Here is a 144179-nt window from a genome sequence, read left to right on the forward strand (position 1 = left end):
GAGGGTGTGTGTGTTGAGAAGAAGGAGTTTTTTTTGTTGCTCTGTATTTCTTTGTTAATGAGGTTTTGAAAGGTACCGTGTTTTCTCTGTGATAAGGTGTTAGTATTAAGGTTGTAGATCCATAATGTTAGTTCTGTGTAAAGTACAATAAGTAGGAAGTAGATCTGTTAGAGCTAATGAAGTGTGTTAGTGTGTAACAGTAGGTGTATTAGTTGGAAGTAGGTAGGTAGAGTGTATGTGTGCTCGTGATTAAAAATTAAAAATTAAAATTTTAAAGGCAGGACCGGGATCGGGAATATCCTATACACCCAACCCCAGACTCAACCCCAAGCTCATGCTCAAGCTCAGGCTCAGTCTCCCTTTAAAATTACGTATTTTAGCTTCACACGTAGCTAAAAATCGACCTTTTTGAGGACCAACGGAGCTTCAGGTGACCGAACGTTGTGTTGTAAAGCACACCGCGACCCTCTGAGTGATATGCTCGTTTCGAGCTATCGCACACTTTAATTAAAAAAAACGATCATTAAAAAACATTAAAAAAACGAGTGAAAACGAACGCCTAAAAAAGTAAGCGGTTAACCTTTGAGGTTATTCGCCGACGCTTGTAGGGTGCCAAAGGCACATGCATCTGCGCTCCGGTTGTGTGCTAGAGATAGTGCAACTAGAGAGAATTTTGACTTACGAAGTTCTCATTATCCACCTACCTTAGGTTTCGGGCCCTCGACGGGGACTCAAGGTAGTACAAACCAAGACCCAAACATAGTGGCTAGTGACTCTTCCTTTGACTACGACATCATGGAGGGTTTCCCAATGCCTAATCTCGATAGCTCAAGCCAAGACATGCATGCCATGGACCCACGGTCCGAGCCGACCGTGCTTAGCCGCTTGAAGGAAACCTTTAGTAGAGCCACTCGCTCCGAACATAGACTTAATGATGTAAATGAGGGGGGTGGGGAAGTAAATTCGCCATTCATGACCAACGTAGACCCTATGCCCTTAGAGAGTGTGCACATGAATACTTCATTCATTGCACCCCCTGACTCTTCAGAGCTATTCCCCTCCGAGGTCATATCACCTGATGGTAGAAGCCTTGCCGAAGTGCGAGAGGTTGAGTGATATATCATTGCGGCTAGGGAAAGAAAATCGAGAGCTTACGCAAGGTGGAGCAACGAAGAGAGTTAAAAGCGAAAGCCCCTATGTCAATATCCTTGCTAGGAGAGCAATCGAGTGCTCCTGACTTAGCAACCACTAAGGTCCAACCCCTAGAAAGCAACATTGCATCTAGCTCAAAGGACACCCCTAGCATCTCAAGCTTAGATGGAGCGTTTCTAAATGAGAACTGGGAGTACGAACTACAAACTAAAACTCTAACTAACCTATACACAGGTCACACCTATCACGTGGGTTGGTTAGATGTCCTACAATCCACAACGGGTGCTACTAGTGTGGAGGATCAACAACAAAGAGTTTGTGAGGTCATCCATAGGGTTATTGAGCTAGAGAGACAGAACAAGGGGATTCACATGCCTTCAACGGGTCTCATGAGATTCTTGGATACAGGGAAGGCTAAACAACCAACCTTATCGCAAATGGAGACTCCCTCAGTAAGTCCGATGGATTCTCCATATGTTGTTTCGCCAAGGGTCTCAATGCAATCTGAGCCTACAAGTGGTATCTTTACTTTTCCAAGTTTAGCTCATCTTTCTCTTGATGACACCACAGCTACCATGCCTACTCCAATGATGGGCATGCCAAGAAACACGCCATGGACCTCATTTGCTAGTAAAGCACCGCTATATGGTAGCTCAATGCCGACAACAGTACCTATAAGTGTGTACCAATTGTATACACCCATGGATCCTCGTACTCATGTATTCCTACCCCTCCCATTGTTTCAACTACCTATGCTCCACAACCACAACAACCAAGCTCCTATTTCCATGGGACCATACCGGCTAGCATTAGCATGTCACATCCGACGTTTGCTATACCCATATGAACTTTGGGCCGCCACATGGCACAACACCGTACCAAACGTGGAACCCAAGGGCTTTCTATGCGCCAAGCCCAATGCCAATACCTACTCCACATGTAGTCTCTAGAGCGCCTTCACCCACAGTGCCTGATCACTTAGGTGACTTGGCAACATTTGCTCAAGCTATTGGTAGATCTATTGCTGAGAATATGTGTAACACGTCTGATAGAGAACCTAGAAGTAAGGCAATACAAATAGCAAGCTCACACAAAAATTCAGTGGAGACGGGGATGTGAGAAAGCATATCGAAGTGTTTGAACAAATATGCGATTCTCTAGGAGAACACAATGACCTACATAAGAGTAATAATTTAAGCCTAACCTTAAGTGGGAAGGCAGGGGAGTGGTATAGAACCCTAAGGGTGGAAGAAAAAACGATTTACCCTACTCTTAGGAGATTGTTCTTGAAAGAATACATACGAGAGGGAGTGCTTTGGGGTGTAGCCTCTCAGCTCCAGAAAGCCCAACGAGAGGAAGGAGAGTTGGTGATCAAGTCGCTTAAAGCATTTGAATTCTCATTGTAATCCAAATGAGCGCTTCAATAATAATCAATTGCTTGATAGATTCATTAGGGGATTACGGCATGAGAATATCTATAATGGCCTAGTCATTAGAGGTATCACCACTTGGGAATCAGTCACCACCAATGCGATCCAATTGGAGGATAATTTAATGATTCAAGGAGAAAGAGTGTATGTTGAGCCTAAATCTATTAGCTCACAAGCATCGGGGCATCAGCCAATGACCCTAAAGCCTATTGCTAAGGAGCCAAAGATATCTGAGATGACTTTAGCAGATCTCACCAAGGCTATTCAGGAGAGTCTTAGAGACAATCGTGCTCCGCAAAACAATCATACGTATCCAAGAAGGGAGCAACAATGGTGCTCAATATGCTATGGACCGCATAGTACCAGTGAATGCGCTACTTTTAGAGTAAAATTTAATGGGAACTGCAATGCCTGTGGGAGGTATGGTCATCAAGCTAAGGATTGCATAGTATTTAAGCACACTATGGCCAATAGACCAACCTTAGCATGGACAGACACACCTCGAGTGCCTGCATTGATGCCGGCCCCACCTCTTGAACGAACAACACAACACATGGTCCCTAGGGCCCAAAATGTTGTTCAAACAACACCCTTACCACCTCCACTGCTAGGACCGCAACCACCACATCCGAGAATCACTTCTGTTAATCAAGTGGGCTGTGAGTCATCTATTTCTTGTTTGGAAGACTGTGAAGAACATATCAACCCTAATATTGCCTATGGCATTGATGCGCTTGAAGAAAGTCCACAATACTATATGGAGGACTATTGGGGACAAGTCAAACCTTTCTATCAAGTAGTTGCTCTTGCTGCAAGAGGCCAAAATATCAATTACACTACTAAGAGACCACCTCTTCAATGCTATGAGTGTGGAGGTCCGCATCGTGTGGCCGAGTGTCCTATTAGGCTACAAAAGAACGCCACACTAATGCAAACCAATCAAGCGAGCACATCTACAATGCCGATACTCATGTGTAATCGATGTGGCATAGATCATTTGATTGCCCAATGTCCAAATAATCCATATGCACCAAAGATTATGCCAGTAAACTTGATTGAGGTTACCGAGGAGCCATCACAAAGTACACATGTGGTACCAGTAAACATACTCACACGATCGATGCTCCAAAAACCAAATTATATTCTTGAGGAAAGAGACACGGCATCAATTGCCCAATCTCAAAAAAAGAAGAAAACACGAAGAAAGAGATCACAAAAAGCAGTGAAGTCAGACCCCAATTCAAAGACCAACATAAGGATTGGTGACGACCCCGTATATATGAACGACGTTGAAGAGGATTCTAATTCAAGTGAAACCATGGAGACCAAAACAAGCACTAAGATAGAAACCCACAAGAAAGATATTCATGAGCCACAATAGCTAGGATTCGAGAAGAAGATACGAACTTATCCAAACCCTACAGAGGAGATCGAGCGAGTCAAGCAATTAAGGAGTTTGGTAGAAGATACCCAAAGGGATCTAGAACCAATACCTAGGCAGATCCAGATTACAGACACCGTGTTCCCTACGTAACAACAACCTCACCAAGTCCATTTACCCTTAGACATACCTAGTGTCATCCAAGAAGAAAGTGACTTAAAGTCATGGGAAAGTGGGCGTACTCACTTCTTGATGGAAAGAATGTTTACAAAGGGACTACTTGATCCTATCGAAGAAATGGAGATCCCATCTTCCCCACGTCAAGGGACTGAAGCCATCATGTCCAAACTATATAAAGACCCTGAGCTAATCTCAGCTCTTCGAGCCTTTCTCAATGGAGAACTGAAGTTTGGGCTACCACAATTTGCACAGATGGATGGAGCTGGGGAGATGCCAATAGAGGAGGAATACTTAGATCCACAACCCAACCTAGATGAGAACCTTGTTATAGAAATACCTATTAACAAGTTGGGACAATACTTTGAGGGTGATGAATCCAATGCGACCATACCAATCACTACTAAGGGCTTGACTATGAAGGGAATCCTTGATGGTGGCGTTGGGGTTAGCATTGTGACTAAAAATTGCTGGGAAACTATGGGAAGTCCTCACCTCGCGACCACAACCATAGTAGTGAAGATGGCCAATGGGTCTATTGTTAAACCTATTGGGATGCTAGAAGATCTCAAGATCAAGGTCTTTGGACATAAAATAAGGATTACCTTCATTGTTATGGATTTCTCCAAACACACTATGGCATCGGAGATGATCTTAGGACTTCCTTTCATGAGGGAAGCAAAAATGGTGCATGACTGGTCTAAAAACCATGTCTACCTGCAGTTTTAAGATTCTGTCATTCGAGTGGATCTTGTAATTGGTCGAGCACATCCCCTAAGAAATAGGTTTATAATTGATAATATATCTGACACCACAGTTCACTCGGCCCCATTGAAGTATTGTTACACGTGTAAAGCGGACACTAATGTTGGGGAAGATTCTCCTTATATGGATGTACTACCTGGGATGACTAAGTCGGACAATGTAGATTGGGTCCACTTAGCAGCAACCATAGACACTTGGGGAAACAGAGGGACAACTTGGGTAACACCTGAGGGGGATGAAATGCCCGTACCCTTAAATATGCTACAAGCAATGCATATAGCTTCTGACAAGACTCATCCTAATATAACGAAAAAAACATACAAGTGGGTCCCTAAAGCTTCTTTAGCAACCATAGCTAGTGCTAAAAAACAGAAGCCGTGTAAGAAACGTCCTACTTGTCCCAAAAAATGTAAGGAAACGTGGTGTTGATTCCTAAACGACTATTGGAAGCCCAAGGCTACTATCAAGGAAATGATCAAATCTGGGTGCCAAAACGTAGATTGTGTTCTTACCTCTCACCTGACCCATGTGCGTCCAATCCTGTAGCTTCAAAAAAAATTGATGATCGTGGAAAGAAAAAAATCATAGAATGCTACACACCCGCTCCAGAGCTAGTTTGGGTACCGAAGAAAGAACAATTTGTTCCACCTAGCTCAGGAAGGGGGGAGTCCCATGAAGCTTCTAGCTCCTCATGTAATGCATCCATAGAGGTAAAAGCTTTTCCACAGCCTCCACCTACAATAGTGGAGCTCCATAAAGCTACAAAGGAATCCACACCTCCCAGTGTTCGAGAATCACCTGATGAACCACTTCAAGTTCGATATTGGGAGAGTACCTTACCACCCTTGCAACTCAACGAGACACCTAAGGTAATAGAAAACTGACTGGCAAAAATCCTCACCTGGTACCAACAGGGACAATTGGTTTCAAAGGGTGACGAGCACATTTCAAACGATATGATCTACCCAAGGAAGGGGGGAGTGTTTACTGACAGTCATCATTCATTCACTCCCCTCTCAACCTTCCTCCCTGACCTTGCAATCTCCCAATCTTAGGGAATGTATATATAAAGCCTTATACTCACAAAAAACAAAAATAATAAAGAGCAAGAGCAATTAGCAAACGAGTATACATAATAAAAGTCAATGCACATTCACATCCGGTACACTGAAATAGAAACCTATGTCATAAAACACCTTTGATCCTCATCACTTGAGTGATGGAGGGTAGGTAAGATTAGTACGATAGGAGTGTTTCTATTTTAGAGTTTACACATTAGAAAAGTTCTTTCTTCCCACTGATGTGCCTCCTAGAGGTATTCTTTGTGTTTCCTCATGTGTACAGGAACGTGTTGCTGTGGTTTGGATTTGGACCTTCATGTACTCTTTCTCTCATCCACTTTTCAAATCAAGCACGACCATCAACACAAACAGGTGTTTCTTGTCCATTAGCATTGCCCTTTATCTTTTTTGCATCCATGTTTGTCTGCTTTAATTATGATTGGTAGCATAATATTCAACGCATTTGCTTAGTATCAAACATTAAATCAGTGTAATTTTTTTTCATAAGCACTTGTCTAGGTTTAAAAATCAATCAGTCCGACTAAGCTAGTTTGACCAAGCTAGGGATTAGAGATCTTCTCTTAATACCATGGGAATGCCTTCTTAATAATCAATGGTTAGTTAGGTTCTTAATCCGATTTAGGCAGCATTGTGTGAAATGTACTAGGGCTTTCTAGTGGGTTTAGTCCCTATTGACCTTTAGCTTAAGTATTATAAAGGGAGTTTACTAATGTGATGAGCCTGGGAAGGGTAACATTGTTATATGACCCCCCAAAGTTACAAAATTAAAATGCTGAAAACGGACAAACAAAAAAAATCAAAGTGCCACAATGTAAAACCTTAAGCTGGAAGAGAAATCCAGCTTGATTCGGTACTTCACTCACATGTATCGCCTATGGTACTAGAGCCCTAGAGGTTCCAGTGTGGGCGCTTTTCCTTGAAAAGCAAAAACCCAAGGCATACAAAATAAGCACACACATCAAAATTGAATCACTGTGAAAAGACTTTGGAAGGTCAAAGAAAAGAAAATAAGTCAGGCGATGATTCCATGAGCAATTCCTTTTATCGTAGCTTAACTACAAGGTCTTCTAGGTATAGCCTCTAGTCAGCTCTCAGACATGAAATACTTGGCTCTCGTGATTAAACAACTTAATTGACCAGAGAAAGTTGAGAAGTTTGCCCATGGTATTAATAGTCGATCGTTAGTGCCTTTCGACGGTTAAATTAGCGACCCCAGACTAGTTTAATTTTTTATCTTTACAATTGTTTATGCATTTGATTATATTGTAATTTAACGTTTATTGCTGACAAACGGTTTATAATTTTGTTACCAATCAAATTGTCTGCCTACAACTGCATATGCTTTATAATTGTATGTGAGAATGCAATTATTGTGCCAATGTTGTTTGATTTTGCAGTGAGACTGAAGAAGGCTAAGGACATTCATCTCAAATGCTCTTCCACCTCGACGAACGAGCTTCAACTCAATAGCTTCCGAGGACGGAATCTACATCAGGAAGGGGGGCATGTTAACCCTCACGCACATTCCTATCACCTAAGACGGACGCCGTATTATTTATTGAGTAGAGTCAGGTACCGGGCTTGTCGGTCCAATAGGAAAAGGGTAACAGTGATCACCGATGAGAGGTGCACTCTAACTGGAACATTCAAGGGATTAGTTGGCTAAGCATGGGTGCCCAAGTGTGAATGGGGTGAGCTCATATAAAAGTCAACTAAACCTAAAATTCACTCATTCTCTCATTTGTGCAATTGAAGAGTGCTCTTGCTCCATCTCCATCTTCTTCTTCTTCATCTCCTTGTGTGTATGTGTATGCGTGAGAGAGAGAGAGAGAGAGAGTGTGTGTGTGTGTGTGTGTGCGTATGCGATCGAGCATTGCGATGACAGCACGGTGGCGGCGAAGCGCTTAAGCGCGGCGCAGCGGTGGCTCCTTCTTCTTCGCGGCGAGGAATCCTCCACGACTACAAGCGTAGAGTGGTGAGTTACACACCATCGTCATCTTTGAGCTTACTAGTTTAGGCTAGTTGCATGCTTGGAGCCATTTGTGGCTCGCACACAGTGTATCGACAAGTTCCTTGCATTGACACGTGCAACAGATGCGCATAGGTATTATTGCAGGCATACTCTACAAGAGGTAAGTACTTTTTCCATTGTGAGCGTTGATCTACTTCTGTAAATAAGTCTTTAGTAGATCGAGTATCATAAGATTGGCTATCTCAATTTGGCCATCCGTTTGTGGGTGATAGGCCGAAGAGAAATTCAACCTTGTCCTTAATTTTTCAAAGAGACCTTTCCAAAATTTACTGGTCATTCTAGGATTTTTGTTCATAATCCATGGTGTTTGAAAATCTGTGATATGAAGAGAGTTGACATTTGGTGTGCCTTAATAGTCTTTTTGACAGGAATAAAGTGCACTGGCTTTCTAAACCTGTCGACTACTGTCCATATTCCCGTATTCCCATGGATAGACTTGGGTAATCCAAAGGTGAAATCTATGGATATACTCTCCCATGGTGAATTTGGGATAGGGAATGACTGGAGTAATCCAGGTTGCTTCCCTCTATCATACTTGGTCTTTTGGCATACTACAAATTTTGAAACATACTCTTGTATGTCCACTTTCATGGTAGGCCAATACAAATACGTCTCTACTCCTAGGAGAGTAGGTTGAATGCCTCTATGCCCCACATAGGGAGGAGCATGGGATTCATATATAACTTTCTCACAAAGGGAATGGGTAACACATAGCCTATTGCCATGGAGAAGATAACCATCATGCAAGGTGAATGGTTCCTCTTTCTTCCCCAAAGCTAGGGCTAACATTATGTCTCTAAAGTTAGGGTCAGTAGCATACTCATCTATCATAGAAGATAGATTTTACATTCAATGAAACATTAGGATCTTTTAGAGACTCTTTCACAAAAATCATGTACGCAAAAATAGAGCTCTTCATTGACTTATCAAAAGCAGGAGGATTTACAAGTGGTATAGTACGACCACACTCACTAGCATCTATATACATGTTCTTTCCCTTATAGGTGAAGTAGATTCTCCTTTCAGGGAACTTCATGTTGGCAGCCATGCGATCAAACCATGGCGCCCCTAGCATAGCATCCTCATGTTGGAGAGGAAAGATGGAAAAGTCTTCTTTGTCGACATACCTTTGGACATGAAGCCTCACCTTCCCAATCAAGGGAGTAACGGAGGCTTGCTGTCCCTTGAAAGCTGTGTCAGCCATTACAATATCTCCCATCTCAAAGTCTTGAATGCCCAATTTGGTGGCCAACTCCATTGATATAAAGTTGTGAATAGAGCTAGGGTCAAACAAGATGAAGGTATCATGCTCAATTACCTTTCCCCAAGCATAAAAGAGAGATGATCCTTTGCAATGAGCATCCTCTTTTGGAGCTTCTATAGTGGAAGCCCTAGGAGTCTCATTGAAAATATTTTTCTTGGGGTAAGAACGATATCCATGTCCTTGCTCCCCACACTTAAAACACTTATGGTCATTGTGAAAGGCTTAAAGATCTTCAAGAGAGAGTTTGTTTTTGCCTGTGTAAACTCCCTTCTCCTTGGACCGATTGTTGTTGTTGTTGTTGGAGGTGCCTTGGGAAAAATTTTGGGCATTGGTTTTCCCCTTTGCATCATTTTTATCTTTGTTTTTCGTGGGCTTGACATTCCGTCTAGCCCCTTGTTGGAAATTGATGCGTGAAGCAACCATGGTGTGATGGATTACTTTGGTAATAGAACCAAACCGTTGAGAGTTGACGTATTCGGCCATCTCTTCATGTAATCCAACACAAGATTGTTGCTTTTTCTCGGCAAAGTCTATCTTTTGGAAGACAGTATCCTTGAGATGTAAATCCCAAAACTTGTCTACATATTTGTGGATAGACTCATGCGAGAGAAGATTCAAACTGCACCATTCGGTGAGCACTTTTTCCTTTGCATCGCTTCCAAGGAATTGCTTCATGATGGAAACTCGTAGAGTTTTCCATGTCTTTGGAGCTTCGTCATTTCCACAAAGGCTAGCCCACCATTGACAAGCCAATTTTTGGAAATGCATAGCTACATGGTGTAGCTTGGAGGACTCCGTAAAGCCCTTGTTTCCAAAGGCCTCATCAAATTGCTGGATGAAGGCCAACACTTTGTCAGTAGCACCAAAGGTTCCATCATAGGTGAGAAAAGAGATACTCTTTCCTCCCTCCTTGAACTTCTTGAGCTTTTGTGACCTTTGCCATGTAGGGTATGATTTACGATGTCCTCCCCTCTTGTATTCTTTAGGAGAATAGCCATAGCTTTCGTCGGAAGAGGAGGAAGGTGAAGAATAAGGAGAAGAGGGTGACCTCTTTCTTGCCCTTTTCTTCCTTTGTTTCTGCTCTTCCCTTTTGGAACGACCAGGAGAAGGACTATGTGTTGATATTTTCCTCTTGGGAGGAGTTGACGATTGTCTAGTCCGCCGTCTTCATTGAGCCACATCTTCAGAGAAACTTAAAGTTTCATTGCTTTCTTGCTCTTTGGATTCCTTCTCTTGTATGGGAGAGAGTCTTCTTTTGGGGGTCTCTTCAAGAGGCCTCCTAAGCTCTCTCTCCTATTGAAGAGGAAGGGAAATCCCATAAGCGCGAAGTTGTTGAGTAACTTCGGCTTGCAAAGCAGAGTTGCCCATAGCTTGTTGCAGCCTAGTAACAAGATAATTGACAAACAAGGGAGCATTATCATTAGCACCTTCAAGTGAAAAATCAAATCTATCAATGTTCATTCTACTCTCTTGGTTATTCTCAACCATGTTAACAAATTTTTGTACGTACTTAGTGTATGCTTTGGCAATTCAAAACCTTAGTTGCCACTCCTCTTAGCCTTTCAAAATTGGCTCTTAAGTATCTACACCCACGGCTGGAAGTGGTTAATTATAGAGAGTAGTGGAGTGGGTCTAATGTTGCAGAATTGCCGAGGGCTAGCTCCTTTTGGACTTCTTATGGCTCAATAATGGTAAAGCCATAGGCAAGTCTAAAAAGACTCCATTATTAAGTCCAAAGCTCCCAAGGTGTGCACCATATCCCACATAGTAGGCTCAACAAAATCGATAATAGATCCCAATCCCACTTACCCTAATATAATTAACAAAATTAACCATTTATACGCCACTTAAGGAGCTCTCTTCTTAAGCAAGAAAAGAGAAACCAAATGCTTTGATACCAATGTAATGGAATTGGCTTATTTACTTGAGAGTAGCAGAAAGTAAAGAGAGTACTGTTGTGAAATTACTTTGTGAGCATAGTGGGTGATCATAATTGAAGGAAGCAACATAAACGTAGCATTTAGTTAACTTGGCATGAACAATACTTTTGCAAGAGAGAGAGTTTAGAGAACATGACAACAATTGAGGACCGGATTTATGTGGATCCAATCCCCCCTCCAATATGCATTTGTATTATAGTTTCTCCCATCAAGAGAGACTTGTCACAATACAATCTTTGTGTTCCTTGTGACCTAGGTGATGCAATGAAGATGGAAAGCTTCATGCATCATGAGCATAACATAAACTTTGTGAAAATCATTAACTATCCCAAGCCTCAATCCCAAGACCTCAAACACCTTCGAAGGTGGAGAGAGCTAGTAGGGAATGAGGGTAGGGAAGAGGCAAAAGAAACATTTCATAGGAGAAAGAAATAGTTCCTCACTTATCATCACTCTTCCTGCTAGCATATATAATAGCATAGTAAAAGATGGAGAAGATGGCAAGCTTAAGCATTGAAGCATGGCTCTTGGTTGAATTTGCATTCCATAGCCAAGAGTGTTGGTGTAGGCTCTCAACCTCTCTACTTTCTTGGAGAAGGAGAGGAAGCTCTTTCACTTTGCACTTCACATAATGAGAATGTGTGTGAGTGTGTGTCTGAGAGTATACCCCCTAAGCAGGCCCCCTACTTGCTTTGGTCTACCCCCCCTTGTAGCTCATGCTTGAATCTCATTGGACCCCTAGACAATCACAAGCAAGAGTCATACCAAGCAACAAGGGTAGCCTTGGGACAAGTGTCCCCCTTTCCCCTTTGAGAGAGAGGGAATGATAATGCTAATTAATTAATTAAATCTAATGAATTATCATTGGACCCCTTGGAAGGCCAACAAATAGGCTTTAGGCACACCATGAGGGTAACCTAGCTAGGGGCTTGACATGTGTCCTACTTGCCTCTTGGGCAAGGGGTACCCTTTGGAAGAGAGGGTGGTCAAGCAACCACCCCCCTTCTTGCATGGCTTGCCCCCTCCTTGTACGGATCTAGTTTGACTTTTGTGCCACCATAAGCCCCTCAAACTTGGTCCTAGTTCTCACCATAAGCTTGGCCCTTAAGCCCCTCACGCTTGGGCTAGGTTCTCACCTCAAGTACAGACCTAGTATCTCAAGCATGACAAGCACCTCAAGAATCTCAAGCATCTCAGTCAATCAAGCATGACAAGCACCTCGAGCTTGGGCTGGGTTCCCACCTCAAGCATAGCCCTAGCTTACCTAAGGTCAAAGGACTTTTAACACTAACTATTGGAGGTATTCAATGAAGCTAACCCTAAGGTATTTATGCTCCATTGGTTAGCCTTGCTCTTTGATAGACCATCTCTCGTTTGGACCCCTTTACCATTGGCCCCATGTTGAGATAGATCTATAAGCACATGTCTATATCCTAACCCTTGTTCTCGTTTATTATCCCACATTAAATTATCACTTTAATATGAAAGAAGCATTTTGGTTGGTTAGATATTGGATTTTATGACATAACAATAGTTGAGGACAAGATTTACTTGGAGCCGGTCCCCCCTCCAGAAGGTGTTTGTATTATAGATTCTTCCATCAAGAGAGACTTGGTACAATACAATCTTTGTGTTCCTTGTGGCCTAAGTGATGCAATGAAGAAAGCTTCATGCATCACGAGCATAACATAAACTTTGCAAAAAGCATTAACTATCCCAAGCCTCAGTCTCAAGGCCTCAAACACCTTTGAAGGTGGAGAGAGCTAGCAGGGAATAAGGGTAGGGAAGAGGAAGAAGAATCATTCATAGGAAAAAGAAATAGCTCCTCACTTATCATCACTCTTCTTGCTTAGCATAGCATAATAGCATATTAATGAAGATGAAGAAGACAACAAGCTTAAGCATTGAAGCATGATTCTTGGTTGGATTTGCATTCCATAGCCAAGAGTGTTGGTATAGGCTCTCAACTTCTCAACAAGCTTGGAGATGGAGATGGAGCTCTTGCTGTCGAATAGATAGCCCAATGCATAAATGTCGCTCGCTTTTGTGTATACATCTGTGCACCATGGATCGTATAGTTCTGGAGCAATTTAGGGTCGCTTAGCCATCTCTACATCCCCTGCTCTCTGTGCCTCCAAAATTGTAGAGTCCGATTGTGTGCTTGGATACAGATAATTAATTGTTGCGCGCTTAGCTGGCATTATGAGCATCATCTCCCAATCAATGATGCCGACACGGGGCTTATTGGCGTGAATAAAATCCAACACTATGTTGAACGGGTGCAAGTCACTGTGCACTATCCCGATCGAGTGGGCAGCCGCAAAGCCATCAATTAAGGCGTGACAATGGCTGGCATCTGATCGATCACTGCATTGATCCACGCTGTGTTTATCTCTTGTACAAGAAGATTTGTTGCAGCAATGACCTCCAACCATGTTGTAGCTTGTGCATGTGTCGTCTGAACAATCCATGAGCGAACGATAAGCGGCACATCATGTCGCTCACGGTACCCCCATTGTAGTATGGGAATATTGTGATCCAAGAAGCTTCGGTGGTAAATCCAATGCATCTTACAATGGAGGGGTGAAGCGTTTGCATTCCTTGCTCTGTCTGAAAGCTGTCAAATTTTGCCTCACTCCCTCCCTTGTAACATTTTTCCACATATGTAATGTGGTCTGAAAAAAAAGAGATGCATTTAATGGTGTACAATGTGCACACACCAAAGGAGCCTGCTCCAACCCTCATACCTTCTACCAAGGCTTCGTGAGGGATGTCGACAAGATGAGCACACTTGGCATTCAAAACCGTGCGCATGATTGTGTCGATGCCGCTGCCATCGGATCGACCTCCCAAAGCTGCTTGCACATCTTGGGCCATCTTGAGGCCATCTTTAATCTCTTGGGTAAGGCTGCTTGGTCTTGCGCTTTCACACGCTTCATCTTTACCTTCTGTTCCTCCCACAATTTATCCCAAAGCTCTAATTTTGATACGTCGCAGGCAGGTGGGATATCTGGCTTTAAGTTTTTGCAACATACTTTTATATTTCCCAACACTGTCCTAACCTTGTGGTGGGGGTCAAATTCTCAAATCCCTACTGGAATCAACAACTCGTATTGGCCTTCACCTTGCAACCTACACTCTGTGTTCTCCCATATAATGCTAGTGAGGTCTTTGATGAAGACATCACTTTCACTAATCTGTTGTATGCGACCATCTGCACATGATGAGAATTCCAAAATACATTCTTTACAAATGGCACGCATAATACTTTTTTTTTAATCTAGCGTCATATTTGCATTGGACAATAAAAAAGAGTATATCAAATACAAATTCATGGTTGCAAATGACACTAACACTCTCACACTATTTCAGACAAACCCTCAACCACGACTTGAAGACTTTAAGAAATGTGCAAGGAAATATTGATAAATATTGAAAACAATCTTCACTTGAAATTGCAATCTGTTACACGTCTAAAATCCAGATCAAACAAGTGGTTATAAGAACTTAATCCAGATCAAACAATACATGTTAATAATCTGGCATATTTCAGTATATATTGAATAGTTACTTATATTTTTCTCCATGCGCACATACTAGTTCAAACAAAGCACACACCGACTTAAAGACTTCAAAAACATTTAAAACATTGGAAGTATATAAATTGGACTTAAAAAATTACAAAGAATGTCTTGCTCTTTAAAAAGATAGAAATAACTATTTAACATGCAAATTGTGTTCACACACTTTTTTACATAGAATTTATCTAAATGTAGCATTCAAAATAGCGATGATAATTGATGCTCTTTAAAAAGATACAAAAGAATATTTAACATAAAATTGTATGCAAATTCTTTTTTACAAAGAATTTATGTAAATGAAGCACTAAAAATAGCGATAATGCTTGAGGTCCTTTAAAAAGTTAAAAATGAATATCTAACATGCAAATTGTGTGCAAATACTTTTTTGCATATGATTTATGTAAATGTAGCATTTAAAATAGCGATAATTGATGAATAAAGCATTCTTTTGAATATGATTAGGTAGTATATAATTTCATATGGACACTTGAAAACAACAAAATCAAACAATTCAAACATTTGTATATGAAATACTCTTCACAACCACGTTACCGACCAAGTATTTCATATACTAATACTTAAAAAATTAATTGCACATGCACATACAAATTATATACGTTCATACGGTCAGGTTAACGAGTTGAACGCCACATTTATGCAAAAACAAATGCTTCTAACAAACGACACTCTATTAGCCGCGTTACCAATCGAGTGTCGCCTGAATCTAAGGAGAAATAATGGCTTGCATACGAACATCATATAGCCGCGTTCCCGACCAATGCCCATATGTTTTTTGGGAAAGGGGAAGGGAAGTTGACTTACCATAAGGATACTAGATTCACCGCATTACCGACGTAGTACCCAGACAGTAAGCCAATACTTACCACAAGGACACCATCTTTCCCGCGTCACGGAGGTGATGCCCCGTGGTAAGCACAGTTCCATAGAACATCTTATGCACACACTACCATTGTGTGCTAAGGTACCTTATGACTGCCGCGCAATACACCAAAAGACATGCTACCACACATCGCCACAACACATACTCGGATCGTGTGGTCAGGTACTCTGCTACTGCCGCGCACTGCGATGCAGAGCACGCTCCCACACGACCCCCTCTCTCCCTCTCTCCATCTCTCCTCTCTCCTCTCGACGTACCTGCAAAGGTGGTCGATGAGCTCTCTCTCTCTCTTTCTCTCTCTCTCTCTCTCTCTCTCTCTCTCTCTCTCTCTCTCTCTCTCTCTCTCTCTCTCTCAAGATGAAACAAGAAATAACACCCAACGGGTCTGATCGTACCCGTAAATATATAATTCTACTAGCCCGTCGGGCTTTTTAGTATTCCCAGCGGGCCCGCAGGGAAAATGGAAAAGCCCGACGGGATTTTAGTGGTTTTCAAGTCACCCTTAACCGGATTCTTTGTGATCAACAAATGTTACGCAAAAACGATCCAAATATCACCTTCACATTGATTCGGACAATGAGTACCAACCATTGATTAAGCGTAGTAAAGCAAACACACATATACCTCCCGCATCCATAGACACGCTCAGAGCTCAGGGAGCTAAACACATAGATATATGGACAAGAGGCTCTCTCTATCCTAAGAATCCAATGACTAATGCGTATCCACCGTTTGTCAATCCTACAAGCTTATTGACCTTTGTTGGTGATGGAGAAAAGGGCCTTCTGGGTTATTGTAAATCTCTTACAAGGGAATTTGAAACTTATAAGGGCATTCTCCAAGCTCAACAATGTGATATTGTTCGTCTTTCACATTTACATTCTACAGATCAGGTTACCATTTTGCAACACAAAACAGAGGTATAAGAACTCAAAGGAAAGGTACGAAGTTGTCAAATGAAGGACACCATCTTGGGTGGTTGTATCCGAAAGAAGAAATTGTGCAATCTTGAAACATTGCAAGTTGCATACGGAGGTCTCAAGAAAAGAATCCGAGCATTAAGGTGATGCTTCTTGGTTGGCTAAATTGTCTTAGTTGTAAGTTTTTTTTTTTCTTGTTATGCATTGTTTTCATGTTTCTAAATAGTGTTAGTTAAGTAAATTTTGTGTTATTTACTTATGCATTGTCTTCATGTAGAGATTCAATCTATCCTGACAAGGAAAACATTGACCCCAAAGCCAATATAGGAAAGAGATTGAAGCCACTTATAAGTAGAAGCTTGGCAGCAGATATAGTACATGACAAGAAGTTTAAGGTCCTACAACGAAATGTAGTGGACCGCTTTATTTTAGAGAACTCAGTGCCTGCAAAAGAGATACAAGGCACACTTGATTCACTTGGTGTAAGCAAAAGATGATATTCGGCTATACAAAAATCTGTCTCATCCATCTTTGTTAAGAAGGGTATAAAATCCAAACTTTTACCATCAGCCTCAAGTGTTTGGAAAGAGAGGCTTCAGGTTAATGACGCACAGGGAGAATATCTTGGACAGCCCTTTCATATTAAAGCAACTTACAGTGGCCATGGAGCAAACATGGCACATGATGAGTTCAATAATATTTTTATGGACCTGCAGATGTTATAGAAGAGAATGGTGGAGTTTTACAACATCACATTTGAAGAGTCACGAGGGGTGTTACATTTTGTGTTAAAACTGGATGAGGGTGAGCTTGTTAAAGAGAAAAATCTAGAGCGTGTTACTATTACTTTAATGAAAAAAGCCCTCTCAAAGTGTCCCAATGATGATCCTTTGTATTTTAGTGTTCAATCAGAATCTAACATATGGTGGCTTGGTGCGTTTGAGGTAAGCGAGATTCTCAGCTAAGCTCAAATGTTCACATCTACTTAAGTCTTATTTATTTTTTGTTGCAGGTAAAGAAAGAAGATCATGAGATTCTATATTGGATGTTCCATCAAACTAATATTCCGGAGGTGATTGATCGACAGACTAACCAGGGAGAGGTACTATGTCTAGATGGAAGGGGAGACTTTCAAGTTCAGTGGCATCTTGCAGGTGACCTCAAAACATTGAAGTGCATGTATAATTGTGGAATGGGTGCAATGGCAAAGTCGCCGTGTTTGTTCTCCATCCATCGGTGGGGTGAAGGCACGGAGGTTTTTATCTAAACCCCAAGGAATACGAGATCCGAAGCTAACAAAACATGGAAAAATATATAACACGTCTTATGTTAGCAAGGTAGAGTATCAGAGCTGGAAAAATCTACATATTGCAGTCAAAGATCAAGAACCAACTACTCGTAACACGAATGTTGAGGTTTGGCGATCAATAGACATTCCTATTTTTGATGTGCGACAAAGATGACTGGTCACAAGGTGATATGAACAAGTTCAAGGAGAGTCTCAACCTTCTCAAAAAATCATTCAAGACAGCATGGACAGACACCCAGATTACTCACTACATGGTATTTTTGTGTATTTGATTACCTTGTATGTGTAACTATGTGAGTGTAAAACATTCTAAGTAATCTGTTTTCATATCCAGCACATCATTTTCAGTCATTTACCATAATTTATACAAAAGTATGGGAACCCGGCAATATGGAATACCCAAGGGATGGAAAAGTCTCATTACATGGCAAGAAATGCTTATTTCAGGCACACACGACATGGTGGCGATCGAATCAAGGCTAACAGTTTGAGAGAACTATTTGAATGGTTCTATCGTAGAATCATTCATCGAATGCAGTAAAAAGAAGTCTTGGCCTTTCAGCAACAGCACAAGCCATCAGACATTTACAACAACAAAAAGCTAAAAGATCAATGGCATACAACAACTCCGGTGCTCGTGAAAGTCAACGAAGGTGGAGAGAGACAATGGTGTATGTGAACCACAAGTGGAGAAAGATACTCTGAGTGGATGACATTGTACAAAATTTCTGTAATACATGATCTTATACAATTGCTACTTGAAGTGTATCAAGATTTTGAAGGTTCAATTTTGTTTTTTGGCACATCACCCTTGTAACGAATCATGAGATGTTTGCCATACTCTAAAAGTTCATATGGGTTTTGTCTGCCAAGAACTAGTGCCATTGTTGTGTAAGTGTAGTAATACACTGCGCCTGTATAGCCCGGGCAGTAACCAAAACAATCCCTGGCAAACACTTTATCCACAAGAATGACTTTATCTGCACTTTTGGGCAGCATGGGTCTACGCAAGAAGCGTGATAGTGTCTTTAATGTGTAAGTTGCTATTGAACCCACTTGTGACATGGAATTGTGAAAAACTACTATCGACGACTCACAAAGCTTTGAAAGGTACTGTGCTAGGGCCGCATCCCTTCCACGATACTCTCGAGTCCGCCGTCGAAGGAAGTCATCCTTGTCAGCAATCCAAGACTGCACATATCATGTCTGAGTAAGTGACACACACACACACACAGAGTTACCATGAAGCTCTCATCCTGCCAAAAGAGGTTTTCTTGCCACAGGTCTACAGATGTAGTTGACCCCTCACCTGAATGGTTAAACCAATCCTCCACTTCTTTGTGACTTGTTGATGGTCTTAGGCTTTGTCTTATTGCTTGGAAGGTGGCTTCATCAGGTAGTGTCTCCTTGTATTTTTCAGCTTTCTCAAAGCATCTTCGGAGTCATTCCATTGGATTGCTAGATGTTTCCATTGCCTCATCATCACTACTATCCTCTGAAACAAATCCACTCCTCTCCTCTTGGACTCTGGAAATGATAGCCAGGGAGAAGTCCTCCCTTAAATAAAAGATGTGTTGCACATCATGTAAAAAGATATAGGTCCTGTCTCCAATCATGAAGTCAGGCACTGCAGGCAGCATCATCTGAGCATGCATCTCAGTGAAGTTACTAACATCCAAGGGTAGTTAGATTTCTGTGGTTTTCACAGAGAGCATCTTACTTCTTTGTACTTCAATTGCCTCAACCTCAAGGTCGACTGTATCTTCAACCTCCTCGACTTCTTGTATATGTGTTGTCTCCTCGCATTCTTCATCTGGTGCTACATCCTGCTCCTCTAACACCTCATCAGGATTCTGCATGAGGAATCCAAACAGGCTGTTCAGGTAAATCATAAAGCCAAAGGATTCCTGAATAAGTTTGCACTCTTTTTGGTGCAAAGGGCAGATTGAATGTCGGCAAGAAGGTGGTAATTCCCTATACTTCTTCAGTCCTTCTCCTTTTCCACCGCAGTCATTTAAATGAACAACAGTCATACTGAGCAGAACAACCCTCCCTACCTGCACCATCAGTTCAAATTTATCTCTGTAGGACTGCAAGAATTCATTGTGCTGAGCTAAAAGGTCTTCAATATCAAATTTTGGGTTAAACATAGAATGAACTAGATCATATTTGTGTCCAGCACCACAAGATGTTGCAAAATCGAACAGCCTCTCATCAGTTACAGCTGGGTCTTCCAGAGAAGGTATATCCTCTTTGGCTTTACCTTTACTTGCATAGGGACTGCTTGCTAAGAGATCTGCATCATCTGAGAAGTCTATATTCCTCTTTCTTGTATTTTTCTTGACAATTAATGTAGAGGGTGAGGGACCCTTGTAGGGTGAGGAATCCTCTTGGCCTGCTGACCTCTCTGACTCATCTTCACAAATTGACTCTTCTTGATCAATGTCCTGAAAAAAATCAATAGTTCTTTTGGCAGAAACACTAAGCAACTGAGCCTGCAAAGGCTGGAATCCTGGCACAAGCTCTGGGTCTGGCTTTAGCCTCTTCTGCCTACTGGACCTTAATCCTATTCATCAGGAAACATGTCAATCTTTGTTCTGTGTGTATGTGTCTCCAAAACATACACACACAGACTCTCTCTCTCTCTCTCTCTCTCTCTCTCTCTCTCTCTCTCTCTCTCTCTCTCTCTCTCTCTCTCTCTCTCTCTCTATATCTATCTATCTATCTGTCTCTGTGTACTAAAGGCGCGCAGAGACAACCACAGACTCTTTGCACCTCTCTATGCACGCCTTTAGTACTGTTGAGAGAGAGAGAGAGAGAGAGAGAGAGAGAGAGAGAGAGAGAGAGTCATGTCTCATCAATGTACTAAAGACACGCGAAGAGAGTTGTAGACGGAATTTGGTTGTCTCTGCGCGGCGTTAGTACACCGAGAGAGAGAGAGAGAGAGAGAGAGAGAGAGAGAGAGAGAGAGAGAGAGAGAGAGAGTGTCTGTGTTTATCTATTTCTGTCTGTGTGTGTATGTGTGTGTGTGTCTGTGTTGAACAGTATGGGTTTTTCTTTGTTTCCACACACACACACCCACACACACACACACACACACACAATTTGCTACCTATTGTTAGAAATACAGAGAGACAGAGTAAGAGATCACCTTTTGTTGGTGAAGTTTGCAGAAACTTCATGGGAGTTGTCTTCTCCATTGCTCTCTCGTTGCTTTCTCTCTCTCTCTCTCTCTCTCTCTCTCTCTCTCTCTCTCTCTCTCTCTCTCTCTCTCTCTATGGTTCTCTTTCTCTCTCACTCACTTTCTGACAGTAATGAGTCTCCCTCCCTCTCTCTCTCTCTCTCTCTCTCTCTCTCTCTCTCTCTCTCTCTCTCTCTCTCTCTCTCTCTCTCTCTCAAAATGACACTTATAACGGTTACCCCCGGCGGCGCCCCACGTGTTATTAAAAAATAGAATATAGTTGCATGATGCCGCACGTGCGGTCATTTATTGGGCCCGAATACTTTCGTGTGTCACATATAAAAGGGATGAGAGAGAAAGTGACACAGCGCGAGAGTCAAAGAGAGTGAGAGAAAGAGAGGTCGAGCCTTCTTCTGCGTCTCCGACTGAAAGCACGTGCAAAATAGAGTTGACCTGTTTCCGACAGAAAGCAGGTTTTCGTCCTAAGAAGGTTTGGCCCTCTCTCTCTCTCTCTCTCTCTCTCTCTCTCTCTCTCTCTCTCTCTCTCTCTCTCTTTCCAAAAGTTCAGGCTGTGCTTCTCTCTCTTTTTCTCTATCACCATGTCTGTTTCTCAAACGTATCTCTCTCTCTCTCTCTCTCTCTCTCTTTCTTTTTCTCTCTCTTTCTCTCACAGTAATTTCATATCTATCCCTCTCTTACACACACACACACCCTCTCTCTCTCTCTCTCTCTCTCTCTCTCTCTCTCTCTCTCTCTCTCTCTCTCTCTCTGTGTGTGTGTGTGTGTGTGTGTGTGTGTGTGTACTAAAGGCGCGCGGAGACAGCCACCTCCGATTTGGATGTCTCTTTGTGCACCTTTAGTACTGTGGAAACGCAAGTAGAATGAGTGAGAGAGAGGGAGTGTATCCTCGAGTGTGTGTTGTGCGTGTGTGTGTGTGAGACTCAGGAAGGGGAGAGAGAGAGAGAGAGAGAGAGAGAGAGAGAGAGAGAGAGAGAGAGAGAGAGAGAGAGACTAATGGCGCGCGGAGGTGTATTTTGGGGTCAAAATATCTTTCACGCGCGCCGTTAGTAATGGGATAAGTTTTGGTGTGTGTGTGTGTGTGTGTGAGAGAGTGAGTGAGTGTGTGTGTGTGTGTGTGTGTGTGTGTGTGTGTGTGTGTGTGTGTGTGTGTGTGTGTGTGTGTGTGTGTGTGAGTGAGAGAGAGAGAGAGAGAGAGAGAGAGAGAGAGAGAGAGAGACTCCTCTATTTTTATACAATGAAATGGCTAGAACAAAGGCCACTGCAAGGAAGGCAGGCAAGGGACCAGGGTTAGCAGCTAAGGCAAGTAACATGTCTGCAACCCCAAAGAAGAGACCTGGAAAACCAAATAAAGTTTTGAAAGGTCCAAGGGTGAAGAAGTTACAGAGCTGCATGGGACTTTTCAGAGAAATCAGGAAGGCACAGAAATGTGTTGATTTGTGCATACCAAAGCTGCCCTTTCAGAGGATGGTGAGGTCCATATGTGAAGAAGCTACCTGGAGCACTAAAAGGTGGAAAGTGGTTGCATTGATGGCTCTATAGGAAGCAGCAGAGGACTTCCTGCTTGAGTACTTCAGTGACATGACCATTGTAGCAGCCCATGCCCATAGGGTGACTGTAATGGACAAAGATAGTGAGACACTAAAAAGGATAAGGTGGAGGTATGACAAACTTCTGGTCCCCAATGTCTGCAGGGATAAGAAAATGAGGGAAATTTTGATATACCCCCCTGATCTATTGCCACAACTCACAGTTGTAGATGTCACACATGATGGGAATACAAGGGCAAGGGCAGAGACGGTTGCTCGCCAAACAGAGGACATGAGGGAAGCAGAGCTTAAGGAGAAAGCAAAAGTAGCAGTGGAGTCCTAGAGGCAAACAGAATGCAATGTGACCCTATCCATAGACGCAAGCAACAAAGAAACTCTACTTTCAATGAAGGATGGTTTGCTTGCAGAGATACCATTTATAGATGGAGCCAAAAAGCTGGCTCTAGAAAAATTGGACATTAATTTATTGTTGAATCCAGATGCTCAGATCTCAGATACAATTATCTATGCTTGTCTTAAGTAAGTGTTACTATCTTGCTAACTTTGAAAACTCAGATCATAGGTGTACTAACTCAGGTACACTCCCTGCAGTTTGATCAAAAGTCAACTTCCACCGCACACCCACACGGAGGTGTTTCTTCTTGATCCACAAATGTCAGTGATTATTAAACAGAAGAACAGTTCATCATTTGAGAGTTGGTTTCTCCACTGTGCTATGCTGGAAGTAATTGTCATCATCTTTCCATATGAGAACAACCATCACTGGAGTAACTGTCATCATCTTTCCATATGAGAACAACCATCACTGGAGTCTCATATGCCTTGATGTTGAGCAGCCAACAGTGTGGGTGTTCAATTCAATAAAAGGAACCCACCCTGAAATTAGGCTGTAAGTGTTATGTATCAGAAAGTGTTTCTTATAGATAGCCTCAAGCTAACATCTTGATACTACTTTGTGCAGTTGTATAAAGAGGTTGTTGCTTACTTATGGCAAGCTATGTGGAAGGTATGAACTATACAAGGCCCCAATCAAAGATGTACCTGTACCAAATCAAACCAATTGAAATTCTTGCGGCTGGAGATGTCTTCTCCAGGCAGAATATGTCCTGCAAAGCTACTTTGCATTAAAACCTTTCATGACTAAGATAACCATTTGGCAATGCATTCAGTCAGTTTTGGTTTTCTTTATACAAGACTTCTCACCATGTGGTCTTTCAATTTTGCAGAGTGCTGTGCAAAACTACACATATGATTATTTGCAAAGATATCGGGTAAGTCTAATACAACACTTGCTCACTATGTCGAACCCTAGAGAACCTGAAGATAGCGGCTTGGACGACCGCACAATTGATATGACAATACATGACGTGCCACCATGACAACCCCTGCATCAGATACAGTGGAATCACAACGGGCCAAGGGGGTCATATCAGCCGAAGATGAAACAGTCGAGGATGAAGAAAGGTCATATGAGCATCCGGGAAGGTGCTAGTGTACAAGCAGAGGGGCTTATGGAGGAGAAAATGAAAGAGCCAAGTAAGCCAGTGGAGGAGCCAAAAGAGCCCATGGATGAAACCCTGGATGAGGAAAGCAGGCCTACGGATGAGGAAAAGGATATGGATGAGGCAAGGATGGATGAGAAAAGCAGGCCTACGGATGAGCAAAGTGATATGGATGAGGCAAGGATGGATGAGGAAAGCAGGCCTACGAATGAGCAAAAGGATATGGACGATGCAAGCGGGCCAACAGAGGCAGGGAAAAGACCTTGGAGGAAACCCTGAATGAGGCAGAAAGAGCCATGGGGGAGACCCTTGATGAAGATGTGAATGATGACTATGACGATGAAGCTAAAGCAAAGGATAGCAACAACGACAACAACACTATAGAGACCCAGTATGGACCCTTGCTACCTGTAGATACGGTTGTTTCGGTAGTGTCTATTCAAGTATGGCAAAATATGTTCAGCTTCTAACTACTTATATGTACTTGTCAACTTTTACAGAGGTTGATTATCTTGGACATCAATGGATTGTTGCTGATGCGCGTGCCTTTGGGTATAGCAGACCCCTTCAACGATTTGCGAACATTTTGGATGGGAACTTGTGAAGTCGTGGTTCGTCCAGGAACCAAAGAATTTATTCAGTTTCTTCTTTCGCGCTTCAAAGTTGCCGTATGGTCTTCAATGCAAAGGCAAAACTTGTCGCCACTAGTTACAATAGTTTGCGGTGTATACGGCGTTCACACGTCAGATTTTGCCTTTTTGTATGATCAAAGAAAATGTGTTACCGTCGAGGGTCACTACCACCCTAAAAAACCACATTTACCTCTTTTGTACAAACCGTTTAGCCAAATCGATGTACCCTTTGATGAAAATAATACACTACTGATTGATGATACTCCTGAAAAGGGAGAACTAAATTCACCAGGAACAACTATCTCACCACCCTCTTTCGAGGGGCATTCCTTTTATTTTTACCTTGAAGACATTTTGATTCCATACTTACAGAAATTGTATCTCAGTCCATTGTTCACGGACAAGTTTGTACTTTCTAATGAATTAAGATGACTCTTCTATCATGTCTTTGTCTTGCCTAATAGAGAGAGAGAGAGAGAGAGAGAGAGAGAGAGAGAGAGGTGGCAATGGCTAAAGAAATGTATTTCAAGAACACTTATATTCACAGAGCACAATTGACAAATGAGCTCAAAAAACTTAATGTATTGAAAGTCATTCGTATACACTTGGGTTCACAAGAATCTTTGTTACATTGACACTATTTCAACCCGACCATCCAACTCTTTGCACAAAATATCTTTTTCCCTACGCCGCATCAGCTTACAGCCAGCTAGGAAAAAGGAAAAATCTGAAAGGTCCCTGTCCCCATTGACTCTTCAATTATGTCGTGCCGGAACTTCAGAAGACTGCATAGCTCCCTTATTGTAACCACAAACATTAGGCCTTGCTCTTTATCAATCACTTCCACATCCACGGCAGGATTATCCTCCAAACCTGCAGAAACCTGGTCCATAGGAATTTACTTACCTCTGAGAATTTGTGATGGCATATACCAAAAGGAGACTAACAGTGATTGGCTTGCAATCATGTACTTGACAACTAGAGTGTCAAGCGCGACCTCGCACCGTATGCCAATCTCTTCCTTTACATACCATCCCGTCAAGAAGTTTGTCACCGGATGACTGCTAAAATGACTTGCACATGAACATAGTTTTCGTAACACGTATATTGTAGTTATGAAACAACTCTATGAACAGTGCAGCAGGACAAAAGTTTGCAATTCTAACCAGTTTGGTGGGAATAGAGCTACGTAGAGACCTCTGTATATCCTTGTAGAGCTTACTTCGCATTGCCTCCACCATTGTTTCCTCAAGAACTGGCCAGTCCACAGTGTTCCAATCGTTTGGTAGAGGTACTTTCACCAACAAGCCATTCTTATTCCCTGGGCTGAGTTGGTAGAAGTGGTCATAGAAAAATATTCCTTCATACAGCCAGGCTTTTGCTGCTTCTCCCTGAATACTGTAGAGAACCAATGTGGGCATGAACAACAAGGAAGAGGCCTATTATGCACTCCACAGGCTCCCATTGCTCATAAGAAGAGAGATAAACATCATCAAAATATATAACAAGAGTTAAACTAAGAGTATCAATAAGTCAAAATGACAAATCTAATGTAGTTGAGATGTGAAGAATGGAGCCATTGCTCATAAGAAGAGGGATAAACGTTGCAAAATATATAAGAAAAGTTATAATGAGAGTATCAATAAGTGAAATGACAAATCAAATGCAATTCAGATGTCAAGAATACTTACAATTGCAACGTGGTTGATGTATATCTGACACATTTCCACCGTTTGCTATCACGTCTAGATGGGTAAACACATGCTGAATAAGAACTTCCTTTACCGATGTTTTGCCAATTTCAACTTCGAAATCCAACACTCTGGCCTTCCATGCTGAGCGGTAAACATTGATAGCACTAGACCTCTTGGGTCTTCTTGGTTGCATGAGGATCCACGAACCTTTGTTTATCCTTTGTCCAACCCATTGGTTCTCTGCACTTATTGAAGTTGATATTGTAATTAAAGATATGCTACTACTTGGCCTTCTAGGCAAAGTGCAGGTGTTGGTAGTTGGTGTGAGAGACCATAAACACCTAGAACTTCTTGGGCGAGAAGACGTGGAAGCCATAGCTCTGAGAGAAAAGCTTTAGTGGAGGGAGATTCACTTTGAAAGCATTCTAATGGAGGGAAAGTGTTTTAGAATTCCAATATCTTGTGCGGGATTAATGGTCACCCTCCAGTACGTTAATGACCATAAGAGAATATCAGCAGTGGGACCACACACGCACCTAACAGCTCAGTAAAAGCAAAGAAGTTACGATGCCACAATCTTAGATTCGTGAAAGTTTTTAGGGTATTTTCCTATTTTTTGAGTCTTTCCACGTATATTCCTACGTAACGTAGCCCTCATGCTCATTGGACGCGCTCTATTTTTCTCTCTCCTTCATATGGCCCTCCAAATGACCTCTGAAATTTTCTAATGGCTAGACGAGAGCCCCCAAGACCACCACATAGAGCCGATAGAGAAGAAACCGCCAAAACACAGCCGCATCCGAAAAAGGCTGAGAGCCAGATGGCGAGGCCACCGTGTGCAGGGAGTCTGCCACCCTCTCTCCACACCTCAAACATCCGCGCCCCCAACGAGAAGACCTGATCCACTTAACAAGAACTGAACCACCTCCAAACCTGCCAGTAAACATCCTGACCAACCAGGCCTTAAGAGGGCCATGCCCTTTCTGAAGATGCCACCACAGTGCCAATAGCATGAAAGTCCCAGAGGACCACAAACCTGCCAGTGCCATCGAACAGAAGCCAGGTGAACAGCACCAAGCCACGAACCCACACAACATTACTGCAAAGTTTCCCCAACTAGACCTTGCGAGCGATTACCCCCTGCAAGAGGGGCGGGCAGCCGCACAGCCCGGATAGAAAAATATGAGCTTCCTTTGAGCGACCCCATCCTGCAAGGCCGGGCCAAAACAGCCGAAGCCTCCATCTCCAGAGCCTTCCTGCTCCCGAACCCACATCACCCCAACCCGACAGACCCTGAACCTGCAGATCATTCAGCGCTTTGCCTGTATGCATCGCCAAGCCCCCAGACAACCCACCTACGAGCCCCCCCAACCCACGCGGCATTGCTGGAGCTGCTTGTCGCGACGCATAGGCATAACAGGGGAGGCACCCCAACCCTACCTCGTTGGGAGGCAGTCCTGTAATATGATACACCTTCTTATTCTCACTTGAAGTCTTGTAAGGCAGTCATTTTGAGTAATATTAAAATCTTTATTTCTTGTATATTTTTGATATTGCTCATGATTTGGGCTACTCTATTTCAAATAATTAAGTTAATGTAAGGTGCTTCAAGAAAAAAGTATTCATTACCTACATATTGCAAGTACATTTTAAAGATAAGAAAATGGTGAAATGAAAGAGAAGAGAAACGTAAATTGCCAATGTGAAATCTATTGCCTTTAGATTTTTCATTTTTTTAACTCACCCTTCATTTACACATTTAAGATGTTTTGCAAGGCTTTTTATTTTTTTGAGATTGAAGAGACCTAATCCAGGTTACCTTTTATTTTAAATAATTAAATTAGAAAAAAAAACTCATAAAGTGTATTTTTCCAAAGATTTATCACACGTTAGGTTATAAATTAGAAAGGAAATAATAAGTACAATTTCCATTACTCTAAAGAGCCAAGCATAGTGAACAAATTATCAAACGATTTGTTACAATTTTGGCATCTCTGGTAAACTGCCCAATGTGATCTTATTATTTAGTTTGTCTTTTAGGTATTTATTTTACTTATTTGTCAAAGTCTGGGTAGGGCAATTTATTGAGGTTGCTATGTAAGCAACTCCTTGAGTCCATTGTGTACACATTCAGTTATTCATTGCCAAGGTTGATTGCTTCAGGAGACTCTCTCTCTCTCTCTCTCTCTCTCTCTCTCTCTCTCTCTTCCCCCCCTTGGTCTCTACGCTTCCGCATCGTCGGCTTTGACATGGTATCAAAGTCGTGTCACCTTTGAAGTCCTTGGAGGAGGAGGAGCTTCCCTTTCAAGAAGAAGAACCAAAGAGAAGAGTTCGCTTGAGGGAGTTTTGCTCACAGTGGACATCGTGGCACGTGTGTGGACCCACTCCCTATTGTTGGTCGTTACACAGTGTTTAGAACGCCAGTAGTAAAACTAGGCCACCGACAAGCGAGCACACCATCTCCCTCTGTGTTTTGATATGCAACTCTAGCGACAAGAGCCCTTCTCCCTTGCATTCTAAAAGGTTGATGCTTAGTGACGCCTAGATTCACCATCATGATAGTGTTTTGAAACGCCGCTAGCGCCCTTGGCGATGTCTTGCTTGTGCTCCTATGTTTTGAGACGCCCAAGCAGCATGCGACCCACCCGCCTTCCCCCCCCCCCCCCCCCCCCCCCCCCTGTTCCAACATTTTAAAATGCCGATTGGCGGCCCAATCTCCCCTCCCTCCCTTCATTGACCCCTCTCTAGCTGCCTTTTTTTTTGTCAGAGCCTACAAGTGCCCTTGGAAATCAAAAAGGGGCTTTGTCACACGGAGAAAACCGTCTCGAGCCAGAAATTGAGTAGAAGAGGGGTGTGACGCGGCTTGGGAGACGGACAAGCAAGAGCAGAAGGTGTTGAGCAGCTTGGGAGTAGTAGACAAGCGGAGAGGCTTGGAGATCTTGCAGTTTGGTTCATGTGGCCACACTTGGAGTGCGAGAAGGTTTCCCCGAGTTCCAGATCTTGTAACTTCATCATGGCCCCCCCTTGTTCGAGTGCTAGCAACAAATTGAACGAAAATAATTACGCTCATTGGAATTTGATTATGCAACTCTGGTTCTAACAAGAAGGCTCATGGGATGTTGTGGACGGCCGGAGCCCCATCCATGAGGGATCCCCACAATAGGTGCACCCGCTTCAAGATGATGAATATCTCAAATCCTATGTCGATTGGGATGCGGCCAATGTAGAGGGAATGTCATCCATTGAGGAATCTATTACAAAGGACCTTGCTCTAGCTATTCAGACACTAACGACTGCCAAAGATATGTGGTTCAAGCTCATAGGAATGTTTGATCATGATTCTATGATGCGAGTAGTCACCCTTCTTGGATAGTTATGTCATCCACTTTCCAAGAGGAAGTTCGATGCAATTAGTTCTTATGAAGACCAAAGTTATTCATGATCAACTATTGGCTATGAAGAGTGCACTCACGAGTTACCCAATTAGCTGCTTTGGTTCTCACAAAGTTGCCTAAAGAGTATGAAACAGTGGCTAGAACACTTTGGCTACAAGTCATGAAGGAAAAGCTAGAATTTGATGATCTTAGCTCGTTTCTCATTGAGAAGGAATCTGTGTTGGTGACTCAAGGCAAAATTTAGATTTCTAAGACAATGAAAGTACATGGTGAATCACTTGTTGCTTCGGATTCCAGAAAGAGGACAACGTACCATTGTTACAAATGTGGAAAGCATGGTCATTTGGAAAATGATTGCAAATCCAAAGGCAAAGACAGAGATTCTACAAAGGACAAGGTAAAAGCAAGTAGCAGGAGGAAAGCAATGATAGTGACTCAAGGAAGGACAGCAAAGAGGTTGTTGGTGTGGCGGTGACTACACTAGCACGAACTCCAGCCTTCTAGTCACATGGAGATCCGTGTTGCCACTAGATTCGGTCAAAAAGAGGCATAGAGAGGGGCAAACAATGCTTTGTCTTGGAGATTTATATTTTGAACGTGATGTGTTCATAGTTCATGAATGGGGAGTATTGGACGTAGTGTTCTATAGTTCAAAGTTTCTACAAAGGCAATCGATGCTCAAGATGGCATTATTAGCAGGTACAAGTTGAGGGTAGAAAAGCCAAGGTGTAGTATCTCGTTGGTGTTGGGGTGTCCATGGTAGCTTCTACATCAACTTGGTCTCGCTATTGATGTCCACTATGAGCTACAAAGAGGGTGTAGGAGTTTTGGCATCTCAAGTGAATTGCCCAATGTGATCCCATTATTTAGTTTGGCTTTTAGGTATTTATTTTACTTATTTGTCAAAGTCTAGGTAGGGCATTGATTGGTTGAGGAGAATTCTCTCTCTCTCTCTCTCTCTCTCTCTCTCTCTCTCTCTCTCTCTCTCTCTCTCTCTCTCTCTTCCCTTGGTCTCTACGCTTCCTAGATCATTGACTTTGGCACAATTAACACCTCAAAAACAACGCCACAATTATGACATTAAAAATGGCTTTTCTTGATCGTAGTGTGAACCTAAAGGCCAAAAGCATTGTATGCAAATGCACATGTTTCACACGCACGTGCATGATCGCATGCGTGTGCAAAGGCACACACACACACCCTTGTGTTGTAGGAGTACGAGATGTGAGGTAGACTTGACTCTCTGATTTTAAAGGGGTGTGTCCAAGTTTACCTTATTTTATCCTAGTTTACTTTCCCCTATAGGGAGTTACTTTATAGGGTTTTGTTTGAGCTTTGTGGACAACAAAATGCATACGCCCGCATGGTTAGCTTGTTGTCCTCGAGATTCATACGTGCGCCTACTCATCGTTATCCCATGACAAAGGACCCATGGTCTTTAGTCTTGTGGAAGGCATAATGTTAGTAGGGATGATTTTATGCTTTTTTTTAAAAGATACTCATAATGGTGAGTGGATACGTTATATTAACTTAGCAAAGAATGTACAATGAACCTCAAGCTCTACAAGTGCCTTGAGGGGACAAAATTTTTGAAAAGGGTTGTACAATTCATAAGTAGTAGACCCTATTTTTTCCTTATCCAATAGATCTTGCCATAGATCAATGGTATATTTTTTCCTAGAGGGTTACACCTCAGCAATCGATGCTACTTACTGCATGTTTCTGTTCTCTACTTGTGCCATTGATCCTACTCTCAACCCTATTAAATATAGAATTTTTGTGCTTTCATGCAAGATATCATTGAATTGAGATACCACAAAGTTTCTCTCAAAGACTTGAAGGTTTTGGGCTTTCCAAATTAGCTTTAACTACTAGTATTTTGGCTATTTGTGTGCACACCAAAAAAAAATGGTTCTAAAATCTTCTCTCTCCCAAAACCAAGTTGTTCCTAAAGGAGAGTATCTTTCCTGTATTCTACATTCATTTCTAAAGCTGCAAGTGTCTCTGCCAACCCCTCTAGCAAGAATCTTATTTCCACTTAGGATAGCACCCACAGCACCTTCCAGCTGAGTAACTTCATCGAGCTTGGCCATTTTACCTCCCAAATCTTGTTTATAATCATCAACCATTTCTCATTTGACCAATTCACTCTCCACAATTTGATGATTGGAGTGAATAAATTCTATTTATAGCTTAGCTTTTTTTATGTTCCCAATGTCTTTAGAAGTGCAAAAATTGTGTCCTTGGGTCAATGCCAAGCTTTCAATTGAGCTTCGTCTTGGCGACACATAGGCATTGGATAATTGCACAAATTTTTAAGACTCTATTGATCAATAGCCTTTCATTTAGATTCAAACTATGTTGCATCACCAACTAGTCCATTTCCTTCTAGAAAAACTAAGACTTAACACCATATTAGAGAATTTGAGACTTTAGAGCCAATTTGGGAATCACCATCGTCTAAAAGATTTGTCCATATGGACAAATCTTGAAAAAAAAGGCCAATTTTTTGCACAAGGTAGTACATGAAAAGCTCTGCCAGGCCATACTCTCACAACTTTGGCTAAGATTTGTCCATGTGGTCAAATCTTAAGCTTGTTCTAATAGGAGAATGGGGATATTCCCAAATTCACTAATATGGTCACTACTTGTTGCTATCCCAAAATGTGCAAGGTTGGAGGTCCCTTTGTTATTCACCTTCATGAAAACCTTGCAATGTGCAAGGTTGGAGGTCCCTTTGTTATTCACCTTCATGAAAACCTTTCTCCAAAGGGTATTTAAGGATCCTTCTCCTAGCTTGGAGAGCCATGGGGACCAATGTAGGACAGAGCACCTAGAGTATCTAAGGGTCTCCCTCCATTCCAACAATGATGCCACTTTGTTGCACTTTCATAGTAGATCCTCCGTGCAACCCCCTTGCATAAAAAAAAGTCCAACTTGGAGCTAGAACTATGTTATGGACTTAAGCCTCCTTCCATGGGCCTCGTTGCAAGATAAGCACTACTTTGTCAATAATCATACACCAAGCCACAATGCCCAATCCTGCCTTTGACTTGCTAAAAAGACTACAAGATTTGCACATATGGCTTCTATGTGTAGCGTTGGGTCTAGAATCCCAATGCCACCTTGGTCCTTGGGTCTCATTCCCCCAGCTCCATGAAGTTGTGTTTACGTTTCCACAAAAACAGTTTGATGGGTTCTAGAAATTTTGTCCAATTGTACTTGGACACTTTCGAGATAGGTGAGACAAAGGAAGTGTACAAAATCATGAAGGAATCAAAGTCATTCTTTCATGGAAGGGGAGAGTGTTCTGTACTCCCACATTCTCATCTTACTGTTAATTTTTTTAGGACTCACTAAAATCTTTGCTTGATTGAGATTTCCACCATCCCTAGTGGCACACCAAGGTTTCTAAGAACTATGCCTTTTGAAATAATCTCTCTTGACCATTCAAGCTTATCAAATGAGACATTTTTAGTGTGACTGAAAGCAATCTTGATTTTTCAGTGTTGCCTTAGAGCCTAAAGTAGCTACGAACATTTGGATGATCTTGAGTGTTCTTCTTAGCATAGGGAGTTGGATAATATAGAGACTGGAGATTTGGCTACAAAAAAAAATTCCACCAATTGTTTGCCTTGTACTACAAAGAGTCCTTGAATATCTCCTTTTGTAGCATTTTCCTCGATATGAACCAGTTGCAAAAGCAAGTAACGTTGCTTGATTGATCTCTTCAATTTAAAAATTCATACTACCTATTGTTGAAGAGCACCTCAGAGAAGCTACCCACCCCTAGGGTGTGCACTATCATGCACATTCTATATCCAAATCCCAAAGACTTCATGATAGCTTCAATGTACGACCATGAGATTCTATCATACACCTTGTCTAGGTAGAGTTAAAGGAGGGGGAATTCTTGCTTGGTGAGATTTTCATACTTGATGCCGATCATTGCTACCAAAATGTTATCATAAACTAATCTTTCTCTGATGAATCCATGTTGATGGGGAGTGATACCTTTTTCTAGGATTTTAGCAAGCCATAGTGTTATAAATTTGGAAATAATATTGTAAAATCCATTGTCATCATTGAGATAGGCCACTAGTGTTTCAAAGGAGAACGGCAGACTCATTTGGGAACTGGCTTGATCTACCCCTTTTTCACAATTGTATCCATTTGTATCTCTAAAAAAATGTTACTCGCCATCTTAGTTATCAATATTTTAAAGATCCTCCCAAAACCCTTTGAAAATTCTTAATATCACTCCATCCCACTTAGGGAAATTTTCCTTCCCCATTGTCTCTAATGCTTCCCAACATTCATCATCTGATATGGGCCTTTGCAAGGTTTTTGCTTCTCTTGGTAGTACACTGATTTTTAAATTGTCAAGCAGAATGAGCTCGCATCCTCGACCACTTGCGAATAGACTTCTAGCCGACCTATAATTTGGCCAAAGGGTTCGAGCGTTAGTTTGGCCATATCATTCTATCCTTGGATTGTATTCCTCATCTTGTTCATGATTGTTGTTATTGAGTCCCTTCTTCTTTTGACCGTTAGAGATTTAAATGAATGAGCTTGTTTAGTAGTCTCAAGCTTGAGGGTAAGCATTCTATGGAATAGGTTGGTCCTTTTTATCTCTTCGACATGCAAATCAGCAAGTACGCGCTTGTTTTTTAAGCAACCACCTCCTTTGCTCCTTTAAATTGTTGCCTTCTTGCATATTTTTTGAGAGTTCAGGTCCACTTCTTCTTTCATTTTTTTGTTTTTGCCTTGTTCTTTTTGTATCCATATGGATGCTATTCACACTAGTGGGGATCAGGCTTGAGGCTCTATTGTTTTCAGATCGTTCTTTAGCTTATTCAATGCTAACTTGGCAAGGGGCTTGAAGAGTGGATTGTTGAAGAGATACTCCCCTGAAACAAGTTTTGCACTTGTTCAAACTTGGCTTAAGCCTTAATCATTTTCTTAAACTACCAAATAAAGAGGCCCTCCTATACCCCATTCACTTCCTTATGGGAGCAGGAGGCAAGACAAATTTCTAAAGAGGTTGAGCATTCTCTTATGGAAAATGGAGGAGAACCAGAAGCTTGGAGTGCCACTTCTTGAGAGTTCTAATTATGAGTGACCATCTTGCTAGTATGACTCATTCCCTCTTCTTCAGTAAGCCCACCTCCACCTTTCTTTGCAATCTTGATGTCCATGTTGGATAACTTTTGTTTTGTGGGAAGGGCTGATGGCACCTTCTGCACTATGACATTTGCCACCAAACCCTTTTGATTCATATGGAAATCCCTAGCAAAGTGTCCAAGCCCATTGCATTTGAATCATGATCCAAATAATGTGCCAAACTTGAGTGGAATCACTTTAAGCCTGCCCCAACATTCATAGATATACTCTCTGGAGGAGGCTTATACACATCCCGCCATATGCAAAATTTATTTGACATGCTCTCAAGATTTCTACTTAATGGCACAAACAATGGGATGCCCAAAGTGCCAACAAGATTTTTTAAATTGTCCTAGAGCCATAATAGTAGGTTTACAATGCCATTTCATGTCGGGCACAAGGGTCCTCCTTTAGCTCGATCTGTATCGCTAAGCATTAAACTTCTAGCTAGGGTTTGCACTGTCGTAAGCTTCAAGCTCCTCTTTGCTTGTGGGTCACCTTCCTTGTTTTTGATTGTACTAGGGACCTCAAAATCCTTGACTTCTCCCTTGCTAGCCCCATGGTTGTCACCTTGCTCCAACAGGTCAATGGGACCATGCCTCTGGTGGGTCATTGCAGCATTGATGCCCTTATTTCTCATGACAACATTTACAAAGGACAATTTTCTTGGTGTCTCCATCATTCTTGCCGTTGTGACTAAAGGTTTCCTTGTAGTACCTTAGCAATGGATTAGGAAATACAACCTCAAGCTAAAAATGCAAGAAGGGATGGATAGTGATTCTAGGTTCAAGATGCTATAGGTGATGGATCGCACCAAGGGAACGTAATCTTCTCCAACCAAATACAACCTCAATCCCAAAAAGAAAATGGTGATGGATATTGTGATTAAAGCTCAAGGTGCAAGCCATGAACGGGTCCCACGCTCAAGCAAGTGCAGTTGCAGGGGCAAGGCCAACGCAACCTCCACAGGAAAGCCCAAAATGAAACTAGTGATGGGTCATGATGTATGGAGGGGTCACATTGCCATCACTCCAAGCAAGCAATCCATGTCGCACTTAAGACCTCTTAGGTTGATGTCAATCAAGAGGTGCCCAATCTTTGACACAACACACATACCTACACACACTCAAGAAGAAGGAGAAGAGAGGAAACAGAATCAAGATAAGCCCAATAGCCTTCAATTATGTGTGCACCACTTGATGTAACCTACAGATCTATTAACACATCATCATCACCATTTTTTGTGCATCTTCGTCACTATCACCTCTCAACATCTTGAAACACGTTGAATTCTTGCACATGACATTTACTCTATTTTTTTTCTTTGGGGGGAGGGGGGGCGGGGGGGGGGGGGGGGGTTGGTCAGCCTAATGCGAGCAGTAGAACCTGTCAAGCTAGTATAAGTCCTGGCATACTGAAGGCATACTAAAGGCTAGTATATGTGAGTCCTGGCATACTGAAGGCATACTAAAGGCTAGTATATGTGAAGCGTGGCATGCTGTTCCACGGACCAATATCCCATATGTCCTACAAATGCCCACTTCTCACAAAGATTTTTCCATTTGGATATCTTGGAGCCAGCCAGCATACTTGAGGACCTAGTTATGTCCTTACTCTTCTCCACCATATTGAAGTCTCCAATGAGGATCCATTCCCCTGTACAAGGGAGGTCTTTCAAGTGCTCCCATAACTTAGCTCTATCCTTTGTTGTACAAGAACCATATATGCTGACAATGGTGAACAATTGGTCAACCCACTTGACTTCTACTCTTAGAGACTTCCCTGAAGAATGATTGAAAACCACCTCATGCTCTAGGTCCTTGTCCACGATTCTAAGGATGCTATTGAAACCGTTCAAACCTTCTCCAAAGAAGACAAGGTTTTTTCCCCATAGCTTGCCTTCTTGTGCTAGAGGCATCTAGGTGGTGCTCATGGATGGCCCAGCAATGTATATCCTTATCTTTCTTAACCTCCTCCCAAAACACGGAGCTCTTTTTTTGGGTCTTGATACCTTTCACATTCCATGATTGGACGATGAACTCTTCCATTACTGAGAAAGGGATATAGTCTCCTCAACCTCTAGAAACTCCTCCTCAATGCCCACGTTCCTACTATCCTCCTCCATATTGCCATTCACAAACACAGTCTGTGCGCTCAACAGCTCGATTATCATGAATCCCTTGGGGTTGGTGTCCCTCAACACCTCAAAGCGATTGTCGTACATGATAGGGGATTTGGGAGGCTCTACAAGGGCTTCTTGTAGAAGCCGAGCCTCCCTTGCTTGGGATTTGAAACGCTTACAAGAGATGTGGGACACCTACTTCCATCCTTCATCTTTCTTCCTGTATTTGGGTGAGAGTACAATCTTTTGAACCACTGGGGTTGTTGTTTTCAATTGGGCCAAGGACATGAACCAAAGTCGAGTGGTGGCCTTTCCATTGCAATTATGTACATTGGATGGCTTCACAAAATTCTCTTAAGTGGTTGTATTTTCCTTAGATTTCATGTTAACTTCTCTTCGTTCAACGACCTCTTGCGGTGTGGTCCTTGCTTCAATAGATCCTAGAGGCAAAGATGGCTCTCCTTTTTCACCCTCATTGGGACTTGTTGTCACATTCGAGACCACGAGGCACGCCCTTGCAAAGTGCCCAAATTTGCTACCTTTAAAGCAAGCCCCAAAAAATGTACCAAAGTTCAACTCAAGGACTTTTAGGCTTGCCCCCATGTTCACCACCAACTTTCTGGGTTGGGGCTTTCTCAAATCCCACCAGATGTAGATCATATTTGATGTAGAACCCATGGCTTTTCCACATGGTACAAACAAAGGGGCGCCAAGGGAGGTTGCTACATCCTTCACATTGCTTCTTAGCCACATCAAGGTTTACAAACTCTACCCACAACAGACACATGTCCTTGAATGCATCGGTGGATTCAAAAGATGGATCCCATAGGAGCACACACACCGATGACCAATTAAAGAAAAGTGGGCTTTTCGCCACTATTTTGTTCACAATTGATTCTTCTTTGAACTGCACCAAAAGAAAGCTTCTACTTGTAGAAGCCATTTCCATGTAGACTATCTCTAGGAGTAGTTTCCCACTATCTACAGTTGACAAAGGAGCATGTTCAACACTTGAAGCAAGAAAACAAACCAAGAAATATATTCAAACCTGTTTTTTGTAAACAAAGTTGGGATTACTATGAAGGAGAATAAGACAATACTAAGCTACCTATCAAATATGTTGGAGTCAGATCTCTTGCCATACTAGATAGTGGAGCAGGGATTTCCATTGCTACAAAATAGGTTTGAGAAGCATGGGAAATATGACAATTAGGAAGACTTCAATTAAACTACAACTTGCAGACGGACATATAGAAATATCCTTGGGATTTTTAGGAGTAATAGTCACATCTTGTGGGATTGACTATGAGTACACTTTTACTATTGTGGAATTTAGAATCAAAATCAAACTCATATTGGGAAGACCATCCATGAAACAAATCCAGATGATTCAAGATTGGGGATGCAATGCCATATACCTTAGATAATTTAGAGCTATAACGAGAGTAATCCTAGTAGACCATTCTTCAAGGGACATACACAAAACCCATTGGGGATGCAATGCCACATACCTTAGATAATTTAGAGCTATAACGAGAGTAATCCTAGTAGACCATTCTTCTTGGGACATACACAAAACCCTAATAGAGGATTTGGATATTGAGTCTTTGGCTTTTAGCAATACCAAGCTGATCACATTAAAGTGTGAAAATATATCGTGTACAAAAGTACATTTGAACATTAAGGGTGTTTTTGCACAGACACATAGAACTGGCTCAAACATATCACACACATACACCTTGGAGGTTTTGGTATGAGACCCCCGTTGATAAAGAGATGGTGCATCAAGTTGGTCATCCAAAACTAAAGAGCATGAATACCATAATTTCAATTTAGATGCTATGACTAAAATTGATTCGCCAAAGCTATATTTGTAATCCCACATGACCTCAATGTGGTAGGTATACCCTCTACTAGTGTCCATCATATATCCAATAAATTGTCAAGGAAATTGTCATAGATATTTTCAACAAGATGAAAAACCAATGGAAAAACCCCTACTATTAGTAGAACATGGATAGAAGAGTATCCTAACCAAGAGCAAGGAGAGATATAAATCTAGATTGAAATAGTATGCTTCTCAACAAGAACCACTTTGGTCTTACGCATAGCTCAATATGCAATTGAAAGGGGGAAATGCCAAAACATCCCATAACCGGAGGATGGAAACCTAGCTAAGATAGCTCTATACACGATTGGAGCAGGCAAAGTAAATCCATATAGCAAAGACATTAGTCCTTTATGGTAGTACATGATTGCAAATGTAAGCATTGAAAGTAGTTGGAAAAAGGAAGACTAGATGAAAGAGTAAGGAACAATAGGCAACAAGAACATGTTATAAAAGAGTGGCTCTCCTTACTTAGTTTGGAAATCATCTTGATCACTACCAAGTCACAAGAAGCCACTAGCTATGGCATATGTCTGGCAATTAGCCCCCCCGCCCCCCCCCCCAAAGGGACACCAAAATAACACAACATGATCAATTCCCACTAGGTTTGGCTCAACTCAAAGAGTTAATGCAATAAATCTAAAGAGCCAATAGTGCTAACCCATAAATTTGCAACTCAAGCAGGAGCAAGAGACTCCCCCATGATGACCACACCCTTTCCATATGTCCAACAGCATGAAAAGGGTGGAATCGTGTGCACGTGCTAGCTACACACAACCAAATGTACAACTTGTGGAGAACTACAATAGGTAGCTTGAGTAGATAACAACATGGACAGAAACAAGGCTTAATGGATAACAAAGTTTCCAAAACTCACTAGTTTACTAAATATTATACCTAAAGCCCCTACTTTGTGACAATAAAGCCTCAGTTTGAGATTTGTCCATATGATCAAATCTTAAAGACATTGATGATTTTTAGATTGACTTTAAAGTCTCAAACTCTCTAATATGGTGTTCAATAGTGCTAACCAAGAAATTTGCAACTCAAGAAGGAGCAAGAGACTCCCCCATGATGACCACACCCTTTCCATACGTCCAACAAGCATGGATTATTGCATGAATAGGGTGGAATCGTGTGCACGTGCTAGCTACACACAACCAAATGTACAACTTGTGGAGAGCTACAATAGGTAGCTTGAGTAGATAACAACATGGACAGAAAAAGGCTTAATGGATAGCAAGGTTTCCAAAACTCACTAGTTTACTAAATATTATATCTAAAGCCCCTACTTTGTGACAATAAAGCCTCAATTTTCCCTAAGAGGATGAGAGCAAGATAAGAACAATGGTTTTTTTTTTTCATAAGCTCACAATGCCACAAGTTTAACTAGTTTTGGCCCATCAAGTGTAAACACTAGCTTTATATTCTCACAAAAATAAATAGAGCTCATTTGAGGTATTAAAAGTTCTTGAGCTTAGTGCACTATCATTTTATGTGAGCTTGGAGCTTTTTGACCACCAAGATGTTATGCTAGGTTGTGCATTAAGGGTAAATTAGGGTTAGATGAGATGGGATCCGTTGAGCAATGCAAAAAAGTGTTCTTCATTGTTTAGCAAATTTGGTGACTTTCATCTTAGTCCTCCTTAGAGCAAGCAAAATTTTTCGTGCCAAAAAAGATAAAATCTTTGTTTTCCTTCCCACTCCAATGCTTTTCTTTTCTCCTCTAGCCCTTAACAAATTTTACTCTTAGGTTGCCTCTTTGTGAGTGCTCCACTATTACCAACCTTAATATACCTCTTCCTTACTTTCCTTATCTTCTTATTTGAAGGAGACTTGATCACAATTCATGTGTTCATGTGCTCGTGAAGGTGTTTTGTCTTTTGCCTTAGACCTCTGGCTATCACCCTTCTTCTTAGGTATCATTCTAACCATGGATCCTTCTAGTATATTGCTTATGAAAAAATGAAAATGTAGCTAATGCCATCTTCCATAGGTTTATTGTCTCTAAGTCTAGCCAATATAGTGGATCATGCTTAGGATTGACTAAATGCACTCCTTTGGAAACTTAGATGCATTAATGGTTGTTTGGAGCAACCCATTAGTCATCTTTTATAATGTCACCATGTCATTCCATAGCATTAGCATATCTTTGAAGGATTAATTTCTAGGTTACCTAGAGATTTGAGATTTGATCCCTCCATTTCTTGAACTGGTTAAGAATATCACTATACATTCCATATTTAGTAGATTTTGGGTACTTGGGATACAATGTTCGTTGAAAACATATAGTTAATCTTCAGCGGGGGTTAAATGAAATATGGTCAAGAGAAAATCAACCTGATTTCATAATTTCAATCATTACTATATTGAACAAAGCCCATTTTGAAGTGTTTGTTTAAGATGAATATGCTTCTATTGGGATAAAGGTTGTAGTGGCCACCCCGGGTAGCAAACTAACTCCCTACTCTGTAATTAACTCATTCATATACATAATAAAGGAATACACACAATACACTTCTTCTAAAGTGTATTGTTCCCCCATCTTGGCCTCTCTTCTTCCCCCTTCATGCAGACACGCATTGAGCACCACTCAACAAGTGGTATTAGAATTGTCAAAGTCCACAATACAAAGCAAAAAGCAATGGGGAGAATACGAGAGAGAGAGAGAGAGAGAGAGAGAGAGAGAGAGAGAGAGAGAGAGTTGAACCAACCAACCTTGTCAATGAATTGATTATACAATCGCGACTAGGTGTACTTATATAGTCACCATAGAAATTGCCCTACCCAGAGTTTGACAAATAAGTAAAATAAATACCTAAAGCCAAAATAAATATTGGGATCGCATTGGCCAATTCGCTTGAGATGCCATAACTTTTACACCCTCTTTGCAACTCATAGTGGACATAAATCTTGATACCAAGTCAATAAAGAAGCTACCATAGACACCCCACAAGCAACCGACTACTAGGTACAGCTCAGTTTTGCTACCCTCAATTTTTTACCTTAGAAGAATGCCATCTTGAGCATTGGTTGTCTTATAGAAATTGAACTGTAGAACACACTACATCCAAGAATCCACATTCATGAACTGTGAACACATCACGTCCAAACTTTCCAGACAATGAACTTTGCAACACATCATGTCCATAATCCGGCCAGCAAAAATGAATTGGTACACTCATCCATAGTGTTTTAGATATGTATGATTGGTTACTTGCCAAATGCATGTGCATTGAACTCTAACCCATGGGTTCAAACACCGATGACTTGAACTCCAACACAAGGGTCCAAATTATTTATAGGGAGCTTCTTTCTTTTTTGCCTCTCTCTACCTCTCACAGGCCTCTCTCTAGCTGAAGCTAGTTGCAACAACTACCACTTGACTAGAAATCTGGTGTCATGGCCACTGTGGCCACCACCATGTGTGCCATGCCAATCTCCTCTATCAAATCTTTATCACTGTTATCTTTGTCAAGCTTGCCTGCACCTTTGTCCTCTTGTGAGTTCTTCTTTGGCTTTGCATTCCCGGGCCAAACAAAGTGTCTTCTCGCATTGATAACAACGGTTGTCAAACCTGTGGGTAGTGAAGCAGCTAACTATTGGTATTTTCGTCCTTGTCAAGCTCAACTTTGCCTCTATCCTCTAGTGAAATCGTGTATTTTCTTTTGACTTCACAATCCCGAGCCAAACAAATTGACGGCTTCCTTGAGAACTTCGCCCATACATAGGCCACTAACTGGGTGCTACTTGATCTTTTTTCCATAGCCTTGAGTTTGTTTTGGTCATTTGAGGCCACCTTGGTGTCGAGACTTCATGGGAAAGCTCCACTACCAACAAGCTACTCAAGTCTTTTTTTACCTAGGTTGAGATCCCCCCTCTAGATGGCATTTCAAGAAGCACAGAATACCCAAGCATGCTGCCTATCAAGGTTTCACTGCCTAGGAAGCTCCAACCAGCATGTGTTTCAAAATGCCACTCCAAAATGTTGCCCAAGAAGGCCTCCGTGTAGCGTTTCAAAATGCTTGGAGAGTACAGCTTTCCATCGACTATTGGCTCATGTGCCCAGCATTTCAAAATGCATAAGCAATGGCACCCCAACCACGCGCAGTCTCTGCTTTGGCGTCTCAACTAGCTAGCATATCAAAACACCCTCAAGAAATGCATGCGTTTGACTACTTGTATGTCGCCACCAAGTGGCTCTGCTAGGAGCCTATCAAAACGATGTGTTGCAAGACGACTTGTCCATTGTCAAAGCCCAATGTTGCCAATAGAGCCTAAAATTGTTGAGGGACAAAAACGCCACCAAAAATGTTGCGTATTGAAATGCTACCAAAAATGCAAACGATTTTGAAGTCTACTCATAGACAGAGGGCTTCTCCATGAGTTTTTCTTTTTTGTGCGGGTAGACTCCACCAATTCTCATTAACCACACGGCTCTGATACCATGTCAAAGTCAACGACATGAAAGTGTAGAGCAATGGGGAGAATACAGGGGAGCAAGAGAGAGAGAGAGAGAGAGAGAGAGAGAGAGAGAGAGAGAGAGAGAGAGAGAGAACCAACCAACTTTAGCAATGAATTGATGATTATACAATGGGGGCTAGGTGTACTTATATAGTCACCTTAGCTAATTGCCCTACTCAAAGTTTGACAAATAAGTAAAACAAGTCATCTGGAGATAAACGTTGGCATTGTCTTTCACTCCGACTAGAGAGAGAGAGAGAGAGAGAGAGAGAGAGAGAGAGAGAAGAAGAAGAAGAAGAAGAGGAGGAGAGACTATAGATTAAAGAGAAGAAAAATAAAACGTACCTTCCAAAACTTGGAAGGGTGCTCCATTGTACACGGAGTGAAATTCCCTTGTATATATATTCCCTTTTTACCGAAAGGCAGTGCCAATAAATACCTAAGGCCAAAATAACTATTGGGATCACATTGGGTAGTTCACTTGAGATGTTGTAACTTTAACAAGAGCCCGAGTGAGACAACGGCTTCCTAACTCCCTTCCCTCGTGCATGAGATGGCCGATGCAGTAAGTGTTGAAGGTTGGGAGAATTTAATAACACAGATTTGTAAAATGAGCAATTTTTTGCAAGCTTGAAAAGCTTTGGAAATCGAATTGCAAGGCACTGTTGGATTTCAATTTGACACTATGAGACCTTCAAGGTAATGTTGGAATTCAAAAAATGGGCTTACAAGAAATAGCACAAAAATAGAGAGGATTGAAGCTTTTTGTAGCACATATGCAAGGGGAAGCATACTACTGCATTGAATTTTTGAGGCCATTTTTAAATCAACACAAGAGATAGGGTAAAGAAGCTCAAGCAACTCTATGGTAGCGTGCGAAAGAAGCTAAAAAATCTTTTGTAGTGTAATCGCAAGGGTGTGTCTGTGTTCATCACCCACACACGCACACATAGAGCATCAAAGAGAAGTAAAGAGAAGTGGAGATTGTGCTTTCAATGCACACACATAGACACAAGTTCTTCTTTGGCAGTGAGATTTGGCACTTTCGCTGGGTGGTTAAAGATGGCATCAGCTCACATCAACATTGGCTTTCATTGGCATATATTTGAGATCGATGATTCTTCAGCATCACATCAACCTTGGGAACATCCCCCGCATCGATGGCCCCACCTAGCCTATGTTCGACCACCCTCATCAACCACACCTCCAAAGTACCCCACATGATTATCGATGGGAGTGATTGAGTAGAGCACATATGTTGTTGTTTTTACACTTGTATTTATACACAAAAGAACATAACACAGCTTGCTTTTGAGAATCGACAATGATTAGAACAAAAACAACTCAATCTTTGATTCATTTTTATACATCATTCTAATGTTTTGTACATAAGATAGTCAAGATGAAAGAGATCAGGTTCGACATTGATGGACAATAGCTTAGCCAAAAAGATCTCAAGTAAAGATAGCGTCATCACTTGCATCTACATAAACAAGACAACATATTTGTTAGCTTTGAATACGTATTATAAGTATCAAGGAACCTATTAGTTGTTATCCATGTCCTACTTAAAACCTTTTTAATTTATACCTATCATCCATGTAGTTTTAAATATCAACAAATATCCACTCTCATAACAATAAGCCACATATGAAAGTGACATGGATATGTGTGATAGGCATGCAGATATATTTGCCCATTGTGTGTAAATATATATTCTACTTGTGTGTATATTTCTTACATGGTTAACTACAATAGTAATTCTGATTGTTTCTTAACCTTTGATTTAATTTTCATAGTACTAACATGGGGAGCACAAAGGGGACTATTAAGGATATTACATACATGCTAACATTTATAAAATCGATTAAAGGATGACTTGAGTAAAGAATTCACAAAAGATATGTAAAGCAGCCTTGAGTTCATCGATTCTTTGTTGTACAATGCATCTCTTTTATCTCTTGGTGCCGACTTATCTTTCCTCTGTTTTTGGCTATGGATTGGTCTCGGTCTATCTTTTCAGAGCTCTTTTCTCTCGGATTTTTGAGGGCCGTAAAAAACTTCAATGCCCACTTTCCTAAAAGTGAGGTTATCAAAGCCTCCCCTTATCCTGAGGTCTGTATCGTAAAATTCATTTAAAAAATCCGTTTGTTTTGGCTAGAACCCCCATTCCTTACATTGAACATTAACACTTAATCATGCTTCAAAATATAAAATATATAGTCTCATTGAATGTACAAATTATTCGAAACAAAAAAAACCTCAGGCACATTACATGCTCCCCAACTTACGTATTTGAGATGTCCTCATCTTTAGAAACAAACGTTGAAATCACTTACCTTCCAGAATAGCAATGTCTCTCCCTCCACTATTCACCAAAGGCTGGATATCAGAGGGGATGAGAGCTTCTCACTCCGTGGTATCACATGAGTCTTCAGCTTAAACAAATTCTTCAACACAGAAGAGCTCTGCTATGCTCAATTTAAATGCCTTTTGTGCCAAATTGCAAAAAAGCAGAGAGTGTACATGCATCCTCAAGGGGTTGCACCTCAAAAATTTGGAGGGGTATTTTAATTAATAAACGCTATTTTACTTTGAAATATTCTACTTGCACAAAGGGGTTTTTTAATTGAAAATTAGAAAAAACCCCTAAGTTTAACAAGAAAGACAAATCAATTTATTGCCTCGCAATATGTAAATAAAGGGGTTTCCTTTAATACCATTTGAACGCACGTGATATAGATGGTTTCTTATAACTGCGCCCCCAGAGCATGCATCAAAGCAACCAATAAAGCATACATGCTCTTAGATGCCCATTCCTTCTAAAACTTGATTTTTTCCCAAAGTACTTTATGAATCCTGAATAAAAACACACCAATGGTAGGGTTAGACCCACCTAGTTTCCCTGACGGTCCACTGAAAAATACAAGAAATTCACCACAAAAATCCACAAGAAATACACATCAATGGTAGGGTTAGACCCAGCTAGTTTCCCCGACGGTCCATTGAAAAAACACAAAAATTTCACAACAAAAAGGCAAAAGAACTTCAGTTTTAAGGAGAGTACTTACCTTCAGAATAATAATGATGCCCAGGCTCCTATGAATGCAAAGCCACCCATTGGTGCCAAAAAGGAATATTTTCTGTCTTCCATGTACGCCACCGTGTAGCAGCTTAAAAAATAAAAAAATCAAAATGCACCAAGAAAATGCCATTTGATTTTTCAAGATTAAAAACTAGACAGATGTATTAAAATCTGCAGATGTAGATGAATAATACAAAAAGCAGGACATGGCTTACGTTCCAGAAAACGCGATGATCCCAGCCGTTAGGAGCCCTCCAAACTGTAAGTAAATCATTGAATAGTTGAGGTTTAACTATGCCAACCACTTAAGAACTTCTCTCTGTTTGTACTTACTATATGAGGACGTTTCGTTAGAGGTGCAGCAAGAAGAGCTGATGTGTGTACAAGGTGATACAAACTTGCCGTTTGCCAGACCTAAGAGTAAACATTATCAGGTTAACACGATGGATCCAAATAAGAACACCTATCCATATATTTTCAGCAGAACTAAGCTTCCCACAAGAACACTCTTCTTTTCTGCTAACTATGGCATGCTAAGACCCCCAAATCTCAAATCCAGACTCAAGTTCCTAAGCCAAGGGCTCCTATAACAGTCTTAACCGATCATTTGGACAAGGCCCAGATACCCAAACCACCATAAATGCAAGAGTAAGGCACTCAAAACCTCGACCTTAAGTGCATCATGGAGCTTTCGTCCAATCTAGGACTCATTGGAGATGAAAGAGAGAGAAATTGGCAATCCGGACAAATGCCCGACTCTTGGAAAACGGATGTGATCAAGCTTTTGCCCAAGGTGCCTTCACCCTCCAGCTTCAAACATTGGAGACCGATTTCTTTGATGGGTTGCATGTATAAGATATTTACCAAAGTCTTGGCTAATCACCTGCATAAAGTGTTACCAGATCTGATCCATCCAGCTCAGTATGGGTTTATAAAAGGAAGTAACATTTTGCATAACATCCTGAATGTTCAGATAGGTATTGATTAAGCTCATGTAACCAAACAAGAGGTGATCATGATACAATTGGATCTTGAAAAAGCATTCGATCATGTCAGCTGGTCTTTTTTGTCAGACCTGATGCGATGTATGGGGTTTGGGAATAGAATGTCACAATTGATTCACACCATTCGTGATGGCTCTCAGTCATGTATCTTCATTAATGGTGGAGTCACAGAATCTTTTTTACATTCCCGCTCCTTACGACAAGGTTGCCCACTATGTCCTCTGTGTTTTGCTTTGGTCAGTCATCCCATGCTTGCATTTCTTACACGGTTGGCTCAGAATGGGGAGATAGTTGGGCTTTCTTTGCCCGAAGGACATCAACTGGTCCCCCAAGCTTTGGCTGATGACTCCTTCATGTTCTTGAAAGCTGACAAACATAATGTTGATCGCGCTATTTCTGTTTGGTCCTTGTTCGCCACAGCGTCGGGTTTGCACATAAACGCTCAGTTCTTCTCTCATCAGTTGTACAGAAAGAGATTTGGTACAGCTTGGCTGGCAAAGTCGTGTGGTGCATAGGGGTTCCATTGTTCGTCACTTGGGATATCCTATTGGAGTTTATGTATCTAATAAACAATTACTTGACTGGATTTCGGGTTGCATCAGGGACAAGTTTGTTTATTGGAAATCTCAAGCATGGCCATTTCACGTTAAATTGAAAGTTGCCCAAGTCATAATGCTCTCAATGCTTTCGTTCTTTTTGCCTCTATTACCTTGGTCTCATAAAGCCTTGACAATTCTTACACAGCAGATCCGCTTCATGTTGTGGAAAAAGCAAGGCAATAATCCAGGCATACCTTGGCTTTCTTGGCTGCATGTTACATCTCCCAAATGTCTTGGTGGGGCAGCCTTATTCAATCTCTCGTTACATCTTATTGCCCGCAGATGGATCCTCTTTCAAGACATGTGCAATGACTCTCAGCCTTGGATAGATATGGCAATTGATCTTATTAAAGCTGTTGGTATTGTACATAGTAAGACGCGCATCGATGCTTCCTGGTGGCATGTTGTGAATGCTTCTCAACCCGTGCGGATTTCAGCCTCGCCTATTTTGCATCGTTTGGTTCACTCATGGAAGCAGGTGCTTGATTTCTCCACATGGGGACCTGCGAATTCTCGTAAAGATGCTAATTCCCGTTTGGGCGAGGTTCTTGCAACATCCCGTGCGATTTCTTGGCCACGAAAATCCTTCTATAGACGTGAATTCAATCGCATGGCTAGATTGGGAGTGGTGCGGCTAAATGATACGTTGGTTCCGGGGAAGCTTCGTATGCTATCATTTCGTCATGCACGTCGCTGATTTCGGCTGCCTAGAGCTTATCAGCCTATTGGTCACAAATGCAAGATCAGGTCCAATCTTTAGGTCGTCTTCCTTTTTTCGATCCAGCTCAGGCATGGGATGATTGGGTTTTATGCAAGCGCATTCAATTCAGAAAAGCTATTTTTATCACTGTCTAGTTCAAGACAAGAAATGGCTTGCTGATGTGGCCAACAAAATTGGAGAAAGAAGCATAGTGCTTCTTGGTGGAAGAGACTTCTCCTCAGTGCCTGGCACTCTAAAATTCCTTTTCAAGGCAAATTTTTCCTGTGGCGAGTCATGTTGGGAGGTTTACCTTTGGCTTCTAATCTAAAGAGGAGAAATCTCTCCATAGGAAATTGTTATTTCTGTCGAACCTCCCAGAAACCAGCCAGCATAGATTTCTTCGTTGTCTTTTTTGGTAACGGTGATGGTGGAAGGAACGATCAGGCGAACCATGTCATTTTCCCTTTTTTCAGATGGCTGGGCCTTTCGCACATATGGTCCATGCGTAATGCCTTCCTTTTTTATTCTCAATCAGGGGTCAGAGGGCATATTAGACGTATTTAGGGCTTGCTGCTTTGGTGGGTCTCCTTGTTGTCAGATGCTCAAGTCATTCTTACGAAACAAGCACTACCATGGTTACATGCTATACGCATTGTTAGTACTCTTGATAAGGTCTTGCTAGCTCAATTGGTTTGGGCACATGTAGCGGAGTAGGACATGTTTCCTACTTCTTGTATCCTTTTTTTCCTTGATTTGATTTAATCAATCAATCATTACGAAGAGAGAGAGAGAGAGAGAGAGATCTGGGAAAGGCTCTCCATGCTGATAACAATCTGCTCATACAAGTGACCCAGGGTGGTTTGGCATAGAAATGACACGCCGATGGATAGACCCGAGGGGGGAGAGAGAGAGAGAGAGAGAGAGAGAGAGAGAGAGAGAGAGAGAAATGAAATGAAATGAAATGTTATATTAATGTCTTCAAAAGGCCATAGTGACCTATGAGACCAGAAAGTTACAAGGTGGTGGATGTGATACAAAGTCAGTAACAAAATAACATAACAACAGTACAAAACAAAGATATATACTATGGGATCCTAGATTGGTCGATGTGAACTAAGCAAAAATGGGCGGCTTGTTGGGATAGCTGAATCACAAGAGATCTAGCATTGGTCGTTGGCGAATCTCATCAATTTCCTCCATGGTTAGTAGTCTGACCGGGCGTCGTGCATGCCTAGCCAGCGTGCTCCGAATCTTCTGACGTAGCCTCCGTCGATGTTGTGTAGTCCTCCGCAATTGTGGGCGCCTGGATTTCCCCAGTTCAATCGCTCGGTCGATCAATGTGCCTCTGGTGTGAGACCAGGGGGAGCTCTGCTGTGGGAGTGGCTCTTGCGGCTGTCCCGTGTCTACTCTGAAGAAGTCTGTGATCTATCTTTGAGACTGGCTAGCCTAGCCATTCACCAGGCTATCTCTGTGTCTGCGCAACTCGAGCAAGAACAAACCCAGGCATCTCTGGTCTTCGTATCCCATGACTCTTGAGAGTGGTTCAAAACAAGCAATGGAAGCGGCCTCGTATCTCGTAGTAGACGGGGCAGCGGCATGTATAATGCAGCTCTGTCTCAGGTTCCATGTCACACAAGGGGCATGTCCTGGCCTCTGTTGGTACTCCGCTCTATCTCCCAGTCTCAATCCGCAGCTGGTGAGAAGATGTGCGTAACTGGCCATCTTCGTGCCCAATTCCTGTGCTGGTTGTATCCATGTCCTCCTGCTGTCTAGCTGGGTCAGGTCTTGGTGGATGAGCTTGAGAGAGAGAGAGAGAGAGAGAGAGAGAGAGAGAGATCTGGGAAAGGCTCTCCATGCTGATAACAATTTGCTCATACAAGTGACCAAGGGTGGTTCGGCATAGAAGTGACACGCCGATGGATAGACCCGAGGACTCACACAATTGCAATTGCTACTGACACTGCCAACTGCTCCTACACACGAGACCACAGACACGGCCTCGCCATGTGCATCACCTCCAACATGCTCTGAGAGTATAGATCTGGTGCATCTCCTCCAAGCTGGATCTAGATGTGAGATCTCGGTCGAGGAAACTGGCTACTACATGGGCACAAAGCCTGTGAAGGGCTGCACCTGGGAGATGAACTCCGAGCACTGCTCCTGTTGGCTAAGGAAAACGTTGGGCTGCTGCTCCTCTGCTGACTGCCGGCTGCACCAGAAACGCAGCTGTAGGGGGCTGCCCAAAAACACAGATGTCGGGGGCTGCCCAAAACCGCTGGCTGCCTCCCCTCCGCCCACTGGCTGCCTGGCCTCAAAGGACTGCCCCCTGGGATGCCCAAGGTAGGGCGCCCCTAACAGGGGCTGATCTGCAATGGAATGAAGTGATCCCCTGGTGCCTATATAGAGGCACCAGCCAAATCTGCCCACCCAGTCATGACACTACATGACCTGGCATAAATCCCATAAATAGGAGATAAAGGGAGAAAGTGGGCTACTGCCAATAGGGATCTGGAAATCACTAGAATGCAAGGGAAATGTACCTTGTGGCACAAGGAGCCTGCATGGAACTGAACCAAAACCCAAGCTAAACATGGCTAGACACGACCCGACATGAGAGACCTACCAAACACTGGCCACACGTAGCCACAAAACAGCCCTCACTCCCTGATCTGCTCCTGGGAGATACCGGAGCTACCACAGGACAGGAATATGAACTCTAAACACAAATATGCGACAAATCATGTCACATGCAAGAGTAGGATATCACATTATGAAGATAATATGGGCACAAGCCCAGATGAGCTTTGAACCTCATGAACATTCTTCAAATCAAGCCAATAACGAATAGTTTCAATTTTGGATGGGCCCATCTTTACCCCTTCTGCTGAAACGATGTGTCCCAAGAAGTGTATCTCAGGGAAGAAAAATTCGCATTTTTTCGCATTTATAACAATTTATGCTTCTGCAGTGCCTGGAAAAACTCTATGAAAATCCTAAAAGTCATCTCCTTTATAAGTGACCCAAGGGGCTCACTCGGCAGAGCATCTGGACAGAGAGTCTGAGAGCGAGCACCCGCGGGAAATTGTACTTTGCTCAAAGATTAATATAAAATAAATACCGAAAGGGACGCCAGTCGTTGGGGCCAGTATCTCTTGGCACAAAACTACGTCAGACCGTGTCGACTCTCTCGCTCTTAAATTTGTGAAGTATTTTGAAATGAATCTCTGTTGTGTTGCGATAGAGTCTTGACTTGGGGTGTCCAAGTTCAGTGGTATCAGAGTATCACGTGACACATCCAACCCTATGTGTCCGTGGACAAGCTACAGCATGACAAGGGTTCAATTCAATCAAGTCGGTCTAGAATAGGAAGTGATCTGGCACTTCTGTGAGTCTGTTCGCAGACCGTGCATATCCAGACACTTGATTAGATGCATATCCTCCGGTTGCACATAGCATGATCATCAGCATTCCCATCAGAATCCATCAGGGGAATTTTTAATTTTTTACAGTGCATAGACCTATTTTCCCTATTTTTGACATTTTTCATTTATTATTTTTAAGTGACTTTTGTTGAAAAGTAGATAAGGCAATTTTGCTAAGTTAATATAAAAGCAAACCTAGCGCTAGCACTTTCTGGCAAAAGAGGCAGCAGGAGCACTCGCTCAACAGGCAACTTCTCAGCAGAACCCCCAAGAGGCTCTAGCATTTTTGCATCCCAGCAGAAGGCTAGCCTTTTTGCAGCGTTTTTGCTTTGACAACAGCCTGGCGACAGCAAGAAGCAGCAGACTCCCAAGTGTAGCAGATTCTCCACAACAAGACTATTTTCAGCCCTAGCGTTTTTGCATCTACAGACACTTCAGCACTTTTGCAAATCTTCGCAACGGAATCCCCACAAGCATCAGCGTTTTCAGTTTTTAGCAGTTAGCACTTGCAAAAGAACCCCCGAACCTCACAGATCTCACCTTCCCGCAGCAGATCCTCGCCGCACGGTCAAATCCCGCGAAGTTTGCAGATTCAGCCCGGAAAACGCAGATTTCAGCATCTGCGTTTTCAACGCGTCGTCGTTGCATCGTCGTCATCGACATCCTCACCGACATAGAGTCAAAATTCAACAGATAAAGATTTGCAGATTTCAGCCCTTAGCATTCTCAGATTTCAGCCTGTCTCGTCGTCGTCCTCATCATCGTCGACATTGTCGGCAAGTCCAAGCATTGTAGAGATTTGTGCAATCATAAGTAGACCGCTCTCGCCATAGAGAGTGGGGCCTTCGGAGGAAGGTTTGACAACATTCTGGTGTCGTATTCTTCTCTCTCTATCTCTCCGTCTCAGCACCTTCATTCACAGTGTCTATTCACTTTGTTTGTGTCCATTGCACTCTCTCACTAAAGGAACGGAAGGCTCTCCCTTCCATAAGTAAAAGGAACCCTTGAGCACAGTTCGGAGCACTCATCTGTGTGTTAAAGGCCCAAATGACCACTTTTATGTACATCTTTAAAGGTTACTAACCTTTGGCCAAGTTCACATTGAACTTGGCCACTAACTTAAAAAATGGTCCTATACTTTTAATAAAGGAAATGTGAGCCCATTTTTGCTCACTCACTTATTCCCCTCCAAAATCGTGTAGCGCTCTCTCTCCCTCTTCTTCTTCGATTTCTAGTGCTCCACCTCTGCAGACCTGTGCCTCCTCCCCAAGCCTCAAGCCCTGCACTTCTCCTCGTGCTCTATCATTTGCACCCACTGCTGCGCGCTCATCAACTGGTATCAGAGCCAAATTAGGGTTTTCTTCCATACCTGCAAATGCTGATTTTCAGCCAAGGAGGTCAACTTTCACACGAGATTTTGCAGTTTTATCGCCAAAGGACTCGTCCCCGGACACTAGAGCGCTCTTGTCTAGTCAAATTGACCTAAAACAACCTAAAATTAGGTCAAAATCAGCAAATTACAGGTTATGACAGCAAAATACAGGTTTTGCAAATCATGTATTAAGATGTGGGAACATCTTTACTAGGTCCCCGCTACCTGAAAACAAAAAAATTGCCAAAAAACAGGTCCCACAACAAGTGTTTTCAGCAAATTTCAGATTTACGCAGGTTTTTGCAAGTGTATTTTTGATGCATCTACATTGAGGAAAGTGCAAATTGATGCAATCTATGCACATTTGACAAGTTTTGGCTATGTATGACCATTTGTGGCTCAATTTTTACAATTTGACACTACAAATTGGGACTTTTGCTCATACATGCTTCTAAAAGTTGTGCATTAGCCTTATGTATGTTCTGTGAGGCTAAAAACATCTAAAATTGTTGTTTTTAAGCACAAATTCACTCGCTGAAATTTCCTGCGTATAAATTTCAGAAATTGTTTTTTTGTGCCTAAATCGATCCATTTTGCCCCAAATTGCTCATGTGACCATTTGGAGCTGTAGTGCACACTTCTGTGAGGTTATACTCCGGTTTTTGTGCATTTTGCCCAAAACTCAGCTTATTAGCCCTCTTATTCGTGCAACTATGGCCTCATCTTCTTTGGATGTGAAGAATCTCTTCGAGATTAGGAGGTTCGATAGAACAGGTTTCGACCTTTGGAAAGACAAGATCCAGGGAATCCTATTTCTTAAGGATTGTGAAGGGGCACTTGAACAGGTAAAGCCACAGAATATGTCTGACGAAGCATGGGTTAGCCTGAACAGGAAGACAGTTACATACATTAAAATGGCAATGACCGATGAGACAATCATTGATTTGAAAGGTCTCACAAATGCTTTTGATGTGTGTGTAACAGACTTGGACACTCCAAGTCAAGAATCAACCGCGACAGCACCAAATAACCACTTCAAAACAATTCACAGATCACAATAGATTTGCACTGGCCCGGCGGAGTTCCGTGCCTAGAGATATTGGCCCCAAAGACTGGCGCCCCTTTCGATATTTCTTTTTGTATTAATCAATCATCAAAGTACAAGAGAGCGGTTAGGGTTTCACTCTCAGACTCTGCGTCCAGATGCCCTGAGAAGTGAGGCCCTCACCACTAATTTAAAGGTTACAAGGGATGCCCAAAAGCAGAGCCCCAAAAGCTTTTAAAATCAAAAACATTAGTTCTCTCTCTCTCTTAGAGAGTCTTTTCTCTTTTTTTTATATAAAAAAAAGCAAAAGCAAAATTCGCGTCGCTCATCATTTTCCAAAAAAAAAAATAAATTAAAATAATTCGCCTCCGCGATTTCCGGAATTTAGGGTTTCTGGCAAAAATTAGGGTTTGCAGGAATTTTAGGGTTTCTGCTGTCCGCCACGTCATCACTTTGTGACATACCCCCCTCTTGAAAGCATTGTAATCGACCGCGATTACGCCTGCCAAACCGACAAAAGCCATAAACCGTCTTAGCAGACACTGACTGTTAGTACCTACGTACTAGGAACGCACATCTAGCACATGTACAAAATCGACAGTCACATCACAGGACATCACATGACATTCAACATTCATTCGGATCTTAGACCATGATTTATCGGCAATGTAGCTAGCAATCACATCTAGGTCCAATCGGGACCTCATCGATGTCCGATTGACTAACCCCTATTGCAACCATGTCTATTCGAGATCAATCAGACCAAAATGCTGCAGTCATTTCGGCTATCAGTTCCTGCACTCACAAGAAGTCAAGAACAAATCAGTATCATAATCAGGAATTCCATTTCATAAAGTCATCCAGCAGAATACTGTCAGCTCTCAGTATCCCTGAAGCTCAAAGAGACATCAGTGACTTCAGTATCAAAATCGAGGCATCTGTTGACAAAGGAGCGGAGTAACTCCCCTCTTGTGCATCCCACTGCACCAGATCTTCGGCCAAGCTGAGTTTCTGGGTTCCGTTTGGAGTAGACTATACTAAACCAAAACATCGAGGTAAAGTTTCACAATCCGAGGAGTATCTGCTAGGTCCTCCTCCTCCATCCACTTCGCATCAAATGCAGGAAAGTTCTTGAACTTAACCAAGAACCGCCTTCGGACTTTACCTTTCTTCGTATCATTATGTGCCAAAATCTGTTCAGGAACAAGGATCTCCTCGTTTTCTTCCACTTTGGGTTGCTCATCAGGCTCCCCATCATAAGGCACATCACCCTTAACAGGGTTCAAGAGACTCACATGCAATGCATTGTGAATCCTCCAAGTATCTGGCAGTTTCAATCGGAAGGAGACATCATTTATCTTGTCAGTAATCTGGAAAGGTCCGTAGTATCACATACTAAGCTTTGGAAAAAGCCACTCCTTTCCCTGTTTCTTTCTTAGGCGTGCCTTCTCAAAAGTAAGAGCACCCAATCATCCTCCTTCAGTTTCCAGTCGCGACGATGGCGATCCGCTGCCTTTTTCTGTCGTTCTTGAGACTCCTGCAAAGTCTCGCGAACCTTGGCAAAAGCCGTATCCAAATCTCGCGAATATTCATCCGCTTCAAATTTCTAATCTTTCGTGCTCAGGAAGGATGGAACCTTCGCAGCAGTTTCAACAATCTCACATGGCGTCTTCCCCGTCGAAGAGTGTATCGTGTTATTGTAGGCAAATTCCACCATAGGTAAGTTCTTTTCCCATTGAGTCTTCTGATCCGAGATACAAGACTTCAATAAATCTAAAATCACTGAATTGGCAATCTCAAATTGCCCGTCAGTCTGCAAGTGGAACGATGACGAGAACTGCAACTGCGTGCCAATGTTCTCCCAAATTGCTTTCCAAAACAAACTCATAAATCTGGGGTCTCTGTCGAAGACAATCGTCTCAGACGTGCCATGTAATCGGAAAATCATCGTGATCATTCTGTGTTCTCGGGAGATCAAAAATGAAATCCATTGCAATACTTTCCCACGGGTGGGTGGGTATGGGTAAAGGCTGTAACAATCCCTGTGCCTTATGCCTGTCAAACTTGACCTTCTGGCATACTGAGCAACTGCGCACAAACTCTTCGATATCCTTCTTCAGTCTCTGCCAAAAGAAATCTCTCTCTACCCCTTTCATGGTGGTAGCAATGCCGTGGTGACCCGTAAAAGGTGGACAGTGGCAATCAGTCATAACCTTTTCCCTCAACGGCTGTGTAACGCACAACATAGTCTTTTACATCAAGTAGCCTTCCCGAAGGGAGTATCCCGCTACTGTCTCCCCATCCCGTATCCGTGTGAAAATATCTGCAAAATCTGTATCTATGGCATACTGATCGACCATATCCTCGAAGCTCCTATGATGTATCGCGGAAATAGCCAGAACCAACGGTTTCCGAGACAAAGCATCTGCCACCACATTCTTCTGTCCCTGCACATGGACAATCTGGAAGTGGAACTATGACAAGATGTTCACCCACCGCATCTGTTTTTCCGAAAGCTGCTTCTGTGACAAGAAGTAGCGCAAACTCTGATGGTCTGTAAAGACAGTAAAATCCGCTCCGAGTAGGTAATGCCGCCACTGAGTAAGAGCATGGATAACCGCCAAAAGCTCTTTCTCATAGATCTGTGCTGTCATCTCCGGCCTAGAGAACAAACGGCTCTCGTAAGCTATGACATGGCCTTCTTGCATCAAGACCGCACCCAGACTACGACCACAAGCATCACAAAATACTTCAAATGACTTCTGCAAGTCCGGCAAAGTCAAAATAGGTCCCGTAGTCAATTTCTCTTTCAACGTCTGAAAGGCAGTCACCTTTGTGGGTCCCCACGAAAAAGGTACTCCTTTCTGTGTCAAGGTATGCAAAGGGGAAGCAACCTCTGCAAACTTTCGTATGAACTGCCTGTAGTACGAACACAGTCCCAAGAAGCTTCTAGCTTCATGGACATTCCTCAAATCGGGCCAATCACGGATAGTCTCTATCTTGGGCGGGTTCATTTGCACTCCTGCTGTTGACACAATGTGTCCCAAAAAATGTATCTTTGGTAGGAAAAATTCACTTTTCGTAGCATTAATCACTAATGTGTGATCTCGTAATGCCTGAAAGACTTGAAGCAGATGATCTCTGTGTTCTGCCTCATTCTTGGAGAAAACAATGATGTCGTCAAAGAAAGTGCCAACAAATAGCCTGTACTCTCGAAAAATCCTATCCATCATCCGGTTAAATGTCGTAGGAGCATTGGTTAAGCCAAAAGGCATCACCAAAAACTCAAATAACCCAAAAGTCGTCCGAAAAGCTGTCTTGTAGACATCTCCTGGCGCTATCCTGATCTGATGATATCCACTCTTCAAGTCAATCCTACTAAAGCACGAGGATCCCTGTAACCTGTCGAGTATATCATCGATCCTAGGAATCGGAAATCTGTTCTTGATGGTGATTTCGTTGAGAGTGCTATAATCGATGCACATTCTCCAAGATCCGTCTTTCTTCAAAACCAACAACACTGGAGAGCAATACGGTGAAGTACTAAGCTGGACAAGACGCTTTTCCAAGAGGTCTTTCACTGAGTTCATAATCTTTTCATTCTGTACTCGGCTCACACGATAAGGTGGCCGATTCGGTGGCGTGCTTCCAGATATCAGATCAATGGTATGATCTTCAGGCCCTCTCAAAAGCAATCGGCATGAGCGTGGAGAAAAAAAATCTTGGCGTTCTTTTCTTCAGGTCAAAACATATTCAACCTTTATCCATCGTTCAGTTCTCCCAAAAGAATGAGTAAGAAAACTGAAGTTCATCAAGTACAATCTCTAAGCCCTTCATTTATCAAAGTCGCTTTCTCGGCCCGGTAGTCAACCACGGCGTAGTTCTTGTGGTACCAAGGGATCCCGAGTAGAACGTCACTCACGTGCCCTGAACACCCCTGTCATTGCAAACGAAGTTTGCCAATGCTCGGTGTAATGGCAACATCCCATCCGGGTGCCAGTCGAACTACCTCCGCCTGTGGCGTCAGTCTGTCGGGCGCAGTTCCAAATCGAGCCGCCAATTCCAAGTGAAAAGAAGTTGGCCTTGGCTCCTTCAAAAGAGCTTCCTGATCCTTCACTTTGCCCCAAAAAAAAACGGCAAAGTTTGTACTTTCATTCATTTGATTCGGTGCAAGTCCCACAACATGTGGTACCAGTTTTGCTTTTCTATCTGCCTTTTCTGCCACATTCCTCAGCTGCTCTCGAACTCTCAGACCTGTCGTCGTCTTTATCATTCTGTTCTTTCTGTGCCTTATTAGGGCACTTCGCGGAAATATGTCCATGTTCCCCGCATCCAAAGCACTTCCCCTCTCTGATGAAGCGAGCTCTCTCCTCAGGAGTAAGCTTGGGTCGTGCATCCTTTATTTTCTCTGGGTTGCTCTTTTTCATTCTACTTTCATTCCCAGAAGTCTGTTCGGCTCGTTGTGTCATGGCCTCATCTGTGGGGTAGGTCAGACTACCAGAGTGAATGGCAAAGCCCCGCTTCGCATGACTCATGAACTCCTGAATAGAAGCCGACTTCTGTTCCAAGCAGTGATCTCGGATCTCTGTAGGTAGACCCAAGGTAAACCGCTCAATCTGTTCTCTGAACGAGATCTTCTTGAATGAAGAGGCGGGTAGAAAAGAGCTCCAGAATCTTTCACAATAAGAATTCACTGTATCGCTCTTGGTCATCCGGAGATGGTTCCAAGCAGCTCGTATATCTCGCTCAAACTCTTGAGTCAACCAAGAAGAAATAAAAAGCCTCTTGAATTTCAGCCATGTAATTGGCACACTCTTGCTTAATAGAAGCGTGGACCACCAAGTACGAGCATTCCCCTTAAAGTAAGAGGCAGCTCTCCGAATCTTGGAGTGCTCTAAATAGCGTCCTCCCGCGAAAGCGATGTCAAACTGCTGTATAAAAGACAAAGCCTTCGAAGCATCTGAGTATCCTGAAAAGTATCAAACTTGATCGAGTGGCCACCTTCCTTAAACTCTCGGACTTTCTTGCTTTTATCTTCGAGAAAGTCGTACTGGTTGGCTTTGTAAAAATTCTTCTTGTTCGCATAAAACTTTCCGTCATCGGAACCTGAGCTGTCGGTAGACGAGTCCTCAGTAGAACTGTCAGTCTCTGGGCGAGATTTAGCCTTCTTTGCCTTTCTCTTGCCCTTTCCAAAGCGTTGCTTCTTGCTTCGCTTTTTACCTTTTCTGTCTTCTTCGCTCGAATCCGAGGAGCTAGAAGAACTGTCAGAAGAAGAAGAAGAAGAACTGGATAGGTCTTCAAACTTGACGCGCTTCTTCAATTTCTTTGCCTTGTCAAATGTCGATCGACGACCCAAATATCCCGGGAAGTCAGTGCCTTTCTTCTGCTTTTTGCCGTGCTTTTTGGCTTTCTTTTGCGTGTCAAAAAGCTGAGCAATCCGTGCATCAACCACGTTCTCCAGTTCCTTCTCCGTATATTTCTTGGAGGCAGAAGGTTTCTTGAGAGCGGGTTTCGGGAGTGGTGTTGTGGTTCTCTGCCACTCCATCTGTACCTCTTCCAAAGAGGTCTGGTTCATATATTTTGCCATCTTCGGGTCCTTGGCAAAATTGAGCATCATCATTGTTGCATCGCTGATCAACTGGCGACGCTCTATCTCTCGCCGCTCAGCCTAAGTAGGCCAAGGCGGGCCATACTCTCTGCCTGAATCTTCGTTGTGATCCCAGCCCGCATCTCCAGATGCAGAGGGAGTCGACTGATCATTGCCTGAAGCCATAGGTGCCGCGGAAAAAAAAATTCGGAGATCGGATTTCCCGTAGAAGAGAAATCGGCCGTGCTCTGATACCACTGTAACAGACTTGGACACTCCAAGTCAAGAATCAACCGCGACAGCACCAAATAACCACTTCAAAACAATTCACAGATCACAATAGATTTGCACTGGCCCGGCGGAGTTCCGTGCCTAGAGATATTGGCCCCAAAGACTGGCGCCCCTTTCGGTATTTCTTTTTGTATTAATCAATCATCAAAGTACAAGAGAGCGGTTAGGGTTTCACTCTCAGACTCTGCGTCCAGATGCCCTGAGAAGTGAGGCCCTCACCACTAATTTAAAGGTTACAAGGGATGCCCAAAAGCAGAGCCCCAAAAGCTTTTAAAATCAAAAGCATTAGTTCTCTCTCTCTTAGAGAGTCTTTTCTCTTTTTTTTTATATAAAAAAAAGCAAAAGCAAAATTCGCGTCGCTCATCATTTTCCAAAATATATATATATATATATATATTTATTTTTTTTAATAATTCGCCTTCGCGATTTCCGAAATTTAGGGTTTCTGGCAAAAATTAGGGTTTGCAGGAATTTTAGGGTTTCTGACAGAAATTAGGGTTTCTGCTGTCCGCCACGTCATCACTTTGTGACATGTGGGAGAAGTTAAAGGCGATGTATGAGAATACAACGCCTATCAACCAAGTGTATTTGATGCGAAAACTTATTGGCATGCAGCTAGATGAGTCCAAGAGCGCTGCAGAGCACTTGTCGTTGTTTACAGGTACTTTGTCGCAGTTACAGGATTCAGGTTTGCCTCCTTTTGATGATAAGCTGAAAGCTTTCTTCTTACTTATGACCTTACCTGATTCATGGGAAACATTGGTGGTTTCATTGTCGAATAACCCCAATTTGACCTTTGATGGTGTTAGGGGTTCTATCGTGAATGAGGAAATCAGGAGGAAAGCAGGTGGAGAGGGAGGCAGCTCTGCCAACATGGTTAGAGGCAGGACAGAGAAGAAGAATGTCTATCCACAAAGGAGTAAGACTAAGAGTAAGGAAAGGGGAAATGCCAGCAAAGGTAAGGGTGATGTGACTTGCTATCAGTGTGGCAGGAAAGGTCACAAGAAACCCGATTGCAGGTACTACAAAGCCGACTTAGAACGGAAAAAGAATGGTGGAGACAAAAAGAAAGAGAAGAAGAAAGTCAAGACAGATGCACAGGACAGCTCAAAGGACAAAGAGAAGGCCAATGTGGCTTCTAGTGTTGTGATTGAGGAGCTGTCAGACGTAGAGGACATCTTGTGTGCCACTTTGTCAAATGATGATGCTTATGACCTTGATGCCTCTCTTAATGTTCATTCACAGGACAATGTGGCTTCTAGTGTTGTGATTGAGGAGCTGTCAGACGTAGAGGACATCTTGTGTACCATTTTGTCAAATGATGATGCGTATGCCCTTGATGCCTCTCTTAATGTTCATTCACAGGACATGCAAATCACCAAGAGTGATCTTATTGATGCTTTGTTGACTGTCAATGATGCATTATCCCAAACTTGGATAGTTGATTCCGGTGCTTCATTTCATGTGACTCCTATCAAGGAGTGTTTCTCTACTTTTGATGCAGGCAAACATGGCCATGTATACCTTCGAAACAATCATACATGTTCCATTGAGGGTATTGGCACTGTGCATCTGGCACAAATGAGCTTGTCTTGCATAATGTTAGATATGTGCCAGGAATCAAGAAGAGTCTGCTTTCTGTTGGTCAGATTGATATGCATAGTTACAGCATCTTGTTTGAGAGAGGATCATGGAAAATGACTAAAGGCTCAAGGCTGATTGTAAAGGGCACAAAGAAAGGGACACTTTACTACATGCATGGAAAGGCCGTGTTGGGCAAGTTTATTGCATTGGCTGAAATTAACTCTCACATGGAGTTATATGAACGAAAGTACAAAACTTTGCCGCACTTAGGGCAAAGCGAAAGATCAGGAAGCCCTCATTTTTCTTTGATGGAGGAGCCAAGGCCAACTTCTTTTCACTTGAATTGGCAACTCGATTTGGAATTACACCCGACACGCTGAGGCCACAGGCAGAGGTAGTTCTAGCGGCACCCGAACGGGATGTTGCCATTACACCGATCATTGGCAAACTTCGTTTGCAATGTCAGGGGTGTTTAAGGCACGAGGACTTCTACGTAATTCCCTTAGGAGGTTGTGACGTCCTCCTCGAAATCCCTTGGTACCACAAGAACAACGCCGTGGTTGACTATTGGGTTGAGAAAGCACTTTGACAAATGAAGGGCACAGAGATTGTACTTGATGAAATTCAGTTTCTTTACTCGATTTTTCTGGAGAGAATTGAATGATGATTGAAGGTCGAATATGTTTTGACCCCGAAAAGAACGCCAAGATTTTCTCCTCACATGCTGATTGTTTCTCTGAGACCTGCCATGCGAGTTGCCACCGGCTCGTCCTGAGGATCATACTATTGATTTGATACGTGGAAGCACACCACCGAACCGGCCACCTTACCGTGTGAGCTGAGCCCAGAATGAAGTGATTATGAACCAAGTGAAAGACCTCTTGGAAAAAGGGTCTTATCCAACCGAGTACTTCACAGTATTGCTCTCCAGTGTTGTTGGTTTTGAAGAAAGACAGATCTTGGAGAATGTGCATCGATTATAGAGCTATCAACAAAATCACCATCAAGAACAGATTTCCAATTCCTAGGATCGATGATATTCTTGACCGACTACAGGGATCCTCGCGTTTTAGCAGGATCAATTTGAAGAGCGGATATCATCAGATCCCAATCGCACTGGGAGATGTCTACAAGACAACTTTTCGGACGACTTTTGGGTTACTTGAGATTTTGATGATGCCTTTTGGCCTAACGAAAGCTCCAGTGACATTTAACTGGCTGATGGACAGGATTTTTCGAGAGCACATACTATTTGTTGGCACTTTCTTTGACGACAACATTGTTTTCTCCAAGGATGAGGCAGAACATAGAGAACATCTGCTACAGGTCTTTCAGGGATTACAAGATCACAAATTAGTGATTAATGCGAAGAAAAGCGAATTTTTCCTACCCGAGAAACACTTTTTGGGACACATTGTCTCAGCAACGGAGTGCAAATGGACCCGGCCAAGATAGAGACTATCCGTGATTGGCCCGTTTTGGAAAATAGAAGCTTCTTGGGCTTGTGTTCGTACTATAGGCAGTTCATTAGAAAGTTTGCAGAGATTGCTTCTACTTTGCATATGTTGACGCAGAAAGGAGTCCCTTTCTCGTGGGGATCCAAAGAGGTGATTACCTTTCAGACATTGAAAGAGAAACTGACTACAGGGCCAGTTTTGACTTTGCCGAACTTGCAAAAGTCATTTGAAGTATATTGTGATGCTTGTGGTCGTAGTCTGGGTGCGGTCTTAATGCAAGATAGCGGAATATTCCGGGATGGCTACTTGATGAAGAAAACGATGTTGTGCGTTACACAGCCGGTGAAGGAAAAGGTTCTAACCAAATGCCATTGTCCACCTTTTACGGGTCACCGCGGCATTGTTACCACCTTAAAAGGGGTGGAGAGATACTTTTGTTTGGCCAAGACTCAAGAAGGACGTGGACTATTTTGTACGCAGTTGCTTGGTATGCCAGAAGGTCAAGTTTTGACAAGCATAAAGCACAAAGATCGTTACAGCCTTTACCCATACCCACCTACCCACCCCTGGCAAAGTATTGCAATGGATTTCATTTTTTATCTCCCAAAAACACAGCATGGGCACGATTGTTTATAGCGCAGATATTCAGATTACATGGCATGCCTGAGATGATTGTCTCCGACAGAGACCCCAAATTCACGAGTTTGTTTTAGACGGCTATTTGGGAGAACATTGGCACGCGGTTGTAGTTTTCGTCATCGTTCCACCCGCAGACTGACGGACAAACAGAGATTGCTAATTCAATGGTACTGGATTTGTTGAAGTCTTCTTCTTTGAATCTGAAGACTTCATGGGAAAAGGGTTTTTACCTTCGGTGGAATATACCTACAGAAACACGGTTAACTCTTTGATGGGGACGGTGCCATTTGAGATTATTGAATTTGTTGCGAAGGTTTCACCCTTCCTTAGCACGAAAGATAAGATGTTTCTTTAAAGCCGACCAGTTCACGAGGTACTTGGACTTGGTCAGGAAGGCTTTGCAGGAATCTCAGAAAAAGGCAGCAGATCGACATCGTCGCGATTTGAAATTGAAAGAGAACAATTGGGTGCTCTTAGATCTTGAGAAGGCACGCTTGAAAAAGAACAAGGGAAAAGAGCGGCGTTTTCGAAAGCTTAGCATGAGTTACTATGGACCTTTCTAGATTTTCCGAAAAGATAAATGATGTCTCCTTTGGACTGAAGCTGCCCGATACTTGGAGAATTCACACTGTTTTTTATGCGAGTCTCTTGAAGCTTTTAAAGGGGATGTGCCCGATGATGGGGAGCCAGATGAGCAACCCGAAGTGGAGGAAAATGAGCAGATACTCGTTCCAGAACAGATATTGGCACAGAAAGATTAAAGGTAAAGTGATTAGACGGTTCTTGGTTAAATTCAAGACCTACTCCGCATTGGATGCGAAGTGAATGGAGGAGGAGGACCTAGCAGATACTCCTCAGATTGTGAATCTTTACCTTGAAGCATTGGATTAGCATAATCTATTCTAAATGGAACCGCGAACTCAGTATGGGCGGAATCTGGTGCAGCGGGTATGCAAGACGGGAGTCGCTCCGCTCCTTTGTCAGCAAATTGCCTCAATTTTTGATACTAAAGTCACTGATGTCTCTTTTGAGTTTCACGGATACTTTGGGTTGACAGTATTCTGCTGTATGACTTTATGAACTCGAACTCCCGAACATGAAACTGACTTGTTCTTGACTTGTTTAAGTGCAAGAACTGATAGACAAAATAACTGTAGCATTTCGGTCTGAATGATCTCGATAGACGTGATTGCAATATGGATTAGTTAATCGGGCATCTATGAGGTCCTGAGTGGATCTAGATGCGATTGCTAAATACGTTGCCGATTAATCATGCTCTGAGATCCGAATGGATTTTAAATGTGATTTGTCATGTGATGTAACTGTCGATTGGTACATGTGCTAGATGTGTGTTCCTAGTGCGTCAGTACTAACAGTCAGTGTCTGCTAAGACAGTTTATGGCCTCTGTCTGTTTTGCAGGCGTAATCGAGGGCGATTACAATGCTTTCAAGAGGGGGGTATGTCACAAACTGGTGACGTGGCTGCCCAGTACACACACACACCCACCTTGCGAAGTGATGACGTGGCAGGCCGGCTGATTCCCGCGCAAATCCCGGGAGGCTGTACGGACAACCACATGGCAGGCAGCGTACCGAAAAGCACGCTGTACGGCAATGGTTTTTTTTTTCCACGCTACAGACAGTACGACAGTCTGCTTTTTGCGCTGGGAAAAATCCTACACAAGCTGAAAATCACAAGCTTTTGGGCTTTGCTTTATTTTAAGCCTTTGTTTTAAAAGCTGACAGCTTTTGGGGCTCTGCTTTTAGCATCCCTTGTAAACTTATAAATTGATGGTTGGGCTCCCACTCTGCAAAGCATCTGGACGCAGAGTCTAAGAGTGAGACCCAATCACTCCCTTGTACTTTGAGCACAGATTTTAATACAAAAAGAAATACCGAAAGGGGCGCCTGTCTTTGGGGCCAATATCTCTTGGCATGGAACTCTGCCGCACCGGTGTCGAATTAAATTGTGAACTATTTTGAAGTGAATTCCTGTTGTGTCGCGGTAGATTCTTGACTTGGAGTGTCCAAGTCAATTACATGCACAGCTTGAGCCGAAAGCAGAGCGATATGAGGAGATCCATGCGCTTTGCAGCTCGAGGTGGAATTCATATGCCTCTCCTTTACACAGGGCAACCTACATGGTGGATCTAGAGTTCCGAGGTGTAGGCAAGAGACAAACAAAGAAGTCATGAATGTCAAAAATGGGTGACGTGGCATGCTCTTGGACACACTCACTGAGTGGCAGCAGACCCGGACAAGCGTCGACAGGCTGACGTGGCAGGTTGTACGGACTACCGTACGGATCTCCGGATTTTGCGGCGCTTTTCACGTTGACAGTGCTGATGTGGCCTGACATACGGATTTCCTACTTTTACGTTGGCTAAAGTTCGCTGGCTGATTTTAGAAAGGCTTTTGGAACAAATTGCTTTATTTTAAAAAGCTTTTAAGCTTTTGATTTTGGGGCTCTTCTTTTGGGCATCCCTTGTACCAATAAATAAGTGGGTAGGGCCTCACTTCTCAGGGCATCTGGACGCAAAGTCTGAGAGTGAGCACCTACCCACTCTCTTGTACTTTGAACACAGATTAATACAAAAAGAAATACCGAAAGGAGCGCCAGTCTTTGGGGCCAATATCTCTAGGCACGGAACTACGTCGGGCCGCGTCGGCTCGAGTGTGAATTGTGAACTGTTTTGAAGGGAATACCTGTTATGTCGCGGTAGAATCTTGACTTGGGGTGTCCAAGTTTGTTACAATGAACCAATTTAAAGAGATCTTAAACAAGATGGTTCTAGATAGAGATGGGCGACGCATTGTCAGAGATCAATTGAGATAGAGTTTTGAGGCTCAAGAGTTGCAACTTTAGGACTTCCATTATCCTTACCTTTTTGTATGGCTGCTTGAGCCTTGCCCTCTTTGTAGCATCTTTATGGTATTTGTCACCTTTAGTCTTTTGGTATTGTAGTCACTCATTTGGCCCCCTTGTAGTCTCATTATGGTATATGTCACCTTTGGTTTTGTTGTAGCGCCCTGGCAGGCCTTATTAGCCAAAATTAAGCGAAAAGTGTTATCTCTGACTTCTACTCTTGCAATTATTTGAGAGCTCTAATTTGTAGTTACATGTGTTATTGTGTATGGGCATTGTGTTTGTTCAATGTTGTGTATGTACCATCATCCATGGCCGCGTCGCCGCACATCCCAATCAAGTCATAATAAGCTTGAATGGTCTTCGAATCGTGGATTTTGTGGGTATTAGAGTCAAAGGACTCTAGTATTACTTGTATTCAAACACATAACGCTAAAAATAGTATTATTTGGGTGTTTTTTAAGACTTCCGTTCCGCGCCGTTCCCGTTTCCCCCATTCCGCAGGGAGGCCCGTCGCCGTTCCCGTTCCGCATTCCAGGTAACTATGGCGCCGCAGAATCCAAAAATCCATATTGCTGCAACGTCATCGCATCCATAAAGTTCTGCGCGTCATCTTCCCCGCTCGGGTGGTCATGCCATGTCATCAGTTTGCAACAGGAAGAGGACCTAGCAAACACTCCTCAGATTTTGGAACTTTACCTTGAGGCTTTTGGTTTAGCTGCCTCTACTCCGAAAGATCTTGCGGATCAGACGAGACTGCACAAGAGGGGAGTTACTCCGCTCCTTTGTCACAGATTACCTGGATGGAATAGAGTCACTGATTTCCCTTTGGATTTCAGGGATACTGCTATGCTGACAGTATTTTGTTGTATGAATTTATAACATTGAAAATGGGAATTCCCGAAATTGAACTTGAATGATGTGTACTCTCTTGTGTGGTTTATTTGAGTGCAGGAACTGAAAGACGAAATGATTGCAACATTTCGGTCTTGAGAATCTCTATAGACATGATCGCAATAAGAATCAATTAATGTGACATCAATGAGGTCGGGATAGATCTAGATGCAATTACTAAATACATTAATCGAGGACAATTACAATTCTTTCAAGAGGGGGGTATGTAACAAACTGATGACGTGGCATGACCTGCGAACATTAAAATAAAGATTTCCCAATTATAAGTTGTGTTAACTTATGGACAACTGCCGATGAGGCCAAAAAGGACATAAAAGATATTAAAAAAATGCGATGGAGCTACTGACGTGGCATGTTGTACGGATGCTCGTGAACTGCACTGCTGATGTGGCTTGCTGTACGGAATTCTGCGAATTGCGCTCGTTGTTTTGGGTGGCAGCTTTTGGCACCATAAGCTTTTTAAACTGAAGCTTTTCATGTAAACTGCTTTGGGCCTTTACATAAGACCATAGGCTCCCTCTGGCTCACACAGAGCTGACGAGTCAGTGAGCAGAGGAGAGCCCAGAGCAATTGTACTTGCTCAGTTGTTAATACAAAAAGAAATACCGAAAGGGGCGTCAGTCTTTGGGGCCAATGTCTCTGGGCACAAAACTGTGATGTAAATTTGAAGGATTTTTAAAGTAAATCTCTCTCTCGTGTCGCGACAGATTCCAGACTTGGGATATCCAAGTTTGTTAAAAGAAGCAACTGAAGAAAGCAACAAGGGAACTAACTACCCTGGTGGTTATCTGGGCCGAAAATCCTCTTTTGCGAATGCAAGAAAAGAGAAGAAGCATGTACGCTTCAAAGGATTGTCCAGTTCGTCCCAATCTTCTTCTGACAGCTCGGACAGCTCATCCTCTTCTCAATCAAGTGATGAGGACGGAAAGGGCAAGAAATGATGAAAGAACCAGAGATTGGGAAAGAGCAAGAAGAAGGCCAAGAAAAGCGGATCCCGACACTTTCTTGACAGTTCTGAAGAGGATTCATCCTCTTCTAAGAGTTCAGACTCCGATAACCATACGTTTTACTCAAAAAGGAAGCACTTTTACAGAGCCAACCAATATGATTTTCTCGAAGACAAGGGCAAAAAGACCAAGGAATTCAAAGAGGGTGTGGACAAGCAATAAAGTTTGAAACCTTTTCAGGGTTTCGAGATGCTCCTAAGGCTTTAGCCTTTATTCAACAGTTTGACAAAGCCTTTTCTGGAGCATCATTTTTGAAAGGCAATGCACAGACATGGTGGTCCACTCTTTTGTTAAGAAAAGAAGCACCGACAAAGTGGCGAAGTTCAAGAGACTCTTCATTTCTTCGTGGCTCACTCAAGAATACGAATGAGACATGATTACTAACTGGACTCGTCTTCGAATGGTCAAGGAAGAAACTTTGGATACTTATCGTGAGAGATTTTGGGATGTTTTTCTTGCTGCTTCATCCTTTAAGAGAATCAGTTTCAAGCAGCAAATCAAGCGATTCTATTGTGGACTGCCCAAAGAGATACGAGACTATTGCTTGTTACAGAAATTTGAGTCCATACAGTAGTTGATGCTAAGCAAGGCTTTTCTATGCATTCTGGTTACTTGACTTATCCACCATATGAACCTTCAACAACTCATAACAGAAGCAGATGACAGAAAAATACACGACCTCGATTGACAGAAGAACAAAAAGACGAATATTTCAAAACGGGAAAGTGTTTTGAATGTGAGGAACAAGGACATATATTTGCACGGTGCCCCAAAAAGGCCCAAGAATGAGAATGACTGACAGATTGAAAACAGAATTGGGCAAAGAGATACTCGTTCCAAAACACATACTAGATAGAAAATTACGAATGACTTGGCATTATTTTGCTTTGTGAATTTATGAATGAATAATTAGAAAGGACTTTTTCAAGATGACTTTGATTTACGTATGAAACTAATGTTTTATGGAAGATCCTGCTATTTGTGAACAGATAATAGGATTGAGAATGAGATGATGATGAATTTGGAGCAAAAGCAGCTCCAAAACATGACTTTTGAATCATGATAAATGATGGAATGGAACTGTCGTGAGCATCAAGAGTTCATGAGGGATTAGATGACCACACAGCTAGAACAGAATGATTGAAACACTCTATTCAGTATAAACTTGATGTCTGATTGATGGATTGGAATTCCTAATGACTGCAGCATTTCGGTCTTGAGAAATCTATGGACATGATCGCAATAAGGATTAGTTAATCCAACATCCGTGAGGTTCCGTGCGGATCTAGATGAGATTGTTAAATACATTGCCAGAAATCATGGTCCTAGATCTGAATGGATTCTATGTGATATGACTTGAATGTGATGTGATATGATTGTTGTCCTCGTACAAGTGCTGGACTCTAGTGCAGTGTCTATTATGGCTTAAGTCTGATTCTGCAGGCGTAATCGAGGGAGATTACAATTCTTTCAAGAGGGGGTTTGTCATAAAATGATGATGTGGCAGTAATGTCCGGACAGAGAACCGATGACGTGGCACCAGGTTGTACCGACAGCCCCGAAATTTACGTTGACATGCTGACGTGGCAAATAGTACGGATTTCCATGCTCTGCACTGACAGTAACTGACGTAGCAAACTATACAGATTTTCACTAAATGCGCTCACTGCTTTTTGGCAGTTTTGGGACCAGATGCTTTCGGGACAAATTGCTTTTGAGTTTAATGCTTTTGGGGCATCCCTTGTAAGAATAAATAGACCCTAGGGGCCTCACTCTGCAGAGCATCTGGACGCAGAGTCTGAGAGCAGAGATCCCGCGGGAGTTGTACTTTTCTCAAGCATTAATATAAAAATAAATACCAAAAGGGGCGCCAAATTTTTGGGGCCAATACCTCTGGGCATGGAACTAGGTCGGGCCGTGTCAACTCAATTTTGAAGTGCTCCAAAGTATTTTCTGTAATTCTTTCGTGTGTCATTGTCACAAACTGATGATGTGGCATGCCATAATGTGAACAGGGCCTAAATAAGTTGTTACAACTTATGGACCACTGTCGATGGGGCTTAAGTCACACTAGGCCTAAAACAAATTTGCACAAGGAGCTGCTAACGTGGCTGCTGTACAGACACCTGCGATTCACGATGCTGACGTGGCGGAATTCTGCGAATTGCGCTGGCTATTTTGGACGCCAGCTTTTGGCACCAGATGCTTTTGAAACTGAAGCTTTTCATGTAAATTGCTTTTCCAAGGCCAAGGGTCTTTAAATAAGTCCCTAGGGTCTCTCTCTAGCTTATTCAGAGCTGACGAGCCGGTGAGCAGAGGAGAGCCCAGGGCACCTGTACTTGCTCAATTATTTTAAAAATAAAAAGAAATATCAAAAGGGGCGCCAGCTTTGGGGCCAATCTCTCTTTGCACAGAACTACGTTGGGCCGTGTCGTCTCGAATTGAACTGTAATTTTAAAGATTAAAGAGAATCAATCTCTCGTGTCACGATAGATTTTAGACTTGAGGTCTCCAAGTTTGTTACAGTGGTATCAAAGCTCAGTCGATTTCTCTTCTACCGAGAAATCCAATCCCTTTTCTCGCGGCACTTATGGATTCAAGAAAGAATCAAAAAACACCACCTGCCACCTACGGGGGGCATTGCGGAAAATTCAAGTGGATTAGCAAAGCGTGAGTACAGGCCACCCCGGCCTACAGAGAACCAACTTATGGAGATGCAACCTCAACAGCAAGTTGATGAGTGCGCCAAGCAGATGCTCAAATTTGCGAAGGATCCATAGTATGTAAAAATTTTGACACGGCACCCGATGGATAAAGTGCACACTCATTGGCAAAAAAACATTGAGTCACCCATAACACCGGCCATCAAGCAACCTCCTACCCCAAGGATGTTCATTGAAGAAGAACTCAATGACGTTGTCGAGACCCCAAACAATCAGCTTCTAGACACGAAGAAGCAATTGAAGAAGCGCAACAAGGAGACTGACTACCTAGGTCACTTGGGCCGTCAATCTTCTTTCGCAACTGCATGAAAACAGAAGAAGCATGTACGTTTCAAAGGACTACCCAGTTCTTCTTTCTCTTCTTCGGACAGTTCTTCTAGCTCTTCCTCTTCCGACTCGAGCGAGAAGGATAGAAAGGGCAAGAAGCAAAGCAAGAAACAAAGTTTTGCAAAGAACAAGAAAAAGGCAAAGAAGATCAGATTCCGACCAGTTTCTGACAATTCTACAAAGGAGTCATCCTCTGACAGTTCGGACTCCGACGATCACATGTTTTATGCAAAGAAGAAACCCTTTTACAAAGTCAACTAGTATGATTTCCTCGAAGATAAGAAAAAAAAAGACAAAGGAATTTAAAGAGGGTGGACAGTCAGTGAAATTTGAATCCTTTTCCGAATTCCGAGATGCTCCGAAGGCTTTGGCTTTCATTTAGCAATTTGATATAGCCTTCTCTGGAGGGCACTACTCAAAGCACTCCAAGTTCAGGAGGGCAGCATCATTTTTGAAGGGAAATGCACGAACATGGTCGTCCACTCTTCTTCTGAGGAGAGAAGCCCCGACCAAGTGGTTGAAATTCAAACGGCTCTTTATTTCTTCTTGGTTGACCCAGGAGTACGAACGAGATGTGAGAACCGCTTGGAACCATCTTCGGATGACCAAGGGTCACCGTAGGGTGACACTTTACACGCATAGTATAAAATGTTTTGGGATTCTTTTCTACCAACCTCTTCATTTAAGAAGGTCGCTTTCAAAGAACAGATTGAGCGGTTTTGCTGCGAACTCCCTAAAACAATCCAAGATTACTGCCTTGAGCAAAAGTCCGAGTCCATACAACAATTGATGGGACATGCTAAGCGGGGATTCTCGATACATTTGGGTAACTTGACCTACCCCACTCATGAAGTTTTGACACAAAGGACCGGAAAAACTCGACAAACGACAATAGAAAGAAGAAGAACTCCCAGAAAAAGAAGGATGCACGACCCCCATTGACTACGGAACAGAGAGTTGACTATCTCAAAAAGGGAAAGTGTTTTGGTTGGGGGAACAAGGACACATTTCCGCAAAGTGCCCCAATAAGGCACAAAGAGGACAAACTAAAGAAAGGCCTGAGAGTTCTAGAGCAGAGGAAGAACGTGGCAGAAAAGGAGCAGGACTGGTAACGGATTGCATGGGGACCGACCAAGTCAGATTGACGAAAGTACGGAACTTTGTCACGCATGGGGCAAAATAAAGGATCATGAAGGCCTCATTTCATTTGATGGGCGAGCCAAGGCCAACTTCATTTAACCTGAAGTGGCGGCTCGACTTGAGATTACGCCCCACAGGATGGGGCCACCGACGGAGACAGTGCTAGCGGCACCCGGACGGGATATTGCCATTACACCTGTCATTGGCAAACTTCGTTTGCATTGTTAGGGATATTTAGAGCACGAGGACTTTTACACCATGCCTTTGGAAGGGTGTGACGTCCTCCGAGGAATCGCTTAGACCACAAGAACAACGCCATGGCTGACTATCAGGCCAAGAAACAAAATTTGACCAATGAAAAGGCAGGTGTAAGGTGCAACGGAATGAATATTGTATTTTCTCAAGACTAGTGATCTTTATTGCTCAAGGTTCCTTTTAGTTCTTAGGGAAAGAGAGAGCTTTCCGTCTTATGGAGAGTGCTGTGATCATGAACAAAGTGAGTGGATATTGTGCGTGCAAGTGAATGAGACTGAGAGAAGGAGAGAGAAGAGATACGATACCGAGAGGTTGTAAAACCCTCCTCCGAAGGCCCCACTCTCGTCGGCGAGAGTGGTCTACTTTGATTGCACAAAAGTGTACGATGCGAATGCAATGGACTGATGCAACTTGGACTATGCCTATGACGACGACGGTGGTGACGACGACGGTGGTGAATACGACGACTTCATGGCTGAAACCTGAGATCTTCTAACTGCTGTTTTTCATGGTCTTCTTGGTGGCTGAACATGACTGTTTTGGCTGCGTTTTGATGGCTGAAAATGGGGGAGCATCTGCAACCTTCTTGGGGGAATCTGCTACTGTTCATAAGGCTGAAAATCTGCGTTTTTCCACTGCTGAAACTGCAGCTCTCTTAGCGTTAGTGTTGGGGCTGAAATCGCTGAGAAATGCTGAAGTCTTGCTGGCGTTTTTGGATGAAAAACGCTGGCTGAAAGTAGGGCTTTTCTGGAAATGAAAAACGCTAATGATGATGGTCTTTGCGGCGACATCAATCTGCTAACGCTAGTGTGTTGACGGTGATGGCGATGACTGCTAGAGAGGAAACGCCAGAGATGGTGGTTGCTGCTAGGAACAGAAACGCTAGGGGTATTTGGGGGGGTACTGCTCAGAAGTTGCCTGTTGAGCGGGAAGCTCCTGCTGCCTCTTCTACCAAAAAGTGCTAACTTGGGTTTGCTTATATATTAACTTAGCAAAATTGCCCTACCTACTTTTGTAGGAAAGTCACTTAAAAATAATAAGTGAAAATAACTAAAAATAGGGAAAATAGGCTAAATGCGCTGGAAAATTCCCATGACTAAATCTGATGGATTCTGAAGGGAATACTGATGATCATGCTGTGTGCAACCAGAGGATACGCATCTACACTAAGTGACTGGGCATGCACGGTCTACGAATAGTATAACCGGCCTATACAACGTAGAGGGCGGTACTATTTCAATTACCTGTTAACTTTACACAGAGCACTGAGAAGGGAAGAGAACACAGTTGCGTCCAGCGACTAGAATGTCACTGCGCACACGAGACCGACACCCTGTAGGCCCCAAAGACTGGAGCCCCTTTCGGTATTTCTTTATTCAAATTAAAGTAGACGATCCGACCACTTCGCACAAGCTTTCACAAAGCTGTCCAAACCTGGCGAGGGCTGAAAACGCAGGTTTTCGACCTGATTTTGGCAGCATAACGACGCAAAAACCCCTGTAGGTCAAAAACACCTGTCTAGGACGGATTCCCTCGATATCTGGAAGCTTTCTGGTGAGCTGTCACAGAAATTCAGGGGGCTGTAATTCTCTGTTTTTCACTGCCGGGAGCCCAAAAGCCTGTACACGCATCCCAAGGCTCTCACGAGGCTCCCCCGATGTTCCCTTGCAGTTTAGGTGCGAAACCCTAAACCTGCAGAAAAACACAGCAGGCTGTAATTCCCTGTTTCGGATCGTTTTAGCGGAGCGAACACGCCTACGCGTGTCCCAAGGGCTCCCGCACGCAATGGGACAGTTCCCCTGTGAATTGGACGAGTTTTCACGCGAGAAAACTCTCCAAACTCGCAATCTTTCGTTCTGGAACTGTGCGTACCTGTGGGGGATTAGCAATTAGCTAATCCGGTTCTTGTTCAGAAGGCTCTTGCCTTGGCAAACGCGCATAAACCCCCAGAACTGTACATAGGTCAAATGAGAAGCCCACTAGTGGGGCATAACATACTCTACGTAGGGGAGAAAGAGAGCAGTATGTAGCGTGCGGGGCATCACTCCCGTCACCATACTGTGCATAGAGGGCAAGGTAAGCATTCCATAGCTTCTGTACCTGCTACAATCCACCTGAGGCTGAAAATGGCGCCCCCTTTGTTGATATGCAGCTCGTTTTTGCCTCCCAGAATGGGAGAATCGCTCACAGGCTGACACGTCGCCCAGTTTCCGAGTTTGGGCTTTCCCTGCTAAAAATATCTCAACTGGTGCGTCAGTTGACTTGGCAGCAGAGCAATAAAATGTTCCCTAAATTTTAGGAGATGCTTCCATGGCGTCCCTATCGGTCTCCTGACCATCATTGAAGACTACCATTTGACCAACATCTACAATGTGGGTTAATTTACTGGCCCCTTTCAACTTATAAAGTTGCAGTGACTTGACGAGTGGCCCAAATTCCAGTTTGGCGCACACGAGCTTCCATACTCATCAGAATTCAATGCTAACTGGCCCGGGCAGTCCCTGTCTGACCGACCTAAATCCCCGATGTGAGAAACCCATTTGGCTGCAGCCGTTTCACACTCGCCATGCAATGTCCACTTGCACCTTTTCAAGGGTTTTGAGACAAACAAGTAAAAATATATATATATATATCTAATACTTATTTACGGAAGGCAACAGGAAAAATACACCTCCTGGTGACACACCCCACCCTTGAAATACTGCAAGCGACCTCGCTTGCATGCCAATAATACATGCAGATATCTCCTGATATCACATATATTCTATGATGGGAATCCAAGATATACATGCTTCCGGAAATGTAGCGTTGGACGATTAAACAATCCCACCAACCTGGCTACGACACATATATCAAGCATAGAAGTCTTCTAGTGTACTCTTGAGCACAAACTTCTCTAGCTAAATTCTGTATGGAAAGAGTAGATACAATTGCTTAACTACTCTCTTGAGCATCATGAACCATGCTCTTGCCTTGCTCCAAAAAGGTTGCATCAAGTCACTGTGGGTTCCATTTGAAAGGCTTCAAGATACAATTGCAATAGCTGAGGTGAATCAAGCAATTCAGACTCTTCCATCCATTCGGCATCTAATGATGGATAGTTCTTGAACTTCACCAAATAGTGTCTTGCAACTTTTCCTCTAACCTTTCTTTCTTTATGTGCCAATATCTGTTCAGGAACAAGGATTTCATCCAATTCTTCCACTTCGGGTTGTTCCTCATCAAGCATATTCTCTGGCACATCACCAACAAAGGGCCTTAGAAGGCTGACATAAAAAGCATTATGTATTTTCCAGCCTTCTGGTAGCTTTAACTTGTAAGCTACATCGCTGATCTTTTCTGAAATCTGAAAAGGACCATAATATCGTATACTGAGCTTAGGAAACAAGCGTTCCTTGCCTTTCCTTTTCCTTAACCTGGCCTTTTCAAAGCACAAAAGTATCCAATCACCAAGTGAAAATACAAGTTCACGACGGTGACGATCAGCAGCTTTTTTTTGCTTAGCCTGAGTCTTCTCAAGAGCAATCTTTATCTTCCTGTATGTTTCATCCATATCTTGCACATACTTGTCTGCCTCAAATATCTTGTCCTTAGTCTGCAAAATGGGTGGGACTTTCTTTCCTCCTTCCACTATCTCAAATGGTGCCTTACCTGTTGACGTATGCACAGTGTTATTGTAAGCATATTCAACCGATGGGAGATGGTGTTCCCAAGTTGCCTTGTGCTCTGAGACATAACATTTGAGTAGGTCCAAGACAGTAGAATTTGCCTCTTCTGACTGTCCATCAGTTTGCGGATGAAACGAAGAAGAGAACTTGAGCGTAGTGCCCATGTTCTCAAACAATGCCTTCCAGAAAAGACTCGTCATACGTGGATCCCTGTCACTGACAATTGACTAAGCCATCCCATGATATTTATGTTGGGGTATAAAGCCCAATGTGGTCGCCCAGGTAAGTGGGCGGGCCGCCAGGTATGTACACATATTCTTTTGTAAAAACCTAATAAGAACTCACTATGCTCTACACATTACAGTAGAGCGAGTTCACCATATCGTCGTGCTCTTCTTCTCGCACTCTCTCTCGCGTCGCACTTCCGCTCGTACTCCTTCAACTAGTATCAGAGCTCAGATCGAGGCTCGGAGCAGCACTGCAGGAGGCTAGAGTCACCAGCTCAGATTGGAGTGAAATTCGACAGGCAAAGACACGGCCCCAAATCTTGTGCTCAGAATTTCATTCTGAGGTCATCTTGGTCACCGTTCAGCTTCGACAAAGTTCCACGCAGGCCATTTTCGACTACGTGGTCTCAGCGGGTGCAGATCCGACTCTGCAAATTTGGGGTTTTCGGCCTACGACTGCAAGTGTTGAGGATATCGACACTCCCAGAGTGTTGATTTATGGCTGTCTACACATCGAAGGACGGTTCACAGTTCTTGGAGGCGTCACATACGACACGGGCGCATCTACACACAGACTGTAGGCGACATCCACTAGTTCATCAGGTAGCTTGTGTTTGCTGCTTGATATTCCAGATTTCATCCTGACATTGCAGGTACTTCCACATGGGATGTATTGTCAGAGATGATGTATGTCTCTTGAGGGTTTGCTGGCTGTGAGTCACGCAGCAAACAACCGCCGCAGCGGTTACAGCATACAGTGGGAAATTTGTGGATGTATGACTTTGTGGGAAGTCTATGTACTGTCAGATTTACTGCAGCCTTTGTTGAGGGTCGAGTGAGGTTTTATTGAGCTGGGGGATTCTCGAATGTTGAGATCCTTTCGGTGATACAAGTCTTGGAGCGATCCCTCGAGCACCCTTAGATAGGCAGCTAGGATGTATTGACTGTGAGTTAGACAGTTGGGACTGCATCTTTGCTTTACTGCCGTTGAGGCATTGTCGCAGTCTATGCTTACAGGACAGTGACAGGACAGTCAGAGACAGTACAGGTGCAGGACAGGTTTACCCACAGCTTACAGTGTTAGAGAGACAGTGGTTTTTTGAGCTGTTTTTTGGTCTGTTTTTAGTACACCAGAGCCATTTTACAAAGGAGACTCTGCCAAAATTTCTGCAGAATCTGAAGCTTTCTTGGTTCATTTGACAGATTGATATTGGTTCAGAGGTCAGTTTACAAGGGAAACTCTGCCGAAATTTTCCCAGGAAAGTAAACTACTGTGAAGCGTAGCTATGGCTGGATCACAGGACACTGCTCTTTACAATATCAAGAAGCTGGATGGAACCAATTTCCCATTGTGGAAGAAGCAGATTTGGCACGTGTTGGTACAAAAGAAGCAGATAAAACCTATAAAGCTCAAGGGGATAAAACAAGAAGATATGGACGAAGATGAATGGAGCAAAATGGATGAATTGGCACTTTCCACCATTATGCTGACTTTGGCAGAAAGTGTTTACTTCAATGTAGCAGACGAGATGTCGGCTTATCAAGCATGGTTAAAGCTGAGTGATCTTTATGAGAAGCAGAGTGCAGCTTCACAGGTATACTGGCTTAAGAAGCTTGTTGACTTGAAGATGAAAGAAGGGACACCTATGTCCAATCATCTGAATGAATTCAACACAATCTATAGTCAGTTGTCAGCTCAAGGTGTCAAGTTTGATGAACCTGTTAGAGCTATGTTCCTGTTGATCACATTGTCGAAAAGTTGACACTTTTCGCACAGCTTTGAGTAATTCTGCACCTCCAGATGGTTTGAACATAGCAGGTGTAGAAGGAAATCTACTTACTGAAGAAACCAATAGAAAGACAATGGACAAAGACAAAGGAACAGCCTTAGTTGTCAGGGGAAGGACCAAAGAAAAGTACAAAGGTGGAAAGAGGAATCAGTCTCGTAGCAAGTCCCACAGTGCTAAAGGCAAGAATGACATAGAATGCTACCATTGTGGCAAGAAGGGTCACATGAAAAGAGACTGCAGAGAATGGAAAGCAGAAAAAGGCAAAGAGAAAGCTGAAGACCATGGTGAGAAGAACAAGTCCTCAGTGAAGATTCAAGAAATAAATGTGACAAACACTGTTGCAGAGGATGACAGTCTAGTGTCAGGAGACATCTACTTCTTGAAGAATACAATGGACTCAGCTCTTCTTACAGCATCTGATGGAAATGCACTGAGTGACTGGATTATAGACTCAGGGGCATCACTTCATGCGTCTCCAAACAAGGAGTGGTTTACCTCTTATGTGACCACTAAAGATCATGTTCGGCTAGGCAATGGGCAGACATGTGAGATCTTAGGTGTTGGAGATGTTCAATTGAAGTTTCAGAATGGCTCTTCTTTCACGCTGAAGAATGTGAGACATGTTCCCGCAATTACAAAGAGCTTGATCAGCACAGGTTTACTTGATGATGCTGGCTACGTCACCACTTTTGGACAGAACATGTGGAAGATATCCAAGGGTTCTATGACAGTAGCACATGGAGTAAAGTCTGGAGGACTTTACATGATTTATGTATCAAATGTCTCTAAAAATGTAATCAATGTAACCGAGCAGCCGAATGTTTCTTTGTGGCATAGCCGGTTAGGACATATGTCCAAGAAGGGAATGGAAATCTTGTCTCGTTCTGGTTATTTGCCTGGCTTTTCATTTAATGATTTCGAATTCTGTGAACATTGTCTGTATGGTAAGCAAACACAGCAACCACATAAGCATAGAAGCAGTAGAAGAGATACACAGTTGGCACTTGTTCATAGTGATTTGTGTGGACCTATGCCTAACCTATCTCTAGGGGGAGCTTCTTACTTTATCACATTTATAGATGATTACTCGAGGAAAGTAAGGGTTTACTTTCTCAAGCACAAGGATGAAGCGTTTAGTGTTTTCAAAACGTTTGTGACACTTGTGGAGAATCAGAGTGGCAAGAAGCTTAAATGCTTACGCACTGACAATGGTGGAGAGTATGTTTCAAAGGCCTTTCAGGACTTTTGTGAGTCAAAAGGTATAAAACGTGAACTTACTGCTCCTTACAATCCTCCTCAAAATGGTGTTGCTGAGAGGATGAATAGGACCATACAAGAGAAGATCAGAAGTATGTTGTCTAATGCACAGCTGCCAAATGGGTTTTGGGCTGAAGCTGTATCAACAGCTGTTCATCTTGTAAATAGATCTCCTAGCAAGGTTTTGCAGAAGGATTCAGTGCCAGAGATGGTATGGTCAAGCAAAATGCCTTCATACAAGCATCTCAGAGTCTTTGGCTGTGAGGCATATACTCACGTTCCAAAGGAATTTAGGAACAAACTTGAGCCAAAGAGTAGAAAGTGCATCTTTCTAGGCTATGGTAATTCTGGTGAGATGGGGTACAGACTTTGGGATCCCGAATCCAGAAAGGTTGTCCGCAGCAATGATGTTCACTTTAATGAATCCAAATATCATTCTAAACCAGAGAGGGTTGAGGAGATTAGAAGAGTTTTCTTCCAAGAAGATGGACCTGCACGTGCAAGACAAAATGTCAGGGCTCAAGAGGAGCAAGGACAGGATAGAGTGGAACCACAGGTTGTGGCTGAGCCTGAGCCACCTATTGTGCGTAGATCTGGACGTGTCACGCGACCTCCTGATAGGTTTGTTCCATCTATGAACTATGTCATGTTGACTGATTGCAATGAGCCTTCATGTTACAAGGAAGCAGTGCAAATGAAGGACTCCGGGAATTGGCAATTGGCCATGCAGTCAGAGATGACAGCTCTGCATAAAAACAAGACATGGAAGCTAGTTAAATTACCACAGGGCAAAAAGGCTCTACCTTGTAAATGGGTTTACAAGTATAAGATCACCGCTCATGATAGTCAGCCAAAGTACAAAGCAAGGCTTGTTGCCAAGGGCTTTAAGCAAGAACAAGGCATTGACTTTGATGAAGTCTTTTCTCCGGTGGTCAAGATGACTACATTGAGATGCTTTCTTGCATTGGTTGCCATATTAGATTTGGTGTTGCACCAAATGGATGTCAAGACAGCGTTCTTGCATGGTGATTTAGATGTGGAAATTTACATGCAGCAGCCAGAAGGGTTTGTTGAGAAAGGCAAGGAAGATTGGGTATGCCACTTGTTAAAGAGTCTTTATGGCTTAAAACAATCACCAAGGGCATGGTACCATAAATTCCACAAGTTTATGCTTTCTCAAGGCCACAAACATAGTGAGTTCGATCACTGTCTATATACAAAGAAGGCTAAGGATGGTAGTTGGCTGATCCTTATTTTGTATGTGGATGACATGTTGATTGCTGGCAAGCACTTGGAAGAAATTTCAGCTTTGAAGTCAAAGATGGCAAAATCGTTTGACATGAAAGACATGGGTGAGGCAAGTCATATACTTGGTATGCGCATTGAGAGAGACAGATCAAAGAAGTTGATTTGGTTATCTCAAACAGAGTATATTGACAAGGTTTTGCAACGTTTCAATATGGAGAAGGGAAAGGCACTGAGTGTTCCATTGCCACCATATGTGAAACTTAGCAAACAAGATTGTCCTGTGTCTGAGGAAGAACAGGCTGAAATGGATAAGATTCCATATGCGTCTGCAGTGGGTAGTTTGATGTATGCAATGATTGCTACTCGCCCAGACATTGCATTTGCAGTGGGAGTAGTAAGTCGATACATGTCAAACCCAGGCAAGAAACATTGGGAGGCAGTGAAAGGAATATTGAGATACCTGAAAGCTACAAAGAGTATGTGTATATGCTATGGGAGTCAGGAGCTAAGTGTAAAGGGTTTTACAGACTCAGATTATGCAGGTGACTTAGACAACCGAAGGTCTACGTCAGGGTATGTCTTTACATTGGCTGGTGGAGCAGTATCATGGCGTTCTAGATTACAAGATTGTGTTACTCAGTCTACTACAGAGGCTGAATATGTTGCAGCATCAGAGGCATGCAAAGAATCAATTTGGCTTAATCGACTAGTAACAAATTTGGGAATCAAAGAAGAGATGCCTGTGTTATATTGTGATAGTCAAAGTGCTATACAATTGGCTCGCAATCCAGTTTATCACTCAAAGACAAAGCATGTGGATGTGAAGTATCATTTCATCAGGGAAATGCTCGAGGATAAGCAACTTCAGCTTGTCAAAGTTCACACCACAGAAAATCCTGCTGATCTACTTACAAAAGGACTTCCCTCAGAAAGCTTTGCGCATTTTCGCAAGCAGTTAGGTGTAGGGTAGTACATCACTTCTCTACATCTCTTGTATATTAGCTTGTATAGTAGCTTCTCTCACACTTAAAGTACCACATTGGACTTTAAGTGGGAGGTTGTTGGGGTATAAAGCCCAATGTGGTCGCCCAGGTAAGTGGGCGGGCCGCTAGGTATATACACATATTCTTTTGTAAAAACCTAATAAGAACTCACTATGCTCTACACATTACAGTAGAGCGAGTTCACCATATCGTCGTGCTCTTCTTCTCGCACTCTCTTTCGCGTCGCACTTCCGCTCGTACTCCTTCAATTTAAATATATTGCTCATGAATATCTTGACCATGTGTTGTGGCTTTATCTTCTTCCTAACAGGAATGAAATGGGCCTGCTTACTGAACCTACAAATGATAGTCCAAATCCCATCATTTCTTGTTTGCGTCCTTGGAAGATCAAAGATAAAGTCCATTGCTATACTTTCCCATGGCCTATCAGGGATCGGCAATGGCTGCAACAATCCCGATTGCTTTTGTCTGTCAAATTTGACTTTTTGGCATACTAAGCATGATCTTACAAATGTGTCAACATCTTGACGCAAAGCTGGCCAATAGAAGAATGCCTCAACCCCTTTCACTGTCGCATCAATTCCACGATGCCCAACATAAGGTGGAGCATGACTTTCCATCAAAATCTTTGGTCGTAACTGTTTAGTAACGCATAACTTTCCATGCATCATGAGAAAGTCATTCTTAAGCATATAGTGCTCATGATGTTGCCCATCAACAAGCTTGTCATAGATCCTTGCAAAATCTGAATCTTCAGCATATTGTGTCTTCATTTCGTCTAGTTCACAATGGTACGGAATTGACACTGCTGAAATTTGGGGCTTTCGTGACAACGCATCAGCCACCACTTTCTTTTTCCCTTGCACATGCACAATCTGAAAATGGAACATTGACAAGATGTTTGCCCATCGCATGTGCTTCTCAGACAACTTCGTCTGTGTAAGAAAATATCGCAAGGTTTGATGATCCGTTTGGACAACAAAATCAGCCCCTAGCAAATAGTGTTTCCAACTAGTGAGAGCATGAATTACTGCCAGCAATTCTTTCTCATAGACTTGCAAGTTCCTTTCAGTCTTCAAAGAATTCTGCTCTCATATGCGACTACTCGGCCATTCTGCATTAGAACTGCACCAAGACTATGGCCACACGCATCACATTGAACCACAAAAGGTTTAGAAAGATCTCGTAAAATAATTACCGGATCTGAAGTCAGCTTCTCTTTTAAGTGTTTGAAAGCTAAAATTTCCTTGGTTGTCCACTTGAAAGTAACGCCTTTTCCTTGCAGTGCATGGAGTGGAGAAGCAATCTCAGCAAAATTTCGGATGAACCTCCTGTAATAGGAACATAAGCCTAGAAAGCTTCGAATGTCATGTACAGACTTCAAGTCTGGCCATGACCTAATTGCTTCCACTTTAGCGGGATCCATGCGTACCCCATCCTTTGAAACAATGTGCCCAAGGAAGTGAATCTCTTGCAAAAAGAACTCACTTTTCTTCGCATTAATGAGTAGCCTATTCTTGCGTAGCTCATTGAAAACTGCGGTCAAGTGATCCCTATGCTCCTCTTCAGACTTTGAGTAGACAATAATGTCATCAAAGAAGGTACCCACGAAGTTTCTATGTGGTCTAAAAATTCTATCCATCATTCTATTAAATGTGGCAGGAGCATTTGTGAGACCAAATGGCATGACAAGAAACTCATAGAGACCAAATGTTGTCCTGAACGCAGTCTTATGGACATCTTCTGGTCTAATGCGTATCTGATGATACCCGCTCTTTAGGTTTATTCTTGTAAACAATGGCGCTCCCTCAAGCCGATCAAGAATGTCATCTATCCTCGGTATGGGGAACCTGTTCTTGATGGTATTCTTATTCAAGGCGCGATAGTCAATGCACATGCGCCATGAACCATCCTTCTTCTGCACTAAGAGTAGAGGCGAACAAAAAGGGGATGAACTAGGCTGAATCAGCCCCTTCTCTAAAAGCTCGTTGACCTGACCCATAATCTCTTTCTGCTGGGCTGCACTAACCCTGTATGGTGGTCTATTCGGTGGACTAGAACCTGGCACAAGATCTATAGTATGATCCTCAGGTCTCTCAGGAGGTAACTCCCCTGGCAAAGAGTCCGAAAAACAATCACTGAAACCACTCAAAAAAGTTGACCTGTCTTTATCTAAGGTAGACAAATTAGATACAACTTGAGGTACTTCTTTTGCAAAGATCAAGTACGCAGAAAGATGATTCTTTATTACAGATGAAATAGCAGAAGCAGAAACAACTGGAACAGACTCGCCTTTAAGCTTTACATCAAGGACATGAGTCTTTCCTCTATGTACAAGGGTAATCTTTTTGTTGTAAGTATCCACCATAGCATGCAACCTGTAACACCATGGGATACCCAATAATACATCACAGCCCTCAAGCGGCATAATATGAAATTCTTCCGCATCCACGTAGCTCTGAATGTGCAGACGAAGCTTTCCTGGGAGTAACAGGCTCTGAATGTCCTGGGCATGCCAAACCTGCTTCGCCTGTCATACCCATCTCCTCTGCACAAATGCCCAACTTTGATGCCAATTCTGGTGATATGAAATTTGCACGGGCTCTGGATCAAAGAAAACCAACACTGTCTGGTCTCTAACTTTGCCCCAAGCTCTGCACAGCTCCGTGGCATCTGTGTTTGGCTGATCTCCAACCAAATCTGGAACAAGTCCTGCACTCGGCTTTGGCTTCTTCCCTTTATGGTCTGACTTGTCATCCTTATCCTGAGACTTCTTCTGTGGGCACTCATTTGCAAAGTGTCCTTCCTGTTCACAAATGTAGCATTTCTTGGCCTCCCTAAGAGCTTTCCTTTCTTGAAAAGTTTTGCCAGAAAAATGCCTTTTTTGTCCTTGTCCTCGTTCCGAAGAAGATTTAGACTGCTTCTTGGACGTATCAGCTTCTTCAGTGGAGGGCTTCTTTGTGGGAGGCTCAGAAGGCTTTGCTGCAACATTGTCCTTGGCTGAAAACTGTTTGCCCTGGGACCCTTTCTTGTGGCTATTAAATCCATCGGAATCTCCCTTCGACAGATTGCTGGCCACTCTTGCATTCTCTATCAACTGAAACATATTCATGACAGTAGTCTTTCTGCAGTAGTCCCTGATTTTCTTGGGCAATCCACAACAGTACTTCTCAATCTGTTCTAACAATGGCACAAACCTGTAAGAGGTGACTGGCAACAGTGCGGCCCAAAACTGTATATTGTACTCTTCCAAATTCGCACACTGTTTAGCATTCAACTCGTGCCATTCTGTCATCACATTCACTTCAAAAGTGTTTGTCAACCATGCAGGCGCAAAAAGCTGTTTGAATTGGACCCACGTTGTTGGGGCTTGACCTTGGTTCAACAATGCGGTCCACCATTGAAGCGCATTCCCTTTCAAGAAAGTGGCAGCCTTGCGTATCTTTGAAGATTCCGTGAAGTTGCCTCCAGCATAAGCTACATCAAACTGCTGTATAAAGGTCAAAGCCTTTAATTGGTCCTCAGTTCCTCTGAAAGTTTCAAACTTCACTCCCTGCCCACCTTCCTTGTAATCCTTAGGCTGACTCAAAGGAGCCACGTTATCATAAACAGGTGCATGTAGCAGTGGTGCTCCATGAGTGTTCATTCCAGCACTCGCATCAACTGTTTTCCCTGTCATATCTGCATTTCGTACGTATGGCTGCGAAAAACCAGCCATACCAAATTGTGTTCCAGGCACTCGAAACTGGCCATAGGCACCCTGAAAACCTGGTTGGACACCCATGTTCACGTACATAGGGTTACCCATGCCTGTTTGCATTGTCCCGAACACATTCCTTGGCATATAACCTGTGGAAGGTCCAGCCATAGCTTGAAACACTGAACCACCTCCAAAATAACCAGGATAAGTATTAGGTAATGGAAGGGTCTGACGCATAGCCTGTTCATTGCTCCCTTGACCATTCACAAACGGTTCCTGTCCAGCTAAAGCAAGTTGCTTTGGATCATTGGACACCGCTAGTTGCTCAACCACATGGGCTTTCCCTCGAGCATCATGAGTCCTCTGCGCATTGGAAATCTCCTTTTCCTGCAACGGCTCAGTCATGCCCTGTGTAGGAGGCTGAAAACCCTGTGTCGGAGCCTGTAAGAATTTCTGCATCCTTGGGTTGTAAGCCAACTGCTGAAACATGTCCATGCAACAACGCAGTTGAGTTCTAAACAACCTGTCCTCTTCTTGAAGAGTTGAAGGAATTTTCTCTGTGCCATGTGAGGAAGATCCCTCTTCAGGTACTTGGTCTCTCTTCTCTGCCATATCGACAAGCTCTGTGTTGCTTTCACCCACAACAATCCACGCTGCACTTTTTGAAGAAAAAGTGACTATCCCGTCGATGGAACCATATAACCGGCCTGTACAACGTAGAGGGCGGTACTATTTCAATTACCTGTTAACTTTACACAGAGCACTGAGAAGGGAAGAGAACACAGTTGCGTCCAGCGACTAGAATGTCACTGCGCACACGAGACCGACACCCTGTAGGCCCCAAAGACTGGAGCCCCTTTCGGTATTTCTTTATTCAAATTAAAGTAGACGATCCGACCACTTCGCACAAGCTTTCACAAAGCTGTCCAAACCTGGCGAGGGCTGAAAACGCAGGTTTTCGACCTGATTTTGGCAGCATAACGACGCAATAACCCCTGTAGGTCAAAAACACCTGTCTAGGACGGATTCCCTCGATATCTGGAAGCTTTCTAGTGAGCTGTCACAGAAATTCAGGGGGCTGTAATTCTCTGTTTTTCACTGCAGGGAGCCCAAAAGCCTGTACACGCATCCCAAGGCTCTCACGAGGCTCCCCCGATGTTCCCTTGCAGTTTAGGTGCGAAATCCTAAACCTGCAGAAAAACACAGCAGGCTGTAATTCCCTGTTTCGGATCGTTTTTAGCGGAGCGAACACGCCTACGCGTGTCCCAAGGGCTCCCGCACGCAATGGGACAGTTCCCCTGTGAATTGGACGAGTTTTCACGCGAGAAAACTCTCCAAACTCGCAATCTTTCGTTATGGAACTGTGCGTACCTGTGGGGGATTAGCAATTAGCTAATCCGGTTCCTGTTCAGAAGGCTCTTGCCTTGGCAAACGCGCATAAGCCCCCAGAACTGTACATAGGTCAAATGAGAAGCCCACTAGTGGGGCATAACATACTGTACGTAGGGGAGAAAGAGAGCAGTATGTAGCGTGCGGGGCATCACTCCCGTCACCATACTGTGCATAGAGGGCAAGGTAAGCATTCCATAGCTTCTGTACCTGCTACAATCCACGTGAGGCTGAAAATGGCGCCCCCTTTGTTGATATGCAGCTCGTTTTTGCCTCCCAGAATGGCAGAATCGCTCACAGGCTGACACGTCGCCCAGTTTCCGAGTTTGGGCTTTCCCTGCTAAAAATATCTCAACTGGTGCGTCAGTTGACTTGGCAGCAGAGCAATAAAATGTTCCCCTTGTCATTCCAGAGCTAATGACGCGAACACATTTTCCGATCAAAAATAGCAGTTCCCTAAATTTTAGGAGATGCTTCCATGGCGTCCCTATCGGTCTCCTGACCATCATTGAAGACTACCATTTGACCAACATCTACAATGTGGGTTAATTTACTGGCCCCTTTCAACTTATAAAGTTGCAGTGACTTGACGAGTGGCCCAAATTCCAGTTTGGCGCACACGAGCTTCCATACTCATCAGAATTCAGTGCTAACTGGCCCGGGCAGTCCCTGTCTGACCGACCTAAATCCCCGATGTGAGAAACCCATTTGGCTGCAGCCGTTTCACACTCGCCATGCAATGTCCACTTGCACCTTTTCAAGGGTTTTGGGACAAACAAGTAAAAATATATATATATATATCTAATACTTATTTACGGAAGGCAACAGGAAAAATACACCTCCTGGTGACACACCCCACCCTTGAAATACTGCAAGCAACCTCGCTTGCATGCCAATAATACATGCAGATATCTCCTGATATCACATATATTCTATGATGGGAATCCAAGATATACATGCTTCCGGAAGGCAACAGGAAAAATACACCTCCTGGTGACAAATAGACTCACAAAAGTGCCAGATCACTTCTAAATCTAAACTGATTTGACTGACTGAACCCTGATCATGCTGTAGCTTGTCCACGGACACATAGGGCTGGATGTGTCATTTGACATCCCCTCCTTTTCAAAGTGAGGTACTGGTACCAAACTGTATGGCGTCGAGGGAGATCGCCAACAGCATCCGGAATCCTGGAAGGGACTCTACGTCGGCCCACTCTGATGTGTGGGTTGTGTGGTACTTGAACTTCGTAAAGGTCTACAACACTTGCTTCTTTGGGCCGCGCCGAAAGCGACACAAAGTCCTCTGTGGCTCCTTCCTTGCTTCAACTTCGTCTAGAGACCTGCTTCTTTCTTCTTCGAGAATCTCCATGGTTGAAAATTCCTAAAACCATTTCCAACACAAAACCATAAACATACCCATTCCATGTAAAGTGAAGTGAAAAAATCTTGTCTTCGCTTAAGACTGTGTATGCAATGTAGATGAACATAGAGACGGAGTGACAACCCGTTCATCAAACACATGCAAATAATGAAATCGAATCTTTCTCTTATGATCTATAGCAATCAACTGTGGCAATTCACAACGGAAATGCCCATGCTTGGTGCTCATACTTTCATGTCTCTTTCTACAACTGTATCATGCCAAGGGAGAGTCATGGAATGTGACTTCCTTACATACATACTTTTCAGCTTTTCATGAACAATCCGCATACATCCATGCTCATTCATGAGTGAAAGGTGCTCAACGTACAATATGTCATGCCTAGTAAAAGGGATCACATAAAGATGCTGACGAAAATACAGGAAACGATCACGAATGAAACACTCGAACAATGCGTGCGTATCAATCGTGCGAACACATAATACTTCCTGAGAGGGTTCTTTGGACCTAGGCTCGAGAGCCAAGATCGATCCTTCGTGATTGATCGAATCTGCAACGAGGTTAGCTTTGCTAGAAAAAGTATCCATTAACACATCATCCTTGTGAACAATCACATCATCTTCATGCAACTCATCATGCTTGTGAGAAATCACATCTTGATCATGCAAATCATCATGCTCGTGAGAAATCACATCTTGATCATGCAAATCATCATGCTCGTGAGAAATCACATCTTGATCATGCAAATCATCATGCTTGTCATTGTCATTCAAATCATCATACAAATCATTCGCATTCAAATCATCATGCTTATCATCATGCAAATCATTGTGCTTATCATTCTCAATCAAAACATCATGCAAGTCATTGTCAATCAAATCATCATCATGCTTCACACGATCATGCATATCCTGTGTGTCATGCTTTGGAGAAGAAGAGACTGAGAGAGTCTCCTTTTCCGAAATCTCTTGCATGTGTGTCTAAACTTGAGAATAGAGTCGTCAGAACTCTTTGTTTTGTCGGTCGCTCTGTTCTTGTATTGCTTTTCTTTCTGCTTTGTCTTCTACGTGTCTGCGATCCATTTCTGCTTTTCTTACTTTGGCTTCCAAGCGGGCTTGCTCGCTCGCACGGGCTATGACTGCCATTCTTTCTTGGTACTTACGCTCTATGTGTGAGGATTCTAGGTACTAATCCTTAATTAAGTACCTCATGATTAAGACTTAAGAAACTTGAATTGTACTCGAGACAAGACTTAGAAGACTCTGTGTTTGATTGATTGATTGTGTGATACAAGGGCTCCTTATATAGGTGACGAAGAGACATAAATGAAAAGACACGTCTCTTGGTGAAGAGACACGACTTTAGACGTAAAGACACATCCTTTCGGCAAAGAGCTGCAACCATTGGGCGAAGAGTCGCACCCGTAGAGCGAAGGGGTGTGACCAATCGTCGAAGGAGTGTGGCTTTTGGCGAAGAGACACGTCCTTTGGGCGAAGAGGTATGACCATCCAAGCGCAGGGGTCCTCCTTGGCATGGCACTTCGCGTATCTGCAACTAGGAAGAGATGTAATACTGCAACATAGTCACAATCGTGACACTATGGCTGCGATTCTTTCTTCGCTTTCTAACTTCGTGTCCATCATCCTCTTGTCGAAAGCCTCCAGAGGAGTTAGTGCAATCCTTGTTGTAGATGGGGAAGGGTCGAAAAAACCTCCTGGTGGGGAAAATTCTTCTTCGCCTCTCTCATGCTCATCACCTCCAAGCGAAGTATCCATTCCGCTTCAAGTGATGACCATTCTGCAATCGTGGGTTCTTAAGTTCACGTGGAACTTGGGTTCTTGGGGTTCTTGGGTTCTTAAGTTCACGCGGAACGTTCTTGCGGGTCTTGAGTTCTTGAGGTTCTTGAGGTTTTCTTTCGCTTGCAAACCGCGTTTGAGAAGGATCTTCTCTTCACCCGAGTTCTCCTCTTTTCCGCGGGCGCACCCCTTGGCGGCCTTGCGCTCACACCAAGGTTGCTTTTTCCCACCTCACGTCGATTGGCCGGCCGCTAAGTGCACGGTCCGCTCTCAATGAGTGAAAAGAGACACAAGGGGAGGCTGGACAAGCCCTTCTTTCTTGGGATTCCTGTCACTCTTTAAAAAACACGATTAGGAATCGACGCGCCCAAGCGAACTTCGGTTCGTGCGACCTCAACAAGCAAAAAAAATTCTTGTGATTCTTGTGGTTCTTTCCTTGAGTGATACAGAACACAATCAAAGCTCTGATACCAATGTTAGGTGCAGCGGAATGAATGTTGTATTTTCTCAAGATTAGTGATCTTTATTGCTCAAGGTTCCTTTTAGTTCTTAGGGAAAGAGAGAGCTTTCCGTCTTATGGAGAGTGCTGTGATCACGAACAAAGTGAGTGGATATTGTGCGTGCAAGTGAATGAGACTGAGAGAAGGAGAGAGAAGAGATACGACACCAAGAGGTTGTAAAACCCTCCTCCAAAGGCCCCACTCTCGTCGGCGAGAGTGGTCTACTTTGATTGCACAAATGTGTACAATGCGAATGCAATGGACTGATGCAACTTGGACTATGCCGATGATGACGACGATGGTGACGACGACGACTTGATGGCTGACATCTGAGATCTTCTAACTGTTGTTTTTCATGGTCTTCTTGGTGGCTGAAAATGACTGTTTTGGCTGCGTTTTGATGGCTGAAAATGGGGGAGCATCTGCAACCTTCTTGGGGGAATCTGCTACTGTTCATAAGGCTGAAAATCTGCGTTTTGCCACTGCTGAAACTGCAGCTCTCTTAGCGTTAGTGTTGGGGCTGAAATCGCTGAGAAATGCTAAAGTCTTGCTGGCGTTTTTGGATGAAAAACGCTGGCTGAAAGTAGGGCTTTTCTGGAAATGAAAAACGCTAATGATGATGGTCTTTGCGGCGACATCAATCTGCTAACGCTAGTGTGTTGACGGTGATGGCGATGACTGCTAGAGAGGAAACGCCAGAGATGGTGGTTGCTGCTAGGAACAGAAACGCTAGGGGTATTTGGGGGGGTACTGCTCAGAAGTTGCCTGTTGAGCGGGAAGCTCCTGCTGCCTCTTCTACCAAAAAGTGCTAACTTGGGTTTGCTTATATATTAACTTAGCAAAATTGCCCTACCTACTTTTGTAGGAAAGTCACTTAAAAATAATAAGTGAAAATAACTAAAAATAGGGAAAATAGGCTAAATGCGCTGGAAAATTCCCATGACTAAATCTGATGGATTCTGAAGGGAATACTGATGATCATGTTGTGTGCAACCAGAGGATATGCATCTACACTAAGTGATTGGGCATGCACGGTCTACGAATAGACTCACAAAAGTGTCAGATCACTTCTAAATCTAGACTGACTGGACTGATTGAACCCTGATCATGCTGTAGCTTGTCCACGGACACATAGGGCTGGATGTGTCATGTGACAGCACGAAAATTGTACTTGATGCAAAATTGAAGGGAGAGTTCGTCCCTATTGTAACGGCTTCGGCCATTTCGAAATTAATGAAATCCAGTCTTTTTCTTTACTCGATCTATTTGAAAGAATTGAATGATGAACAACGAACGACCATGTCTGAATTGGACAAAGAAGGACAAGAGTTTCTGCACACACATATGATTGTTTCTCAGAAGGCCTACCAGGCAAGTTACCTCATCTTGTCTTGAGGACCACACTATTGATTTGATCCCTAGAACCACACCACCGAACCGGCCACCTTATCATGTTAGTGGAGCCCAATATAAAGAAATCATTAACCAAAGTGAAATACCTTCTTAAAAAGGGTCTCATCTAGCCTAGTACTTCACCTTACTGTTCTCCGGTTTTACTAGTACTAAAGAAAGATGGATCTTGGAGAATGTGCATTGATTATAGAGCTCTCAATAAAATCACCATCAAGGACAGATTCCCAATTCCATGGATCGAGGATATTCTTGACAGACTTCAAAGATCCTCTTGTTTCAGCAAGATTGATTTGAAACGTGGATATCATTAGATCAGAATCACCCCAGGAAATGTCTACAAGACAACCTTTCGGACAAGTTTTGGTTTATACAAATTTTTGGTGATGCCCTTTGGACTTACAAATGCTCCAGCAACTTTCAATTGAATGATAGATAGGATTTTCAAAGAGCATCGATCTTTTGTGGGCACTTTCTATGATGACATTATAGTTTTATCCGAGAATGAAGCAGAGCACCAAGACCCTCTGTTACAGGTCTTTCAAGCATTGCGCGATCATAGATTGGTTATTAATGCCAAAAAGAGCGAGTTTTTCTTGCCGGAGATACATTTCTTGGGACACATCGTCTCAGCAGCAACAGTACAGATGGACCCGGCCAAAATTGAGACTATCCATGATTGGCTTGACCTGAAGAATGTTATGAACTTCGAAGCTTTTTGGGCTTGTGCTCTTATTATCAGCGGTTCATTCGGAAGTTTGCAGAGATAGCTTTGCCTTTGCACTTATTGACTCAAAAAGGAGTCCCTTTCTCGTGGGGACCGACAGAGGTGACTGCTTTTCAGACCCTTAAGGAAAAATTGACTACTAGGCCAGTGTTGGCTTTGCCAGGTTTGCAAAAGCCATTCAAAGTTTATTGTGACGCTTGTGGTCGTAGTCTGGGAGGGGTCTTGATGCAAGAAGGCCCTGTCATTGCTTGCGAAAGCAGAATGTTTTCAAGGCCAGAATTGGTAGCCCAGATTTATGAGAAAGAGCTAATGGCAGTGATCGATGCTCTTGCACAGTGGAAACATTATCTGCTCGAAGCCGATTTCACAGTTTTTACAGATCATCAGAGTGTATGCTACTTCTTGTCACAGAAGCAGCTTTTGAAAAAGCAGATGCGGTGGGCTAACATCTTGTCATAGTTTCACTTCCAAATTGTCCATGTTCACGGACAAAAAAATTTGATGGCACACGCATTGTTTCGGAAGCCCCTAGTCTTGGCTTTTTCCGCGATCCATCATAGAAGCTTCCAGGATATGGTTGACCAATACGCCACAGATCTTGACTTTACCGATGTTTTTACTCAGATACAGAATGGGGAGACACTTCCAGTATATTCCACAAGGGATGGCTACTTGATGAAGAAAACGATGTTGTGTGTCACACAGCCTTCGAAAGAAAAGGTCTTGAAAAAGTGCCACAGTCCACCATTTACGGATCACCGCGACATCGATACCACCATGAAGAGGGTGGAGCGTTCTTTCTTTTGGCCGAGACTCAAGAAGGATGTGGATGACTCTGCTCGCAGTTGTTTAGTATGCCAAAAGGTCAAGTTTAACAGGCATAAGGCACAACGATTACTACAGCCTTTACCCATTCCCACCCACCCCTGGGAAAGTATTGCAATGGATTTCATCTTTGATCTCCCAAAGACAAAGAGTGGGCACGATGGCATTTGGACTGTCATTGATAGATTTAGCAAGCAAGCTCACTTTATTCCAATGAAAAAAAACAGTCAAGTCGGACCATTTAGCGAGACTATTCATTGCACAGATATTTCAGTTACATGGCATGCCTGAGACAATAATCTTCGACAGAGAACTTATTCACGAGTTAGTTTTGGAGGGCTATTTGGAAGAACATTGGTGCACGGTTGCAGTTCTCGTCGTCTTTCCACCCGCAGACAGAGGAGCAATCTGAGATAGCCAATTCAATGGTTTTGGATTTGTTAAAGTCTTACATCTCTGATCAGAAGACTCAATGGGAAAAATATTTGCCTTTGGTGGAATTTGCCTACAATAATACGGTTCACTCTTCGACAGGGAGCATTTGAGATAATCGAAGGTGCTCAGAAGGTTCCTCCTTTCATAAGCACTAAAGACAAAATTTTTGAAGCCGACCAATACACGAGGGACTTGGACACTGCTTTTGCCAAGGTTCGCGAGGCTCTAGAGAAGTCTCCAGTACGGCACAAGAAGGCAGCGGATCGACATCAACGTGACTTGAAACTAAGGGAAGATGACTGGGTGCTCTTACGTTTTGAGAAGGCACGCATAAGGAAACGAAAGTAAAAGGAGCGGCTTTTTCCAAAGCTTAGCGTGAGATATTATGGCCCTTTCCAGATTAAAGAAAAGATAAATCATGTCTCCTTCATACTCAAGCTGCCAGATACTTGGAAGATTCATAATGTAACAAACTTGGACACCCCAAGTCTAGATTCTACCGCGACAAATTCACTTTAAAACATTTCACAAAAGACGACACAACTCGGCGTAGTTCCATGCCCAGAGGTATTGGCCCCAAAGACTGGCACCCCTTTTGATATTTCTTTATATATTAATTTGTGTGCAAAGTACAGCTGAGCCCGCGGGTGCTCACTCTCAGACTATGCGTCCAGATGCTCATAGAAGTGAGCCCCTAAGACCACTTATAAAGATTACATAGGGTTGCTAAAAGCAGAGCCCCCAAAAGCTTCAAACTCAAAAGCAATCATCTTCCAAAAGCTTCAACGCTAAAAACACACCGTGATTTGCGGAATTCCGTACTATCGGGCCATGTCATTGTCCACGGAAATTGCGGAGAACCGTACGGCAGCCACTTCAACAGATCCTACGCTTTTAATTTAATGTCCCCGTGGCCCCTCGTCCTCTGGCCATAAGTTGGGACAACTTACTAGGGTGCCACGTCACCAGTTTGTGACATACCCCCCTTTTGAAAGAATTGTAATCGCCCTTGATTACGCCCGGAAAACAGACAAAGGCCATAAACTGTCTTAGTACACTCGGACAGTTAGTACCGACGCACTAGACACGACACATCTATCACTTGTACAAATCAACAGTCACATCACTTGACATCACAAGACATCACATGACCAATCACATACAAATTTGTTCCAAATCTCAGACCATGATCAATCGGCAACGTATTTAGTAATCACATCTAGATCCAATCGGGACCTCACAAATGATCGATTAACTAATCCTTATTGCAATCGTGTCTATAGAGATTTATGAGACCGAAAAGTTGCAGTCATTTCGTCTTTCAGTTCTTGCACTCAACAAGTCAAGTACAAATCAATCATTTTCATTTTCATTTTCGTGAATCCCAGTTCATAAAGTCATACAGCAGAATATTGTCAGCCCATCAGTATCCCTGAAACCCAAAGGGACATCATTGACTCTACTCAAAATCGGGGTAATCCGTTGACAAAGGAGTGGAGTCACTCCCCTCTTGTGCAAACCCGCTGCACTAGATTCACCCATGCTGAAATCGGGGTTCTATCGGAGTAGACTATGCTAAACCGAATGCTTCAAGGTAAAGTTCCAAAATCTGAGGAGTATCTGCTAAGTCCTCCTCCTCCATCCACTTCGCATCCAATGCAGGATAGTTCTTGAATTTAACCAAGAACCGCCTAATCGCTTTACCTTTTATCTTTCTATCCTTGTGTGCCAAAATCTGTTCTGGAACGAGTATCTTCTCGCTTTCCTCCACTTTGGGTTGCTCATCTGGCTCCCCATCATCGGACACATCGCCTTTAAAAGGCTTCAATAGACTCACATGAAATGCATTGTGAATCTTCCAAGTATCGAGCAGCTTCTATCTAAAAGAGACATCATTTATCTGTTCTTTCATAAGGAAAGGGCCATAGTATTTCATGCTAAGCTTTCGAAAAAGCTGCTTCTTTCCCTTTTTCTTTCTTAGGCGTGCCTTCTCAAAACGTAAGAGCACCCAATCGTCTTCCTTTAATTTCAAATCACGGCGGTGTCGATCTGCTGCCTTCTTGTGTCTTTCCTGAGATTTTGCTAACGCCTCCCAGACCTTGGCAAAAGCAGTGTCCAAGTCCCTCGTATACTGGACGGCTTCAAAAATCTTATCTTTTGTGCTAAGGAAGGGTGGAACCTTCGGAGCACCTTCAATTATCTCAAATGGTGCCTTCCCCGTCGAACAGTGGATTGTGTTATCGTAGGCAAATTCCACCAAGGGCCAAAAAAATTCCCATTGAGTCTTCTGATCAGAAATATAAGACTTCAATAAATCCAGTACGATTGAATTTACAATCTCAGATTGCCCATCTGTCTGCGGGTGGAAAGATGACAAAAACTGCAACCATGCCAATGTTCTCCCAAATAGCCTTCCAAAACAAACAGGTGAATCGCGGATCTCTGTCAGAGACTATTGTCTCAGGCATGCCATGTAATCTCAAAATCTGTGCAATGAACAGTCTCGCTAAATGATCTGCCTTGACTGTTTTCTTGACTGGAATGAAGTGAGCTTGCTTGCTAAATCTGTCGATGACAGTTCAAATGCCATCATGCCCACTCTGTGTCTTCAGGAGATCAAAATGAAATCCATTGCAATACTTTCCCAGGGGCCGGTGTGTTAGGTGCAGCCGAATGAATGTTGTATTTTCTCAAGATTAGTGATCTTTATTGCTCAAGGTTCCTTTTAGTTCTTAGGGAAAGAGTTTCCGTCTTGTAGAGTGCTGTGGTCACGAACAAAGTGAGTGGATATTGTGCATGCAAGTGAATGAGACTGAGAGAAGGAGAGAGAAGAGATACGACACCGAGAGGTTGTAAAACCCTCCTCCGAAGGCCCCACTCTCGTCGGCGAGAGTGGTCTACTTATGATTGCACAATCTGGTACAAATGGTATGCATGAGACTGATGCAAGTCTAGGCTATGTCGACTGAAACCGGCCCGTAGGGCGGTAGGCGTTGGCTTTCACCCGAAATTCTTTACTTTATACACACACATAGCACTTTGCAAAGAGAACCTGCGACGAGAGTTAACACTTAAACACACACACGGCTCGGAAGCTAGAATGCTCCGAGCAGACGCCGACAACCTGTAGGCCCCAAAATTGGCGCCCCTTTCGGTATTTCTTTATTCTTTAGGAGGGTAAATTACAAGGTAAGGTCCTGGGAATCCTTCACGTGTATCCACCTAGATACCATTTGATTTGGCCAAATTTCGGCAGCATAACAGCCCCAAAACTTGCGCGAAATCAATTCCCCTGCTGGAACTCGCTTGCACTGTCGTATACCCTCTGATTCCTGTCCAAAAACAGTAAATTCAGCACGCTGTATTTACTGGTTTTTGCCCTGTTTTCAGCCCCAAACAGTCCCCTAACTGTCCTTTGCCAGTGGGGCACGATTCCCAATAATCCTGGCGTCCGTATGGCTGAAAAACAGTGAATTTACAGCGCATACACAGCGCTGATTTTGCACCTGTACGGTGAGGTTATGACCCTCACCAGTGCCTGCTTTGGAGCAGCAGTTAGCTACCCCTGTTCCTGCTCAAGGAGGCTCTTGCCTCAGCACAAAAGCATGAACCCGCACAACTGTACATCAGTCAAATGAGTAGCCCTCTTGTGGGGCATCACATAACTGCACGTAGGGGAGAAAGAGAGCAGTATGTAGCGTGCGGGGCATCACTCCCGTCACCATACTGTGCATAGAGGGCAAGGTAAGCATTCCATAGCTTCTGTACCTGTTGCAATCCGCCTGTGGCTGAAAATGGCGCCCCCTTTGATGATATGCAGCTCGTTTTTGCCTCCCAGAGTGGCAGAATCGCTCACAAGCTGACACGTCGCCCAGTTTCCGAGTTTGGGCTTTCCCTGCTAAAAATATCTCAACTGGTGCGTCAGTTGACTTCGCGGCAGAGTTGTAAAGTGTTCCCCTAGTCATACCGAAGGTAATGACGCGAACACATTTCGTGGCCCAAAATAGCAGTTCCCTAAATTTTAGGAGATGCTTCTGTTGGGCTCCCACTGGTCTTCTGACCATCTATCCTCATTGGGACCGCATCCAAAAATGCAATGTGGCCCAACTGTCGGATACTTTTTGTTGGTAGTCCCACCTTGACTTTACGCCTTAATTGAGTTCACTTCCTAGTATCCACCAACTTGCTAAGTGCGACGGGGGGACCTATATGATCTTGCTCTGAGCCTAGACATCCTCTTACCATACGAATTCCAGTGCCGACCACTTCCCGTCTGCGGGTGAATCTACCGTTCACATTGGCCATACAATGTCCGACCGTTTGCTACTTCAAAAAGAGCGTCTCAAAATAAATAAAATAAATCCCATTGGAAAGAAACCAACAACCAAGGTTAGCAGTTGCCACATCTCTGTGACATGGTTAATAACTGCCACGTCCTCGTGACATACCCCCCTCTTGAAATCGCAAACGTCCTCGATTGCATACCATAAATACACGCCACTGATGATCTTGTGCTATCAACACTCTTTTATCATCGCATGTATCCGCAAGAAAGGTCGTAACATACATAGATACAAATGACTTAATGAGGCCTTCATACTTTTGCCATTTCTATCTATGGCACTGAACTCATGTGTACATTCGATGTACTAGCTCTATCATTACCCCTCCTTTGCACACGTTGGGTTGGGGCATAAGTAGGTTGTAACCCAAAGGCTTCAAGGTAAAGCTGCAATACATTTGGTGACTCTGACAGTTCATGCTCTTCCATCCACTTTGCATCCATAGGCGGATAGTTCTTGAACTTCACCAAATAGCGTCTTGCAACTTGTCCTTTAACTTTTCTGTCCTTATGTGCCAAAACTTGCTCAGGTACCAGGATCTCATCAAGTTCCTCAACTTCTGGCTGATCCTCAACTGGCATATCTTCTGGCACATCACCCACGAAGGGTCTTAGAAGACTCACGTGAAACGCATTATGAATCTTCCATGCATCAGGCAATTTCAGCCTGTAAGCCACATCGCTGATCTTGTCAAGCACTTGAAAAGGCCCATAGTAACGCATGCTGAGCTTAGGAAACAGCCGTTCCTTGCCCTTCATCTTCTTTAACCTTGCCTTTTCGAACCTTAGGAGAACCCAATCACCAGGTGATAGTAGCAATTCACGACGGTGACGATCAGCAGCCTTTTTCTGTTTTGCCTGAGTCTTCTCCAAGGCAACTTTAATCTTCTTATACATCTCATCCATGTTCTCAACATATCGATCTGCCTCAAAGATCTTGTCTTTTGTATGCAAAATGGGAGGAACCTTTTTGCCGCCTTCAACAATCTCAAAAGGTGCTTTGCCAGTAGACGAATGCACCGTATTATTGTACGCATACTCAAGCATAGGCAAATACTGTTCCCACTTGCCCTTATTATCTGACACATAGCATTTCAGCAGATCTAAGACAGTAGAATTGGCCTCTTCTGACTGTCCATCAGTTTGTGGATGAAACGAAGACGAGAACTTGAGCGTAGTATCCATGTTCTCAAACAATCCTCTCCAGAACAAACTGGTCATGCGAGGATCACGATCACTGATAATCGATTGTGGCATACCATGGTACTTAAACACATTGTACATGAACAAGCGTGCCATCTGATCAGATTTTATCTTCTTCCTGACAGGGATAAAATGGGCCTGCTTGCTGAACCTGCAGATAATGGTCCATATACCATCATTCCCTGTTGGTGTCCTTGGAAGATCAAAGATAAAGTCCATAGCAATGCTTTCCCATGGCTTATCCGGAATCGGCAGTGGTTGTAACAACCCTGGTGCCTTTTGCTTGTCAAACTTGACCTTTTGGCAAACTATGCATGCTCGCACAAAGGCATCCACATCTCTCCTCAAGGTAGGCCAATAGAAGAACGTCTCTACCGCTTTAACTGTTGCATCAATGCCACGATGCCCTGCATACGGTGGGACATGACTCTCTTCCATGACCTTATGTCGCAGTGGCCTAGTGACACAAAGTCTGCCATGCATCATCATAAAACCATCTCTGAGGAGGTAGTGCTCGTGATGTTGCCCCTCTTGTAACTGTTCAAAGATCCTTGCAAAATCTTCATCAGCAGTATACTGTTCCTTCATGTCATCTAACTCATGATGATAAGGAATTGACACAGCTGAAATTTGTGGCTTTCTTGATAACGCATCAGCCACAACATTCTTCTTGCCTTCCACATGCATAATCTGGAAGTGGAACATGGAAAGAATGTTTGCCCATCGCATATGCTTTTCGGATAACTTTGACTGTGTCAAGAAGTATCGCAAGGTTTGATGATCTGTTTGGACAACAAAATCAGCACCTAAGAGGTAGTGCTTCCAGCTAGAAAGCGCATGAATCACGGCCAAGAGCTCTTTCTCATAGACTTGCATAGTCCTCTCTGGCCCTTGCAAAATTCGGCTTTCATAGGCTACTACCCGTCCATCTTGCATTAGCACTGCTCCGATGCTACTGCCACACGCGTCACACTGGACCACAAATGACTTCCTGAGATCTGGAAAAACAATAACTGGATCTGAAGTCAACTTTTCCTTTAAGAGACTAAAAGCTGAAATCTCTTTTTGGGTCCATCTGAAAGTGACCTCTTTCTTTTGCAATGCGTGAAGAGGCGATGCTATCTCTGCAAAATTTCTGATAAACCTTCTATAGTAGGAACACAATCCCAAGAAGCTTCTGACATCGTGCACAGTCTTCAAGTCTGGCCATGTCTTGATAGCTTCGACCTTTGCGGGATCCATTCTTACACCATCCTTTGAGACTATATGGCCCAGAAAGTGGATCTCTTCGAGGAAGAATTCACTTTTCTTAGGATTGACAAGTAACGTGTGACTGCGCAGCTCTTCGAACACAATGGTCAAGTGACGCCTATGCTCCTCTTCATTCTTCGAATACACAATCATGTCATCGAAGAATGTTCCAACAAACTGTTGATGCGAGCGGAAAATCCGGTCCATCATTCTGTTGAACGTGGCAGGAGCATTTGTTAGCCCAAACGGCATCACTAGAAACTCATAAAGACCAAATGTCGTTCTAAACGCAGTCTTGTGCACATCCTCTGGGCTTATACGAATCTGATGGTACCCACTCTTCAGGTCTATCAATCTGAAAATTGCAGCACCCTCTAAACGATCGAGAATATCATCAATGAGAGGAATAGGAAACCTATTCTTGATGGTATTCTTATTCAACGCACGGTAATCAATACACATGCGCCATGAGCCATCCTTCTTCTGCACTAGGAGCACTGGGGAGCAAAAGGGTGAAGAACTAGGCTGAATCAGCCCCTTCTCTAATAACTCCTCAACCTGGCCCATAATCTCTTTCTGTTGCGCCGCACTAACCCTGTAGGGAGGTCTATTTGGTGGGCTACACCCTGGCACCAAATCTATCCGATGGTCCTCAGGTCTCTCTGGCGGTAATTGCGACGGTAATGAATCAGAAAAACAGTCACTAAACTTTTGCAAAAATGCTGACCTTTCTTTATCTAACACAGATAAATTTGACTGATCCCTATCTGAGACATCACGTGCAAAAATCAAGTACACAGAAAGATGATTCTTTATTACAGAAGTGATAGCAGAAGCAGATACAATAGGGACTGACTCTCCTTTAAGCTTTACATCCAAGATGTGAGTTTTGCCCCTATGCTGTACAGTGATCTTTTTGTTGTAGGCATCCAAGACTCCATGCACTCGGAACATCCACGGGATCCCCAACAAGGCGTCACAACCTTCCAGCGGCATGATGTAGAACTCTTCAGTGTCCACATACGACTGAATATGCAGACGCAGTTTTCCAATGATGGGAGTAACACACTCTGAGTGGCCAGGACATGCCAACCCTGCTTCTGCTCTGTACCCCATCTCTTCAGCTTTGATGCTGAGCTTCATAGCTAACTCTGGTGAGATAAAGTTGGCTTTGGCACCTGGATCAAAGAAGATGAGTGCCGTCTGATCTCTAACTTTACCCCATGCCCTGCATAACTCACTGGCATCTGTGCTGGGCCTGTCACCCACCATGTCTGGCACTAAACCTGCCGTGGGTTTAGGCTTCTTGCCTTTCTGGTCTTCTTTATCCTCTGAGTCAGCTAGAGGAGTCAGCTGGCCTTTTCCTTTGTGGACAATGGATAGAAATATGACCAGGCTGCTCGCATATAAAGCATTTGTTTTCAGCCATTAGGACCTTCTTTTCCTCGAGCGACTTGCGCACAAAAGGCTTCCTTTTCTGTTTCTTTGCCTGCGCTCCAGAAGTACCAGCTGAATCCTTATCTTTGGTGGCCTGTTCTGACCCCTGTGACGCATCAGGAGCCGTCTTCGCAAAGGGCTTCTTCGCTGAATTTTTCTTTTGCTGCCCTCCTTTATCACTGCTCGGAAATCCACTGTCCTCTCCTTTCAACAAGGCAAGACCAGTGTTCACAACTTCCATAAGCTGAGTAAGGGTAGCCACTCTATTCTTTGTACAGTAATCGCGAAGCCCTTTAGGCAACCCACAACAATACTTCTCTATCTGCTCTGTCAGTGGCACAAATCTGTAGGAGGTCACTGAGAGTAATGCTTTACAAAACCTCCTATTGTACTCCAGCAAGCTCTTGCACGAAGCTGCCGTAAGCTGGTGCCAATCTGTCAAGACATCGGCTTCAAATTCATTTGATAGCCAAGCAGATGCAAACATTTGCTTGAAGTAAACCCAAGTGGCGGGTGCCTGTCCTTGCATTAACAATGTCGTCCACCATGTAAGCGCATTGTCCTTTAAGAAAGTGGCAGCTTTCCTAACCTTCGAGGCCTCTGTAAAATTCCCTCCCGCATAAGCTGTATCAAACTGCTGGAGGAAAGTGAGTGCCTTTGTCTTGTCCTCGAAACCACTGAAGGTACTGAACTTTACTGCTGCACCACCCTCTTTGTAAGCCTTCGGCTTCTCTAGTGCCCCCAAATTGTCATACGGAATGGTCTGCAACATGGGCACTGTACTAGGCATGATCGGCACGTGTTGGCCATTCACATTTTGCGTCAGAGGTGCGATATCTGGCTGCTGTCCAGAAAAACCAGCCATGCCAAAATGACCCTGTGGCACCCCAAACTGGCCCTGGTTGCCGTGGAAACCTTGCTGCATGCCGATAGTACCATACATGGGGTTTGGCATGATGCCTTGCATACCCCCAAACACTGTTCCTGGCATGTATGGCTGACTTCCAGACGCATAACCAGCCATACTTTGGAACACTGATCCACCCCCGAAATACCCAGGATGTACCGTGGGTGGTGGAAAAACTGAGTGCATAGCCTGGTATCCAACTCCCTGTCCATTCAAGACAGCATGCTGGCTCTGAAAGGTGGCGGGCTGAACTGGCATAACCTGTGGAATAGGCGTTCTAGCCACCTGTTCAAGCACGGGAGGAATCTGCTTTGGAGCAGCAGTTAGCTACCCCTGTTCCTGCTCAAGGAGGCTCTTGCCTCAGCACAAAAGCATGAACCCGCACAACTGTACATCAGTCAAATGAGTAGCCCTCTTGTGGGGCATCACATAACTGCACGTAGGGGAGAAAGAGAGCAGTATGTAGCGTGCGGGGCATCACTCCCGTCACCATACTGTGCATAGAGGGCAAGGTAAGCATTCCATAGCTTCTGTACCTGTTGCAATCCGCCTGTGGCTGAAAATGGCGCCCCCTTTGATGATATGCAGCTCGTTTTTGCCTCCCAGAGTGGCAGAATCGCTCACAAGCTGACACGTCGCCCAGTTTCCGAGTTTGGGCTTTCCCTGCTAAAAATATCTCAACTGGTGCGTCAGTTGACTTCGCGGCAGAGTTGTAAAGTGTTCCCCTAGTCATACCGAAGGTAATGACGCGAACACATTTCGTGGCCCAAAATAGCAGTTCCCTAAATTTTAGGAGATGCTTCCGTTGGGCTCCCACTGGTCTTCTGACCATCTATCCTCATTGGGACCGCATCCAAAAATGCAATGTGGCCCAACTGTCGGATACTTTTTGTTGGTAGTCCCACCTTGACTTTATGCCTTAATTGAGTTCACTTCCTAGTATCCACCAACTTGCTAAGTGCGACGGGGGGACCTATATGATCTTGCTCTGAGCCTAGACATCCTCTTACCATACGAATTCCAGTGCCGACCACTTCCCGTCTGCGGGTGAATCTACAGTTCACATTGGCCATACAATGTCCGACCGTTTGCTACTTCAAAAAGAGCGTCTCAAAATAAATAAAATAAATCCCATTGGAAAGAAACCAACAACCAAGGTTAGCAGTTGCCACATCTCTGTGACATGGTTAATAACTGCCACGTCCTCGTGACATCGACGATGACGACAGTGATGGCTGAAATCTGAGATCTTCTACTGCTGAATTTCGGGACTGTTTCGGTGACTGAAAATGACTGTTTTGGCTGCATTTTCTTGGGTTAAAGAAGGGGGAACTTCTGCAACCAATCTGGGATGTATCTGCTACCTTGGTAAAGGCTGAAAATGTTGTGTATCTGCGGCAGGTTGGGGCTGAAAGTCAAAACGCTGCATTAGGGCAAAAACGCCAGTAAAAACGCTAGCTTGGCTGAAATTGCTGATGTCAAAACGTTGATTCTGCTGATGCTTTGCAATCCCAAAAATGTTGGGCTTTGGGGGCTGCCTGAAGGGGGAACAAACGCTAGAAAGGGGAGGACTTGATGGCGATGGCTGATGCTGAGAAAACGCCAAGGATGGGAACTTGCCCGGCGAGGATGGGGATCCAAAAACGTTGGGGGGTACTGCTGAGAAGTTGCCTGTTGAGTGGGAAGCTCCTGCTGCCTCTTCTGCCAGAAATTGCTAACTTGGGTTTGCTTATATATTAACTTAGCAAAATTGCCCTACCTACTTTTGTTGGAAAGTCACTTAAAAATAATAAGTGAAAAAACCAATAAATAGGAAAATAGGCTAAATGCACTGGAAAATTCCCCTAACTGATGCTAATGGATTCTGATGGGAATTCCGATGATCATGCTCTGTGCAACCGGAGGATATGCATCTATGCTAAGTGACTGGGCATGCACGGTCTACGAATAGACTCACAAAGGTGCCAAATCACTACTAATCTAAACTGATTGAACTGAAGGGAACCCTGCTATGGTGTAGCTTGTCCACGGACACATAGGGTTGGGATGTGTCACATGACATCCCCTCCTTTTCAAAGTGAGGTACTGGTAGCGAACTGTATGGCATCGAGGGAGATCGCCAACAACATCCGGAATCCTGGAAGAGACTCTTCGCCGACCCACTCTGCTATGTGGGTCGAGCGGTATTTGAACTTCATAAAGGTCTGCAACGCTTGCTTCTTTGGGCCGCGCCAAAAGCGACACAAAATCTTCTGAATCTCCTTTGTTGCTTCAACTTCGTCTAGAGTCCTGCTTTCTTCGTCTTCAAGAATCTCCATGGCTGAAAATTCCTGAAACAATCTCCAACACACAACCATGAACATACCTATTCCATGTAAAGTGAAGGAAAAAAATCTTGTCTTCTCTAAAGACTGTGTATGCAATGTAGACGAACATAGAGACGGAGTGACAACCCGTTCATCAAACACCTGCAAACAATGCGCTCGAATCTTTTCTGTTTGATCAAAATCAATCAACTATGGCAAATCAAAATGGAAATGCCCATGCTTGGTGCTCATACTATCATGTGCTCTTTCGGAAATTGTGTCATGCCAAGGAAGAGACACGGAATGTGACTTCCTGACATACAAACTTTTCAACTGTTCATGAACAATCCGCATACATTCGTGCTCATCCATGAGAGAAACGTGCTCAACATACAATATGTCATGCCTAGTAAAAGGGATCACATAACGATGCTGACTAAAATACAGGAAACCTTCACGAATGAAACACTTGAACAATGCGTGCGTATCAATCATGCGAACATATAATACTTCCTGCGAGGGTACTTTTGACCAAGGCTCGAGAGCCAAGATCGGTTCTTCCTGAATGATCGAATCGTCTTGTTGGGGTTCTTTGGACCTCGACTCGAAAGCCAAGATCGAATCTTCGTGAGTGATCGAATCTACAATGAGGTTAGCTTCGCTAGGAAAAGCATCCACTAACACATCATCCTGTTGAACAATCACATCTTCTTCATGCAACTCATCATGCTTGTGAGAAATCACATCTTGATCATGCAAATCATCATGCTTGTGGGAAATCACATCTTGATCATGCAAATCATCATGCTTGTCATTGTCATCCAAATCATTATGCAAATCATTGGCATCCAAATCATCATGCTTATCATTGTGCTTCAAATCATCATGCAAGTCATTATCATTCAATTCATCATCATGCTTCAAACAATCATGCAAATCCTGTGTATCCTGCTTTGGAGAAGAAGAGACTGAGAGAGACTCCTTTTTCCGATTTTGTTGCATCTGTGCCTGAGCTGGAGAAAAGAGTCGCAAGAACTCTTTGTTTTGTCGGTCGCTCTGTTCTTGTAGTGCTTTGGTTTCACGCGCTATGGCTGCCATTCTGTCTTGGTACTTACGCTCGATGGCTGCCATATCTTCTTCGTAGGCTTTTATGAATGCTTCTCTTTCTTGGTCCAATTCCTCCATAAGAGTTAGTGCAATCTTTGTCGTAGATGGGGAAGGGTCAGAAAAAACCTCCTGGTGGGGAAAATTCTTCTTCGCCTCTCTCATGCTCATCACCTCCAAGCGAAGTATCCATTCCGCTTCGAGTGATGACCATTCTGCAATCGTGGGTTCTTGTGGGTTCTTGGGATTCTTGACTCTTGAGGGTCTTGGGTTCTTGGGGTTCTTGAGGTTTTCTTTCGCTTGCAAATCGCGTTGGAGAAGGATCTTCTCTTCACCCGAGTTCTATCCTTTTCTGCGGGCGCACCCCTTGGCGGCCTTGCGCTCACACCAAGGTTGCTTTTTCCCACCTCACGTCGATTGGCCGCCCGCTAAGTGCACGGTCCGCTCTCAATGAGTGAAAAGAGACACAAGGGGAGGCTGGACAAGCCCTTCTTTCTTGGGATTCCTGTCACTCTTCAACAAAACACGATTAGGAATCAACACGCCCAAGTAAACTTGGGTTCGTGCGATCGCAACAAGCAAAAAAATTCTTGTGGTTCCTGTGGCTTTCCTTGAGTAATGCAAAACACTTCTAAAGCTTTGATACCAATGTTAGGTGCAGCGGAATGAATGTTGTATTTTCTCAAGATTAGTGATTTTTATGCTCAAGGTTCCTTTTAGTTCTTAGGGAAAGAGAGAGCTTTCCGTCTTGTAGAGTGCTGTGGTCACGAACAAAGTGAGTGGATATTGTGCGTGCAAGTGAATGAGACTGAGAGAAGGAGAGAGAAGAGATACGACACCGAGAGGTTGTAAAACCCTCCTCCGAAGGCCCCACTCTCGTCGGCGAGAGTGGTCTACTTATGATTGCACAATCTGGTACAAATGGTATGCATGAGACTGATGCAAGTCTAGGCTATGTCGACGATGACGGCAGTGATGGCTGAAATCTGAGATCTACTGCTGCTGAATTTCGGGACTGTTTCGGTGGCTGAAAATGACTGTTTTGGCTGCGTTTTCTTGGGTTAAAGATGGGGGAACTTCTGCAACCAATCTGGGATGTATCTGCTACCTTGCTAAAGGCTGAAAATGCTGTGTATCTGCGGCAGGTTGGGGCTGAAAGTCAAAACGTTGCATTAGGGCAAAAACGCCAGCAAAAATGCTAGCTTGGCTGAAATTGCTGATGTCAAAACGTTGATTCTGCTGATGCTTTGCAATCCCAAAAACGCTGGGCTTTGGGGGCTGCCTGAAGGGGGAACAAACGCTAGCAAGGAGAGGACTTGATGGCGATGGCTGATGCTGAGAAAACGCCAAGGATGGGAACTTGCCCGGCGAGGATGGGGATCCAAAAACGTTGGGGGGTACTGCTGAGAAGTTGCCTGTTGAGCGGGAAGCTCCTGCTGCCTCTTCTGCCAGAAAGTGCTACCTTGGGTTTGCTTATATATTAACTTAGCAAAATTGCCCTACCTACTTTTGTTGGAAAGTCACTTAAAAATAATAAGTGAAAAAACCAATAAATAGGAAAATAGGCTAAATGCACTGGAAATTCCCCTAACTGATGCTAATGGATTCTGATGGGAATTCCGATGATCATGTTGTGTGCAACCGGAGGATATGCATCTATGCTAAGTGACTGGGCATGCACGATCTACGAATAGACTCACAAAAGTGCCAGATCACTACTAATCTAAACTGACTGAACTGACGGGAACCCTGCTATGGTGTAGCTTGTCCACGGACACATAGGGTTGGGATGTGTCACGTGACAGGGTAGGAATGGGTAAAGGCTGTAACAATCCTTGTGCTTTATGCCTGTCAAACTTGACCTTTTGGCATACGTATTACCAAGCAATTGCGTACAAAGTCGTCCACATCCTTCTTGAGTCTCGGCCAAAAGAAGTAACGCTCCACACCTTTCAAGGTGGTGTCAATGCCGCGGTGACCCGTAAAAGGTGGACAATGGCACTCTGTCAAAACCTTTTCCCTCAACGGCTGTGTGACGCACAACGTTTTCTTCATCAAGTAGTCATCCCGTATGGAATATCCCGCTACTACCTCCCCATTCTGTATTCGAGTGAATACATCAAAAAATACGGATCTGTGGCGTACTGATCAACCATGTCCTCGAAGCCTCTATGATGAATCGCAAAGACTAGCGGCTTCCAAGACAAAGCATCTGCCACCAAGTTTGAACATGGACAATCTGGAAGTGAAACTCTGACAAAATGTTAGCCCACCACATCTGCTTTTCCAAAAGCTGCTTCTGTGACAAGAAGTAGCATAAACTTTGATGATCTGTAAAGACCGTGAAATCAGCTCTGAGTAGGTAATGTCGCCACTGAGTAAGAGCATGGATCACTGCCAGTAGCTCTTTCTCATAAATCTGTGTTGTCAAGTTTGGCCTTGAAAACAATCGGTTTTCATAAGCAATCACATGGCCTTCTTGCATTAAGACCGCTCCCAGACTACGACCACAAGCATCACAATATACTTCGAATGACTTTTGCAAATCCGGCAAAGTCAGTATTGGTCCAGTAGTCAATTTCTCTTTCAAAGTCTAAAAGGCAGTCACCTCTGTGGGTCCCCAAGAGAAAGGGACTCTTTTTTGTGTCAGAATGCACGAAAGGGAAGCTACCTCTGCAAACTTTCGAATGAACCGCCGGCAGTAATAACATAAGCCCAAGAAGCTTCTAACTTCATGAACGTTCTTCAAATCAGGCCAATCACGTATAGTCTCAATCTTGGTCGGGTCCATCTGTACTTCTGCAGCAGAGACGATGTGTCCCAAAAAGTGCATCTCCAGCAAGAAAAATTCACTCTTTTTGGCATTGATAACTAACTTGTGATCTCGCAATGCTTGAAAGACCTGAAGCAGATGGCGTCTATGTTCTGCTTCATCCTTGGAGAAAACTATAATGTCATCAAAGAAAGTGCCGACAAACAATCTGTACTCTCTGAAAATCCTATCCATCATTTGGTTGAAAGTCATTGGAGCATTGGTAAGGCCAAAAGGCATCACCAAAAATTCATACAAACCGAAGCTCGTCCGAAAGGCTGTCTTGTAGACATCTCCCGACGCAATTCTGATCTGATGATATCCGTTTTTCAAATCAATCCTGCGGAAACAAGAGGATCCTTGAAGTCGGTCAAAAAAATCATCGATCCTTGGAATCGGAAATCTATTCTTGATGATGATTTAATTGAGAGCTCTATAATCAATGCACATTCTCCAACATCCGTCTTTAAAACCAACAAAACCGAAGAGCAGTAGGGTGAAGTACTCTGCTGGATAAGACCCTTTTCCAAAAGGTCTTTCACTTGGTTCATTATCTCCGGTTCGGTGGTGTGCTTCCAGGTATCAGATCAATGGTATGATCCTCAAGTCGAGATGGTGGCAACTCACCTGGCAAGCCCTCAGAGAAGCAATCGGCATGAGTGTGGAGAAAATCTTGGCCTTCTTTATCAAGTTCAGACATGTTCGTTCTGTGTTCATCATTTAACTCTTTCAAGTGGATCGAGTGAACGAAGAGACTGGATTTCATTAATTTGGAAATGGCCGGAGCCGATACAATAGGGACAGACTCGCCCTTCAGTTTTACATCAAGTATAATTTTTCGGCCACATTTGTCAAAGTCGCTTTCTTTGCCCAATAATCAACCACGGCGTTGTTCTTATGGTACCAAGGGACTCCTAGGAGGACATCACAACCTTCCATGGCCATTATGTAAAAGTCCTGAAGTTTGCAAATGACAGGTGTAATGGCTATGTCCCATCCGGGTGCCGCTAGAACTGCCTCTGCTGGTGGTCCATCCTATCGGGTGTAATCTCGAGCTGCGCCGCCAATTCACGTGAAATGAAGTTGGCCTTGGCTCCTCCATCAAAGAAACAGGGCTTCTTTATCTTTCACTTTGCCCCAAGATCGGCAAAGTTCTGTACTTTCATCAATCAGGCTTGGGTCAGTACCCATGCAATTTGGAACCAGTCATGCTTTCATCTTGCCTTTTCTGCCACGTTCCTCTGCTGCTCTCGAACTCTCTAGCCTGTCTTCATTTTGTTCTTGCTGTGCCTTTTTGGGGCACTATGCGGAGACGTGCCCATGTTCCCCGCAACCAAAACACTTCCCTTCTTTGATGTAATGGGCTCTCTCTCGAAGAGTGAGTCGGGGTCGTGTATCCTTATCTTTCTTTTCTTGGAAACTCTTTCTCTTTCTACTTTCATTGTTAGAGGTCTGTCGGGTTCTCTAAGTCAAGATCTCATCAGTGGGGTAAGTCAAATTTCTCAAATGAATCGCAAAACCCCATTTCGCATGACCCATCAATTCTTAAATAGAATTCAACTTTTGTTCCAGGCAGTAGTCTCGGATCTCTATAGGGAGTCCGCAGCAAAACCGCTCAACATGTTCCTTAAAAGAGACCTTCTTAAATGAAGAGGTTGGTAGAGAAGAGTTACAAAATCTCTCGCAATAAGCGTCCAAAGAGTCTCCCTTGGTCATCCGAAGATGATTCCAAGCGATTCGTATATCTCGTTCGTACTCCCGAGTCAACCAAGAAGAAATAAAGAGCCTTTTGAATTTCAACCATTTGACCGGTGTAAGGTGCAGCAGGATGAATGTTTGAACTTTGCTCAAGATGAGTGCTCGAATTGTGCTCAAGGTTCCTTTTGTTCTTATGGAAGGGAGAGCCTTCCGTTCTTAATGAGAGTGTGCAATGATCACAAACAGAGTGAATGGACATTGTGCGTGCAAGTGTATGAGACTGAGAGATAGAGAGAGAAGAGAATACGACACCAGAGACGTAAAACCCTCCTCCGAAGTCCCCACTCTCGTCGGCGAGAGTGGTCTACTATTGATTGCACAAACTGGTACACACTGAATGCATGTGACTGATGCAAGTCTAAGCTAGATCAATGACGACAACGGAGATGGCGAGACCGATCTAAGGGCTGAAAACTGCTACTCTTTATCTGCTGTAAAACGCTCAAGGCTGAAATCTGCTACAAATCAAAAACGCTAAATTGGGGCTGATTTCTACTGCTGAAAAACGCTGATTTGGGGGCTGAAACTGCAGGCCTTTAGGGCTGAAACTGATGGCTTTTGGCTGAAAACTGCAGGTCTGCATCTGCTGAAAATCGTCATGGCAAAATGCTGCAAATCTGGAAACAATAGGTCTTGTGAAAAACGCCAGGGCTGCAGAGCATTATTGGAGGAAAAACGCCAGAAGCAGGGACTAAATGGCGATGAGGCTTGATGAAAACATTAGGGCTGATGTGAAGGGAAAACGCTAGCATGGGGGATCTCTGCTTGGAGGGAAAGTCGCCACCAAGGGGTTCTTGCTTGAGAAGTTGCCTGTTGAGCGGTGGAGCTCGTGCTACCTCTTCTGCCCATTAGTGCTAGTCTAGGTTTGCTTATATACAAACTTACTCAATTTGCCCTACCCAAAAGTCACTTAAAAATAATAAGTGAAAAATGCCAAAAAAATAGATCTATGCACTCTAAAAATGCTACTGATGGGATCTGATTGGAATCGATGGCCATGCTCTGTGCAACCAGAAAAAATGCATCTAATCTAAGTATCTGGACATGCACGATCTGTGAACAGACTCACAAAAGTGCCAGATCACTTCCTATTCTATACTGACTTGACTGAATTGAACCCTTGTCGTGTTGTAGCTTGTCCACGGACACATAGGGTTGGATGTGTCACGTGACGTGACATCTGGACCTTCCTTCCTCGGAAGAAGAGTGGACCACCATGTTCGAGCATTTCCTTTGAAGAAAGATGTAGCCCTCCTAATCTTGGAGTGCTCTGAGTAGTGCCCTCCAGAGAAGGCTATGTCAAACTGCTGAATTGGGGCCAAAGTCCTCGGAGCATCTCGGAATCCAGAAAAGGATTCGGATTTAACAACTGTCTACCTTCTTTGAATTCTTTTACTTTCTTGCTTTCGTCTTCAAGGAAGTCATATTGGTTGGCTCTGTAAAAATGCTTCTTCTTTGCATAAAACATGTGGTCATCAGAGTCCAAACTGTTAGAGGATGACTTCTCTATAGAAATGTCAAAAACTCGGCGAAATCTGGGTTTCTTTGCCTTTTTCTTTCCCTTTCGGAAGCTTTGCTTTTTGCTTCGCTTTTTACCTTTTCTTCGAGTCAGAAGACCTAGAAGAACTGTCAGAAGAAGAAGAAGAAGAAGAAGAAGGATTGGATAGTCCTTCAAATCATACACGCTTATTCTGCTTTCTTGCCGATGCAAAAGAAGATTGACGGCCCAAATGACGAGGGTAGTGAGTCCCCTTCTTGCGTTTTTTCTCTTGCTTTTTGGATTGGTTGTTTGCATCCAAAAGCCGACTGATCTGTGTCTGAACCACCTCTTGTAATTCTTGCTCTATAAACATCCTCAGAGAAGGAGGTTTCTTGATTGCTGGTTTGATGGGTGGTTCTGTGGCTTTCTGCCACTGGGTGTGCACTTCTGCGATATATTGTTGAGACAAAAATTTTGCAAACTGCGGATCTTCGCAAATTTAATCATCTGCTTTGTGCACTCATTAACCTGCTGTCGACGTTCCATCTCTTGAAGTTCGTACTGAGTAGGATGAGGTGGCATGTACTCTTCCTCTGTTAAATCATTAAAATCTTCTTCGTGATCTCCCGCATTAGCAGATACACAAGAAGTCGATTGACTCTTGTTGGAATCCATAAGTGTCACGAGAAAAGGATCGGATTTCCCGGTAGAAGAGAAATCAACCGCGCTCTGATACCACTGTAACAAACTTGGACACCCCAAGTCTAGATTCTACCGCGACACAGCAAAGATTCACTTTAAAACAATTCACAAAAGATGACACGGCCCGGCGTAGTTTTGTGCCTAGAGGTATTGGCCCAAAGACTGGCACCCCTTTCGATATTTCATTATATAATAATCTGTGTGCAAAATACAATTGAGCCTGCGGGTGATCACTCTCAGACTTTGCATCCAGATGCTCTAAGAAGTGAGCCCTTTAAGGCCACTTATAAAGATTACATAGGGTTGCTAAAAGCAGAGCCCCCAAAAACTTCAAACTCAAAAGCAATCATCTTCCAAAAGCTTCAGGGCTAACAACAGCTAGCGTGATTCGCGGAATTCCATACTGTCAGGCCACATCAGCAACCAGCACGTTTTGCAGTCGTCCGTACAGTCAGCAAAAATTGATCAGAACCATACGACAGCCACATCAACAGATCCTGCGCTTTTAATTTAATGTCCCTCGGGCCCCTTGTCCTTTGGCCATAGGTTGGGACAACTTATTAGGATGCCACGTCACCAGTTTGTGACACATAATGCATTTCATGCGAGTCTGTTGAAACCCTTTAAGAGTGAGGTGTCACTTGATGGGTAGCCTAATGAGCAACGCGAAGTGGAAGAGAGCGAGGAGATGCTCGTTCCGAAACAGATTTTGGCACACAAGGAACGAAAAGTGAAAGGTAAAGTGATTTGGCGGTTCTTAGTGAAATTTAAGAATTATCCGGCATTGGATGCGAAGTGGATGGAGAAGGAGGACCTAGCAAATACTCCTTAGATTTTGGAACTTTACCTTGAGGCTTTCGGTTTAGCTGCGTCTACTCCGAAAAATCCCGTGGATCAACAGGGTTGAATCTATTGTAGACGGGACTGCACAAGAGGGGAGTTACTCCACTCCTTTGTCACAAATTGCCTAGATAAAATAGTGTCACTGATCTTTCTTTGGATTTTAGGGATACTGCTATGCTGACAATATTCTGCCATATGACTTTGTGAAATGGAATTCCCGTAATTGAACATGAATGATTTGTACTCTCTCATGTGACTTGTTTGAGCGCAGAAACTGAAAGACGAAATGACTGCAGCACTTCTGTCTCGAAAATCTCTATAGACATGATCGCAATAAGGATTACTTAACCTGACATCAATGAGGTCCAGGATGGATTATTAAATACATTGTTGGCAGTCATGGTCTGAGATTGAGACTGAACTTTTATGTGATTGATTTGAGTTCATGTGATGTGATTGTTGTCTATGTACAAGTGCTAGATCTGTGTGGGTCCATTGCATCGGTACGTGGGGCTATTGTCTACTGAACTGGTTTATGGCCTCTGTCTGTCTTGCAAGCATAATCGAGGTGCCCGTCAAACTTGACCTTTTGGCACACCAAACAACTAAGAACAAACTCATCCACATCCTTTTTGAGCCTTGGCCAATAGAAATATTTCTCCACACCTTTCAAGGTGGTGTCAATGTCGCGATGCCCCGCAAAAGGTGGACAATGGCACTCTGCCAAAATCTTGTTGCTCAACCCTTAAGTAATAGAGCATAGCTTGCAACTCTCTCCACTCTGCAACAGATCAAAGATGTCTACAAAATGTGCATCTGTGGCATACTGATCAACCATAACCTCGAAGTTCTGATGGTGAATCGCCGAAATAGCCAAGACCTATGGCTTGCAAGCCAATGCATCTGCCACCAAGTTCTTCTTTCATATATAATGCCGCTCTTCATACCTTGGAGTGCTTTGAGTAACACCCTCCGAAAAGGTGATGTCAAATTGCTGAATAAAAGCTAGGGCTCTGTGGGTATCCCTGAAGCCTGAGAACGTATCAAACTTTAGACCTTGCCCACCTTCCTTGAAATCCTTAGCCTTCTTGCCCTTATCTTCAAGATGGTCGTACTCATTTGCTTCGTCCATATATTTGGAGAGAGATAGAGAGAGAGAGAGAGAGAGAGAACACGACACGATGGAGTTCTGCGCCTAGATGCACTAGCCCCAAAGACTGGCGGTTCTTCTCGGTATTTCTTTATTGTTAAGCTTCAACAAGTACAATGTCTGAGAATCCTCTCTCTCCCAAGCTCCCAAGCTCCTAAGCTAATCTACCTTGAGAAGAGGCCCTTGCACACTTATAAAACAATACATAAAAAGCAAAGAGCCCAAAAGCGTCTAGTACTCAAAAGCTAGCGCTCCTTAGGACCTCCATAAAACACAAAAATCTGTACAGACTACCACTTCAGCAACGCAAATTGTGGAACTTCCGTACAGCCCACCACACCAAGCAATTTTTACACAATTTAACTCCTTGCTTTTATTTTTAGAGTTTTAGGCCCCTCGGTCACGTTTTATAAGTTGGGTTGAGTTAAATTTTTAACCCTAACCCCTTCTGGTCCACTCAACAAACTTCTTCTGCTCTTTCACTAGGGTTTAGGCCCCCTTCTGTCCATCCTCTGTCCTTTAGGCCATGCCACATCATCACTTTGTGACATTCTGCGTTGGGTAACCCCAACCTCTTCAGCTGGCTTAATATTTACAAATTATTGAATCTGATACTTCATCATCGATTGTTACGCAAGCCATGATTGATACCTAGGATGTGACCAACCGCAAGGTGTTTTCCTACATTTGCATCGATTATACAAATTTTGTGATTTAACTTCTTTCACCATTTCGATCAGCACAAAGGATTGGCTTAATATTTACAAATTATTGAATCTGATACTTCATCATCGATTGTTACGCAAGCCATGATTGATACCTAGGATGTGACCAACTCCAAGTTGTTTTCCTACATTTGCATCGATTATACAGATTTTGTGATTTAACTTCTTTCACCATTTCGATCAGCACAAAGGATTGGTATTACCATTACAACCAATAGGAGGCAGTCACCTCCAGTTGGATCCTTGCTCTTGTTAAGATTGCTCAACCTACCGTATTTGTTGTTCCCTTCTCTTTTGCTGTGAGGAATTTACATTCACCTTCCAGATGCTTTCACTCCTGCTTACAGCTTCTCTCACATCCACACAAGTTTTTGGTTGTGGGTTGGCCACCCTTTCACCATCCTGGTAGGGATTCAAGGTGCATAAAGAGTTTGCACTAATCATTTTGCCGATTTTATTATTTATTTTCAGTTTTGAATTTTCTGTGTTGGGTATTTTTAGAGGTTTTGCTCAACTTGGCACACGACATCAGTGTTGCCAAGGGTTCAATCACTCATTGATCATCGTGTATCATTATGGAGTCATTGAGTTGTGGACTTCACCTCTCTCTCTCTCTCTCTCTCCATCACCCAAGTGTGGTACATTGGTTATCCCAATTCCCTTTAGAGTATCAAGTCTTGAGTTCAAGACTCGTCGGATAGATCTTTGAGGTCTATTGGGATTGTTCCTACGACATTAAAAGTCTCTCTCTCTCTCTCTCTCTCTCTCTCTCTCTCTCTCTCTCTCTCTCTCTCGCATAGATACCTCTTTGTACGCTGGGTTGTCTGGCTTAAACATATGGGCACCATAAGTGCCAAGGCCCAATGCTGCTACTCCTGCGACGTCAGATCGGTATAAGGCATTTACCACGAGGTTAAGCAACCAAAGCAGCGAGAATGTACCAGATAGACCCGCGACCTTCAGCCATATTTTGGAATCCATCCTCTCTCAGCTGCGCACACAAAATCGTACCCTCGAGTGCCCAAAAGTTAAACGCTCGGACTACAGCAGTGGGAGCAGAAAACCACGGCGCCATCATCCATTACTTAGCCTGGGCCCTTGTCCAAATTTGCTTTGAAATCTTAAGTTTGGTTTTCCCTAAGCTTAGTAGTAGTATGTCCTAACGATTTTGAAAATTGTCCATTAATAAGAATCAAGCAATATTCTATCGCAAGCTTTGAGCGAAAGAGCCGTGGACGCAGGCCACGGAAAACGGGTTGTTGGCTTGCCAGAGGCTGCGAGTGGTTGGCGAATACGAACATCCACAATTGTCGCTTCTCTCTCTAGTGTACGGATGGCTCGCCTTGCAACGTCCCGCGCTTGCTCAAGTGGTTAGGGGTGTTGATTCATATGCGTAGTGATTGGGGTTCGACTACTATCTCCGCTCGTTTTAATAACGCTCATGTAGAATCATAAATTAGGCTAAGGTTGGAGTCAAAGTGAGTATGGAATCTGTGAAAGTAATGAATAAAAATATGAATGAGCGAGTATGAGCAGTATACTATGTGTGCCTACGATTTTGAAAAAAGAAGAAATGACAAATCTCGAAAGATCCCTTCTCTCACTCACTCACTTATGTCTTCTTTTCTCTCTCTCTCTCTCTCTCTCTCTCTCTCTCTCTCTCTCTCTCTCTCTCTCAAATCCTTGTGAGGTCTGCTTGTATTTCTCTGTCGCATTCTATCTTGCAAGGTGTGATTCAACACTTCAGGACTCCAGACATTTGTTGGCATCCTATAGTGTGCGGAGGAGGAGAGGAGTCAGAGTTGGTCTGAGAGAGCGAAGGAAGAGGGTGAGGGAGGGTAGGCACGCTTCCTCGTGTGTTTGGGGGGGGGGAGATATCCACCGGTAATTGATTTTCTTTTCCCAGTATGTCACCACGATATTTGAAAAAGAAACTGAGAGGAGAATCTCACTAGATGCGATTTCTGGATTGAATAGGAAAGGGGGTGCGCGAGACGAGGGGGTTTATAGGTGGCAGGTCAAGGAGGCTAGAAACGCCGGCAAGCATGTGGTGGTTTGATAAGGGAGGCTGGAAACACAAGCAAGCTAGTTTGACAAGGGGGCAATGCTTGAAGTAGGTGCATACTGAGTGAAGATGTTGTGCTGGTATCAACCACGTTGTAGCGCTTGCATGGTTAGCGTATGCTTCTTATCCATATTCATGTGCACCATGGTTCGAATCTATCTTGACGTCATGGTACTTTTGGTCGATGGGTCTGGTGTTGAGAGAAGGTGTAGAGGAATCCACGAAGATTCCAAAAAATGAAATAAGAAGCTACCAATATGATCGACTGATATTGCACTATAAGAGATCTCTTAAATTCTTATGTCAGGTTACCGACGTCAAGGGCGGGTGTCGATATATGCGTAGGTAAATATGGAGGAAGATCAAATCTTTTTATTAAAAAATCAAAATTTTCAAGCCTATACCGGTGTGTATATTGGCGCCCATATCGATGTGAATACGGGCGCCTGTTTCGGCATCTATATCACTGCATATACCGACGCCTATACCGACGGATTCTGCAAAAACAGAACCCACGGGTTTCTCCTGCATATTTCGCTCCTTTTTCTCTTCCTCTCTTGCCCTCCTCCTCCTCACTTGTTGCAGATCTGCTACCACACGGCTTGTCGGACTTGAGATTTCCACTTAAATGCTCCCCATCAACAAGGTAAGCTTCTTTTCAAGATTCGTAGTAGATTTGTTCACTTTGGTGTGTGTGAGAGTAACAGTGTGTGTGTGTGTGTGTGTGTGTTTGTAGGTTTGACGACATTTCTTCAAGTTTCTTGCTCAAATAGGCCGCATGTGAGTGCTCTATCATTCTCTTTGTTGCATACACAAATACACACACACACACATTCACATAAACATGCACGCAAGTAAACAAAAAATGCACACTAAACAATATAAACACACTATATACGATGGACACATATATTTTTCAATTCAAACACAAAAAAGATGAAAGAAAATATAGCTTTGGTTATTTTCTAAATAATACAAATTAAAAATCATCATTAACAAAGAAAGATAACGACATTTGATCATTAAAAGAAAGATTTATTTTGATTTATGTTATCTTATAGTTAGTTTTGTTATTTTTGTGTAAGTAATTTAAAAAATTATATTGTTATTTTAAATTGTGGCTTGTCGTATGTGTTGTAAATGTAAATTAGAAACTTTATAGTGTTAGGTTCTAAGTACCTTTAGTTTGATTAGGTTTATTTGTTAATTTTCAAATCGTCGATCGACGTTGTTATGTCGAGCACTTAGGACAAAGCAATGTTATATCGATTCGACGTACTTGTTCACTTTGGGCTATTCATTTAATTAGGGTTAGCCCCTTGAGATCAACCGTTTAGGTAATAAGTCTTTTCATCGCTTAGGACTGGTCCGTATTTAATTTAGACCTGTGAAGGCTAGCTGCTTAGGTATTGAATCGTTTAACCGAGTCCCCATAGTCCTACACGTCTAGATTTTAGGGCTAGTCGTGTAGGTCTAATCAGTATTCATACGATTTATTAGGTCTTGCCGCTTAAAGGTAGTTGCTTAGGTATTTAGTCGCTTAGCCGCTCAGACCGGACTACTCCATATTTAGGTCGTTGAAGGCTACACGCTTAGGGCTAGTCGCTTAGTCTTAGCCACCTCCGGCTAGCCGTTTAGTGCTAATCGCTTAGGTATCCAATCGCTTAGTCCTACCTACTTAGGACTAGTCGCATAGGGCTAATCGATATTCACACCGCTTAATTAGGGTTGGTCGCTTAGGGTCAGCCACTTAGGTTTTTAGTCGCTTAGTCACGCCGCTAAGGCCCACCCGCTTCGTTATTTAGTCGTTTAGACACTTAACTAAGGCTAGTCGCTTAGGGCGAATTGATATTAAGACCGCTTAAGGCTTATCACTTAGGGCTAGCCGCTTAGGTTAACAGCCTCTTTGCCGTTGAAATGTTTAGGCCTACCCGCTAGTTGTTTATGTGTTTGGCCATACGAACCCTGAGGTGTGCGGAGATCGGGCATGGCCAGAGAATGTGAGGTTGTTAGAGCTAGCGACAAATGGTATAAAAACCGCAAACAAATTTCAGAAATGCAACGGTCTTCATAACCGACTTGTGTACTTCAAAAACGCAATTGAACTTCGACAAACAAAGTAACATAACGCAAACGCATTTCAATAGCGCACATAGACTTTAAAAATGCAAACAGATCTCAAAAACAGACTTACGTCGATCCATAATATATAGGCATTGACCAATAAAGACGAGATTATTACTCGGTGGTCCTGATCTTCATGCACCTTTAGACTGAGGCGTGTGGAGATCGGGCATGGCTAGATAATGTGAGGTTGTTAGAGCTAGCGACAAATAGTAAAAAAACTGCAAACAGACTTCAGAAACGCAACGATCCTCAAAAATGACTTGTGTACTTCAAAAACGCAAACAAGCTTTGAAAAACGAAGTAAAATAACGCAAACAGACTTCAATAGCGCACATAGACTTCAAAAACGCAAACAGATTTCAAAAATAGCCTTATGTCGGATCCTAATATATAGCCATTAACCAATAAAGACAAGATTATTACCCTATGGTCCTGATCTTCGTCCACCTTTAGATTGAGGTGTGCAGAGATTGGGCATGGCTAGAGAATGTGAGGTTGTTAGAGCTAACGGCAAATGGTAGAAAAATCGTAAACGGACTTCAAAAATGTAATGATCTTCGGAAACAACTTTAGTGTACTTCAAAAACGTAAACGGACTTCGATAAACAAAGTAAAATAATGCAAATGGACCTCAATAGTGCACATAGACTTCAAACACGCAAACAGATTTCAAAAACAGACTTATGTTGAACCCTAACATATTGGCATTGACCAATAAAGACGAGATTATCACCCGGTGGTCGTGGTTTTCATGCACCTTTAGACCGAGGTGTGCAGAGATTGGGCATGGCTAGAGAATGTGAGGTTATTAGAGCTAGCGGAAAATGGTAGAAAAGTCATAAACGAACTTCAGAAACGCAACGATCTTCAGAAACGACTCGTGTACTTCAAAACGCACACGAACTTCGACAAACGAATTAAAATAATGCAAACGGACTTCAATAACGCACATATACTTAAAAAACACAAACAAATTTCCAAAGCAGACTTATGTCGAACCCTAATATATATGCATTGACTAATAAAGAGTGGTTATTACCTGGTGGTCCAGATCTTTGTACGGGGATCGGGGCATGGCTAGAGAATGTGAGGTTGTCATGCATTGTCATGTAGAATGATGTGTACTTATAACAAGAGTGATTTGTTCATTTGTTGCATCGTTGGTAGATAAAGTATGGACGATAGGATGGAGTGTCCTTGTGCGCGTTGCAAGCATCATATCTTTTGAAAATAAAAAATCTGCAATCAGCACATACGCAATAATGATCTCTTTCCCATGAGCAACTACAAGATCTACGTTATCGATCTCATGGCCCGGAGGAAGTAGATCAACCCCCACAAGTAGATATTGCTCCAATTTCATTCCAGAGAAGATGATCATCAAACAAACAGCCATCAACGGAGTCCACCCCACCAATACCTGATTCCACATTTCAAGAAGTTGAGATGGAGCAGATGTAATTAGACACGTTCTTTGACATGGATCCCATCATTGAAAACCTAGAAGGTGACAACATCCAAGGCAACACTACGAACCAACCTCAGGCATCCCATCCATATCGACGGCATAATAGCAACGATATAGAGGGTGAGATGATGCAGACTCTTACATGTATGCCGCTCTACAATGGTGCAAAATTATCAGTTCTCCGTACCTCATTGGTAATGCTTAATCTGCACTTTGTCTACGGGTGGTCTAACGCCCCCGTCACATAGCTTTTCAGGTAAATATATTGTATCTTAAGCATATATGCCACAATCCAATTTAAAGTTCAATAATATGATTAGGTGTATGCAAATAGAGTGTACCCACTTCCCACAGTCCGCACCCAAGTGTGACCTCCGCAATGCGGCTAACTCGTCGAGTTACCCTCGTGCCCGAAGCAGGAACTTGCGACGCGTGGCATACTTTTAGAACTCGGTGAGTTACTTGTAAGAAGCTCCACGTAACTCGTCGAGTGACGTGGTCATGCCACAAAGGAAACATGTTATTTCCAAGTACATGCACACATGGCATTGCCACGTAACTCGTCGAGTAACGTGGCAATGCCAACATAGGCAAGCCATGTAACTCGGTGAGTTACGTGGCAAAGCCTACTAGATTGTCACATAGGCATGCCACATAATTCGATGAGTTCTATGGATGCCTTCTTGGAAGAATTATTGACAAAGACCTGGCATACATGTCAAATGTCCACGTAACTTGACGAGTTACGTGGTCGCCACATAACTCGGCGAGTTACGTGGCACTCAATGAGACTTGCATAGATGATTGAACATGTAACATGCGTGCATGGACTTTTTTGAGGAGAATCTTACTGAGTTTCTAACTCGGAGAATGTCTGGATCAAATCTCTATCACTCCTTGTCTCTATTGAGACTCTTTTTTCCTCAATGTTTGGATCAAATCTATGTCACTCCTTGTCTCTATTGAGACTCTTTTTCCCTCTCTTTCTCTCTCTCTCCTCATACAATGTGTATAAGAATCCCTCCACCACATGATAAATATCATACTTATCCCCACCCGTAAAAAGTCTTGTGTCCATCCAATATGGTTTTGAAGGTCTCAAACCGTACTATGCGCTAGAATGGGTCGTATGGATCATACAACCCATTTTAGTGCATAGTATGGGCCTTGACCACCTAAACCATATCGGATAGCTGTGAGACTTTGCAAGAGTGAAGAAATTGTATTCAAACCCGCCCGTGCAAAGTCTTATGGCCATCCAATATGGTTTGAGATGTCTCGACCCATACTATGTGCTAAAATTTGTTGTATCGGCCATATGTCTCATTTTAGCACATAGTATGGGCTTTGACTACCCATACCATATCATATGGATGGGAAAATTTGTAGGGGTGGGAAAATTATACTCTCCACCACTCATGAAAATTCTTGTGGGCCATCCAATATAGTTTGGGCAATCCCGACCCATACTATGCGCTAAAATGGGCCGTATGGCTCATACCTCCCATTTTAGCGCGTAATATGGGCCTTGACCGCCCATACCATATCAGATGGTTGTGTAACATTGCAAGGGTGAAGTAATGGTGATCACCCCCATCCATGAACAGTCTCGTGACCATCTGATATGTTTTGGGCGGTCCCTAACCATATTATGTGCTAAAATGGACAGGTTGTCTCATACTGCCCATTCTAGCACATATTATGGGTCTTAATCGCCCATACCATATTGGATAGCTATGAAACTTTGTAGAGATGGAATAATGGTGCTCATCCCCACTCGTACAAATTCTTGTGTCCACCCAATATGATTTTGATGGTTTCAAACCATACTATGCGCTAGAATGAGTCGTATGGATCATACAACCCATTTTATTGCATAGTATGGGCCTTGACCACCCAAACCATATCGGATAGCTGTGATAATTTTCATGAGTGAGAAAATTATACTCAACCCCGCCCATGCAAAGTCTTATGGCTGGTTTGAGAGGTCTCGACCCATACTATATCTTAAAATTTGTTGTATCAGCCATATGTCTCATTTTAGCACATAGTATGGGCTTTGCCTGCCCATATCATATCGGATGGATGGGAGAATTTGCAGGGATGTAAAGGTTATACTCTCTCCCACTCGTGAAAGTTCTTGTGGACATCCAATATATTTTTGGCAATCTCGACTCATACTATGCGCTAAAATGGGCCGTATGGCTCATACGTCCCATTTTAGCGCATAATATGGACCTTGACCGCCTATACCATATCCGATGGTGGTGTAACATTGCAAGGGTGAAGTAATGGTGATCACTCCCATTTGTGAAAATTCTTGTGGCCATCCCATATGTTTTGGGCGGTCCCTAACCTGTTAAGTATGGAGCCTGATTTACCCTTGTAATTTTCTGTGGTAAAAGCGCACATTTGTAAGGCCCCATTATGAGGAGAAGCCATCGTGCGTGAAGGAAAATCACTCACCGGAAACCAAAATTTTCACGGACAACAATCAGGGGCAACTTTAAAGGCCTCCAGACTTTTTTTCGCCTGAATATTCCTTTTCGCCGGAATATTATGGCCGGACGGCGGTCGGAAAGTGGTCGGAAAACAACCGGTCGGTTGGCCGGTGGCCGGTAGTCAATGGCCAATGGCCGGTGGTCGGAAGTCAATGGCCGGTGGCCGGTGGTCGGAAGTCAATGGCCGGTGGCCGAATTCAAAAGCGGACTTGTCTTCTCAAGGGCGGCCACACATGGGCGGATTGGAGGGTCCGATTTGGACTTATTCGCACAAGGGCGGCTACACATGGCTGTCTCTCATAAGAGAGGGCAGCCCTTTTGGCCTATAAAAGGAGGCCATTTCTACACACATTTCATAGTGTGAAGTTGATGCAACAAGGTGAGTGTGAGGTGGTGAGAGTGAAGCAAGGCGGGAGCTCCATTAAGGGTATAATCCCTTTGTAAACTACTTCTTGTTTTGAAGTACCAAAGCCATTGAGTGGCTGCTTTCCCGTGGACGTAGCCCACATTGGGTGAACCACGTATATCGTGTGTACTCTCTCTCTCTCTCTCTCTCTACACTATAATCTCGTGTATATAAATTTGTCTCTCTCCATTAAGTAATCTACTCAATTATCTATTTAGCTACGTCTTATTTCCTAACAACTGGTATCAGAGCAAGGTTTGCTCGTAGCTAAATTATCTCAAGGAAAGGATTCCTTGAATTGAGTGGGAGTTATGGCGGAGGAGGGGAAGCTCAAGATTGAGAAGTTCAACGGCAAAAACTACCAACATTGGAAGATGCAGATTGAAGACTATCTCTACCAGAAGGACCTCTATTTGCCACTAAGCGGTCTTGCGAAGAAGCCCGCAACAATGGTAGATGAAGCATGGATTGTCCTTGATCGAAAGGCACTGGGAACAATCCGGTTAAGCTTGGCGTCAACGGTGGCCTTCAATGTTTCGGAGATGAAGACCACGGAGGACTTGATGAAGTCACTTGACGACTTCTACGAGAAACCATCGGCATCCAATAAGGTATTTCTTATGAAGCGCTTGTTCAATCTAAAGATGGCAGAGAATGGTTCAGTTGCAGAACACCTAAATGACTTTAACACAAACATAAGTCAACTTCGATCAGTGAAAATCAATTTCGATGACGAAGTGCGAGCTCTCCTTATACTATCATCTCTACCGGATAGTTGGGACAGCCTTGTGATGGCTGTAAGTAATTCTATCTCTGGCACAAATACTCTTAAGTTTGATGATGTTGTGGGTGTTCTTCTAAGCGAGGAAATGCGAAGGAGAAGCACAGGAGAATCATCAAGTGCTGCACTATCAGTGGAAACAAGAGGAAGGCCTAAGGAGAGGTTCAAAAACCAAAAGGGTCGTGATCGCTCAAGACGGAGCAAATCACGAACAAAGTCAGTTCTTGAATGTTGGAACTGCGGCAAGAAGGGCCACGTCAAGAAGGATTGCTGGTCCAAGAAGAAGAAGGAGACAGAGTCTCAAGACAACAAGCCAACATCGGAGGCCAATGTGGCAGGTAAAGTAGAGCAAGATGCTCTAATTCTCTCATTAGACAATGTGTCTAATTCCTGGATAGTAGATTCCGGGGCTTCATTCCATGCGACACCACACAAGCAACATTTCCAAGACTACACCAAAGGTAATTTTGGGTATGTATACTTGGGAGATGATGAAGCTTGTGAGATTGTCGGCAAAGGTACAGTTTCTATCAAAACTGCTAACGGAAATGAATGGAAGCTGAAAGATGTTAGGCATGTTCCTTCTCTTCGCAAAAATTTGATCTCTACAGGACAATTGGACGATGAAGGTCACAACATTGCATTCGGAAACAAACGGTGGAAGATCTCAAAGGGATCTTTGGTGGTTGCCAAGGGTGAAAAAGTCAGTACACTTTACTTGTGTGCTGTTAGCACGCAACCTTCAGCTTGTGCAGCAACTACAGAAGTTGACAGTGCGGTGTGGCACTACCGACTTGGGCATATGAGTGCCAAAGGAATGCAAATCCTTCAAACAAAGAAGCTTCTACCAGGTTTGAAAGAAGTGGACTTAGAGTTCTGTGAAGATTGTGTTTATGGTAAACAAAAGAGGGTAAAATTTCAAAAATCAGGAAATGAAAGAAAAAATAAAAAACTTGAGTTGGTTCATTCTGATGTTTGGGGTCCTGCAAGTACACCATCACTTGGTGGCTCATTGTACTATGTAACATTCATAGACGATGCGACTAGAAAAACATGGGTTTATGTCATGAAGAATAAATCCGATGTATTTTCCATATTTCAAAGGTGGAAAGCCTTTGTGGAGAATGAAACAGGTACCAAGGTTAAATGCCTCAGATCCGACAATGGAGGTGAATATTGCAGCCAAGCTTTTGAAAGCTTTTGTGCTAGCAATGGAATTCGGAGGCAAAGGACAACCCCAAGGACACCTCAACAAAATGGGATTTCGGAAAGGATGAACATGACAATTATGGAACGAGCACGAAGCATGCGGCTACATGCAGGCCTACCGCTTGAACTTTGGGCGGAAGCTGTAAGTACGTCTGTGTACTTAATCAATCGGTCACCCTCAACGGCATTGGATGGGGGAGTTCCAGAAGAGGCATGGACAGGTAAACCGGTGAATTATGCATTTCTCAAAGTGTTTGGGTGTGAGGCTTTCATGCACATAGATAGAAGCCTAAGATCAAAGTTAGATGCAAAGTCCAAAAAGTGTTTCTTCATTGGCTATGGAGAAGGAGACTTTGGGTATCGCCTATGGAATCCTGAAGATGGTAAAATCTTAAGGAGTAGGGATGTAATTTTTAATGAACAAAATATGTACAAAGATTACTTGGAAAGAAAACAAACAAAAGAGACAGGTGATGAGTACATGGAGCTTGAGGACGGTGAAGACTCAAGGACTGCAAACGGTGACAATGTGCAACAACATCAACCAAATGAGGAGCCTCAACCTATTCCCCGAAGATCTACAAGAGCAAGTAGACCTCCAGAAAGGTTTGTTCCTTCCTTCAACCATCTCTTGATCTCAGATTCTGGAGAGCCGGAATCATATGAAGAAGCTATGCAACATGAATCCAAAGAAGAATGGACGAAGAGCATGCAAGTGGAGATGGACTCACTACATCAGAACCAAACATGGGAGTTGGTTGAGTTGCCTAAAGGTAAGCGGGCACTTCAAAACAAATGGGTGTACAAGATAAAGGAAGAAGAAGGTGGGAAGAAAAGGTACAAATCTAGGCTTGTGGTAAAAGGTTTTTCTCAAAAGAAAGGTATTGACTTCAATGAAATATTTTCTCCTGTTGTAAAAATGAACTCAATTAGGCTTGTCTTAAGCCTTGTGGCTGCTCATGGTCTAAATCTCGAGCAAATGGATGTAAATACGGCATTCCCTCACGGTGACTTAGAGGAGGAAATCTACATGCTTCAACCAAAGGGGTATGAAGTAAAAGGTAAGGAGAAAATGGTTTGCAGATTAAAGAAGAGCTTGTATGGTTTAAAGCAAGCATCAAGACAATGGTACTTGAAGTTTGATCGATGGATGTTGGATCATGGATTCACAAGATGCAACTCGGATCACTGCGTCTACACGAAGAATTTGGGAGATGGGAAATTCATCATCCTAATGTTGTATGTTGATGACATGTTGATTGCAAGTGCTAACATGCAGGACATCAAAGACCTAAAAGAGGAGCTGTCCAAATCTTTTTCAATGAAAGATTTAGGTGCTGCAAAGAGGATACTTGGTATGAAAATATCAAGGGACAGGACGAAGAAGACAATAAAGCTATCTCAAGAAGATTACATCAAGAAGGTACTAGAAAGGTTTGCAATGCAAAATGCAAAACCAGTTTCTACACCTTTGGCTGGTCATTTTAAACTAACGAAGGATATGTGTCCAAAGACACAAGAGGAGATAGCCTATATGTCTAAAGTTCCATATGCTGCAGCGGTAGGTTCTCTAATGTATGCTATGGTCTGGACAAGGCCAGACATTGCACATGCAGTGGGAGTTGTGAGTAGGTTCATGGACAACCCAGGTAAAGAGCATTGGCAAGCTGTGAAGTGGATACTTAGGTATCTAAAAGGGACAACAACAAATGCTTTGTATTTTGGAGGAACTGATATTTTTCTAGAAGGGTATGCTGATGCAGATATGGCAGGTGACAAAGATACTCGAAGGAGCACTACTGGCTATGTGTTCACGGTTGGAGGCACAACAGTAAGCTGGGCTTCAAAGCTGCAGAAAGTGGTTTCACTTTCTACCACGGAAGCAGAGTATGTAGCAATGACGGAGGCAAGCAAAGAAATTCTGTGGCTTCACAGATTCTTAGAAGAGCTTGGATTCAAACAAGACAATTGTGTCTTGTACAGTGATAGCCAAAGCGCTATCCATCTTGCGAAGAACTCAGCCTTTCATTCAAGGACAAAGCACATTGAGGTGAGATATCACTTCATACGCACTCTTTTGGAAGAGGGACAACTAAAGCTAGGAAAGGTGCATACAAGTGAAAATCCTGCAGACATGTTTACAAAGGTGGTCAACAAGGAGAAGTTGAGCTTTTGCTCATCTTCAATCGGCATTCAAGGATAAAAAGCCAGAATGGAAAGCAGTCACAGGTTTGGTTTGGAGATCAGTCTCCAAGTGGGAGATTGTTAAGTATGGAGCCTGATTTACCCTTGTAATTTTCTGTGGTAAAAGCGCACATTTGTAAGGCCCCATTATGAGGAGAAGCCATCGTGCGTGAAGGAAAATCACTCACCGGAAACCAAAATTTTCACGGACAAGAATCAGGGGCAACTTTAAAGGCCTCCAGACTTTTTTTCGCCGGAATATTCCTTTTCGCCGGAATATTATGGCCGGACGGCGGTCGGAAAGTGGTCGGAAAACAACCGGTCGGTTGGCCGGTGGCCGGTAGTCAATGGCCAATGGCCGGTGGTCGGAAGTCAATGGCCGGTGGCCGAATTCAAAAGCGGACTTGTCTTCTCAAGGGCGGCCACACATGGGCGGATTGGAGGGTCCGATTTGGACTTATTCGCACAAGGGCGGCTACACATGGCTGTCTCTCATAAGAGAGGGCAGCCCTTTTGGCCTATAAAAGGAGGCCATTTCTACACACATTTCATAGTGTGAAGTTGATGCAACAAGGTGAGTGTGAGGTGGTGAGAGTGAAGCAAAGCGGGAGCTCCATTAAGGGTATAATCCCTTTGTAAACTACTTCTTGTTTTGAAGTACCAAAGCCATTGAGTGGCTGCTTTCCCGTGGACGTAGCCCACATTGGGTGAACCACGTATATCGTGTGTACTCTCTCTCTCTCTCTCTCTCTACACTATAATCTCGTGTATATAAATTTGTCTCTCTCCATTAAGTAATCTACTCAATTATCTATTTAGCTACGTCTTATTTCCTAACATAACCCATACTATGTGCTTAAATGGACTATATGTCTGATCATACGGCTCATTTTAGCACATATTATAGGTCCTAATCACCCATACCATATCGCATGGCTATGAAACTTTACAAGGTTGGAATAATAGTGCTCATCCACACTAGTACAAAGTCTTGTGGCCATTCAATATGTTTTCAGTGGTCTCAAACCATACTATGTGCTAGAATGGGTCGTATGGCTCACACGACCCATTTTAGTGCATAGTATGGGCCTTGACCACCCAACCATATTGGATGGTTGTGAGACTTTGCATGAGTGAGTAAATAGTATTCAACCCGCCCATGCAAAGTTTTGTGGCCAATATACAATATGGTTTTGGAGGTCTCGACCCATACTATGTGCTAAAATTTGTTGTATGAGCCATATGTCCCATTTTACCACATGATATGGGCATTGACTGCCCATACCATATTGGATGGCTGGAAAACTTTGCATGGGTGGGGATGATCGCCATTTCCCCACCCATGCAAAGTTCCACAACCATTGGATATGATATGGTTTGTCAAGGCCCATACTAAGCGCTAAAATGGGTCGTATGAGCCATATTGTCCATTTTAGCACATAGTATGGGTCGAAACCGTCCAAAACCATATTGGATGGCTGTGAAACTTTGCACGGGTGGGGGTGAGCACCATTTTTCCACCCATGAAAAGTTTCACAATCATCCAAGTTTAGGGTTTATGGGTTAGGGTTTAGGGTATAGGGTAGCCATACGGCCAATTTAACGCATAATATGGATAAGGGCTGCCCAAACCATATTAGATGGCTGTAAATCACTATTCCACCACATGTCCAAAGTTTCACAACCATCAGAGTTTGGGATTTATGGTTTAGGGTTTAGTGTTAGGGTTTTGGGGTATAGGGTACAGGGTTTAGAGTATAGGGTCTAAGATTTAGGATTTATGGTTCAAGGTTTATGGTTTATGGTTTTGGGTTTAGGGTTTGTGGTTCAAGGTTTATGGTTTATGGCTTAGGGTATATGGTTAGAGTTTAGGAATAAGGATTTAGGTTCAGAGTTCAAAGGTTAAGATATTGGGTTTATGGTTTAGGGATTACGGTTCCGGGTTCAGGGTTTAGGGTTTACAACACATAGTATGGATTGAGACCGCTCAAACCATATTGGATGGCAATAACGAGACTTTGCATTGGTGGACATGAGCACCATTTCTCCACCCGTGCAAAGTTGCACAATCATTTAATATGGTTTGGGTGATCAAGGTCCATACCATGCATTACCATATGGCTCATACGACCTATTTTAGCGCATAGTATGGATCTTGATCACCCAAAGTATATTGGATGTCCACGAGAGTTTGCATGGGTGGGGGTAAGCACCATTATATACCACCCCTGCAAATTTTCACAACCATCCAAATTGGTATGGGTGTTCAAGGCCCATATTATGTGTTAAAATGGGCCGTATGAGCCGTACAATCTGTTTTAGTGCATAGTATGGTTTGAGACTTTCCAAACCATATTTGATAGCCACAAGACTTTGCACGAGTGGAGGTGAGCACCATTCTCCAACCCCTACAAGGTTGCACAGCCATCCGATATGGTATGAGTGGTCAAGGCTCATACTATGTGCTAAAATGGGTCGTATGAGCCGTTGATGGTTTCCAGATTTTCCTCAGAGAGTGCATCCAAGAACAAGACAACCCCATGGTTGGCGGCTTCTGTAATGACTCTCCAGTGCTAAAGCGGGTTTGAGGTGTATTTGAGTGAAAGCTCCAAAATGTTGAGCTCATTGGGACCGGTCCGTGCTAAGATCAACCTATTTTGAAGCTTAAAGCTAACCATCATGCAAGACAGTCTCCAACCAGTAAGACAAACAGGCATCGAAGCATATGTCACATCTTTGTACGATCTTTTGAAGATAGAATCACAAAGGCTACTTTATTGGGGATTAAGTCCTCCTACTTTGGAATCAAAAGTTGCCTTGTGGCATGGAGAATCATCATAACAATATTGGCTAACACTTGATGGTCGGGAGGAAGGTTCAAGTCAAAGTCACCACTGTCCATGTACCCTTGAGGAGAGGGCTGAAATTATGGGAGCTAAGAAGGTTTTGTGAGAACAAGGCCTTGGTGGTTGTTTTTTTTAATCTATTAAAGCTGTCAACGTTTCCAGCGGTCAAATTGAGCAGGCGAGCCATGCTCCGGCCACGTGAAGGACGGAAGGTTCGAGGGCGAGGTAATCATGGGCATGGGAGAAGGCTCTTGAGGCCTGCACGAGCTTGCCAAAAAAAGGAGTTGCACTAGAGCTAGGGGGGACAGGGCGAGTTGCAGATGGACGCCAGGCCTGGTACGTGAATCGAAGAAGGGGGTGGTCGTGGACCATCAAGCTGCAGGCCAAGCTCTGAAGCGAGCTCACAACGAGCAGCAGGAGGCCGCCATCCTGAGCAATTCTGGAGGGGGCTACACTAGAGGCCGTCTACACAGAAACAAGCGTGGCCTCACGAGGGTGCTGCGTGATTAGCAGAGGTTTCGGTGAGCCTGGGTAACCTCTAGCTGATGAAAAACGCTGCTGAGAGAGGGTCCGTAAGCAGAAGTAGTTGGGGGTGCTACTATAAAAAAGGAGAGTGTGCTGGAGGGCGGCCAGCTTGAAGTAAAGGGGGGGCTCTTTTGAAGCGGCCGGCTCACGACGAGCAACTGCTGGGAGCTGCAGACAAAGAGAAGGCAAGATCAAAGGGCGGCTCTCATTACATACCAAGAAGGGGGCAACTCGCAAGGTGGAGCAGAGAGCTTGAGAGAAGGTACAAGGTGATCAGTGGTTGAGAGCTTTAGTTGGAGTATAATCCTCAAAGGGAGGAGGCTCGAGGAGCACTAAAAAAGCGTGATAAGGGATTTGTCGTGGGCTCACAAGAGGCAATTACAAAGGGGCAGGTTCAGTCGAGGCTGAGAAGGGGCTCTCATCACATTACAAGGGGGTGACCTCATAGCGCCGCGAGAAGCTGGGGAACCATCGAGAAGCATTCATGAGAAGTTTCAATGGAGGAAAGCAGGCTGCAATGCCATATCAAAGGTTAGACGTTTGGTAGAAGGACATGTCCAAGGCTCGTCATCAAAGAGCGCCCATGCAATCAAGCAATTAGCTTAAAGTTCCTTCCACATGAGTTAATGTTTCTATGTAGATTGTGATCATTTGTGGTCTCAATATGCCTCGTAATATGCTTTTGGTCTAAGCACAAATATTGTTTTGTATAAAGCTTGAGCATGAGGTCCATCGAGGTCTGCAGCCTGTGGGTGTGTACACACACGCAGAGAGAGAGAGAGAGAGAGAGAGAGAGAGAGAGTCAGAGTCCCATCTTTGTGTGCTCACGAGTGAGAGCTCATTTTTTGTAAGGGTTTTATTCTATAAGAACCACTCAGTGTTGTGTCTGGGTGTGTTTGCCAGAGCGTCATCATCTTATGGCCCATTTTAGCACATAGTATGGTTTGGAACCACACAAACAATATCGGATGAATAAAAATATTTGTACGGGTGGGGATGAGTGCCATTCCTCTACCATACGATTGCCCACCCATCTGATACGGTATAGGCGATCGAGGCCCTTACTATGCACTAAAATGGGATGTATGAGACATAGGGCCCATTTTAGTGCATAGTGTGGATCGAAATTGCCCAAACTATATTGGATGGCTCTAAAACTTTCATGGGTGGGATTGAGCACAAATTACCCACACATGAAAATTTGCACATCTATCCAGTACGGTATGGGTCGTCAAGGCCCAAACTATACATTAAAATGGGTTGTATGGCTCATATGACCCATTTTAGGGCATAGTATGAGTCGGGAAGACCCAACCTATATCGGATGGCATGAGACTTTGCACGTGTGGGGGTGAGCCATTTTCCCATCCCTGCAAAGTTTCACAGGGATCGAATATGGTTTGGGCGATCATACTATGTGCTAAAATGGTTCGTATGGTTCATATGGCCAATTTTAGTGTATATTATGTATCGGGACCTCCCAAATGATATCGGATGGCCACAAAAATACACCATACACTAGTGCTTTATTTGGAGACAGGCTGGCCATTTCACTAAAGCTTGTCTACAACATCACCCTCAAGCTCAACAATAGTCTCAACCACAACACACTTTTGGATAGGAGGCACCCTCATTTGTGCCTACACAATAGTCAACTAGAGGCCCTAATGCACATGCCACGACAAACCACAACGAGTGGGAGAAAGGCCCTAGGCATCAGAGAGGGCACTAGCCATAGCAACGTGCTCTTAGGCAAGGACCAAAGCGCACAACAATGAATTCCTTTGAGAAATCTCTTTGAGCCTCTAGAGTAGGAGTCACCTTCCCCTTCAATCCTGCTTCCCCACCAACCCCCTCCCATCCTGCCCGTCGCCCCATCATTGCCATCCGTCAGCCTCCTCCTTTTGAGAGGATGAGACTCTATCCCCACTGCCCCCTATTTTAGTTTGTTCACCCTTGGCCACCACCGCCCTGTAGTTACTACCACCCTTGGCTAAGGATTCTCCCCTATCGCCCTCCCCACAACCTCATCTCCCACAACATCTTATTTTGTCAGCCTCTTGACACTTATCTATAATTCATTGTTTTCTATGCAATGAGTTGTATAGGGACCCGGCTGTGGTTGGCCTTGTTGCTTAGAGCTTCTTCTCTGTCAGCCTTATGGTTACAACTACTTTGCTTCAATGTCAGATAGAGGTTTGAGGCCTTCCACTACTCTTTCACACATTTCTTTGGCATCAACAAGACCAAAGACCTGACTTCACTCCGAGTCCATGTTTTCTTATTATCAACAAGAGGAGAAGAGGCCCCTGACTCTTTGGTGGGATTATTCTTCCCATTTTACGGTCTAGCACTCAAAAGTGGACCTCCCTTTAGAATGCAAGCAGTGGAGTTTTGTCACCATCTTGGTGACTTGAATGTGATAGAGATATTAGTATGCTTCTCCAAGCTAGCCAACTTCTTTGTCATAGCAACAGTGGACATGACAAGGTTTGCCACTTGGTGATTTGGATCATGGAAATCCTCTCTCAGGCATGAGACTACGCATGTATATATGAGGGTTGCATGATAGAGAGTGATGTTGTAGGGTTTATCTAGATATCGGACTCTCTGCCAAGGTGGCAGGGAGTCCCATAAATCAGCAACTGGGGTCCTTCATAAATCCCCCCCCCCCCCCAAGTTTATACATCATAGTTGTTTGAACGTGGGTTGGTGAATGAGCAAGCACGATACGCTTGTGGTTTAGCCATGGCCTCTGCTCACGGCTGCCCGTGTTCAAATCCTAGAAGTGATGTTGTAAAGGGTTCATCTAGATATCGGACTCTGCTGACGTGGCAGGGAGTCCCATCAATCGGCAAATGGGGTCCTTCCTAAAAGCCCCCCCCCCCCCCCAAGTTTAAACATCATAGCTATTTGAACATGGGTTGGTGAATGAGCAAGCAAGATACTCTAGTGGTTTAGCCATGGCCTGTTCTCGTGGCTGCCCGTGTTCAAATCTTGGAAGTGAATGGGCTGCTAAGTTCAATCTTTTTTTTATTAAACCTTTCACCCTTTGTGAAAAGGAAGACACTTACAAAAAATCTAAGTGAAAAAATGTGACCTGCTGCATTGGCCCAGCAGGTCAACACCATTGCCACTTGGACGACTCACAAGGGTGCCACATCCCTGAGAGTTTGATATTTAGAGAGAGCCAATATTGTAGCCATGGCACACAGATACGGTCAAAGCTCTATGCCATCACATGGAGGAGCCCATTCTTGGAGGCAACATACGTAAAATCATTCCAATGGAGACCACTATAAGAGTTTTGGGGGTGGAAGGAGGGTACCCTTTCTTTACAATTTTTTTGCACGTAACTCTTCTCCACATTTTAAAAAGTTGTTCTACCATAAATTGTAGCTTGCAAGCTAGCTATGGGCTAGGAGTTATGTCCAATATGGTGGAACCCTATTAGCCCATGTCATGCTGACACAGACCATCCTCCACTCCACTAACCTTCTCCTCCACACTTACAACCACACTCATTCCTCCCTCCCTCACCAAGACCTGCAAACTCATGCTCCCCTCTCACCCTCTTGCTCATTTTTATCCTTTCCCTCACCTCCATACCTCATTTCCTCTTCCAACTTACTCTCTCTCTCTCTCTCTCTCTCTCTCTCTCTCTCTCTCTCTCTCTCTTCTTCACTTGGACACATTTCACACACACGTGTGTGCACTTACACACTAACAACTAACCCACAAGTAATCTCACTACTAAATTCCATCTCCAACACTCTCTTGGTGCAAGCTCAAGGCAAGTAAATCTTGCCTTCTCCATGCTTGTTGATCAATGGAAGCATGCAAATTGTGCATCAGTGAAAGGACATTCGACCCTCGTCATAAACTACCCACATTCAATAAAAGTCTTGTAGTTTTCCCTCTCCCTTGTCTCTTAATAAGCTAGCCATAACTCGCTAGCATATTATGTAAATTTCCCTACCCCTACCGTTTACTCCACCTCTCTTTCTCTTCTCCTCTCATTAGACTCTTGTCTTGGCACATACACACAGCCAAACAAGGGCGGTCCACACCCACATGCTCTTACTTGGATGATTATTTAGTTTTTTAGAAATTTTTGAGTTTCCCTCACTCCTTCCCTATATAAGAAGGGGTCACTATCACTCTAAGGACCACCACACACATGCATGAAGATACAGTTTGAGGCACATGAGAACACAACACAAGCACTTGGCACTCTACACTTGGCATTGTAGGCACTTTACACATCCTCTATGCCACACACACATGGATATATACACATGAGTGGATAGTCAAGGCTCATAAGGAAGTTATGGCACTTACACATCCAAGCATTGGCACCATGGGCATTGTGAGAGAAGAAACTACTTACAAGGCACACCATCCATGAACACACACTTGGGAATGGACTTAGGGGTGCACACAAAGCACTAGAATTGTGGGATCTTCACATCACATACATAAGGTACGAGCATCTCATAAGCACCAAACACTATATGGAAAACTCACTCTCCATGAGAAAATTACAACATCATCCACCATGGGCATTGCCTATACCTTCTTACTAACTTCACCACCACTAACATCCTAACTCCCTAAATTTGCCATTTGCCACCTGCCAAGCTCTAATGGGGATGTGCGTTCTCTCCCTCTCTCATGACAACCTTTGCACCTAGGACTCTACCAAAAGTTCTTGGGAATTTCTTCATCATGGCTCCTATCTTGTAAGTGTATGCATTCAGTTTGTCTATCTATATGATTCTCTTCCATTTGGGATTCGACGAGTCTCACATAGCACTCACTAGTCTTGAGATTTTTCATACTAGTAATGACATTCATGTTGAAGGTTTGATAAAATAATTAATTAGTGCATCTCCTCCCCTTTCCGCATGGAGACCTAGGGTTTGTGATGCATAGGTTTTTGATCTCTCATCATGGGTATTAGTTGGATCATGTGTTTGTATTATCTTGCAGCCTAGCTACATCTCGCTAGGTGGTTCCCCTATCTATGTTCATGATGGCTACATCCATCTTGTTTGAAGTGATTTTGGGCCATGGTCTTGGAGGTGTAGAGGCCACCCCCACTAGGTTGCATTTTCCCTCCATCGTTTCATTGGTGCCCACATTGAGGAGGGCTACTAAGACTTTCTTTTTACAAGTGGTGTGCCAACTAAACTATGGATTAGTGGCACTGACGTTTTCCAATTGGATCGCCCAATGAATGCAGCTCAAGGTAGAAGTGAGTTGACATCCTTCTGCATTGATAATCGCACCGGATTTGTATGTCTATAGGGTACTACATTGCACTTGGCATACTCACTATCCATTAACACCTCCTTTGCCAAAGCCAAAAGAGAGTCTCCATAGCATCAAGAATATTTTGAGAACAAACAGTCCCTCTCTCACCATTGCAATTGGAAGTCCTAAAGAGAGGAAGGTTCGGCCCAGGCAATGGGCATGCAAATCTCTTTGCCAACAACACCTCATTGTTCTCACATTGTTCTCACATGAGCATGAAGCTAGCCACATTCATGCTCATTGTTCTCACATGAGCATGAAGCTAGCCACATCATCATTAACAAAGTATTTGATATGAGCTTTGCATGGAGAGAGGGCACACCATTGCACATCCAAGGAGTGTTAGTGCTAAATGACGTTAATGAGCAAATGACATCAGGCTAGGCCCAGTCAAGGTAGTATGGCTTACCACCTACATCATTAAGCTTGATGATGCTTATTTGAATGGATCTTTAAGTTGCAGGGAAGTTTTAAAGATAAAGGAGAGGCAGTTCAAAACGTTGTAGGAAGTGGCAAGGGGACAACCCTTCAAGTCAAAGATAGCAACCAACTCTTCTTGTGGTTGCACAAGCTACAATTAGAGTACAACAACCTTCTTACCCTCAAGTACAATCTTTCAGCACCCTACAAGAATGTGCCTTTTCACATAAGAATGTGATGAATTAGGAGAATCAATCTTTCAGGCAAGGGCAACCGTATGTGCCATAGAGGGTTCAATCCATCAAGGTGATTGTTGACTGAAGATGCATTATCAAAAAATCATCATGTCTATGTTTGAAAAGGAGTACCTACAAGAATTAAACGCCTCAAACCAACCTTTCATCCTGCCATTGGTCTACCATAATGTTAATTTTGATGTTTAGATTTATGTATTTATCTGAAGTCGTGACTTCCTCTTCCCGTATTTTGGACAAAAACTATTTCTTAATCCAAGTTTGATTTTCTCTTTTTATCTTTTGGCTCCTTCCTAGTCATCAAGTCATGGAAAATATCTCTTTTCAACTTTTACTAGTAAGGTGGGTGAGACACTACATATTTCCTTAACAACCTGGAAATAGCATGTGTGGTTTCTAAGCAAGATGAAAATGCTTATCTACTATGCATCTTTCTACTAGTAATGAAGGTGGAGGTGAATTGGTACAATGCTTTGCCACAAGCCACCAAGGATGGGTGGAAACTTTTGAGAGTCGCCTTCGTAAAAAGGTTTGGCGACGAGGGCACCACATCGGAGAAGCTCTTGCAACTTTTGATGGAGTTGAAGTGGTGAGGCCTATTTGAGTATGCAACCTACGAATAAATAATTTGTAGATCTATGGGAGTGATGGGTTGCCTCACTGCAAGAGGGAGAAGTGACACTTCCTCAAGAAGGACTATTTCATTACAAGCCTATGGGCACCACGTAAAAAGAAGGTGAGGGGAAGATTTCTTGATGCGTATGAGCTAGCAATTGAAGTAGCCCTCCTTAAGAATAGGAAGATGTGCCTACAAGACAAGAAGATGGAGAAGGAGGAAGTTGTTAGACCTGGACCACCTCTAGTGACACCCACACTCGCTCAGAGAAAACCACCACAAGAGGAAGTGGAGGATTGGTGAGAGTTGTTGAATTGAAGTAAAAGTCAGCTAGAGTGGTTGTCAATACACTTGGTGCAACAAGCGTGTGCACCGACAAGAAATCTAGAGCAAGAAAGAGTGCAATGAAGGCAAGCCTAGGAGTATTGCTACTACTGCAACTGGGTGAGAACGGTCATGGTATGTATTTTTGTCCACACTCTAGGAGGAAAAATTTCATTAAAGGACCAAGGCAAAATCAACTCTCACCACCAAGAGCAAGACCAACATCACATAGTAGCCACATCAAGCACCACCTATCCAAATCTTACAACCACCAAGGCAACCACAATCACCACCTCAACTTCAAACCCTTATTCCACCCTTACTCCCAATGGCAGTTGCCAACCAGACAGTGAGCATCATAAGGCTTGACAACAAGGGTAAGTCAAAAGTGGAAGAAGGTACTAAAGGGAAGGTAAGAAACACGAGGAAGGCTAACGTAGAAGAGGTAATACCATGGGTGTCAAGAGAGCCAGACCTGGAGAAGCTTTTCAGGGAGAAGACCAAAATAGAACTTGGGGACAGTCCAACAAGAAGAATCCAAGCCATGACAAGAAATTGGATATTAGATTTCACACTCGATGAGTCTTCCACAACCTTATGATTTGGTTAATGATGTTTCTATGGAGGGTCCATAAATCACTTGGCCCCATCTACTCCACTTAGTAGCTAAGGTGAGAAGGCAATGGACTAAGATGGTGAGTCTAAGGAAAACTAAGTCTAAAAGAGCCATCTCTTGGAGAAATTTGGAGGATATCTTGCATGTCATAGATGTCCACATCCAAGGGCAATGCATCTCCAATGTTTTCATTGATGGGGGAGCTCAAATTTGCATAATAAGTGAGCAAAAGATGCACCATCTAGGCTTGAAGGTCAACAGACTGACACCATGTTGTGCAAATATGGCCAACAACATCAAGGTACATTGTGTGGGAGTAGTATCTGCTATTCAAATAAAAGTTTGTGATACAAAAGTAGATGTTGAAATATTTGTGATGCCAACCAAGGGGGAAGGCTAAACAATTATCTTAGGCACGCCATGGCTCATGGCCATGAGGAAAAAGAAGGATTGGGCATAGGCATGCTCCAAGTCTGGGGCACCAAAGGCAAAGAAATATAACATGAAAATATGTGTGCGATAGGATCTGGATCTAGAAACCTCAGTAGATGAGATTTCTAACGAATTTCCAACCACTTTAGAAGAGGAGGCAACAATAACGGAGGAGAGCGGTAGCGACATAGAAGTCATGGGAATCATCCTCAAGGAACCCAAAGAGATGTTACCATATACATGTGGTAGTGATGTGTGTGAACACACTAGGACTACCGGGGCATTTTTCCCTCTTTAGGAGGTTTTTTCCCTCATGCATTGTATGTACGCCCATAACTCTAGGGCTATCTATCTTTCTATTGCACACTAAGTAACACACTCTCTATTGTATGCCTTGACCAATTTACAGTGCTATGTGTTACTTAGTGTGTTACTTAGTGAGTGTGTTATTGTATGGTCAAAAGTCAAGCTTTGCCGCACTCTTTTTAGCTTGAGGCCATCATGTGTGCCACTTATGACAGGTGTCCTACGAAAGCTTTGTTGTCTATTACTCCATATGAAGCATGGCATGATAGAAAGCCTTCTATTGAGCACATGCGTGTTTTTGACTATTTGCATATACTTTGGTGCCACAAACACAGCGCAAAAATTGGATGATAAGGCTGTCAACTGTATTTTTGTTGGTTTTAGTGCTGAAAGCAAAGGTTATAGGCTGCATCATTTGCAAACAAAGCGTATTCTGGTTTCACGGGATGTAGTGTTTGTGGAAGATTTTGTTCAGCCCTTTCTGTCATGTACTAGAGACAGTAATGTAAGGTCACAGGACATTTATGACACTTTGTTGCCTCTTTTTAGCAGTGGAAATACGAATGTCAATTCCAATGAGGCAAATGTACAGCCTACGGGGGTTTCTAAAAATGTTACAGATCAGCCTATTACTGATGCCGATGTACATGAAGTACTTGATGAGGAAAGGGTTGCAAATGAGCAGGCTAGAGGTATGCCAAAATGGCTCGTGCATACATTGCGTGACAGTAAATTGGATGCACCTTTGTCTAGTCATACTCGTTCAGGCTCTCACCATGCATCTTATGCGTCAGATTGTTATGCTTTGGCTGTGTCTAGCTTACATGATGTTGAGGAACCTTGGTCTTTTGATGAAGCACAAAATTTAGAAAATTGGATGGATACCATGCAATCAAAATATGATGCACTTATAGAAAATGACACATGGACTTTATGTGATTTGCCTCATGGCAAAAAGGCCATTGGTACGAAGTGGGTTTACAAGTTGAAACGCAAGCCAGATAGTGAGATCGATTGCCATAAGGCTCGACTTGTTGCAAAGGGTTATGCCTAGCAAAAAGGCATAGATTATGAAGACACTTTTGCTCTCACTTGTCGTATGACTACTGTGCACTTTCTATGTGCATTGGTAGCTCATTTTGGTTGGGATGTACATCAATCAGACATTGTTATTGCTTTCTTCAATGGTGACATATTTGAGGAAGTTTATGTAACGCAGCCTCGCGGTTTTGTCAAGAAAGGACAAGAGGACAAAGTATTGTGCAAATGTAAGAAGGCTTTGTATGGGTTGAAGCAATCTCCTCGTGCTTGGTATGAGAAAGCTGACACTCATTTGGTCAAACAAGGCTTTTGTAACAGTCCATGGAAAGCACATTGTATGTAAAGCGTGAGGGTGATGTACTTCTCATTGTGGTTCTTTATGTCAATGATTTGCTGATCACTGGACCAAATGAGAGACATATTGCTGAATTTAAGACTGATTTGAATGCTACTTTCAAGATGAAAGATTTGGGGCTGTTGCATCATAACTTGGGTATACAATTTAAGCAGTGTGATGGTGGTATTGCCTTGTGTCAGAAAAGTTACATACAGATATTGCTATGTAAGTTTGGACTCGAGAATTGCAAACCTATTGCCACTCCCATGGAAACAGGTTTGAAATTGAGTCTTCGTGATGCTGGTGATCCTGCAGATGTCACTCTTTATCAAACTGCTATTGGATGCCTCATTTATGCAACACAAGGCCATATATTCAATTTGCAGTCTCACAGGTCAGCAGATTTATGCATAGCCCAGGGCCTAAGCATTGGCAGGCTGTCAAGAGGATTTTTCGCTACCTTAGTGGCACTTTACATCTTGGCTTGTTTTATCCCAAGGGGGGATCATTTCCGTCAGACTTACATGCTTTTTCGGACTCAGATTGGGCTGGTTGTTTTGACACACGAGTGTCCACAAGTGGTTTTTGTTTCAAGCTTGGCAGTTCATGTATATCATGGTTGAGCAAGAAGCAACCTACTATGGACACTTCAAGTTGTGAGGCTGAGTACAGGGAAGTATTCACAGCTACGGTTGAGTGTGTATGGCTCAGACGCCTTACGGTTGATTTGGGTGTTGGACAGGACACTGCCAACACTATCTACACTGAAAGTCAGAGCACATTGGCAGTTGCGAGGAACCCAATTTTTCAGGCTCACACAAAGCACATTGAGGTGCATAACCACTATGTCAGGGAGAGGCTCTCAGAAGGAGAGATCAGCTTGGCTTATGTGCCAACACAGGACAACCTTGCAGATCTTTCACAAAGGCATTGTCTCGTGAGAAGCTCAAAGCTTTCCGCAAAGATTTGGGCTTACTCCCCTTTGTGGACTGATCATGTCCTCAGGGCATGGCACTTCCCTTTATTCATGTGCCAGCTCTCGTTCACCACATCACTCCAGAGGGGATTTGTTACCATATACATGTGGTAGTGATGTGTGTGAACACACTAGGACCGCTGGGGCATTTTTTCCCTCGTGCATTGTATATACGCTTATCACTCTAGGGCTATCTATCTTTCTATTGCACACTAAGTAACACACTCTCTGTTGTGTGCCTTGAGCTTCCTTTGTCTTCTCCAAGTTGTGTCTGTTTCCTTGAAACCCTAATTCGAACAAGAGATGGATCAGCCCATTGTACAAACATTAAAGGAAAGGGGACCTATGAAGTATAGAGCCTTTGGTAGAAGAAAATAAATTGTTGAGAATGCTCTCTACAAAGTTATGTGAGGAAAAGCGTAATAATTATGTAATAATGCTAAAGACTTTAACTACACTTTTAATTGATGAGTAAAACAAAATCACGGG

The 144179-nt window shown here is 43.3% G+C and overlaps 1 protein-coding gene across 6 annotated transcripts; it reads right to left on the reverse strand.

Moving 5' to 3' along the window:
* Nucleotides 1-44886: 44886 nt before the first annotated feature.
* LOC147449390 (uncharacterized) lies at nt 44887-118072 on the reverse strand. Of its 6 annotated transcripts, XR_015189430.1 has the most exons (7): nt 117898-118052; nt 117745-117815; nt 46962-47042; nt 46844-46887; nt 46615-46716; nt 46264-46402; nt 44887-45026 (listed from the first exon to the last, which is right to left on the reverse strand). XR_015189430.1 is itself a non-coding variant. In XM_086521827.1 (6 exons), exons 1-5 carry the CDS (start codon nt 118016-118018, stop codon nt 46617-46619), a joined length of 387 nt encoding a protein of 128 aa, XP_086377953.1. In that variant the 5' UTR covers nt 118019-118062; the 3' UTR covers nt 46021-46402; nt 46615-46616. The 6 variants fall into 6 exon arrangements, 5 of the variants coding, with proteins under 5 accessions (XP_086377953.1, XP_086377952.1, XP_086377954.1 ...); XM_086521827.1 differs by lacking the exon at nt 44887-45026 and having other exon boundaries at nt 46021-46402; nt 46615-46686; nt 117898-118062; XM_086521826.1 differs by lacking the exon at nt 44887-45026 and having other exon boundaries at nt 46021-46402.
* Between the last annotated feature and the right edge of the window lie 26107 nt (nt 118073-144179).

Source organism: Adiantum capillus-veneris, chromosome 10, assembly GCF_014529385.1.
Source record: "Adiantum capillus-veneris isolate H3 chromosome 10, ASM1452938v2, whole genome shotgun sequence".
Lineage (NCBI taxonomy): Eukaryota > Viridiplantae > Streptophyta > Polypodiopsida > Polypodiales > Pteridaceae > Adiantum > Adiantum capillus-veneris.

Coding starts and splice junctions, on each gene's coding strand:
- LOC147449390 (XM_086521826.1), bottom strand. CDS start 118,018: ATGATGGCGCCGTGGTTTTCTGCTCCCACTGCTGTAGTCCGAGCGTTT. Junction 47,043..117,744: donor ACAACCCAGCGTACAAAGAG/GTATCTATGCGA, acceptor GTTTACTCTTAG/GTCTGGCAAACGGCAAGTTT. Junction 46,888..46,961: donor TAACGAAACGTCCTCATATA/GTAAGTACAAAC, acceptor ATTTACTTACAG/TTTGGAGGGCTCCTAACGGC.